Below are 144,179 nucleotides of genomic sequence, written 5' to 3'. Positions count from 1 at the left end.
CCACAAACATGCTCCCGTCCACTTTATTCCCCCAAGGGCATTAGCTGTCAGCAGCTATTCTTTTTTTTTTTTTTTTTTTTAGCTTTCAATTCTCAGATTCTCCAACACATTGTCCCTTCATACCAGATGTTGGTAAAACACATGATTTATTATCACGTCTTTTTGCTTTCAGTTCTTATATCAGGTGTTCAGGTTGCCATGACAAAAAATTGGGATGTCATGCTAGCATTTCACCCTGATCTTGCCTCATGCGAGCAACGACTTCTTGGCCATACTGATTTCTGATTTCATGGAAAAGGTTGTCAGCGGTGGGAAGTGAGGGGGGATAAGTGTGGGGTTGTGTGTGTGTGTCAGGTTGACTGACCTTGGGAGACTGTCCCTGTGCAGGGTATAGGGAGAGGGAGGAATGGATTCAGCTGAAGCAGGTACATAGTCTCCCAGCCACACATGGCAAGTGCCACAGCTGCAGTCAGCTGAAACAGAAGTGGCCTCTTTGTGAAGGCAAGGCGCTGCCCTCTGACACAAACAACAACAGTCCAGTGTACAAGTTTGGGTACATGAGCAGACAGTATATTAGTTAAAAGGTTCAAATATAAAAGGCTCAGGAAACTTAAAAGAGGCTTAGTCAAAGGGAAGAATGATAAAATGACTAAAACTAAAAGAATTTAATAAGGTAAAATTTCATTTCCTATGGCCCACTTTATACTTGCCCTGCAACTGTTTCCAGCCTGTAACTATGTCATATTTAAAGATGTATGGCAAACTAACCTAGCAATTAATCTATGTACAGGCAGCTTTTGCTTTAGTCTGTCCTAATTTATTATCATTAATTACCATGACAAGCTGCTGTGTTTATATAAAACAAACCGGTGGCGGATGAGAGCTGCTAAAAAGTGAACTTTCATGTGTCTAATGGGTGGTTCGATAAAAGAGTTTTTCAACTCCACGTACACTAACAAGTGTCTAGTATTTCAACTACTAACAAAAAAGTCATATTACTCTTACCTTCATGTCTGCATTATCAAGCATATGGTTGAAAAAAAATGCGTAAGCTGAATTTGTTTGTAATACGTACTATATATTGTTCCTAAATACATTTTATAGTTTGCACACATCCAGCTGAACATGCATACAAAGGGAGTTTACATGGGCATGAACGTCATGGTAATTTTGGGCTTTTAATCATTTCTTTCAACTGTTTGAACTTTTCCCAGTAATTTGAATGACTGTGAGTTTACATCTTATATGACTTGAAAAAAAGTGTGAATTTATGTTGGATTTTCTCAAATCTTCACATCAAAATTAAATATATAAGCTTAAATACAAACATACACCCCACCTTGATGTTAGCCTGTTCTATTCATTACAAAACCAGCTGTGATGTGTTGTGTGCTTGGGATCACTGCCCTGCATCCAATAGTTTCAATCCTCTAGCTGTTGATTTGAGGAAATGTTTAAGAATTTGAAGGTAGGCCTTATTCTTCATTATGCCATCCACATTGCGCAAAGTACACCATGATCTCAGAGCATCATGGTACCACCACCATGCTTTACAGTCGGTACGGTGTTTTTAGGTTTGAAACCCTCACATTCACTCCTCCAAACATACACATTGTCGTTGTGGTCAATTTTTGTTGACAAAGGCATTTGATTTGTCCATGTAGGGAGCTGAAATTTCAGTAAGCAGGGCCTTCTTTCTTGGTCAGCGCACTCTTTCTCCATGGTTACATAAACTCATTTCACTGTGAACAGGGGCTCTGGTGTTGCAGCAGTTTCCAGTTCATGCTGGGCTTGAGACCCGGTTGTTCCTGCGTTGTCCTCAAACATCCTAACCAATTTCCTCTCATCAGAGGGTGACAGGTCTTCTTTCAGATGCTGGCAGAGTGGGACACATGTGAATAACTTGTACTTATGTACAGTTGTTTGAATTGGAATCTGCAGTTATTTAGAAATGGATCAAAGATACTTTCCAACTTTTTGTATGTAAAACTTAATATTCAGGCATGTAGTTTAAAATTTGCCAAAAGCCTTTGACCATTATTTAAAGAATAAGCCTTTGCAAATGAATGATTCTTTTTTATACACCCTGAATTTTGGGCAGTATGACAGAGTCCATCATCTTTTGCTTCCTCTTCCTACACTCTTGATGTGTAATATGAATTGGTTAATGTAACGATTCAGACTTCATCACCTAAGTGTTGGGAATTAAGTTTTGGTGGGAGCAGCTTGAGTAAGGCTTTGAATCACACATTCAGCATTCATAAAGTTTCAGTGGGACTCCTTAAAAAATAATTATGTGTCAAAGTCTTCTATGGAAGCTTTCACTCTTATAAGTTTGACTGTGCCAATCAATCAAATTGGCGTTTTAGGAGAATAATATGTGTTTTCTCTCAAGAATGCCCGTCAAAGAGGTATTGTGGTTGAAACCTCTTCTGGACCCACAAAGGTGTCACAGTAAGCAAGGGTTGTCAGAGGCTTGTCACTGCTGGGTGCTTTGAAAGCATGAAAAATGCCCTCTCTGGGGATGGAAGGACAAGTGCTGAGGAAAGAGGGAATGTGTTGGTGTGTGTGTGCATGTGTGAAGACCTTAACTTGATTTAGCCTGTTGCATCAACCCTTGTCAATCCTCTAGACAATAGGTCTCCATCCATGCAGCGGACCTTTTTCACCTTCAAGGGTGATGGCTATATTATTCAGCTTGACAAGCACTGCCACAGAGAGATCAAAATCTTTGCCTAATTGAATGCTGACAGTTTAAGTTCACTCACACTCAGGGCTGTATGGAGACTGATTATTTGACTGAATTGGATTATTATGGGGTAAAGATTCCATCAAAAAGTAATTTTGGCATTCAGCATTACTTATCTCTGACAGCAAAGCACCTTTGACACAGCTGACAGCTATGTCCTAAAAACAATATCCATCTCACAGAAGATTTATCCTGGGTGCCATCTACATTTTTCAGTGGCTTCGCTTCAAATAGATGACTGGTAACAATTTCTGGGTTTTAAACATTTATATGTAAACACTGCCCAACAATCATTAAATGTACCGTGTACTCTTCCTGTGCCACATACTCTTGGAATACTGTTGAGTTCAGCTACACTCCAACAAATTCAGTTTCAATCAATTTTTGAACGTATTTTTGTCTATCAGCTGGTATTGATGCTTCTGAATTAGTACAATCTGTGTGACTATAATTGATGATTCTGACTCTGCTATGTTTGTTCGACAACGTCAGTGGATAAGCCGCTGTGTTTGTACATGCTGTAAAAGCTTCCACCCGCAAAATCTCATACGTCCAACTTGTAATTATGATACCATGACTGAATGCAGCAGTCCCAGGCAGCAAATCTTCAGCTAATACAGCTCAAAATAGCAAGTCTGCAGTCAGTACGTGGATGCATTATAGTATATGATAAAGAAAAAGTTGGTAACAGGTTTAGCTGCAAACTAAAGGTAACAGCATCATTGACGTAAGGGGTTTTATTAAAATAACAAATGACCTTAACAACCAGTCCTTTAGAACTGAGTCAGTTCTGTTAAATTTAAACTAGTCACATTAATGCAACTCCTCTGTATTTTCTTACATACTTACTCACAGTGGTTTTTAAACTACAATATCTCCCGAACCACAAAATATTTTTTTGGTTCAGTAAGGGTTATCTGTTATTAGTCTGGGTGCCGTGCTCCTCCTGATGACGCATTCTTAATTAATTTCTTTGCCCCCTGCAGACTTCATTTTAATCCATTATTTGTTATCACAAACAGCTGCTCCTTTTATAAGATATCTGAACTGGAGCCCAAACAATAAATCGGTCCACACTGGTCTATCACAGATATGACTGACAGCATGTAAGCATCTGATAAGTAGTGTATAAGGTGTATGATATAAAAACTGTCAAAGAACAATATGGCTGGGGTAATTCATCCCAGTCTGTATTAGCATCGGCCCCAAACACTCGAGTATGTGTCAGGCTCTAGTGCAGCCACTTTCACTGCAACTTTTGAAACATAAATTTGGCCTTTTAGGATACATCTATATGCACCATCTTTATGCAGCATAAGTATTATTTAGCTTATAAAAAACCCAGAGCAAACAATACAATCTGATTCTGAAATTCTGAGCAGAGAATGAAAGCTAATTAATTATAACATATATAGTTATTGTGTACCAAAAGACAATGTAATCTAAAAAGGAAATCATCGTCCTTGAGCTAAACGTCCTATTTTGGTGTGCTTCTTTTTTCATGTCAGTTGTGATAAGAGACAAGTAGAATGGATTATGCTTTTCCAGGGTCTCTGGGGATTGGCTTGGCTCTGGTTAGAATTCATTTAGTCAGATAGCCTCTGTGGATTATCCCTGTTTTTCAAAAGCTTGCATTTCTGACAGGTCATTATTGTACATCACACTGGGACCTACTGCAGAGAGCATCACACAGAAAGCCCCACCAAGCAGCTGAAGTTCTGTTCTGTACAGCAGGTTCTATGTGCCCACATATTTTAGAATATGCAAATAAATAAATAAAACTTGCTCATCTGATACTCTGAAAGTTTAGTGGTGGACCTCATAGATCCTGTGCTCTGGCTCTTTATCATCAGTAGTGTTGGTATACATAACCGGGGCCATGGAGAGGACTCATATGTACAAGCAATGAAGAGAATGCCTGGTGGGAAGACCTGAAGCCTTCATTTAAATAATGGAGATAGGAGTTGGTATTGACACCTCTGTATATCATGCATATGAAAGACAAAAGTGTCAATGTACTTGCATAAACATGCTTTCAGTACTTTAAGTCAAAGATAAGCAGGTAATTCTAGGGTTGCTGTCAATGAATCTAAATGAAATTGAAAGAAATGCACTATTAAGTGTCGATAGATGCTACAATCACACATTCTGCTTTCTGCAATGGTCACAGAAAACAGAAAAAAAAATCTTTGTGCTGCAGATACACCTATTTTATTTTATTTTTTTTTTTACTGTTTTTGATAATATGAGAAACCAGCTATGAAACATTTGTTTGTTTGTTTTACTGAAATGAAAAACATTAGATACACAGAAAACAATTTCTGGGCTAACATCTACCGAATAATCATGTCTGAGCAGTGTTTAGTCTATGATCCATTGAGTGCCCAGAAACATGAATATATTGGGCAATAAATAATATCTCATACTGAAACTTTATGAAATGGCGCCTCTGAGAATCAGCCAAATGGGAATGTGTTTACTTTTCTGCAAAATGAATCGCCATTACCCCTGGAGAGGCAGGCAAGAGGGGCTTGAAATTCAGCCAAACATGACTCCACTTGACCTCTAATAAACACAAATGATTGAGGCTCTGACAAAGACCTGACCTGGCTGTCTGACAGTTGACTGACAGTTGGACTTATGCTTTATCTCCCCAAACTGAGGCAGGCTCAAGAACAAGAGCAGACGGCTCATCATATCCCCTAAGAAATATGCAACTGGTCCTCAACATACAGTGCCTTGGTTTGCTGGCTTAACTCCCAAATTTAAAAAAAATGTGCAAAAATAATAATAATAGGAATTTCTGTGCAGGTTCAATGGGATTTCATATGAATAAGGCCTTGCAATCTGCCATAGTAGTGTTAACAAGTGACCTGACAACCATTAATGAGAATTAGAAGAAAATTTCCAGTACCACACACAGCTAATATTCACAGCTAATTAGTGAGTGTTAGCTGCCTGTCTATCAAAACCGTGACAACAGAGAAGAATTACAATGAGCTGCTATGGGAATGAGTGGATATCTAGATGGGATTAATGTAAACAAGTGAGAAATTGTTTATGATGAGGTTCCTGCCCGTCGAGGGACCGTTCCTGGAGTGTAGCTCAAAGAATTAAGCAGCGAGGAACTATACTGTCCCACTGAAAATGTGTCACTGAGTACACATCCAGGAACCAGGGCGCCTGTTGAATGCTAAAACGAGTAAAGACAATCAACCAGCAACTCGGCAAGGTCACTGTTTCTGAATCTTCCTTGTAATTATTCTTGATACAAGGATTAATATCTAATTCCAAGCGAAGGCCTGGATGACTCTTTTGTTATTAACTTTGGTACAGTGGGGGAACCTTACAGGATTATTTCAATTCAGTGATTACTTTGGGCCTAGCAGCTGATTGCAGACTGTGCTGGTAGGTTTACTCACCACATTGATTTCCTTGCCAATATTGAGGGTAGAGCTCCCAAGACATATCACCCTGGTCTCTCTACTATACTTTCTGTAAATCTTATTAGAGATGGAAGCTGATAGAAGCGCCTTCCCTGCACGATACTGAGAAGAGTACAAGGTTAAAGAAAGAGACAAGTTTGACTGAGGTTGAAAAGATGTTGTCTCCAACTTACAGTGCTTCTGTCATAAAAGAGATTAACACACGTGTGTGTTTACTGCGGGAATGCCTGCCTGCCTTTCTTCTGCTGAATGATAGTGAATTTCTGTACTGCTTATGTAGCCCAGGATGTATGTTATAGTGAGTGTCACTGAAAAATATTTAAAAGTTACATTAACAGCAAATTTGTTCCCCCTGCATCGGCCATCATTTATGCAAATTTTGAAAGGTACTATAATTTGTTGCACACGTTATTATCAATAATACCTATTTTTGTTCCCTTTGTTTGAGTCCTTTGTTCCACACTGTTTGGATGTTTACAGGAATAATACCCATATCTCCACCAATATCCATTACCGTTTACAAAGGGACAGGAAAACAATCCCGCCAATCCAACATGGCTAATTAAAAAAAAAAAGACTCAATATGACAAATGCATTTATACGCTTTTTTTCTGGAAGTCAAACAAACATGCTAACACAGAGAAAAGACCCATTACTGTAGGTCATAAATGTAAATATAGCTATGTCAAGTCAGTGAGAAGGCAGGAAACCATGCAGTCATAAACATTTTTACAAGCCAATGATATGCAGCAACTGTTTATGTCAGCTTATTCTGCTGTTGTCCTGTAGCTGTTAGCAGTTAAGACAAGTGCAGAACAATTATGTGCATAAATAACTACAAATATCTGGAAACGGCTACCGATAACCAGAAATTCTTAGAATAGTGAGATGCATTAATGTAGACAGGATCTTGATGGTATTGCCCTATAAATCCTGCATCGATGTCAGGAAATGAATCAGTGTGTTTCTCCATAATCTGATGGTTTGGTAATCTCAGTGTTGCAATCAAATTTCCTGTAAGGGATCATAATAAAGATTGAGCTTTAGTCCCACTTACTGTGAAAGTAACTGGCTTCTACATACTGCACATACTATGCTTGTTACACTTTTTTTTCATAACGAGCTATAGCTTTCACTATAACTACTCCCTCCCAAGGACGGAGTGCGTGATACACAAATAAACCCCACACACATGCATACACACACACACACACACACACACACACACACACACACACACACACACACACACACCCCTACGAAAAGTTGCTGAGTCAGACCCCTGTTGGGTGTTAGCTAAGGATACCAGCTCACGGTAGATGGATAGCCAGGCGGCGTTTCACTTTAGAGGCGAAGGCCAGCTTAGCCGCATTAAAAGCACAACAGTGTCGCCATAGCACTGTTTGGCATGCTGCTCGGCCTCTGTGTGTTACTCACATAGAGTCACCCGGGGAATACTTTCCACCTCTACTGATCACCGGCCCGCACCTCCTGGCCCTGAGAAATCAACAGCCAGGATTTATAGATTTACCTTAGATTGGCTGTCCCGCATTTGTACCCCCATAAATACTTTTACAGCTTTGCTAATGCCACTGTTGGGAATAAACAAGGTTACAGCGGACAAGATGAGGCTGAGATTTAGTTGGCAACTCGGACAGCGCAGGGCAGAGCAATGAGGAAAGAGGTGTTATGTCAGAAAAAAAAGGAGGCAGCTCACATTGGGGATGAGCAGTTTATAGCATGCAGTCTGCACTTTTACATACCGACAGAGGCTTTATAGGGCTATGCAATAACCAGCCGAGAGCTTACGTTCACTGCATAACTTCGGAATGAAGTTTTTGCGTTCTTTGGAAAAGCTGAGCCATTATTAGCTATTTTTTTCTGTCACTCATCATATAAAAAAGAAGAAGTCCATCCATAAGGTTCCGAACATAAACAAGCTAAATATGCAATTAAGATGAATAAATAAGCTTCTTGGCATAAATAAAACTGATGACCTTGGTTTTACTTCTCATCAAAGACATTATAGATTAATTATTCAAGCACATTACTTCACTTCAGTTTTAAATGCTACTCATTCGGACAACTTCATGAAATTTGCAAGGATTAAAAGCATGAAATATGAATGGTCAAGCCATCGCTCTCTTCATAATGAATTAGCATACCTTAGAATTGACACGTTCACTCTTGGAAAGACTTGTAAGACTGATGACATACATAGACTCTTGAGTTGACTAAGCAGTGCGTGCCTTCCTGCTATTTGCTCCGTCAAAGTCAGCAAAAGCTCACGGTTAAGTTGATCGAGGCAGGAAGAAAATTCAATGATGGACATCAATTGTTTATAATGGTTTCGGTTCAAAAAGAGGTCAAGAGGGACAAAGTGATTAATGCAGCTCGGCAGACAGCTTGTTCTGTCTGCATAGATTTAATTTAGTCTCCTGAAAATATAAACATGATAGACTAAAAAATAAGCAGTTAGAAAACATTAAAGGTCAAACAAACCTGCTGTGAAATAGAAATACAACGACAAAATGATGGAAACACATAAAACCCATGACCCTTTCAGTAAGGGCATTTGGTGGCTGTGTTATGCTGTCAGGAGCATTTCACTGGAATTTTTTGGGCCCACTTGTCTTCTTGAACAGAAGGGCCATTGCAAACCAAGACATGTGTGCTCTGAACAACTATTTCTATCTTTCAGAGCCACATTTTTACCCTGATGAGAAAGTGACCTCTTCAAGACTGACAATGCCTTCATTCACAGGGCATCACGGGTCACTGATGGTGCTGATGGTTTGATGAGCAACTACGAAGCTACTGCAGTTAGCACAGCTCAGCATGAAGATTAGGTACGGTAAAGAGCTAGCTTGGTTATACTGAAAACTTGTAATGTTTTAAAGCCCAATAATTAGCATAATTGCCATTATAGTGTTAGCATTATATAGTGTGTATACACTTGTTTTGCACTTTATTTGAATATATGTCGTCGTCTCTGGATTGAGTGCTAGCAGTTTAACGTTTTTCTGCTAAGCATCACTTTCATCACTTCAGGACTGACAATGCCCTCATTCATCATGAGCATGAAAATGATCTCAATCAAACACTGTGGTCTTTATAATCCTTACACAAAGGCAAGTTGTTCTGTTTTGTCCCTTTAATTTGTCACCATCTTGTATGTAAAATTCCTTTTAGTGCAACATCTTGTCAGTCACCTCAAAATGAACCCTTGTGGTGCGCCAATGTAACCAGTGACTGACAGTCTGTTAGAAATGTTCTTCATGTTAAGTGAACATTCACAATGATGTTCTTTTTATTGATATGTCAGTTTATAAAGCTGGAAGCTTTCAGGGTCAAAGAAGCAGTTTTTTCTTTTAAAGAGAATACACTTTGAATGTTTTTCCACCTACACTGAATGGGTGTATATAAATCTACTGCAGAAGGCTACTTCACTTTCAAGGCAGCTGAAGGTAATACAGTCATTAAACACTGAGACCATGACGATCATAATCTCGGGGGAAGAAGCCCAGTTTAGGTAATCCCTGCTAAAGAATACAAACAAACAAACAAACAAAAAAACCCCACTAGCAATTAGTGAAATAGGATTCAGCTGCTACATCTATACATTAACTATGAAGCCACTGCAGTTAGCACAGCTTAGCATGAAGATTAGGCACAGCAAAGAGCTAGCTTGGTTATACTGAAAAATAATATTGTTTTAAAGGCCAATAATTAGCATAATTACCATTATGGTGTTAGCATTATATAGTGTTATTTAATCTACAACACTGGTTTTGCACTTTATTTGATATTTGTAGTCATCTTTAGATGGCGCGCTAGCAGTTTAACGTTTTCCTGGTAAGCATCACTTTCAAATAAATATTCTGAACTTTTATTTATTTTTATTTATTATGAGCCTTATTTATTATTGCCCTTGCTGAGTCAACGCAACTGTAGATATGATTTATTGTCTGATCCTCTGTTGTGTTTGCCTGTTTCCAGAAGTGAGTAAGGGTTTGATGGGTTAACAATTCTGTCTGATATCAAGTTTCTTTTATGTCTTGTAACCTTTTGAAATGTGCATGTGTTACCTGTATCTGTATCGAGGCATGTAACACTTCTTTGGTAACACTGATGTGGAATTAAATGTAGGTTTCATCTCAACTTTATGTAAGATTAATTAGCAAACTAGAAAAAAACAGCTTAGAAACCCAAAAATTGTACTGTCAAGATTTACTTTAACAATCTTTTTATGGTTATTAAGCAGTCTGTTTTTTTCACAGTGCCAGAGAACCTGCAGACTGAGATCGCTGTGTATATTGGAGATGATTACAGTACTTGTGTGGACTCATAATTTCTGAAATCTACAATTTTTGCCACATAGGTGTACAGGTAAACATCTGAAACTTGACATAAAGGAAGAAGAGTGAAAACTGGAAGAGGAACAACAGAACCAAGAAAAACAAGAGATGAAGTAAAACCAGAAGAGGAATGAGCAACAGTATAACTGATGAAATTACGCTTGTTACAGCATTAGGAGGCTGGGAAAGTGGTTTGACCAATTGTGAACCAATGCATCCAATATGAGAGGGTATTTCCTACTTCAGTTTAATTTATTGAATTGGATTTATTCAATTTGTTTGCTGGAATTTGGGCTGCTCAAATTTATGATTTAGATGATTTAATATAAGCTTTTTGGTCAGTGTTGTGAGGTTTGCAAAGGTAGTCTCTAAGCAGTCAGAAAAACATGTAAGTCATATTCTAAATTAGCAACATCGTGTGAAGAAAAGATGATAAACTAAGAACGAGACATCGAAATCAAAATTGCTGATGCATACCTTAGCATTTTTAAGTGTGCATACTGAGTGCAGGTTTCATGTATTTTCTATACACATCAGTTGGTGTGTGTGATGAGAGCCGCAATGAATACTGTGGGGGAAGAGGAAGGCAGAAACCTTAGGGCTGTTACACACTGTGTTGAAAAAGAAGATGCAAAGAAAAGATGACACAGAGTATGCACCACACAAGGAGACACAGCTGAGAGTTAACATCTATAAGAAACTTTAAATCAAGAATTTGCAAGTACATGCTGTAGGTGTTAGTTTTGTCTCTGCTTTGCCGTCAGCTCAGAGAAGTATCGACAACAACAGCTCATTATGTGTATCCCTGCTGCTCTTTTACCTCGTGTTTTTATTTTTGAAAATCTCAAAAAAGGATAGCACGGAGGTATAATTTTCACCAGACTGAAATGCTGCGGGTGATGTGTATTAAGGAATATTGAAGTAACTTTGATCAAGATACAGTACATCTCTATTAGAGTGTGTCGTTCGCCATTTAATTGGTTAAAACCCGACAAGTTTAACTCCCCGCATTTACTCAGATATGTATGCAAATGAAGCTGAGGCCGATGAGAGGCCCGTGCACCCCAACAGCTCCAGGCTATGACTCGTTGGCTGTGAATTCTACAGTTATTCGCTAACATCAATTCACTCAGGGAAGGCAATGCCTCATAATGTTGGTTCACTGTCAGGTTGAATGTTATCCAACAGCTGGTTTCCCAGTACCGATATACTGACAGAAAAATGCATGTATTCTCTTTGAACCATGCCTTTCTAAAAGTTTCCATTTAAATGCCAGCACAAATAAATCAAACTATTTTAAAATATTCTGTCTGTCTTTTTTTGTTTTTATACATATTAATTCTAAATCGAAAATGACATTTCAGTGTCACTGGTGGCAACGCCTTATTTAATACCCCCTCCTTTGGTCCACGGTTCTTTACAGTATTGCTTCAGTTCATTAAGGTTTGGGTATTTTCATTTATGGACACATTTCAATCAGGTTTACTAAATTAAATAACGCACACTACAACATTACAAAATAGCTCTAATAAATACAAATAGCTCTAACTGTGAATATCCCAGTATATTAAACAAAATTACATATCTCTGGTTGACATTGAGGTGCATACTGTCGTACTGTGCTTTGTTATTTTCTCTGTAAAGGATGTGCAGATAGTAATGTTGTGCAACTATTGCATTGTGTACGTGTGCGTTAGATGGAGGAGTTGTCCAGGAATGATTTCCTGTGTCATTCAATGTTGCATTTAGGTAATCTCAGTCTATCACAGAGCATCCTCCTATGACTGGCCAGCACGTTATGGAGTGGATAGGAAGTTTTGTCCAGCATTGTCCTTATCTTGGACAACAAGGCGCCCAGGTCCTATGGCTTGATAGGCTGTCTTTGTTTTTCATTAAAACATGGAACACATGTGTACTATGCCCAAACACCTCGATTTTGGTCTCCTCTGTCCAAAGGACATTGTTCCAGAAGTTTTGTGGTTTGTTGAGATGCAATTCTGAAAACCTAAGATGTGTTGCCATGTTCATTTTAGAGACAAGGGGCTTTCTCCTGGAAACCCTCCCAAAAAGCTACACATGCTTTGTCTTTATCTAATTGTACTGCTGTGAACTTTAACATTTAACATGCTAACTGAGGCCTGTTGCTCCTGGGTTTTTTGCAATGTCTCTATGCACTGCAGTCTGACCTTGAGGCCAGTTTTCTGTGACATTCATTCCTGAGAAGTTTTATGACATTTTGTTAAAACATGCTTGAACGGCTGAATCCAGACTAGCAAACTGCAAAAACGTGTAGATTATATCCACAATAGAGTGCATGCTGTATCTACTCAATAAACAATAAATCAAATTTTGTGTTAATGCCCAATTGCATTAAAACTATTTTACTAAATATGGTTAAAACACTGACAGACAATATAAATATATTTTTGGGATAAATTCCACCCTGTAAAATTGTTGATGAATTACATAGTTTTTTCATAGACTTCATACAATTTCTCCACCATGAAGTACAAAACGAATTGATGAGCAAAATGCTTTTTGGCTTCACTTTAAGCCAGCAAAGTGCTGATTGTGGACATTTCTTTAATTTTCCTCTGTCATTAATTCCCCTTGACACATAATTTTTTGATAAACTGCATTCAAGCACAGGACCTTACCTTAATCATCTGATTAACATCAGCTGTTTTATTCACGCTTCACAATCACTGTGTCATTCACAGCTGACACCCAACACTCAGTTATATTGATTCAGGTATAGGTATTATAATCTGACAGCACAAATGGATCCCTTACATGCCAACAGCTCTTAATGTATTACCTCCTCCCACCACCCCAACGTTGTAGTTTCATTCAGTTTTAGCCTGAACGGAACATTTAAGAAGTGCTTATAAAGCCAAATCTTCTCTGCTGCTTTGGTTCCGTCAAAGAGCATCGCCTCCCTCCAAATCTATCAGTTTAACTCTTAGCTTTTGTGTCTGATTAAACCTTCATGTAGCAAACCAGTTCTTTACTGGTATTAATAATTTTATGAGCACTGCATTCAGACTGTACTGGGGATATCCAGTACACAACCACAAAGGCTGAAAGCCTGTTGATTCATACAACTGTGATCAGTGACCAGAACAGGTACTTGCAGGCATCCAACTTAGCAACATATAATGCCCACTTGTGGACACACATTCAGCAATCCAAAGGCTTGGCTAGACTCTGTAAGTATTTTGCACACCTGGTTGAACCCAAAATATGAAACATTATCACGATATTACTTCTGGGTAGTTGCAGTAGGTATTAAACAAAGACAGAGCCCGTTTAGAGGAAAGGAAGAACATACATCTTTATCAGCGTCCACTTACAAAAGGTTATCTTCCCTATTGCTCAAATGTTACCTGATAAATGTCCTGGTAACTCTCAATATTTTCACTGCGGGTGGCACATTTGTCATCGTTGAGGTGGCGGGCAGAGTAGGGCACAGATGGGAACTACTCCTACACACTGGCGTTGACATATGAGCAGCGGGTCGGACCAGACAAGCACGTGTTTGATTGATAACCCCTCGTGCGTACATCTTAACTACCGAGAAGCTGAACTCATGTGCAACGCTGGAATGTAATGAACTACAAGAAGCTTCATAGGTAAAGTTATACAAAAAGTAAGATTACCCCGCATTACTTGGGTAAAACTGTTGCAACGGCAACCACTCTCTCTGCCAACTTTAAATCATACCTCCAAGCTGGTATATGAAGCCTTTTGTGCTTACACGTGGGGGGGGGGGGGGGGGGGATAACTCAATGAAACAGCATTGTGTGATGTAGCAGATAGCACATTCCTGATTTGTGATTTGTGGTAGAGTATCAGCTACTTGAAGGTAGTATGCCCACTTTAAAATCAACTTGTCAAATGTGACAAGGAAGATCCAGTAATTAGTACATATTGTCATTCCCTGAAAATAGATGTATTCAGACAACTCGTACCTATACTGATCTGCACATTCATCACGACCCATTTAAATCTATTCTTTGTTGTATGCTTTTTTTATTGCCGTTTTGGAACCCTTCCACAGGCTGCACTGTACACTTGTCATGTGTGCATTCAAATTTATTAAAAACCTGTAAGATAGAACAGTAGGTGTATGTGAAGGGTACATCCGTGTGCTTTCAGAAAGAAAAACACCACCACCAGTTTACGGGAGGCTCGCATGTTACTGTGTGTGGGCAAGCTGAGAAGAACGGCTCGAGCGAATACAAGAAAAGATACAATGCAACCCTTGTATGGATCTGACGCATTGTAAAAAGGTGTCCCTCGGCTGCTCTGCATCTACTTTTAAAGCGCTCCAAGTTGGGGAAAGCTTAACATAAGGACAATCTTCTCACATCATCAGATTAACGTTTTCTCTTCTTTTGATGCCTAAATATCAGCGACATCACAAACTTTACTTTGTGATTGACGTGAGCCAAAGCACACTTCCAGTATTGCTCATACCTAGAGGACAAAAAACAATTTTATTTCCAAATCTTTAGATATGATGGCTGCTGAGGGGAGAAGTTCACCCTCCAAGGTTTACTCTCTATAATCACACAGATGGAGCCAGCCAGGGATTGTAAAAGGTAAGCTAACCCAGTCCCAGCAATTTTTCCACACACAGCAATCTGTTTGGTTTGTTTGCTGTCTCTTCAGGACTGTGGGTTTTTTTTCCCCCCCACTGTTTTGACAGCCTACCATCTGCTTCAGAGCCAATCTCGATCTCATATACCTTCCCCAGTCTGTATTTACTCGGCTGACAGGACTTCAAGTTTGGGACTAAAGATAATCAGTAATGATAGTTTGACTGAAGTGTACGCGCAAATGCTGACACGTGTTTGAGGCGATGATTGGAATAAACCACGACAAAAATAATTTTAATAAAATATTGTATTTAATGGCAGAAAGGAAGAAAACATGCTCTGATGACCTCCACCTGAAATTCAGTCAAAAAGGGCAGAAATCAATGAAGAAGTTTAAGATTCAAAAATAGCTTATGGTTACAAAGTCAGTGCTAAAAAAAGACATAAGATACAATAGGCTAGAAAAAGAAAAGAAACCAAAAAAAGCTATACTATAATAATATATTTGTGCTACAATATCTGCAGTTAAACCGCTCCACCCTCATTTTTTCCCCAAAGGATATGACACAATAAGGATACAAATGGTTCTGCTGGGCCACAATATCAAGCCTTGGTATCTTGAATAGATAAAGTGTAAACATAACTGTGAAGCGAAAACACCATTGCAATAAACATAAGGCTTGTTCTATATATGCACAGTGGCATCATGAGAAAAGGCAAATCATTTCCATATTATCATTTCATCACCATATCATCGCTCACCTGCTGACTTCACCTCTGTTTTGGCCCTCTCTTGGTAGCTGTGTTGTCTTGTTTCGGTCTTGCAGATCGAGCAAATTGCTGAGAATTGTAGAGTTAAGGTCTGGGGCAGCAAATATTTTCAATTCTATGTACTACTGCAATCTATAATTCATTAATTATCTCACAGCCATGGAGTGTCATTTATTTCTGAACTTGCACAGAGCAGCTTTAGGCCACATCGGCCTTCTTCCTTGTGACACTCACTGCCTCATGAATTTAATCTGAGTAAAGGTCTCAGCTATTTGTTCATAAATGCCAGAAGACTTCTGGCCAAAATTGACCTTATAAGAGTTTGGGTCTCTTGGTTTCCTGAGGTTGCCTCACTTACTCAGTGACATAACCATAATCATACAGACTGATAAACAGTTCACCTCACGTAGCAGGTTAAATAAAGAGAAGAGATCCAAATGTGTGGAAGACTGTGACCGGAGTGTTTTTGCTAACAAACCTCAGACTAAAACATATGAGGATTTTATGCCGGGTTTTCTTCAAGCTTACTAATTTTTGCAGCTCTTGGTAAGTGCCATACTGCAGTCTCAGGCAAACTGAAAAAAATCATGACAGGGAATTCAAACTGGGACTGGCTGTCCTCTGCCTAAAGATATCTGTACCTGAATGAACCTCTGTTCACTTTCTGATACTGCAAACAGACTAGAAAAATATCACATTTAAGCTATGAGTACATGCTTATTTCATTTTACAACAAACGTACGCAAACAAGCCAATCCAGGAAACATTTCTCAGAATAAAGGACTAATTATACAATAATAATTGTAGCGTATAACTTAATATCCAGAGCAAAATTTGGGATTAAAAATCTTAACATTTTTACAGTAGCAGTAATTATATAAATAATTTTTGGGAAAACTTAATTTTTTGCTCAGAGTTGGATGAGAACGTTGACACCAAGCTTATCAGTGTAGCCAGCAGCCACTGTGAATGGTGCAATAGCAAGTGGCACAGCTGTTTGTTATTACCTGGTTGGCCCTTGCTTTATGCTAAGCTAATCTTACTGGCAGCCTCCATCAAATTAGTTTTTAATCAAACAGACTTGAAAAGGCACAGCATTACACACAAGAGGAACCAATAAATGCAATCTCAAAGAGTCAAGCAGCTGAGATTGACACAGAGATCAGAAATGAAGGTGAAAGGTAACAAAGTTAACATGTCAACTTCAGGTCAGCCTGCCAAGTGAGCTTCTCCCAACACTGCTGTTGCTGCTTGGACTGCTCCATCAACTGAGAAGACTTCTTTTAATCTTTTATTGCATTATATTCAGATTTTAATTTATTTAGATTGAATTTTTTTTAATTTCCTATTTATTTAGCTCCCACTGAATGTTTTTTTTAAGTTTTCTGAGCTACTTTGTATTTGGATATGTAGCAAGGTCAGTTCTCCTGCTTTGGAATAACGTCCAAACTTTTGGAATAAATAAAGTGCATTCCCATACTGATATCTTCTGACATAAAAAATACCGGCAACCAAAAAAAAAGACCATCCCACATTTTACTAATCACATAGTGGCTAAAATATTATAAATATGAATAAAACTGAATTGATACTGAGAGACAAATTTTATCCTCTTTTTTATTTTTCCTGCAACACAGCTGAATGCAGGACAACACCTGAAGTAAATTATGCTGCAGACATCTCTGTTCACTCTTTGAGCTGAAAGACTAATATGCTGTCGACAAGCTAATTGGGTGCAGGATGCACATTAAAACACTATCAAAGTCAATAGCCTTGTTCCATTAAACAAGTTCAAATGTTGATGCATGGTTATCTCTGGAAAGAGGAAGAAAAACAGGTGGTGGTTCAGAGCTGCCAGATATTAGACCATATCCTCCTGAAGGTACCGAGGACCAAAGCCAAAAGCACATCTGTGAAAGCAAGTGCCCACTTGATAAATCATCTCTCAACTACCCCTTGATGTCTGTACCATTTTCTGCACGTTCACTTACATGTCATAGCCACTTAGATCACTTCCTTCTGTTTACCATGTTTTTACCTGCACTGTATTGTTATGCTAAATAATGCACACTAATGGTTACGTTTTTAAATCCAAACAAATATCAGTGCAACCTGAATTCACACGTTGTCTTTGTTTCATCTGACAGAAAGGATACAACAACCAGAGGTTTGTCATAAAGTACGTAGCCGTTGGTTTCCTTCAGGGCTTTCTCTGCACTCTGCACACTGGGGAGTCCGACGAAGGCCTGCCCTTTCATCCGCCCCTCCTTCATTAACACAATGTCAAACCTATGGAACAGGAATAAAGACACATCATTATCATTCAAAGCTTGTGGCCTGGTCGACTCAACGTTAAGCTCTGGCTTTTCAGCGTTACAAAAGGAAAATGTTATCTGCTCCTGCGAGCTCATAAAACAGCGGCTGTCGGTCATGCGTTAGTGAGACCCAGCAACCTGCAGGTTTTTATTCCAATTAATTGATTCAACTGAGTCGATATTTAGCTGGTAGAATAATTGAAACTCTGTATTAAAGTGCAGTCTACTACCAAAACATTAGGCATGTCTAACTACACTGAACACAACATGTCTATCCAGCACACAGTGAAACCTGAAACACTCAATCTCTCTTCTTCATTTCTAATCATTTGGCAACATCAGGTAAGCAGATGGACAGAAAAAGGTAGCTGACTAAATCATTATTTTAAGGTTGACTTCATCAATATAAGTACATGTTAATGACAAACAGCTGTGTAATCACACACATTAACAATTTAAAACTGTGATGACAAAGAAATTTAGAGACGACAGAAAGCTGTCTTTAATTTTGCTGCTGCACAGCTGACTGTGAGTGAGCAGCTGCAGACAGCTGGTTAAGTTATCAAGTGACAACATTCACTCACGTTCACCTTAGTTCTCTTAGGACCAGCTTTTCTGTGCTACAGTTTATTTGAATTCACTAAAGACAAGCTGTCATTTGCATAAATCATCAATTCCCCAAAAACCTGAGATGCTGTTGAAAATACAATTAAAAACAAAAATCTCCCAATTTTCAAAACCCCCATAGTTAACTTAAAACAGGATATTAAAAAATCATATATAATATTTGAAGGTAAAAAATGTACCATTTTAAGAAAAACATTAGCTCATTTTGAATCTCCCCCCATTTATGAACGAGACCCAGAGACACTTGAACTTGACCCAGAGTGGGCACTTCACCCTCTTCTGGAACCATGGCCACAGACTTGGAGGTGCTAACTGTTATTCCCACCACTTTGCACTCAGCTGTGAATGTCTCCAGCGCAAGCGGCAGGTCACCATTTTTGGAAAACATGCACCCTGCATACCCCATATATGCATATATAAAGGTTTTAGAGCAACAGAGCTCTCATACAGACAACAACATATTTTGCATATTTCAGCAATACGATGCTAAACTGCATCCTGCACAAACATCTTTGTAGATTACTTCAGACCTTTCCCCAACTGGAAACATTTTGCAGATCATAAAATTAAAAAACATGAAAGCCAACAGGAAAATATGAAAGTTCAGGACTGTTGAGCAGCTAGAATTCTAAATCAGACAATAATGGGGCAACATTCCTCTCCCAGCAGACCAACAGCTGGTCTCCTCAGTTCCCAGATGTTTGCAGATTGTTGTTAAAGAAGAGTGAATGCGACACCATGTTAAACATGGCCCCACAACAACTTTCTTATACATGTTGCTGCCTTCAAATTCCAAATGACTCATTTTTTTCCCCTTGAAATTGAACATTTTCGCAGTTTAAACACTCAAAATGTTTTCACTGTTGCAAAAAAAGCTGGTGTTCAGAACTCTTTTTCAAAAGTGTTGAGGTCACTAATTGTTGTAAACGCCAAAGAAAAAAGAAAAAAGCCAAGCAGGTCACTAAAGTGAGAAACTGATTGGCTCGCAGAGTTGCAGTTTCCTTTTTATCACCTGAATCTGTGTTCAGAGTCCGTCCTCAACATAAGCTCGGTTTGATGACTCAGGTGGAATATTCATTTGAAGTAGTGCTGATGCACAAACATAAAAACATCCCTCATGATCTCTACATCAGTTTAGGTACTTATTAATAACACAAGACAGTGTCAGCATGAATAACTAAAAACTCTCAAGAGAAAGTGACAAATTGCTAGAGTCAAAAAATAGCTCATGAAGAGAAACTTGGGGGGGGGGGAGTGAATCACAAGTTGTGTTAATATGAAGTAAAGACACGATACGGAGGATTGATGTTAACATACATGTTTCTCTCCTCTTCTGACGAGAGGTTAATGTATCTCCCGTAGATGTACTTCAGCTCCTGAAGACAAATAATAAACATTAGCAGCAAAAATGATTAGGATTTTATTTATTTTTTGTGATGCATCATTACAAAATTGAATAAATATTAACCCAAAATGTTGATGACACATTTGCTTCGCACTTAATTGAGTCTCTCTGCGAACTAGAAGGCAACAAAGTAGCTTATTGGATAAATCAGCTCGACACAGCCGGGAGGTTAACGGTGGAGATTAAGGCAGCCTGACCTTCAGGTGAGCCCAGAGACGCCCACACAGAGAACACTTTCGCTGCCACCTTTTTTCTCACCTTCACCAGGGCCGTTACTCACAGCTGTGAGCTACGGCTAAGAAGGCCTGCGAATTCACTGAACAGCTTCCGTATCAAATGTAAGGGAAGAAATATCACCATTTTCCCAGGAAGCATAGGGTCAAACAGTAGTAATGTATGACATCATCCTGATATAATGCATTGCAAGAACACCTTTTATGAGGTAGTGGCACCTGTTATATGCTTTATGCAATAGCAGTTATCATCAAGCTTCTAAAACAAGACATTTTTAAAGATAACTGATGCTATGCCAATTTAATATATAGGACGATGATCCCAGACTCTCACGAAACAACTCCAGTGAACCAAACAACCGCATAAAAGTGGATCAAAGAGCTAAAATTGGACCTACCTTCTCTTCCACTTGCTTTGCAATGTTCTTCACGTATAGTCTGCAGGTCGGCTCGCCAGGTTCATAATTTTTAAACACAGACATCCTTTTTATCTCTGTTTTAAAAGAGAGAAGGAGGGGGTGCCTTGATGCAAGGTGAATTTCAAAAAAAACAGGTACAAAGGATCACAGGGCTGCCTATACCAAAAAATTTAAATAAATTCAAAGTCGTTGCAACTCAATACCATCCGCTCAATGTTTTATTTAAGACAGGATTGAGAAAGAACTAGGCTTAGAAGCTCCATGACTTTAAAGCAATGATTACATGTATGAACTTGTTTTTCAGTGTAATTGGGCATATCGTGTGTTAGCTGGTGTATACGTGCTTCTAAAAACACGGCGTCAGAGAACGTGAGACAAAGTATTGGTTGAATAGCCCAACTATTTAATAAAGGTCTACCTTTCTGTCAAATTTGCTCTCATGCCAGGGAGAAACAAAACAAGTTGTATAAAATGGTTTAAATATACATGAAAATGTGCATTTTTCCACATTTAAACCTATGTAAATGGACAGCAGAGCCAGAGGAATGTCAGTGTTTATTTGGAGGTGTGTTTTCACCTATTCGACTAAACAGCAGGATTTGAAAGCAGCTCTGCCCTGAAGCTGAATTTAAGCTAACCTGCCCTGCAAAGCCGAGTAGACCTGTAAATGATAATTCTGTCTGTGAGTCACTGGATAAATTGTAAATAATTACGATAACGGAATCTTAAAATCACAACCTCATTAGAGAAAATGACTTGTAATCATCATCATCCCTACAACCCTGCTAATGTCAGTAATGTTGATCATTTTTGGCCTTCCTGAGTAATGGAAGTTTCAAAGTTTTATATAACACACCCCAACAGCTAGACAGACAAAAGCACTGGGCCAACTACCAGATCAGTCTTTGAGCTGATGTCTTATGAGTCAGCAGAGCGTTGGTGACTTTTAGCCACTATACGCCTCAGCACTCAGCGCCACCGTTCTGTAAATTTATGTGGCTGCCACTTTGTTGCCGACACGCTGTGGTTCCTAACCGCTTCCACTTTGCAATAATACCACTTACAGCTGATTGTAGAGTATCTAGGAAGGAACTGATCGGCGGCAACAAGTATTACAGTCAAGCTACTTTCGACTGCTCGCTTGTCACAAGGGGCTGCCGCAGTGGGAAGCTCTGCATGTTTGATGTGGCAGCTTTACGGCAGACGCTCTTCCCAACGCAACCCACAAAGGGTCTGGAATTACCTTCTGGTGGTAAACTCGGGCTGGAATTGAACCAGTGACCTTTTGCCTGCCAATCAAACATGTGAACCACTAAAGGTAGACTGCACGGCTAGGTTGTTGATTCTACACAGGGAGAACGATGTTACTTTACTCCCTTATCTCGTCTTAAAATGTTTCAGATTAACAATATGCTGACGCTGAATGCTTTGATATTTTGCACTCAAAAAAAGGTGAGTGTAATATTAGACAGTCACAGTCAGTAGAAGCTAATTAGAAGCAGGGTTTTGCAATGCCAAAAGAAAATTCTGTTCCATATTTACCACCAACTCCTGTTTCTGTGAAGGATTTCTTTCAAGGCAGATTTTCCACAATTTGCACTTCTTTTTTGTTTTAGCCATGATGCCTCTCAGCTAACTGGCAGTTTACGCTAATATGCATTTCAAAGTATCTACTGCTTCTACTCTACTCACATCTAAACAAAGGAGGGAATCAGAATATATTACAGCTCCTTGAAATGGAAAGCAAGGACTTTTGGAAACTGACACAGCAGCTGATGCACAATAAACTGGACCAACAGAACAACAGTTCCATGAAAAAGTGACCACTGTAATCACATAGCTAACCTAAAACTGCATTTTTGGATCGTTTCTTACTGATTGATTAATCTGGTAAGCATGAAAATGATGTGACTCAGATCCTGTGGCCTTTGCAGTGACTAGATCACACCCTGCATCACACTATGCATTTTATCCTTACAAAGACTTTGAATCGATGACATGCTGATAGCACGAGGTGGCCCAACCCCTTTACTAAGAGACTTTGTTGCCTTTTCCTTTAATCTGTCACATTTCTGTGCGTTACATTTACCATCTCTTGACAGCCGTCCTTTCTCCAGCTCCTTCCTCGAGATGACATCTGAGACGAGATCCTGCTCGTTGTCGCTGCGCTCCTCCTGCTGCTTTGATGCCTGCGTGCTGAAGTAAAGCTTCCCAAAACCTTTAGCCTCTGCTTCCTCCTCATTGCTGCTGGGCTTGATCTCGCTCTGATCCACTTGAATGGACGATGCTAAGGGAGAAAAGTGTAAGCGTGCTAAAACCTGTGTATCACATTGTTACATTAATTATGCACGTATTTCTCATGTGCCACTAGGTTAGATCTGCTCAACCGCTTTATGGTATCAAAAACAGGAGGATGACACTCTCCCTCTAGCACAGTTGAGGTTTTCAAAGTGTTTACCAGTAGCAGATGGTGAAATAATCACTTCCAAAATGTTTATCCTCTTCAGTAAACAACACCAGCTCTGGATGGGGATGGGAGGGTGGAAGCAAATCCTCTTGGTCACAATTAGTTTAACATATTGATATTTAAATTTCTAACTGTGGCATCAGTATAATCCGAGTTGGAAATAATGATTTCTTTGTCGGGATTAATACAACAGGGTTTCATAAGGCAAAGAAATAATGAAAAAGGTGGAAGGTTAAACTTGGTGGCGCTGACTACTGGAAGACGAGCAAACATAAGCACATTCAGTCTCTGTGAAATAAAGAACTGTAATCAAAATTCCCTCCTGTTTTGCAAACATGAGTTTGAAAGGCGGTGGAAGGATAACTCTTTTGAGGAGCACATGAATGCACACACACACACACACACACACACACACACACACACACACACACACACACACACACACGTTGTAGATGGAATTACTAAGAGCAGTGAGCCTCTACAAATCCGAGGAGGGTGGGGGGAGTTGTCACCCACGCAAGGTGTATGTGTGTGTGCACTGGAGCAAGCAGCGTTGGGGAGCTTTTCTGATACACTCTCTGCAGAGAACTAGATCGCTGCTTTCAAAATTATCCTTCTCCTTATCTACCCCCACCTCCCCTTTTCATTTAAATAGCTTGTTTATCGGATCCCACACCTCCACTTCCCCAAAACAAGACTAATCCAAAAAGCCACCTGTCATAGTTTATCTTTCCCCTGCCTTTAGGAAATCTTTTGTGTTTGACTTTGAGATCTATTTTACTTCGCAGGGACTTGCCAGAGAGTGAAGTTGTAGCTAGAGAGCAGGGAGATAAGGCAAACAGGGAACTGCACAGCTGACAAGTAACACAGACTGTGCCCTCAATGACATTTGCTCATACAGATAATGGTTAAACCTTTTTGGTGGCAGTTTCTACCGTGATATACTGCTGTGTAACACTTGGCTGCGACTTCGTCCATGGTGCGGGCTTTAACTTATGTCAATAGGAACATCAAAACACCTCCTGCATCAATGTGATAATAAACATGATGTATAGTAATAACTAAATCCCTACACTGCCTCAGCTGCACAGAAGGACATAAGCAAACCCATCTTTAAACTTTTGCGATATATTTGGAGACTGCAGCATTGGTCTGATTTATCTTAACGGTAACTATAAAAGTAGCTTTTTGCATGTCTTAATACAACTTAGCCTTTGTTTCTCACATGCTAGAGATTTAACAATTTTCCACATCTGTCGCTCAGTACACATGTGGATTTTTTTTTTTTTTTTTTATAAATAGAGGGGGAAAAGCAAACTTCGGGTAGGTCATCCACATAAAGAACGCCGGTGGGTTGATCCCTGACTTCTCCAATCCACATGCTGAAATATCCGTGGCCAGGACATGGACAATACATCCATCAGCATGTGTCAATGACAGAAAGTGCTTGAAAGCTATGTGTGATCATGGTTAACTAGCACAATCAACATTGGAAACTGACTAATTAACATTGCATCATTACATAGTTGTCATGGCTGCCACTTCTCATTTCTTAATGATGTCATATTTTAACACTGCTTATGCTAATTTAAAACACGCGGTAAATGTCTGGAGCTTTTCTACTCTACCTGAACACTCAAAGCACTTTACACAACTTTCATCATTCACTTTTATTCATGCACGTGCTCTCTGTCGAACATGCACACACATTCATTGGTGCACTGGAGAGCAGCTCTGGGTTAGGATCTTGATCAGAGGTATTTGACATGCAGACTGGAAGCAGCCTGGGATCAAAGAATCAACCTTCCGATTAGTAGATGACCTGTCCTACCTCCTTCTACAGTTTCTGCTCTTCACCTTTACCACATTTCTACATCCTCATAGCTCTGGCAGCAGGTTGGAAGAAGCAAATTATAGAGATCATATTTTATTGTTGGAAGTAGGGCTGCTCAATTAATCGAATTTTAATCACGATTACGATCTGGGCTTTCAACGATCATTAAAAATGACTGAGCCGATTATTAGCCCCTCCCTCATTTATCCGCGACACCTTAAAGGCCGGTCCGTGAAAATATTGTCGGGCATAAACCGGTCCGTGGCGCAAAAAAGGTTGGAGACCGCTGATTAAGGGGACCCGAGGGAAGCTCGGAAAGCTAAGCAGAAGTTATTTGGAGAGTGACTGCCGTTGGTTGAAAAGAGTTTAAAAAAAAAAAAAAACTTCAGTGGTGTTGCACACTATTTTATATTATTTTTTTAAAGTCATTGTTAACCCTTTAAAGCCGGTCAGAGCAGCACGCTCCGTTTTGCATAACTATTTTTAAATCCCTGTAGAACCTGGACCGTGTAAGCTAGCGCAATAATTTGTTTTGCATATGAAACCGGAGGAGTTGTACTTACATCTGATGCCATCAGCTTGTCCTCGGTCACGGTTTCGTTCCACATATAGCTTTGCAAAAATTGCATAAAAAGCGCTTGCAGGAACAAAAACATAATATTCCAGAAACACGCTTTGCCGTTCCTATCAGCTGTTCGTAACACTTCCCACAGTGAAATGATGCACCTGCTGTTTTCTTTGCAAATTTGCATCATAGGATTGTTTTTTGTTTTTCCTGCAGTATATAAAAATTGCTGTATCTCCAAAATAAAACTATGAAGACACTCAAAATAAATTTCCTGTGGTGGGAAACTATTTTTTGCAACTTTTTTTGTATTTAAAGTTTTGAGGGATAAACCTCTTAAACTTCTCCAAGTAGAAATATATGTAAACAAAACAAAAGCGATTTTCAATTTTTTTTTGTAGTTTATTGCACTTTTTTGCAATTTATGTAATTACTATGCACTTAATGCATACATATTATTAAAATATGGGCTATAACAGTTGTATTGATGTATAGCAACTTGAAATGCTCCCACAAATGGCACTACAGCATGTAAAAAAAATAAATAAAAATAATATAAGCTCTGGTGGACTTGGTTCTATAGTAGGTCTTAAAGGGTTAAATAAATATCGTCAAATAATCGTGATCTCAATTTCAGTGAAAATAATCGTGATTATCATTTTTGCCATAATCGAGCAGCCCTAGTTGGAAGTATTAAATCCACCTTTAACAAAGGTCGGTATATCCCTCTTTGGAATCGCACTAAAAGTTAAGCAGCGATTAAAAGTAAAAATAAATAAATATCTTGTGATAATTAAGCACAAGCATTTGGATGGTACCTTAAAATGTAAATAAATTAAAAACAGATAATTTACTGTGAAATGATCCTTGTCATTCTGTAATCCTTTAATCATATTATGTTACATTGATCATCGTCTGTGCCTCAAGCTTTCATGTCTTGTGCATAACTAAACACAAACAAATTACGGTCTTGCAAAGCCACCTGTGGTTGATGGACGACTTCTTCTATCTCAATTTCCTTTTCAAACAGTAACTCTGGCTGAACTGTATCTTTCCAGCGTCATCAGTACAACTTAAATAAGTTCAGTCAAGAGAAGGACCAACAATAACTTTGATAACTGGGACAAAAAGTCTCAATTTCATTTTTGTACCTTTTTTGTTACCATTTCTGTGAAACAGTTATTTTTACCCTTCAACAATGGCAGGCTCCTTTATCTCAGCTCTGTTTGTCCTTTTCAAAAAAAACAAAACAAAAAAAACCCATCATGAATTTCTACAACTGATTAACTACTCTAAACTTCCTCCTGCTTTCCTCTTTATATTACTCGAAACTGAATATCTCTCGATCTTCAGTTTCAGAGGCATCAGCTTGGAAACTGTCATGACTCAACAAAAAAGCTCAATCCAGTAAAACTAGCCAACATAATTGACAGCAGAAATTGTGGGAGGGAGGATTACCTTTGCCTTCGTCGTCTTCAGGCTGAGCTGGCCTACTTCCTTCAACAGCAGCTGCTACATCCGGAGCTGAAATGCGGAACTCAATTTTCCTCGGACCGGCGGCGTGGGGCTGCTCAAACACATCCGAGGGCTGCAGAGTCGCAGCACTGAGGACAACAAAGACAATCACTGCTACCCTCTACTGCAATCTCTAAAAATAACCTACAATAAAACTGAGCTCCTGAGCCCCTTACGGTTCAGGATATTTTGTTCTGGTCAACCTGAGATATTTCCCAGTCCACAAACATGTGGCCAGGAGACTGTGTGTTTGTGTATATTTATAGTTTAGTAACAGAGTTTGTGGCCTGTCATTAAGGGAGTGTGTGAGTGTGTGATGCTGAAACAACAAGTCTCCAAGCCGCACGAGGCTGTGTTTATGAGGAAGACTTATTATCTGGAGGTTTTTGCCCTCTCTCTTTAGCTGCCTGTGAATACTGTCCTGAGATGAGCTATGCGTGAGGACTGTGACATGAATGAGTGCCTTTGGTCTACCTCTGAGAGTCTGGCTTGGGAGCATAGAGTAGATCCTTGATCCTGGGCTTCTTTCGTTTTGAAGCTGTTTTTGGTCTCAAGGGTCGCTTGCATGCTTGGTTGACCAGGCCCATCAGACGAACAATCCTGAAATAAACCAAGCATAGGGAATAAGGGGGAAATCGTCCAACTTGGTCCAAAAAATAAAAAATAAAAAAATCTATGAAGCTAGTACTGTAATCACACATTTGCAAATGTATATGGATAGTTAAATATCTGCTGTAATCAGATTTAGAAATGTATTAAAAAAAAATTCTCTAAATTTATATTCTGATTTGTAAATGTGCAGAAGGATCATTGATTTTCCAGGTCTCTGGAGCTCAGCTGGAGGGCTGGGACATCACTTTGGTGATTATCTTCTATAACACGTCAGTCTAAAATCATCCATAGGTGGTCAACTAGGGAGGAGACCTGGTGACCGCAAAGACAATAGTATATGATTCACACTAGTTTTTTTTTTACTCATCAGACCATTCAGCATCCTCAGACCCTAACACTGGAGGCACAGCCGTTCTGGAAGATACCACTCCCATCAGGACAGGAATGTTTCATCACACCATAAAGGTGATCACTCAGAGCAACTTCATATCGATTGGCAGTGACCCAAACCATGCCAGTATCATTCCACTGACAGCCAGCCAACGCCGTCGATGTAAGGTTCAAAGATTCATATTTGCCCTTTAGTTTGTCACCTGCTGCTAAAGTGGAGCAAAAGTCAGACACGAAAATCTTTGCATTTACACAATTGTGGATCTACACGAGCTTTCTGCATATTTAGAAAATATGACAGGGAGTGAGATACAGATGTGAAAGTCTCCACACACGTTTGCAACTAATCTTTTCTCTAGAAAGATTAATACTGATGAATAATATGTTAATACGCCGGCATGACCGTTAGCTATGATGAGGTGCAAAACTATCTGAAAGCCAGTCTGACTGTCTCAAACAGTGTTTGTGCTGCACTCTGTCGTCGCCTCACCTCTCTTTGTCTTCGTCGTCTCCACTCTCATACTCGGATTCTTCCTCGCTGCTCATTTCCATCTCCTCCTCTGGTAAAGGGGGATAATCGGGAGGGAAGGGAGGAGGCATGGGGATGGGTGGAGCAGGAGGCAGGAGTTCAAACTGCGGGAAAGAAAATTACATGGCTTAGCATACAAATGGGAGAAGCGATGGCTGATTTTGATTTTAAATTAAATACAGATATTTTAAATTCGACAACAGTCAAAGGAGACGACTTTACGGTACTAAAAACAACAATTATTTTTGCAGTTGAGCAACCTGACGACCAGCTTCTAATAACTAATAACTAATAATGCTGCAGCAAGACTTTTGACGAAAGCTTCTAAATTTTCACATATAACACCGTTGCTCATGCAGTTACATTGGCTTCCTGTTGAATTTAGAGTCCAGTTTAAGATTTTGGTTTTAACTTTCAAGGCTCTTCAACAACAAGCACCACCATATATCATTGAACTTTTACAGCCCTATGCCCCTAGTAGGTCTCTGAGGTCGAGTAGTCAGGGCCTACTTGTCATTCAGTATACGAGACTGAAAACTAGGGGTGATAGAGCTTTTGCTACTGTGGCCGCCAGACTGTGGAATTCCCTTCCTCAGGACTTACGATCCGCTGATTCATTGATTACTTTTAAAAAACAGCTAAAAACACATCTTTTTAAAACTGCCTTTTGCTAACTTTGTTTGTATTTTGTCTTTTTAATCTGTTATATCTTGTAAAGCACTTTGTGATCTCTATCTAGAAATGTGCTATATAAATAAAATTTTACTTACTTACTTACTTACTAACTAATAAAATGTAAGAAAATGAGCGCACAATAGAACCAACGTGTCAGAGGAAAAAAGGAAACTCCTAGCACAGCTGGACACAGCATTCCCGGACATTTTGCATGAGAGAGGATCTCTCCCTTCACATCCTATCAATTGTTTTTTTTGTCTATGACTTTGACATTTTGAACATTGGAATTTCCTTGAATATTGAGCATCATTGCTCTGCTTCTGAACCACCATGTCAGTTACATACAGTTAAATGTAAAGTTTCTGTTGTATTCTCTGTCTCTGCTGTTTTTGCTGCTTTGCTTGCATGTGTACAGTATATGAACCCTTTTGTAATCACTAAGGCTGGAAAAGACGAGTGAAAGCCTGACTTTAATAATTAACGGACCCTCTAATAGCAGCAGCCTCCATCAGACCTTGGCTGTAGCTGCTTCTGACACTTCCAAATGGTTTTTGGCATCTTTTTGGACCGCTCCTCTTTACAAAGCTGTTTCAGTCCATCAATATTTCTGGGATATTTTGATTAAACACAATTCCTCAGGTCATGCCACAGAATGAAAACTGAGTTAAGGTCAGGTCTCTGTCTTGCGAGTTTCATCCTTTTAACCATCCTTCTGTTGATCTACTCGTGTGCTTTTTGTCACTGCCCTGTTGCATCACCCAACCTCCCCTGAACTTCAGGGCATGGACTTCTTGCCTGCATTTCTCCTGTAAAATTCATTATTCCTTCAATGATAGCAAAGGAAAGTGTTTTGGGACAGGCGGTTGATTTTCTTTTCTCTTTTCCTATTTTGCAAACCTTTTTTGTGGACTGTAGCGCTTTGGGGTGTCCTTCCATTAACACAATTCTTTCTCAGCGCTTTTCTAACAGTTGAGACATCAAAAAGGATTTCACAAGTTTACCAAGAGATTTCTGCAGGTACTTTTATGTTACCCTCGGGTTGTTTTTTCACTTCTTGCAGGACTGCACACTGTGTTCTTGTGTGATCTTTGCCCACTCCACTTCAGCTAAAGTAGCAACCTGTCCTGAATTTGTCCTATTTGTATGCACTTTGCAGACTGATGAGCACTCAGGTCTTTAGAACGGCCGTTGCAGCCTTCTCCAGCTTTGGGTATAAAGCCTGCTGTGATTTTGTTGAGGTATGGTTCATGCCAACCAATCATTTGAGGGAAGAGCAGCACCTGCATCTGCTTTACTGAAACACCAAACTCAAAGTAGTTTTTGGAGAAGTTCTGAATGTGAATATTTACTCATTAGTTTTCCCTGTTTGTGTATTATTAGTTTACTCAGACTGTGTCTGAATAAAGTACTCATAAAATACCTTTTATGAGTATTCAGTGTAGAAATACTGATCATACTAAAGTGTTCCTGCATCTGAAAGTGTGACGTGAACACATGAAAGTTCTGATGATTAATAAACAAGCTAACTAGTACATTTGTATATTTATATGTGCATTTTGACAAAAAAAAGAATATGAACTATGAATGGAGAGAAAGTAGGACTATTTTGGCTGATCTGGGAAAAGTGCTCACATTTACTGCTCAAACATGTTCTTTTTACATTTAAGAACTTTCAGTCTCCGTATTTGGGAGAGTCAAAAAGTTAAGGAAAGGTAGGGATCTATAGTTCTGCTCATCAACCTAAAGACACACAGCTGAGTGTTACTGCCTTAACAAGCTGTCTAACTCTCAGAAGTACATTTTGTGAAACATAACACCTGCTTTTATAAAAACATTTACACACTTGGAAAGAGCTTTACATTCAGTGATGGTGTACAGAAGCTTACCATGGGTGGTCTGGCTGTGATTGGGCCAAAAGGACATGGCAAATTCATCTTGTTCATCAGATGAAGTACCTGTATAGTTTGAGATACGAGTTTGAGAACAGTGAAAATTCATAGCACAGGCTGGGGGGAGAGAGCAGGTAATATAAATATATATTGCCGCTCTCAAACAGGCAGCCGGAAACTCGGGCTCCATATGTAAAACAGATTTCCAGGCTTTCGCATACAAATACGAGGATCAAGGTGAGATTGAGGCTCGAGTGAGATGCCTACAATGAGGCAGAGCACCGGGAGAGCTTCTCCGAAACACACTAGCACCACCAAGCTGCTGACACGGGGAACAGCAGCAATTAAAATCCAGGCAGCGCGGCTCCCAGGGAAATGTTAAACCCATAACTCATGCCGCCCACTTATGGTTTATTATTAATACTTGCTTCCCAAATTGAGATTTAAAAGGCAAATGTTTGCTGTTTGATCTTTAAGAGCCTGGATGCAGTTCAAAAACCTCTGGGACACTTATTCCAGAATCATATTCCTATTTTACAATATAAATGTAGGGACTCGAAATGCTGTCACATTAGCTTGAGTTTTTTCTTTCCTGCACTAATTCCCACTTACCAAAAATGAACACAGGGACATCATTATTATGGCCAGCATCTGCGCATCAAGGTAAAATAACAAATAAAACCACACAAAGGAAGCTGTGTTTACTCACTTGAACATAAAACTTTGGCACGCTCATGAGGGCGTGTGTTATATTTGTCAGAATGCCATTAGAGGGTGGTGGATATAAATATTTCAAAGTGGGATTTGATTGAAACTTCAACCTGTAGGAGACAAAGAGAGGGGGAAAAAAAGAGTGTTAGTTTAAACCTGCAACTCTCTGCCTTAAACACAATAAAGCCTTCACTGAAAAACAGTCACGAGAAAAAAAAAAAAAAAGTATGGAAATTAGCGTGGAAACAACTGACGTTTTGAATACATCTGAAGGAGCAAACACTCGATCCATTTCAAATGAGTGCATACAGATGAAGGTGATGTACTCTAAACAAATTCAGTCATTTTCTCAATTTCTATACACAAAGCAGTCAAACGGGAACGAAGCATGTACACTTCTATATTTATCTCCTTCACCTTCAAATCTAAAATTGGAATCCAGATTAAAGCACAAGTGATCCGAGTCTGCTCTGGGGAACGACAGGCAGAAACGGTCTGAAGCCAAGAAATCCTAGAAAGGACTAAACCACGCTTGGCCGGTGACCAGACAGGAAAACACCCAACCTTTAGGAATAATGTGCTCTGTACTAGCAAATCAAAAACAGTGTTTTGGGGTTACGCTGTTAGTTTATGGCTTTACGGAGCATGTCCCTTGCAGTCTCTGATTCAACTGTAAAGTCTGCATCACACCAAGGACTGCTTGAAGATCATTTTAGGCCATCTGCTCCAAGAATTAATGCTGAACCAGAAGTGACTTTTGAAGAGGATAATGATCCTAAGAACAGCAGCAAATCCACCAAAAAATGGTTTCGGCATGAGAAACGGAGAGGTAGAGGAGAAGGAACGGTCTCGTCAAAGCTCAGATTTAATCCCACTGAAATCATGGGATTAAATCATGCAAGAAAACCCTCAAACATCCTGAGAATGAATGAATATTGCATATAAATTGGTCAAAAGTTAAAGCAAGATGATGTCAGAGACTGGCAGACAATTATGTAACACGTCCCTGTTTTGTTTTTTGTTCTTTTTATAAGCACTGTTCAAAGATAATCACGCGTTTGCTTTCTCAAATACTTTTTATGGGATAAACTTCTTCACATGACTATATGTCAAAACAGTCACACATCAGTGTGTGGCCCAGGCAGTGGCCCTACCTCTTGCTAGGAGGCCTGTCATTAAGATTAAAAGCACAAGCCATGCCGTGTCAGCACAGCAAGGTTGGTCCTCGGGAAATAGATTTCTTAAGGTGCCAATCTACACAGCATGGGACAACAAATTCACCTACACTCAAGACTAATGAGCAAAGACTGAAGGTAGGAGAGAGTTATTTAATTTGCCACTAGAAACAGCAGTTAAAGGTGCGGAGGCCTGGTAAATGGTGCCTTAACAGCACTCCAACTCACCTTCGTCATCATTTGATTTAGTGAATGTAGATTCTGTTGTGTTGCGGCTTGAAGCCACGTCATCAGCAAGATGTTTTTCCCCACAAACATTTCTCCTTTGTTCCAGCGCTCAACCACAACTTCTCCAATTAGAATGAAAGCAAGCTGAAGTTAAGGACTTAACCACAGAGCCCGACCGATACTGATATTTAAGGATTTTAAAAAGTCATTCTGATCTTTTGAACCACTGTTTTTTTTTTTTTTAGATTTTCCAAACATTTGCAACATGTAGTCATTTATTTACCCGACTTGACTGGATCAGCTGGTTGTTGTGCTTGTGGTTCCAAACACGTGCTTCTTGTGTTTAAAATTGAAAAACAGGGATGTTGCAAAGCGCCCTCTGGTGGGCAAACTATGAAACATCAACACTCATAATATAGTTGAAGGGTGTTTCTCCCATTTCCTCTTTACTTTTAAAACGTTCCCTTACCGACCATTATGAATGCAGCTAATATTATTGGTCGCTAGCAGCAAACAGCTAGTAGGGGTCGCCGATAAAGTCGGACTGTGGTTGTATGCCTCTCCCAGCTCAGTTTTTTCCAGTTTGCATCAATGTGAAATTTGCAAGATGATTAAAATCTCCTCTTCTGCTCTTTAATTATTAATGGCCAGGAAAAAAAATACATGTTTTGCAACGCATCAGCATATCACAGTGAAGCTGACCTTTGCCCACAAAAATCCAATCAGCTCATCCATGACTTCCATAAAAAATGTTTTTAAATTCATTGCGGCAACTCAAATACACATCTTGAGCCACAGCTCTCCACAGTAAAATAAATCTATATTACATCCTGGACGTCATCTGATTGAAAGGGTTTAAATATCTGGTTTCAACTCTGTAATCATTACATGCATTATGATGCTAAAGATATTATTAAAATCTTGAAGCTTATTTCACCCGCTGGCATTTGAGTCTGTCTGATTTGCACCTACTCAAACAGACTTTACTTATTTCTTCTAAAGAAAACAACGTAAAATTGTTTTCTTAATTATTAGCATATAATTTGCCACAGAACAAATTGCAAAAATGTAAATGTGTACAAAATGCAGTTCTAGCCTTTCTGCTTATACAATGATTGAATTAAGAAAATGAGCATAGCTGACCACTATTTTAGAGTCCCCTTTTTTTAAAAGCACAGATTAATGTATTTTAAATTCACTTAATATCCCTCAATGTATTATTTAGTCCATAAAAGGAACCAAAGACTAGTGAAAAACAGTGAAAAACATCAGAGTTCTCCTTCTGCAATCACATTTTTGCTGTACAGGAGATTTAAAATACGCCGTCATTGGTGAACTCAAGCTCAAAATAACCAGCAAGTGCAGCTAGCAGGACATCTCAATTTGTCCCTAATCCAACCTTTCTACAAGCTCTAACACACCTAAATGCAATATACTCGTCTAACCAGACAGCACATTCTCTCAGTTTGTGCAGACTAGTATTAGAATATGGAGCTCTTAAGTCTGGGTTGCTGTAGCAGCAGCAGCAAGACAAACTGTCAGAAATGGAGTGAAAGGTATCAAAGACCACCTGGTCCCACCAACTGGCAGGACAGACGGCCTGTCAGGCGCTCAGTGGCGGCCTGGCTATCTAATTGGACACAAGGCGTTTGACAGCTCCCAACTACAGCTCTCAGATTCTCATCCAGGTTTACTGTCAGCCAGCCTCCAGGCAGTTTCTGCATAGCCAAACTGGCAACACTCTGACCGCAGTTTGGAGAACATGTGTCACACATGCATATTTAATCGAATAAGACAGAGTTTGGGCAGGTAATGACTCACAAACTCTGGGTAATGGGAGACAGGGCCTGTCACCAAAAGGCAGAATGCAATATAGTGTTTTTGTTTTCTTTTTTTAACCCCACAAAATGGCAAAAAGAACAAAGACTAGAAATCTACAAGGTATCTAATGAATAATGCACTAGAGAATAACATCAGCCAAAAAAAATAAAAATAAAATAAAAAACAAAACAAGTGATAAAAATAAAATGTTTCCTTCCCTCATGTCACACCAGCTTCATGATGACATGCTTTCATTCTTACCCGAGACTCGGTGCAACGCCCGTCTCTATGATGGGAATATTTGGCTTTTTACTCTCCTGCTTCTTCTGCTCTTGTTTGACATTTTCACCGCTACAGAAAGGCAGAGGGGAGGTTCAGACCACTACAAGGGATGCAATCATCTGCTGTTAACTGACAGAGACATTAACAGTCCATCAATTTACATAAGAATGAAGGTCTGTGCAGCCCGGGGTTATTCAGACAGCTCACCTTTCTGACACAGGCGGGTCCTTTAGCACTGTTATGTGATCTTGGCCTTTTGCAAACTCCACAATGAGTGTCTGATCAAGAACCTCTAACTGATGGAGTCTGCTTAGAGCCTATAAAAAAAAAAAAAAAAGATGTTAAGGGGACTGAAAAAGACCATACAGGACAAAGTGAGAGAAAAACCAGAGGAAGTCTCAAACAAAACGCTTACCCTTGCCGCTGACTTTTCACTCCTAAACGTTGCAAAGGCTGCATGTTTCTGTGGAAATGGACAAACATGTTCAGACTGCCTGGCAACTCAAATGAATGTCAGGATGTGAGATACAGCTCATGGGATAATCGGTGAGGAGAAACGTACCAAGCGGCCCCTGTTTGAGAAGACTCTGACTGACTCAGCTCCGAAATACTTCAGGAGGTCTTCCTTCTCTTCCTCGCTGAGCTCAGCTGGTAAGTGGTGGACAAGCAGTGTTTTACTGCAGTTTGTTTGGACTGGGTCTTCATTCATTTTGCTGCAGGACAGCAGTAAGAGAAATGGCAGCAAGAGAAATGGCAGCAAGTTAAGCTCACAAACCTCCAACAGTGAGCAGCACTCACCTCCTGTGTCCAGTGATAACCACTACCTAATAAGCAACCTTTCACCTAAAAGAGCAATTTCACAGGCTAACTGGTGGTGCAATGCCTCTTGATACTGTCTGCCCCACTGATGCTTTTGACCGGCCCTATGTTCAATATCTAAATCGTTTAAATTGGTGCCAGCCTTCGCATACAATCATATATAATAGTTCTGTGACCATACGAGTAGTGAAGATTTAGGTTACACCAGATGCAGCACATCAGTCTGATACTAACGCTGATGTATTAGACTGGACATCTGACACGTGCTTCTAACAGGCTGAGCAAGCCTCTGTTCAACCCCTAGCAATCGTTAAAGACAATGAGAAATGTGCGTGACTGCAGGCTGAGGTACTAGGTTTAGGCTCATTTATAGAAAAACGTTGGTATTTATTTAAACAAATGATGCCGAATTAATTAATGAATTATGGTCATTTAAAAAAAAAAAAAAAAAAGCTGAAGTGAAGCGATATAAGACGTGCTGCTTTTTCCACTAGCAAAGCCAAGTTTAATATGCCTTTCCTCCAATAGCTGCTCTACTCCACGATGACTAAGTCCTTACCGTAATGTGCCGCTAACGCTGGTGCTACACGGAGCTAACGTTAAGCTAATTTATCTCAGCCTTTATATGTTCTGGACACTTTCGAGAACCAAAGTAAAGATTTTAAAACATAAAACAGAGTTCCGAACCGCAATAAACCTTTCTGATCAGAAACTTGCCTCCAAAACCAGCCAGTAAACAAACCCACTTCCGTATTCTCTTCTTCTTATAACGTTTGACAGCATCAGGAATGTACATTAGCGCCACCCTGTGGACTGGAGTATAAAATGCCTAACTTCTTTTTGCGAGTCCCCCTTCCTCCGGGACTCTCGTACAGAACACGCATATATGTAAATATAATTTTGAAAAGTACTAATATGTAATATTTGATAGTAATACATAGCTCACTGAAGCTTCTTTCATCACTTATTTGAAAGCTAAAGCTCTAGTGTTTATTATGAAGGAAATACCGGAAGTAGTTGGTGTAGTCATTCAGTTAGACCACTATAGAACATACACGGTAACAATAAATGGTTAGTTTTGGTCTCATGTTTTATAGATGAACTTAAATTATAGCTCGCATTCTGTATTCCTTGTTCCTCTAGTGCGCATCATTTTAATACTGATTTAAGTATTAAAATGATGCGCACTAGTGGCTTCAAGTGAAGACTGACAATGGGAGGCAAACCTGAGCAAAGCAGTCGAATTAATAAGCCGATAACGTGTTACAGTAAAGACTGACATGATACCTTCTCATTTCCCACAGAGATGGCTACTTGAAGATGCGTGTTTTTATCGCCCTCTAGTGGTTACAATGAATGACTAAATTCGTCAAGCCAAAGGTGAGAGCACGTGGACACTTCCAATGACTACCTCCAAAATACAACGACAAAAATCGAGGAAATAAACAAATACGGGAACCTGTCAGCGTGCCTGCTCATTTCGAGGTTTCTTGTGCACCCACACGTCCAGCCGATACATTACGATTTAAAAAAAGAAGAAGAAGAAGCATATTTAAGCTTCCTGTACCAAAAAAAAAATCTTATTTTTTCTTTTTTTAAATTATTAAATCACAATACGTAGATATCGATTCATAGAAATTTGTTACAAAATTGCTGAAAACAATATTTTTTTATGCTAATTGCTCTTTCAAAAGTACAATAAAGTACACACTTTCTTCTTCTTTCCCGGTCATGGATTCTATATCATTTAGTACAATCCATGTATAAATGCTATAAAAAAATTCAGAGGCACAATAAATTCACAGCTCTATGCAGTATAATGCGTTAGTGGTGATTTTTCACCAGCAGGTGGCATACTCACTACATCAGACTCTGATTAGTCTGACTGCTCTAAGCAGGTTCAGCAGTAACTTCCAGATTCTCCCTTAAGCCACAGTTATATTGTATTTTATTATTAAACAAAACAGTGCGATGTGATTAAAGCTAAGCGTGTTTTAATAATACAAAAAAACCTGTCTAATGTAACTGACCATTTTCTAAGAAAAACAAGTTTACAGTGTTCTTGTTTGTTTATATTGTATGAATTCTGATCTGTTACTGTCACAGAGACTCAAGTTAAGATCTGTTCTTCTCCTGTCCAGCCTCGTGAAAACATCCAGGTTCCTATCCCCACCTCTGAGAAAATCTCCCTACACCTCTCGAGGTCCCTCCAAATTCCTGGCCAAATGAGGCCTTTTCTTTGACGAGCGACGCGAGGGCATTCCTCATCAGGGGGACACAATACCCCCTTTCACCGTGGCCTGGCTCTGAAATTTCACAGGTGATGGGAGGAACGGCGGACACTCGATCCTCCCTCCCCTCTCCAGTGTAACACATCAGCCTGAGGAAGCGGGAATGTGGCTGCTGCATGGAGAAAGAGAAAAAATGCGGAGTGTGGAGCACTGACTCAGTATCTGTTGACTGTGCTGAGAGCATTATTTCAGGGACTAAAGATGCAGATTGTTAATAATTTGTGATGAAATCGTGATGTTTGACATATCAGAGGTGGCTCAATCGCACCGTTAATAAAATGCAAGCCCCACCCTACATATGGGTTTTAAGGAAAGAGGTGAAAAGCAGGGCATGGACTACTAAAACTGTAAAAGAGTTTCAGGTAGTGAGAGAGATGAAGATGAAAGGCTGTGGCTGCCTCTGTAAGAAATCTGAGGAAATGACACAATTAGAAAAAGGCCCCTGTCTTTCTCAGTAGGACATTTTAAATGCAGAGAGGCCCCCGTGGGAGATATTGATGCTCCTACTTGTCATTTAGCCAATCCTCTCATCCAGACACACTTACAGCTTTGGGATGCAGAGTAAGATTCTCATTTCAGCCCAAAAGAAAAAAAGCTTAGCAGCCTTTCAGTGATTTATTGGAAAATCAAACAGAGTCATTTGGAGACGTTAAGGCTCAATATAGAAGCAGCATGCTCCTTTTAAGTGGAGGTGTTAGATCTATTATTTTTATTTCCATCACTGCTGCACTGCTTCTCTGTCTCTCTCAGAAAACACAGTATTACTGTTTGTTTTATTTCCAAAGCTCATTTTGATAGTTTTTATGCCTGCTAACTCGACATTTGTTACTACAGCCAGGAAACTGGTTGGTGGAAGCAGTAGAAAGCAATAACAATCATGGCACATGAGCTGAGTTGATCGGGATAGTATATGTCAACTGTATTTCAGTATTTAAAAAAAAAAAAAAAAAAAAAAAAAAGCATTGCATATATGAAGGTGTCCACTTAAAGTAACATCCTCTGGAAAAGTGTATGTAAGTTCTTACTGCTGTGCCATCAGTGTGGTATTAAAACATGACAACAAACAACAACAACAAGCCTGTAAATCTCCCAGACTTAATCTGTAGTCTTCTGATTTCCTCTACTTCATGAAATTTCTTGTAGACTTGGCACAAGGTGGGCTCGCTCCCCCCTCCTGCCACACAACAACAACAACAATGCGTTTTGGTCTTTGCACAGAAAAAACTATAAATGCTTTTGTCAGTGCTGAGCAGGACAGGCAGGTGAGGTCTGGTGATGAACAGTGTTGTGGAAATGGTGTTTGACGTGTGATTAAGGCATGAACAAGACCAGAGGCAGGGGTTTTCTATTTGTAATCACTGATATTAAATCCTAAGGAGATATCCTGATTTGGGTAGTTAGCTGAGGCTAAATGAGGCTAATGCGGGATTTGTGGTACTGCGTTTGTGTAGGTATTTGTCAGAATGACCTTTGCAGATGTACTTTTGAGCAGTCCCCCCAAAAAAAACACGGTGAGTGTCAGGTGTAAGGATTGTGACCAAGATGCCCAAACAGGTGTGTGAAACCTCTTGAGATCTGTAAGTCACGTGACAGTGATCCTGGCTTAGAAAGAGACACGGTGACAGTTTACTGCAAGTTTTTGTTGTTTTTAATACTTTCTTCCTCTTCACTATAAAATAATTCTTTGTATATTCTTCCTTCACTTCATCAGCGGCTGAGCTAAAACACCAACAACAGCAAAAATGTGAAGAAGAGCAGTTTTTGACTCTAAACCCAGTGGTCACAGTGTTGGTCTGCAAAGCTGTGTGTAGGCTTTTTAAGGGACCAGCACACAACCGTGCTGTTCCTGGTACTCAGCTGTGTTGTCAACAGCGGACCAAGAGTTAGGAAGTTCTGGCCTAGTGCCAGTTACCAGATTATGGTTAGGTTTGAGGTGTGAAGATCCGGGCCTGTTTGGGCAAAGAATTAGCACTTTTATCCTTATTTATGGACCAAATATGACCTGAACTGAGCAAAAATGAAATTTTGAAAAATTCGCTAAATTGCTGCTTTACTTAGTCAGATGTTACAATAATAGTTTATAATGCGATATGAAGTGACCTTGCTTAGGTGTTTGTGTTGAATTAATTATGTTTTATGTTGATGTTAATCTACCAGACACAGTTTCTCTCCTGGCTATTTAAAGTGAAGGCACAAGGATTTAGGGGAATGCTTGAAATTCTACTTGCCTCTTCAGTATTGCATCTTTTTTCCCCGAGTTTGCCCACCAAAATACTTTCCTGCGTGGTTCTACCCACACAAGAAAAATACTGGAAACTACACACACCGACTCCTGTTTGTGAGTTTGAGGGACAACCTGAAAAAACAAAAAAAGAAAGAACCTTACAGCATTTCAGCTGGAAGAGCGATCCGAATAAATTCAAATAAACCTATAAGAAAACGCACGCTTCCTTCATATGTGATGAGTGTTTTTGCCCAGAAATTCAAACTAATTTGGGAGCAAAATAATCTCTTCAGGCTCTGCACCTTCAACAGGGTCCTACAGTCCTCATCAACTCCCCATGACCAGTTTTCCCTGACTGGACACACAAGGATTTAGGCTAATACCCCTTAGACAGTAAACTCAGGTCATGCCCAGCCTCTGACGCTTTAAATGGACTCTTTCATGGTTGGGGGCAATGTACAGGGCAAAAGGGGGCTCTGTGGTGGGATAGTGTGTATTTCCAGAACCCATCATGGAAACAGCATTGAAGAACTTAGACTCCACTATAACATGCCTCTATTGTGCTTGTACAAATATGTCACATCAGACTTGGTGGTGCTGATTGAGACATGTCTGTTTGTTTGTTTTTTGAAATTTCCTTTTATACATATTTTTTAAATAGTCTTTGTTACTTTAGTATAGACAGACCTAGTTACCCGTTTCCCAACCCTGGGTTAAAGTATTCTGACTGTCTGCTCTGGCTTCACAATGAAGATGTGACAGATAACTTAACATATTTGCCCAAACGTCAAACTATTCCTTTCACAGTGAGTGCACCTAGCTTTCATTTTGCTAGTTGCATGCAGAGCAGGCAGCTGAATCCCTTCCTCTTCCTGTCTGTCTGTTTGAAACTTTGCATGTGTGTGTTTGACAAAGGCCATCTCTCGGATTGGTGTGGAATGCAAGAACACAGTCTTCGCTCTCCTCTCTCTTAGAGCAGCAATCTTTCGCTCCGGTCATTCATGGTTATAGAAGTGTAGAAGCCACAGTAAATATTCAAACAACAAACATTCACTATTTATATATTTGTGTGTTGTAAGTCGTGACTTTCACAGAGGCACCTGCCAGTAACTAGGACTGATTGTTACTAGAATTTAACTATTGTGTGAAATGGTAATCGCTGAAATAAATAAATAGCAATTTATTATTGCCTGTTAGTCAATACACATTAAACAGACTTCCATGGGACTAAACACGCCTCATGATTCAACAGCTTGTAGAACAACGCTTAACAGTGATATTTATTGCATGTTATCAGTCTCTCACATTGTTGTGGAGGAATTCGGCCACCTGCTCTTTACGGCGTTGCTTCAGTTCATTGAGGTTTGAGAGCATTCATTTGTGCACAGCGCTCTTAAGATCCCACCGCTGCTTTTCAATCAGGTTGAAGTTTGGACTTTTTTCTCTTTCAGCTGTTCTGTAGCAGATTTGTTGCTCATTGTCCTGCTGGATGATTTGAGACAAGCTTTAGTTGTCAGACAGATGGTCTCAACTCTGGAATCCTTTGGTGTACAGTCATCAAGTTAACTCGATGACTGCAAGGTTGCCAGGTCATGTGGACGCAAAACAAGCCCCAATCATCACCCCTCCACCACCATGCCTGACGGCGAGTATGAGGTGTTTGTGCTGATGTTTGAGTTGTTCATTAGCTTTAACAAGTTTAACAAAGTTCCAAAGTTTTTTTCTTTTATAGAGGCGCTCACATTTGCTGATGATCACTGACCAAATACTTGTGATTAATCGCACCTGACTGCTACTTACCCTCTTAATTGCTGTGGAAACAGTAAGGATGTACTTAGTTTTACACATGACTGCACACAGTAACTCTTTTTCACATGACTTTATATTGGTACAGTGGTGGATGCCCTTTAACCATGGCCAAGATTTTCAAATAAAAGGGTCAAATTATGCCCAAGTAAGGCCTGTAAGCCAAAAACTCGGCCTAAAAAATCAGTAAAAAGTTCTGCACAGTGTATCAATGTATTCTTTTAAAATTAAGGAATTTTTTGTAATAATATCCATCCATCCATCCATCCATTTTCTTCCGCTTATCCGGGGCTGGGTCGCGGGGGCAGCAGCCCAAGCAGAGAAGCCCAGACCTCCCTCTCCCCAGCCACCTCCTCCAGCTTATCCGGGGGAATACCAAGGCGTTCCCAGGCCAGCCGAGAGATATAATCTCTCCAGCGTGTCCTGGGTCTGCCCCGGGAGGATTATTATTAGGATTAGGATTATTTTTGTAATAATAATAATGATAATTACAGACTAATGTAAAGACAGAAAATATTTTCCTTTTCTTTTACCTTAAAAAATATTTTATTTTGTTTTTAACTTTCATTTTACAGTGGATCACTTTCGGCGAACAAATTTGGTTGTGAACACAGCCTAGAAACAGAAACCAAGGTCCAATATACAGAAGTTTTGAACTGTAAATTATGCAAAACTACTCTAGTAGAGTCCATAGCTGGAAACTAGTATTGTAGTTCCTATTTGAGGCTGATTAAATTGCAGCAGTTAGACCAAACGCAGAAATTATCTTCAAGATTTTGACATTATCGAAAGCTTCAGAGATAATTATGTCATCTAAGTCTTCTTTCAGGTTTTGGTTGTATGCAACATGTGTACAAAGTACAACGATGTTGATGGGAATGACATTTGTTCAGTAACTCTTTAGTAATGTGATTATTTGAATTTCTTCCACAGTGAGCCTAAACGTCATTGAAACCACCGAGGCAACACAATTCAGCTCAGTTAACATAGAAAAATTAGCAAGACAGCTAACAGAATCATACCAAATCCTTTCATTTTAAAGCATCTGCTAAGTAGTTGCTTACTGCAAACCAGCAATGCTGGTGGTTGCTTCTGCTAGATTCAATTTCCTTGTGTTTAAGTCATTTAACAAGACAGTCTGTCTTTTGAGACGCCATAAAAACATCCCACAGACATATGAATGATGAACTGAATGTCCCAAGCTGACACTGCATATAAATTATGTTTCAGCCAGTCACAACGGGCACCACATGCTGTTTGTGTTGCGTTTAATTTGTGTCAGAGTGGATTACAAAGTCATTGTGCTGACAGATATAGTGGATCAAGCCATGTGAAAACTGAAGATTCATGTGGCCTGCAGATGTTCCATATTGGAGGTACTATGAAGTTATAATTTGAATGTCATTATAAGTTACGCAACAGTTACTATAGTTTGAGTCTCTTTGTAAGAAATATTCTAGCATAATGTCTGTTTTCCCCTTGAGCCTAAACAATGCTTAGAAAAAGGAGATGTGGCATGTGATATTTAAAGATGCACATTGTGGATCTGGATAGCGCAAGTTGGTAATCATGGCATAGAGTGGTTCTCGGGTACTGAGCTAACCTCTCATTCTCAGGAGTCCTTGCAGCTTATCAGAGTCTGGGCAAAGACGGAAATAACATGAACTGGAGAGCTGTTGTTTAAACAGCATTTCCCAACAAGCATTTGATGGGTGGTGATGGAGAGGAAATGGTAAAGTTCAGCCTACTAGGTTTTACATGATAAGCAGTTTCAGAATCAGCCCAAACATGAGCTTTAAAGTCACAACGATGTAGTGTAACTGTGTGTTAAAACACACCAAAATCACTTTGCCAAAAAGTAAAGCTGCAGTCGTAAAATCTTTCTTTTCTTCTGTTCTGCAGACAGAAGATACTGAAGAACAAATCCCCCTGATTTAGAATCGTGTAAACAGGCTACTTGAGAGATCATTTATGTCTGGCCAGTCCACACACCACTCCAGCCCTCAGCTGTGCTCTGCGATTAATGATAGTACAGGCTGCACTGTCATTGGATAGGCTTAAACAAGCTCACGAGTTTCCTTTTGTCTTCCTGACTATGCAGGGAAAGCCTTGATGAAAGAAGGCAAGAAGCGAGCAGGGGATCAAACACCGCGTCACCCACCGTGGAAGAAGACTGCAAGGGGTGAAGGGAGGTCAGGAATCCAGGGTTGAGGCAGAATGTGAGGAATGTTCCCTCCAGACCTGAACAGTGAAAACCAGCAGCCATAGAGAGATGCTATCTAAGGATTTGCAGAGCAGCAGCAAAGGGGTCAAAGTTAAAGGCTGAGCTATATTAGTGAGGGTCCAGCCCAAATGCATGAAGTCGTGTGAAGGAAGGGCCGTTTGCACCGATGAAGGGCTGCACCTTTTTCAGCAAGTAAAATGAAAACAAGCTGTGCATGACTTTCATGTCCAGGTCACCAATAACTACCACTTAGCAAATTATTATTTCACATTAAAGCACGTAACTCAAAACACGTGCAGTAACATGTCAGTTGAAGCATTTTCTTCCTCCTAGTGGCGTGCTTTGACACCATTACACGATCTTCATCCATGCTGAGGTTTGAGGAAACCACAGAGGGCTCTGGGCATAAGGCTGTTAAGCTGTGGTTTATGCTAGCGCTAGTCAGCTGGTATGGTGACGGATTCTCTTAGCCTGGAATATGACTCGATCAATACAATGAAGACGTGAAAAGTTTTCAAGAAGAAAAGCTGCAATAATGATTTGAATTCCTTTTAAAGTCTACATGATAGTTTTACCCTTCGTTTGAACAGGACTGAGAGTTTATTTATTTATTGCCTCTGTCAGGAAGTAGTTAGTCACAGCAGTGCTTTGAGCGAGTCACTAATGGCAGAATGTTCACAACAACAATGCTGAGATCTGATCTTTAGCAGATGTTTAACACGTTCAACATGATGTTTGTGTTAACATGTTTGCATTCACTGATTAGTGTCAAATACATACAGCTGAGGTTGAATAGCCTTTCTTTAAATCAGGGAGTTACTTTAAAAAATCATTAGAATTGCATATATTAAACTTTAATAATGAAAACATATCAAATGTCACTGATACATTTGGGTCAGGAGATTTCCTCTCCATTGTCACTAAGTGCTTACTCGAGGGAGAAATGTCTCTAAAATACTGTAAGGTCTTTCCCTTGTCATGTAAAATGATCCCATTGCACGATAGTCTCCAGTATACCTTCACCAGCCACTTTTCGATGCAGCTGTTCAACTGCTTGTTAACACAAATATCTAATCAGCCAATCACGGGGCATCAGCTCCAAACATTTAGGCTTGGAGATCTGGTCACAATGACCTGCTGAAGTGTGAACGGAGCATCAGTGATTTAAATGACTTTTAATTTGATGTTCATAGTCACTTAAATCACTGCTGATAGGATTTTCCCACAGAACCATCTGTACGGTTTAAAGAGAATGATCTGAAAAAGATTTATTTATTTTGGGTAAAAATTCCTTGTTGATGCCAGAAGTCTGGAAAATCGTTTTCAACTGGTCTGAGGTGAAAAGCAACAATAACTGACCCCACAAAGCTCGAATGATTTCAGAATCATGGACATGCAGCCAGCAAATCTGCAGCAACTGTGTGATGCTGTCATGTCAATGTGGACCAAAATCTCTGAGGAATGCTTCGAGCATCTTGCTGAATCTATGCGATGGAGATATAAGGCAGTTCAAGGAGGGAGAAGCAACATGTACGTGCACTCAAGTGTCTGGTGAATGCATTACAAGTATATTTGTGCTCTCTGTCACTCAAAATAGGAACCAAAGAAAATAATCCTTAAAATGTCCAATGTTAGCAAATGGTGGGAGCACTTTCTGAATAGAAACCAAAATGTAAACTAGGCCACAGCACTTTGCTCAGCTCAAAGGTCCTTTATTGACAATTTTAGTAAAAAGGTCTTTTACCCTGTATTTTGCTTTGCCATCCTGTTTGATATTTTGTCAGGCCACATCATCCCAATCTGCCCGTTCAGCCTGCGCCCACCCCAAACTGCTAATTATCTCTCTAATGCAAGGGCACCTCCCAGAGTCTGACTGGACCACAATGAGACTGTAAGCACACAGCTGGATTAAAGCAGGCATCTTCCACTTTCTGCAGGCATTTCATGTCCCTTAAAGGTTGTTTCAGCCACAGATTTGTGTCTCGGCGATTGTGTTTCTTTTTTATGTAAAAAGAAACAGTTGTTTCTCCCAGAGTTGTTTCTTTTTATGTAACACAATAATTGAGCATGATTTTATCTTTACTTCACTCTGACATTACCTCAAAGGCTTTTCCCTAAAAAATCAGATTGTCAACACTAGAAAACAGAGAAAAATTATTGAAAACAGCGATTTCAGTCCCATCAAAAAACTATTTTCCAGAAAGAAAAAAAGAAAAGAAAACAAGAAAAGAAAAGAGCAAAAACCCTCCACATTGATCTGACATAATTTAAACACCTCACAAAATATACCAAGTGAGACTTCCGTGGCATTGGGAACAAAAGGCACATACGGAGACCATTCACAAATCTGATAGATTCCAGATACGGCCTCGCAGCTGTGCTCAAAACCACTGCTGCAGAAAACAGGCGTTGATTTAATGGTAGTACACACACATCTTTCTTCTCATAACATGATCATTTTTTGCTTTGGGACGTTAGACTCATTGTTAAGCTTCAAATGGTCTTATACATTAGCTCTTTTCATGCACTAAAATGCTCTATGCAGCCACGTGTGGGATTGCTGGGATTCACAATCCATAACAGTACTGAAGTGATATGGAAGAGATTTCCCATGCAGTTAAAGTCACAGGGCTATTTAAGGACAGCCGTAATGTGGGAAGGATGGAGAAAGATTCCCACCTCTTTACACGTCGTGCCTGCTAGTCTCCACTAACTCTCTTGTCAGGCTGGAATTCTCCAACTCATAGCTGTTGAAATCCAAATCCAATTTATTTATATAGCACATGTAAAACAGAGGTTGGAGTGGGCACAGTAAAAAGAGTGTCAGTCAACTCGGAAAAAAATCCTGTAAATGATAATCTTTTAAATATCCTGTGATGACTCATCAACCTTACATTACTTATTAGTTTACATAAAATCTTAGATATAAATAAGAGATAATAATAATGATCATTCTCTGCCAGAGAGATATAGTGTACTGTAAAGGGTGACAGAATGAGCGAAAGATTTCTTTTATGCGTCCTCAGCAGAGCTGAATCAGGCTGTTTCAGACTGCTGCCTGTTCAGTAAGTGGTGCAACAGCTGGTCAGGATTCTCCATAAACTAACAGCTTGTTAGTGACCTCCTCTCAATCACAGCTTCAGAAGTGTCCAGTTTGCCACCAATCACAGGGTCAGCCTTTCTGATCATTTATTCAGTCCATCTGATGCTGCTCCCCCAGCAGACCACAGCAAAGTACACTTCCCTCATAACAACTGAATACTAGAAAATCTTAATCATTTTGCAGCACACACTGAAGGACCCGCTCCTCCTCTTTCAGCCTGCTATCAGTGCCCAGGCACCCCATCCATCCATATCCTGTCTCAGGATTAACACAGACTGTGTGGTTATTCTCTTCCCTCTGAAATTAATCATCTCTTTGTTCTTATTCACAGAGGATTTCTTTCAGATCACTTAGTGTTTTTAGTATAATGTGATCACTGTTTTTGTCCTTGTCACATGATCTGTAAATAGTGTCTCTGCATGTTTTTACTAACTTGTGTTTAACACCAACCTGCCAGAGGGTCTGCAGGTGGAAATTAGCCCAAGGCTATAATCTGGCATATTTACATTTGTTAAGATGTTCATTAATATGTATTGCCCCTCTTTCTAAAGAAAATAAATAAAATAAATGTCACAAAATCATCCACTTGTGCTCATACTCCTCCTCCTGCCCATCATTAATGCATCCAACCACTGCAGAATCATCTGAGTATTTCTAAAGATAGCATGACCCGGACTTGTGCTCAAAGTTTGAGGTGTTCCAGGTGAACAGGAATTGATACAGCACATGAGCTCTCCCTGCTTCTTTACTGCACATCACAAAATCAGGCAGAGCACTTCCTACTTCCACTTATACATCCTGTCTGTCAGGCAGTCAGTGATCCACGAGATAGTGGATGTGTTTAGCTCTCAGTTGCTGCTGGATCATGTTAAATGCATTTGTGAAATCAAAGAAAGCCATTCTCACCATTCACCTGTCACTTTATAGATGGAAAGAAGCTCTTTGCAGCAGGTTGATGGTCATCCACTCTCAGATTTGGTCTGTATGCAAACTATAGAGTGTTGAAAGGTGTTTTTCAACTGTGGTCTCAGGACTAGTCAAGGCTAGTCTCTCCAGCACCTTCTTCACATGTGATAAAAAATGATGGTCCAGGATCAGCATTGAAACTGAGCAGCCACTGAGCTTATGCTAATTAAATCTGGCTAGCAAACTAACATGAGTAACTTATATTGGCTCAATATTTTACCTCAGTTACACTCAAGAGAATGCATATGTAACCGGTGTGTTCCTGCGTTATGTCTGACAATGAAAGGTAAAAGAAAGAAAGACCAAGTAATTAACTTGCCCGCTCCAGCTCCTCTCCCACAGGGGAATTGTAGAAAAGGGCTGCATTTATTTTTACATTTAACATAAAGTACGAACTTGCATGGAACATTTGATATAAGTTTAAAAAAGGACACCAACACGAAATCAGACATAACTGACAATGAAAGGTAAAAGAAAGAAAGACCTCCAAGTAATTAACTTGCCCGCTCCAGCTTCTACAACCAAATACAAACAGTAGGGAAGAGGGTTAGCTCAACCCACCACAACTTCCAAGCTAGCCAGAATTATCTATTCATGCTAGCGTTAACTGTGCCTATAACACAGACGCGGCACATACGTACTACACATTTACAGGATCTAGGAAAGACAGGCATAATGATGATAAAATTGAACTAAAAACACAACCAGAAATTTCAGGGTTGCTAAATATACAGTATGTGTGTTTTACAGTGTTGGAAAAGAAATTACACCAACCTCTCCCACAGGGGAAGTGTAGAAAAGGGGAGAGGCCAAAGGGGTACCCTGTATTTATAGGGTTGCACCAAAGAAGAAGAAGAAGAATGAGGAGGGGCTCTAACTGATAATGAACACAACTACACGCTTGGAGGTCCTAAAAGTCAGGTTTAAAAGGAATGGTTTGGGGTCACATTTTGTTTAATTATAACAATATGTAATTTATGACCCAGTTACACATATGTCCACAGTGGATACCTCCAAAGCTAGGCAGTTCACGCTAAAATAACCAAGAAGAATACATTTATATAAATCAGATTTTTCTGACATACTTTTTGCAGCATACCTGAACACTGAAGTGCAGTTGAAGTTTACTCCAAGCTTACCTTGGGGCCCTGTGTTGGATAACTTGCACAGACCCAACAGGGTAAAAGAACGTACAAAACAGACAGCTCTGGTTGGGGTTCAGGATTTGATGACTTGTTTTGATTTTGGGACTTCTTCATCAAACTCTCAGAGGGGTTAAAGGCTAAACAAAACAGGGCAACTAAACATAAAAGCAGCATGATACCTAACATTTCCATCCAACCCTTTTTCATTCAGTTCCTGACAATGAGCTAATAAGTTTGCTGGCCAAAATCACAATTGATTGCCAGGATGACAAATTCAACTCATGGACACTCATTCACCCTCTGAGCTATGATGTAGTCAATAGTTACTTTGTAAAAAAATGTTTTTACATTCATATTTTTTTTTCAAATTCATGCCAAAATGAAAAAGTAAACATTCAATGCACAGTCCAAATACTGTTCATGCATATACTAAGTAATGTCTTTATTTATTATTTAAAGCATTTGTCGGCATTTGTGTTTTATTGTATTTATTTTAGTTTAAGACTTTTTCTAAAGTGTGCTTTGAATTTGCTGTGATTCCTGTGTTTTCAGCAGCAGCTGGTCACAAGTCATGACTGAGTGGTATGAGCACCAGCTTGCAGAAACGTGCAAGCTGCTTGACATGTCATCCATCACAGTGAAATACAGTGAATGCTCACACTTACTTTACTCTTGGTGTTATCACTGCATTGAAATGTTGATGCCTGAAAGGAGTCGTAGGATTTTCCAGCTGCCTGTGTAACTCGCTACATGGCAACTGCAACGTACGGAAAAAAGACTTTTTATTTGGAATGTAGCATCGAGTGAGTTAGTAGTGGGATAATTATGTGGTCAGTTAACTAGCAGAGGGGTTTTGATCACTTTCTGCTGCTTTGGTGTTAATGAAATAACAACAGGTGCACTAGAGGGCCAACAATGAGACAACCCCCCAAAACAGGAATGGTTTAACAGTTGGAGGCCTCTGACATTTTGTCCCTTGTCATCTTTTCTCAATGTTTTTCGCCTAGTTTCATTTGGCTAATGTCAGTGTCTACTGGCAGAATGAGTTGATACCTGGACCCTAAAGACGTTGCACAGATATTCCAGCTCTTCCAGAATGGCACATCAATACATACCATTGCCAGAGGGTTTGCTGTGACTAACAGCACAGTCTCAAGAGTACGATGGAGATTCCAGAAGACAGGCTGTAGAAGACCCTTAAGCAATCCGGAGGACTTGTATCTCCTTTGTGCAAGGAGGAACAGGATGAACACTGCCAAGGAACAATGAGCAAGTAGTGTGCAGTTAAAATGTCATTTTTTTATCCTCAAATCTCCCGTTTTTAAGTAAGATCATTGAAAAAGCAGTTTCTCAACAGCTCAGTTACTTCTTAAAACAGAATAATTGCTACGATGCCTTCCAGTCAGGTTTTAGACAGAACCACAGCACTGAAACTGCTCTGACCAAAGTGTTTAATGACATATGTCTGAATACAGACGGTGGAAAAATGTCAGTCTTAGTTTTACTGGATCTCAGTGCAGCATTTGATACAGTTGACCACAACATATTACTCAAACGACTGGAGAACTGGGCAGGTCTTTCAGGAACTGTACTAAACTGGTTCAAAACATACTTAGAAAACAGGAAATACTTTGTATCAATAGGTAACTTCACATCCGAGCAGACAAGTATCACATGTGGAGTTCCCCAAGGTTCCATCTTGGGACCCCCTCTGTTTAACATTTACATGCTCCCACTGGCACAGATTATAAAGAACAGCAAAATAAACTATCATAGCTATGCAGATGACACACAAATATATATCACAATGTCACCAGGAGACCGAGGCCCTGTACAGGCTCTTGGTAAATGCATTGAGGAAATTAATGACTGGTTGTGCCACAATTTTCTCCAACTAAACAAAAACAAAACTGAAGTAATAGTCTTTGGCGCCAAAGAAAAACGATTACAGGTCACTAGAGAACTTCAATCTATACATCTAAAAACCACAAACCAGGCGAGAAATTTGGGTGTAGTGATGGATGCAGACCTAAACTTAGAAAAACACATTAAGGCAATAACAAAGTCAGCTTACTATCACCTCAAGAATATATCAAAGATAAAAGATCTGATGTCTCAACAGGACCTGGAAAAACTAGTCCATGCATTCATCTTTAGTAGGCTTGATTACTGTAACAGCATCTTTACAGGTCTACCTAAAAAATCAGTCAGACAACTACAGCTCATTCAGAACTCTGCTGCTCGAGTCCTCACTAAGACCAAAAAAGTGGACCACATCAGTCCAGCTCTGAGGTCTTTACACTGGCTGCCTGTCCGTCAGAGGATAGACTTTAAAGTTCTGATGCTGGCCTATAAAGCGCTGAATGGTTTAGGACCAAAATACATCAGTGACCTCCTGACCCAGTATGAACCTTCCAGATCCCTCAGGTCATCTGGATCCGGTCTTTTATCAGTTCCCAGAGTCAGAACCAGACACGGAGAAGCTGCATTCAGCTTTTATGCTCCTTATATCTGGAACAAACTCCCAGAAAGCCTCAGATCAGCTGAAACACTCAGTTTATTTAAATCCAGGTTGAAGACTCACCTATTCTCAGCTGCATTTGAATAAAGCACCAAATCCACACTTTTAAGCTTAAATTTCAAAACTTACACTAACTACTGATCTTATCTATTTCTGATTTTATCTGTTTTGATTTTATATACTGTTTTGTTTGTTTGTTAAGCTTAAATTTCAAAACTTACATTAACTACTGATTTTATCTACTGTTCTGATTTTATCTGTTTTGATTTTATATACTGTTTTGTTTGTTTGTTTGTTTGTTTGTTTGTTTGTTTGTTTGTTTGTTTGTTTGTTTGTTTGTTTGTTAAGTGGGTTTAGAGCTCTGGGTAGCTCCCCAACTGGGTCTAGACTGGGTCTAGAGAGTATTTTAAATTCAGGGAATTTAAAATAGAAAGTAGCTCGTCCACAGAAGGACTGGTAGCTCCCCTTACGATAAGGGTTCAGATCGCGCGAACAGGTGTGAAATGTGTGTGTTTAGTTAGTTAGTTTGTTTGCTTGTTTTAATCAATTTTAAATCATGCTTTTTATTTGTTTTTGTTTCTAATGTCTCTGTAAAGCACTTTGAATCACCTTGTTGTTGAATTGTGCTATACAAATAAATTTGCCTTGCCTTGCCTCTAAAATGGGCAGAGTGAGTCAGTCATCAGCTTGGTTATTTTTGGTTGATCACTGTTGAACATTTTCCAGAACATCTTTGGGCTTAGCTAAATAACTGAGTTACTCGTGTTTTCTTTAAGTTCATTTTGACAGTTTAAAAAAAATATTCCCATTCCAAAATGTTATGTGACAATCTCATTGGCTTACAGACTGATGATGTCACAAAGACATCATGAAGGATCTTAGACCCTTTGCATGCAGAAAGGAGAGTAGGAATCAGCAATTTTTAGTCAGTTTGTTCACAGCAGTTGTGCTCGTAGCCTTCAAACGTTTGACCAGAGATACATTTGGAAACCTGTGTACAGACTCCAACATGTATCCACAAAAACGCCAACAAAGAAGAAAAGATTACGCCGCCTCTCCTTCCTGGCGTGGCCAGCAAATTAATCATTCAAAGGGCATTACAAAAAAGTAGGAAGGAAAACTACGACCTACAGAACAAAATTAATCAACTAGAGGAGAAGTGCAGACGAATGGAAGCACAAAATAAAGAGCTGGAAGAAAAACAACAATGCCAGCCAGACATAAAAAGAAAACAAGAAAAAGAGTGCTTCAAGACAGAAACGCTACTATTGAGGTGATCCAATGGGATCTCCAAGACATGGAGCAAAACAATCAGATGCTCAGAGGAAAGCTCTATGAAGCGCTGGAAAAAAAATAAAGAAATCCTCCAACAGAAGGAAGAAAAGGACATAAAGCAGAGAGAAATGGAGCGTTAATTCAAAGGCATGGAGGAAGAAAACAGAGTGCTGAAAGCCAGACTTGGTCAAACACTGCGCAACAATGAAGAGCTTCTTCGAGAAAAAGAGCAACAGAAGGAAAGACAGGAAGAAGAAAAACATATTCTGCAGGACTTTAAGAGGAAAAACCTGCAACTGCAACAATTCTGTGATAAAATGAAGGGCAAAACAAATGAACTTGAAGGAGAAAAGGAAAGACTGGAAAAACGATCCTCAGAGATGCAGCATAGGATCAGTGGAATAGCAAGAAACAACTCACAGCACATTAAGGTGATGTTGTTGAACTACAATGACTTGAAGCGTGAAAACACAGAAATGCAGGCACAAAAGCAACAGCAAGAGAAAATGAATGAAGACCTGCAGCGTACGCTTCAAGAAGTCCAAAGAAGAAATGAGCAGTTGCAAAACGAAGGACACGAGGCAAAATCGAAAGAACTGAAAGAAAAGCTTGAAGAAACACAAGCAACGTTAGAAGTGAAGCAAAGATACCAGAAACTCGAGAAGCAAAATGCTGAAACAATCGATGAGTTGAAAATCCTCATTCTGGAGAAAAAAGTGTCTGAAAAAGAAGGAAAAAGCGCTTGCACTTGTTCCAAAGGAAAGACATCTCACCCCCAACCAGTCCTGGCAGTTGACTGCCCCCTCCTGAGCCTGGTTCTGCTGGAGGTTTCTGTTTAAAGGCACTTTTTCCTCCCCACTGTCCCCAAGTCTTGCTCAGAGGGGATCGTTGGGGTTTTCTCTCCTCTGTCTTGTTTCTTTATTTACTCGTTTAACTTTTTTTGCTCTTCGTATGTAACAAAATAATAAACCGACTGAATTGCTCCTTTGATTATTTTTCATCTATTCATTACAGAATTTTTCCAAAACAATTTCAAACATTCAGATCTGTCTTTTTTTCCCTGTTGAAGCCTCATAAATGGTGAACTAAAAACACTGGAATTGTTTCAATTGAAACCGGCAAAGTCATACGTACGTGTGTGTGTGTGTGTGTGTGTGTGTGTGTGTGTAAAAAGAAAGAGAGAGAGACATCATAAGGCCACAGAACTCTTACCCCTGCAAGAACCAAGTTTAGTAGACATGACTGAATATGTTTGGCATAGAAGCTGACTGGCTTGCTTTAAACCCTGACCTTAACCCCATCGAGCACCATTGTGATGGACCGGAATGGAGATTGCAAACATCCAACATCGGTGTCTGACCTAACAAACACTCTTCTGAATGGGCAAAAACAACAACAAAAAATGAAGAAAAAAAAATCCACAGACACTTTAAAAAATCTTGTAGAAATCCTTGGCTGACAAACGTAAGCCATTAAAGCTGGCAATGGGTGGAGGGGATAAAGAACGTGACATCATGCTGTAGGTGTAATGTGTAGGTGGCCCAATACATGTCTGTAGAACGTATCAAAAAAATGAGTCCATTTAATGTAAGTAAGGGAAAGTCTCTCTTAATGTGCATGTATCAAATTAAAGAGAGTATGGTTACAGTGTTTTGTACCACCCAAAAATTAAATGAGTATACTGAACATTTGCCTGTATAAACATCTGTGATTGTAAGTAGCCCAACCCATCATTTTAAATCTCTTGACAGTATGGGTACAAGTGAACTTGTATAAACTCAATATTTGGGTCTTTTTAGTTTGGGGTGAATTCTTAAGAAGTTCTTCGGAACTTTTAGGAAATGGATAACCATGTACGCAAACTGTGTATTAACATAAGTGGGGTGGTCATGTTTATATGTGAAAGAAGCTGATAAAACAAACGCTAATGCTCATAAACTCTTTTACAATCATATGGTGGTTGCAGACAGACTTGGATCAAACACTGCATCCAAACTCCACCACATCAAATGCGTATGGTAATGCACACACCCTGTCATTTTGTAACATGAATAGCAAACTATAGTTTACCTCCTACAATTCATCACTCAGCCAGTCTTCCTCATGGGCTTCCATTTAGAGGCTGCAGTATTTTCAGTGCCACCCCTGTGGGTGCGCTCAGTTACAGGGTGGGAGGAGAGAGACATAGTGCATGAAAAGGAGCTCTATGAATGAAGCCTGACTCCAGCTGCCCACAGAGCAAACCCGGAAACACGAGGAAGAATATTTTAGTTGATGCCTGCTAAGAAACCTCTGCTTTGTATTGGTGACATGTGTGCAGCTAAGGCACTTGATGGGCTTCTTATAACTTCATTATTACAGGATTATTACTACTGTTCAGTTAACTCACTCCGGTCTTCACATATTATTACATAGTGATAGATGGTGGCTTCCTCACTGACCTATAAAAATGTTTGTTGCTTACAAACACAAAAAACGCTAGCTAGTTGTGGGCCATCCTCCATTACTTCACAGTAGAGTTGCTATCTTGTGATTCAGCCACAGTGTTCACCTGCTTTCTTCACTCATACTCCAGTCAGTCCAAGTTTGCTTCAATCCTTTGTAAAATGTTCTTCTTTATTCAACTGTTGCACGTTAGTGTCACAGCACACCTTGCTCTTCACCTTAACACCTGTAAGAAGAATGATGTGCAGTATGTTTTTCCACAGACTTTTACACGCCACGTTTGTGCAACTCTTCTAATCCTCCATTGTCCTGAGGGCTCACTTTGGAAGCGCCCTGATCAGTTGGTGGAAAAATGTGCAGCTCTCTTTTGATTGGCTGAATGTAGCGCTTCTTTTCAGTGAAGGAAACTGTTCAAACTGTCCATCAATATATTAAATGAAGTTATTCTGATGTGCTCTGGTATGTTTTATGGTACGGCTGAAATTTGAAAATGATTTTCTTTCTTTTTTTTTTTTCTTACTATGGCTCTCTGCGCTTTATGAGCAAAAAGTAGAACAGTATTCTTAAATCACAGGGCTAGCACACTAGAAATGCTGACTACATTTCCGCTCTGTCTTGTGAGACAAACTTACCCGAGATCTGGATCTGAGCTGTTATTACCTGTGGCTCATATAGCATACATAAAATAGTAATTATTAAGCCATCTGAGTTGTGAATATCACAGCACCCTTGAAATTATACTTTTATCAACCGAAGCCATCATTTTAGATGCCTCTTAGCTACAGCGTGCTCAGACGGAAAGACATTCCTGACTTTCTGAGACACATAAATGGCTTGTTGCATGTCTGGCTGCAAAATTGCTGCTTTCTTTCTCTTATGTGCTGTAGCATTGAGTTGCTTCCCATTAAGAACACCTGTAGACCAGGCCAGACTGACTGCAGTTCATTTCTTTTTCTCTTGGCCCAAAATAGTTGACACAGATTTGTGTTTTTTATCCATATAAACAATAGAGGCATGTTTGGAGGAGCTTTTATCTCAGGCCTGCTTAAAACAGATTGTTAAATTTAATAAGCAACACAAACCCCATATAAATAGTTCTCTTGTGCCCAAGAATATCCTTTAGCCAGATTTTTTGTTAATTATTTGTGTGTGTGTGAGAGCGAGAGAGAGAGAAAGTCGTAAAAGATACATATGTTTATATAAATAGAAAGATACATATCTTTATATTTACTGTGCAAAAGTCTTGAGTCGTCTATCATTTCTTCATTTTTGCTTCGAAGGAACCATATGTTCTTGTTCTTTTTTCAAAGTGGTCTTGAGGAATAGTTCTCCAAGCTTTCTAAAGGTCCCTCAGAGTTTTCTTTGGATATTGGCCTGATCATTTTCAGAGGAATGTTTTTTTAAGCCAATTAACACTGACCCATGAATCATTCAACCATAAAAAGGCACCTAACTGGTGAGACAAACCAATATTGTGTCTTTAGGCACATAACAGAAAATTTAGCAAAGAAGTCATTTTAGATTGTGTTTCAAGAGACTTTGTTACTAGCAGCCTGTTGTAAAATCATGTAAAATGCCAAACATAATATAGTTTGATTGGCACAAGATGGCATTTTTTAACCAATAAGATGATTCCCAGACTGCTATTAGCCAAAACTTGGCAAAGCTTGGATTTATTCTGAAAACAAACTATCTATACTAACATATGAACGGTATCTGAACAGCCCACCCTTAAGAAAAAGACAAAAAAACACCTGACACACGACCTCAGAGGTACATACGCCCCTTCTGTTGATCTACTGTTCACTGAAGCCTAATCAGAAAAGGTCGCTGTGAAAGGGTTGCAGGGACAAAAAAGCCAAATTATACAACAACTGGACTGAAAATCAGTTTCAACAGGTCTTATGAAGCTATGAATCCAAATGTAACATTTTTTCATGTTGTATGTACAAGAGGGAGGACCAACAGTGACTGTCTAAAGCCCTAAGTTAAACACACTGAAGGCTCCATCATGGTTTGAAGTTCCTTTTCAGCCATTGGTGTTGAGGGTTGAAAGTGATGAGTCAGTTTTTCATCATCCAATATCAGCTTGAAACATCTGATTGTCAACAGTTCAATTTTTCAGCATAACAATGACCCCAAACACACTGCCAATGTGGTAAAAGCTCAACTGGATAGAAAAACACAGTACAGACCTTAAAAATGATGGTAGCAGTGTGGAATCATCTCGACAAAGCGCAGAAAAGGCAGAAACCTCCAAAGAAGAGCTTTGAATGTCCTTCAAGAAGCCTGGAGAACTATTCCTGAAGACTACTTAGAGACATTACAAGAAAGCTGTGTAAGAGAGTTCAGGCTGTGATACCACCAAATATTGACTTTCAAGCAAATTAGACTTCAACTTTTGCTTTATATACTGTATTTCCTTATGTTTGCAAAAGTTTCAATAAACTTCCTTCCTTTTCCTAGAAAATAGAAGCTAATGATTGTTGGCTCAAGACTTTTGCACAGTACTGTATATATCATTTGCAATACAGTAACAGCCAAAAATAATATTACTGAAGTCAGGGAACCTTTTCTTACTTGTTTTAGACAGAGGACTAGAGTGAGTGTGGAGAAAGAGCTCTTTATACTCGCCTCTGTGCAGTGTGTAAACAGTGACAGACAGTGGCTGGAGGGTGGCTCAAGTTTGCCTGTGAAAAGTGCTTGTGTTTCAATACCATGTCAGGTAAAAGTCAAAGCAGGTTAAAGAACTCTAATTTTTACACTTCTGCTTATATAGTATTTTTATTGCAGGTCTATTTTGCGTTAGAAGGGTTCTGTGTTTTGTGCTTGAAATATCACTGACTGCTGTTCCATATGTTTAAATTAAGGTTTTGACAAATGGCAAAATAGTTGCAAATGATTTGCAATCCTTAACATAGATTTGCATATTTGCCACTTTAGCACATTAACACACAAGCTTGCTTTTATGCAGACTGATTTTTATTCTGACCTTCATTGTATCAACAACACACACAATTTCTTTTATGTCTCTTAACACTCTTAGTTATAAAATAGATTTTTTCCTCACATGAATGAATAAATTATAAATCCCTTTATGTGTTACTCGGTCAAATGTGTCGAAATAGTGATAAATTGCTATCAGTTTGCAATTGAATGCGGTCAAGTTGGCAAATGCATCACATCAGTTTGTAATAATACAGTGAATAACTTTGATAAATAACTTTGATAAATCAACAAAAATTGCAAAATTTCAAATTAAACAAAACCTTATAGATCTGAGACAAAATTCAGAAATTCCTCCACCTTTAGTGACACAGCAGCATGGTGATTGAACTGCATAATGACAGAGGCACTTGGGAACCTTGCTTTTACATACGAATAAAACCAGTATACTGCAAACAGCTGAGTTAAGTCTCCAATTTCAGAGAGACGATTCACAGATGTGTTGCATTCTTTGTTGCAACCTGACAAAACTGGTTGCAACATGCTGGAAATCTGTTTGCATTTTTAAGTTAATATATTTGCAAGCCTTACCAGTCTCGGGGTGATTACTAGAGGTTGCCTTCCTACAGGTGACCTTGGCGACCATGCAGTCACCTAGGAACTGAAAGCAAGGTTGAGAGGGTTGCACGTTCAACCGCTGGACAATCAGCTGCTCACCTCAATAACTTGCAACTGGTTAACAAATACAAAGAAAAATCAGCGCAGTCATCAAGCAACCATCAATTCTTCCTAGCTGCAAGGAGGTTACCGACCTATTATAACTCTATTGTGACTGAGCCATAACACAGCATGCTTGAACTAAACCAGTATTAACTCCTCCTACACTTTTCCTACTGTGACCAAATAATAACTAATAAAAGCATTCTCAGCAGTTTCTGGATATACATGTAATAATGAATATTGAATTGTATAACTGTAAATACCATAACCCCAAAGTTGTAGCAGAGCACTACCCAAACTCTTGTGCAGTTATAGTCTTCATACAGCAATATATACTAATTTTGGCTGTAAGACATAAACACTTATTTACAAGTTGCTGAACAGAATCAGTAATCATTACTGTGGAAATAGTAAGAGACTAAAGCAGATAGCCAGAGAGATTATTCATCACTTCTCTGGCAGCAGTTAGTTGGCTTTGGTTCTTTTGGTTTTAGGGCCATCTCATTAGTGGAGATGGTAATAATTTTGAACAAAGGCTGATTGTTCTAATATTCACAGCTGATAACAGCTACATACACACGCTGGCAGTAATTACGGGAGAATATCTGAGACAGACTATATATCACACTGAAAGAGTTTTTATTTTATAAATAGGGACCATGAAACAGTTAAAACGTCATTAAATGGATGTCAACTCTAAAGTCCACCTCTAATGTGTCACTTTAACTATACATGCATTTTGCATACATTACACCCAACAGATTAGGCACATAAAGCTTTCTGGCACTACTTGTATTTAGCTATCTAATATTTATAACAACATAAATAATCACTAAGTACAATTATTTGGTTGCGCCCTATTTCTAAAACACAGGGGAGAATTTGCTTTACTTATTGTCCAACAGGAAATCAAACCAGCCTTAAGTGTGCCTCAATGTCCCCGGGGCTACCATCTGGTGCTGCTGTCACCCTGGCATCTTTGAACTGTACTGTAGCTGATTCACTCCAAGTTCCAAGTTCCAAGTTCAACTTTATTGTCACTTCAACCATATACAGTTTAAAAATACACAGTGAGGCGAAACAACGTTCCTCCAGGAACCAAGGTGCTACAAGACAAGTTAGTGCAAAAAAAATAATAATATATAATATATCTAGTAATAATATTGTGCAAAAGAGCATTTACAGGTTGGTGTGTGCGATGGTTTGGTGGTGTAGGTCAGTGTGTTTGCGCTTTGTGTTGGTTAGTCAGTCCAGTCTCAATGTTTTGAGGTATTTGAGTTAAGCTGAGTGATAATGTTAGTGTATGTGTGTGTGTGCGTGTTTATCAGTCAGTCCCTTTTTGCTGAGGAGACGGATGGCTTGTGGAAAAAAGCTGTTGCACAGTCTGGATGTGCGTGCCCGAATGCTTCGGTACCTTTTTCCAGATGGCAGGAGTGTAAAGAGTGTGTGAGAGGGGTGTGTCCGATCACTCACCCCAACTTTATCTCCTTTGAAGTGCACTTCTGACTCTAAAGCAATAAAAATAAGTGAAAATACACACAAAAATAAGATTCTTTGCCCTGAAAGACTTGCCAATCATGCAAATTTCATTTGACCAGATGTTTTATTAGACCAATGTAGCAAAGTTACGTGCATGATTTACATCTGATCAGGAAAATAACAATAAAAACAGTTAAGATCCTACAAGCTAGATACATTGACACCAAATGTGTCTTAAATTTTTAACTGGAACAATTTCTTATGAACCAAAAAATAAAATTACACTCAGGATTAAGCAGACCTCCAAAAGAACCCATGGACGTCACTGGAGCCCACTTTTCTTGAATGACTGCCCCTGCTCTGTGAACCATGCTAGGATGAGATGTAGCATGAAACCATCTCTGACCAGACAGCTATTCTTCCCAGCCATGGATTCGGTCACTGGGCACTGGGACTAGCATCTGATACGATTTGGCTGGGAGCTGGCTGGGCTGGCCTGGGAGGATGAGCTGGCTGAAAAGACAGAGGCTGATCAGAGCTCTTGCCATCAGTGGAGTGAGCCAAAAGACATACAGATCTGACTCCTAAATCCAGGAATGCTTCAACTTCATTCAATTACAAGTTAAAGTTGTTTAAAAGAAAAAAAAAAACAAAAGAAGGTAACTTGCCTTAGTGTGTTGTGGTCCAAGAAATTGAGGAAGTAACTCTCTGTCTTTCTGTCTTTTTTTTCTTTCCTTTAAAAAAACTTTAAAAGCAAAATGACCTAATCACTGATCTAGAAAGCACAACATAAGGTTTATTGGCTTTGAATAAGAGCATGGTGTAAGTATAAAAAAGCGATAACATTAGCAAATAAAATGAAATGTATCTTCAGGTTTTGTTGTTATTTCTTTTTTTAGTTTAACTACACATCAGGAGAACATTACCCTTCATGACCAAAAACAAACAAACAAACAAACAAATAATATTCTGTTAGCTTGTTGAAGGTCAGTGTATGACTAAAATATTCCGTAGGTCTAGTTGGTCTGGATGTTTATGAGGCATAACATCAAAACATTTATTGATCTCTCATACCCCAAAGCAAAACATCTGCATCCCTCTAATTTATTCAAGTGTTTTCTTTCATTCCACACCCGCAGGACCTTTCAGGATCGGTTTTCTTTTCCTTTTTCATGTTTCTGTCCACGGAAAATCCTGTTGATTAGTATTTGTAGTGATGTAAAATATTGAATCCTCAGTGACTCTGTAGCACTGTCTGGTGTTTTGTTTGATTCAATGGTGCATTATAATTCACTACTATTATTTTTGAATGGTGTATAAGAAAACATTGTGGATAACAAATGATGTAGTCTCTGGTGAATTGTAGATATTATCAATGTTACCGAACATCCTGCGTGCACAGTTTTCCCAGGTCATTATGAGCTGTGTCAGAGTTTTCTTTCATGAAAAGCGCTCTGAAGAGACTTCGGGGGGCGCACAACAAAGCCAATGGGTGGACCCGAAGGAGAATTTCCAGCCCCGTGATTTGCTAATCGGGGGCTGGTTCACTTGTCATTTCCCTGTAATCCTTGCTCTGGTTTGTGGAGCTCGCCCAGCCCTCCTGTCCGTGGACGCACCAAGTGTACCGATTGCACTCTTTGCGTTTTGGATAAAGCCCGACTACCTTCACTGTGAAGGCTGGGCACGGTACAGGAGGATCAGGGCCTCGTTGTGGCTGAGAGAAGAGGCTTAAATTCGTCACATATGGCTTTTTTGTAGGACAGTATCTATCATTACTTGGGATTGTGGAAGGGACGTCAGTAAAAATCACTTAAGTCGCCCAGAAGTTTTATACACTTGTGGGCGCGCGACCATGGAGATGCAAAGGTGGTCCACAAGGTGGAAAACGAAAAGGTGGCTTATGGATTCCACTGTAACCGGATTCATCACTATAACCTTGGTTCTACAGGCTGCTAATGTCAGAGCAGGTAAGATTACTATGTCCCAAACGCCTCTAATAAACTTTGTATTGCCGAAAAGGGGACGGTGTACGGAACGCCGACTGGATGGCAAACCTAGGTAACTGATGATGGAGATTGGGGGGTGGGGGTGTAACATACTTACCTGGAGAAGGCAGCGTTATGCTCGCATCGCAATTAGACGTGTTTTCCCGTTTCACAAACAAACGAGTCACAATAAGGTGAGACTGCCCCATATTTAGAAGCCGATGAAAGCCGAACCAAAGGCACCGCAAAGGTGTGCCCTGTTACTGCCACTGTGAGGAGAACCGTTAAATACTTTGAGACAGGCGGCGCAGGTAGTGCTCGTGAGGAATCGCTTGAAATGCGTGTATTAGTTGATCAAAATCCCGTTAATTAAAGCAAATTTTACCTCGTGCTACTTTTACGCATGAATGAAAAGCGTCTGCGGCAAATATGAAACACATGGCCTAATTAAATTCATCCTAAGCCGCTGGTATGCACTTATAAAGATCAGGAAACAGAGCATGGTGCTTTTTCTCTCTCTTTTTTGTAAGATTCACTTGGGCAAAAAGAAACCTCTTTGTTTGAACTGTGGTCCCCTAGGTGGATTGGAACACGGTTAGCAGGGTGGGCTTTTCCAGCCAGATGGCACTGGACATTTGTCGGACCCTGGACTTTGTTCACTTGTTTCTTACAACTGTTTAACTGCACCACTCATATCAGAATGCAGTTCTTTACTTCATGCCTGGCTGAAGATATATTCAACAGTGGATTGGTGTTTAACTTTGGCCGTGATCTGATTGCCAGTCTCATATTATACAGTGGGTGAAATTCTAACGTGTGAACGTGTGGAAAGATATTTAATTGAAGGTTCTTGGGCACAAACATTTTGACGTGAAAGTTGTGGTTTGCGGAACAGCAGCAATCGTTTCATGAAATCCGCTTTTATGAAAGGTCTCAGTGGATCTCCGACCTGTCAGAGCAGAGTGCAAATCAACTGTCGGTGTGGGTGCTAATGTGGTCATGCAGGTTCACCCTATCTCCACACTGCCCTGGTCCACACCAAAGCCCAAAAACTGGCCTGTGCATCCCCCCTCCCCCTTGCCACCCACCAACTTTGCACTTAAAGGTTTGGTCAGCTGCAGGACAAGGCTGTGTTGTGTCCGTGGTGGGAATGCTTCCTCTCTAAGTATTGAGCAGTTATTTGATGATGGTCCTTTTTGAGCTTCCCTATGATTTAAGAGCCTTCAAAGAGCAGACCTGCGTATGGGCCTAGCCTACCATTACAGCCACAAGTGACATGGTTCAGGATTACATGGGTCTCACATCTTGGCCGACAACTCTGTAAGGACTCCTTGTTTAAAAAAAGGCTGTTGGAGATAAACATGAACTTCATAGTGATATTTATCCAATACCTGCAGTTTGTCTAGTGGGTTTTCAGTGGTAGACTGAAAGCGTGTTCTGCAAAACAAGAAATAAATGCAGTTCAATTGTTTCACTTGATGTTGTGCAAATGCAGGGGTTCATGATTACGTTGTTGTGCATTTATCTACTTCACACAGCATTTTGGTATCATTTGTTGTGTTAAAGTACTACAGAACCTGTTAAATTTGATGAAAATTACTGAATTTATGGTCTAAATTGAAAATGTACCGTTTAATAACTAAACAACTAGAGACATTTTTATACAATTTAAATATCCTCCTGCAGACTTTGTGCTCTATGGTCCTAATTTCTTCGCCACTCTTTATGGCAGTAGGAGCTGTTCCTGTAGGGTGCCCTCTCCATCTAGCAGTGTACAGACACGTTTTCTCAGCCCCTGGGGCGTAGGCTCAGATGTGCATTCCAGCAGACAAAGCTAGCATTTCCAGAGTCTTCTCCTTAAAATGCCCAACTGTGAACAAGAGCTAATCAGCTCCTTGCTGGACCTTTGTCTGCTGAAGCTGTCACACATTTATTGTTATTGTCAGTTCATTTAGAGATTTAAACACAATGGGGCAAACAAACCCATATTTCCATATGGAGGCATACAGTAAAAAGAGATAGTGTGAGGAAAAGTAAAGTGAAGGAAGAGGAGTGGGGGGAAATGCTTTGAAAACTGGGTTGGTCTCAGTGAAGTTTCTTTGGTATGACAGCAGCATAAAGCCGTCTTGTTTTAGCCGGCAGCGTGGTGGAAGTTAAAGGAAGCAGAGAGGGAGAGTGGGGGAGAGGGGCTATATATATAGAAAGAGAGAGAGAGGGAGAGAGAGAGACACTCTGAAGATGTTATTAGAGTCTCAGGGAGCTGCAGGTGAAAAGGTCCTCTTCTATTTACCAGCCAATTTTACATTTCTTTACCTTAAAAGACAAAAATGCTGAAAATGAGAAAGTGAGTGTGGGATTTATTATAGGAGTGTTATGTACAGTTTAGTTAGAGTTGAGAGTATTTGGCCTCAGATGTGAATGATGATATCTTTTGGAACATGCAGTTTACAATGATGTACACTTGTGAACATGACAAATAAATTAAATCTGTCCATTTTGATGTCTTATGGCAACAAAGCTTTATATTGCTCCTCCCATTCTCCTCTTTCTCTATAGTTTGCATTATCATCCACGCAAGGAGTGATGGAACAACAGAGTATTTAGCAGCTCAGGTACTGGTTCCTCCTCCACACTAAGGAAGGTCCATCCTGAGTTCTTCTCACAGCTATGTGGCCTATTTACTTAGCCTTGAGGGCAAACACACCAGCTCATCAGATGCACTCTTTTAAAATCTGTGCACACTCATTTGGCCACCTTGATGGATTGGCCAGTATTGACGTTTTCACAGCACCACTGTATGAGGGTCGTAGCCTGGCCAAATTGGCACATCTGGAACATATGAGTCCTGGAGTCTGAACTGAAAGCAACTCTGCGGGAACTCACAATAAGCTCCTCAGTTCACGCTCCAAAATAAGTAGTTGCTTCATCCTCACAAGCTACAAAAATGACCATGTTGTCCTTAGTGAGGGTATTCCCACAGTCACGGCTGATAATGCTCTCAACTTCGCATTTATTTAAGATGTTTTTAGATACTTTGCCTTATCTTCCTTTGAGCGTTTTGTTGAAATGCGAGTGAGTTAATCAGCCAACACAGATTTTTCTTAGAGGGATCTATTAGCGGTTGGTGTTTGTGAACAGCCTTGTGACTTCTTCAGATTTCAAAGTTCAAAGTGCACCAAGTTTAAGGAGATCAGCTCTCTGCTAGCATTTTGACCTGTTGTGACTATCTAATGATCTTATACAAGCCTTCTGTATGAGAGCTGCTAGTGGCACATTCAGTATTCAGTTGTAGATGTTAAGACAGGAGCTTGTTCCCAGAGCACATGCTTCTCCGAATGAATGAAACATGCTCTTTCTTTTCTTTTCCTTGCCATTGCTGGAATGTTAACCAGAAAGTGTTGAGATCGACACCAGTGACTTTTTTTTAACATCCTCTTGTGTCAAGAAGTTAGAGAAATACAAGAGTTATTTGACCTCAACATGCCAACCATAACAGCGGCTTGAGAGCGATCAGAAGAGGCTTACTGATGCTTTCAGGCACCTTTGCATGCTTCCGCTCCAGAAAAACACATTAGTGTTATTACATCCAGCAGTCTGCAGTTGTATTGCCTGATTTATTCAGATACCGCTGTCTGCTTCATGGAGTAAACTGAGCAACTGTCATTTGAGCATATTCAGGAGTTAAACTCATTTGTCTATAAATAACGCTTGCTGAATTTATCCATCAAATATTTCACATTTTTATCAGACCTTGGGCAGGAAAAAAAAATCTTCCAGCTGCTAATGGCCTATATGGCCAATGTTGGTATATATACATATGGTATATGTTGCAGTTGATGTTTTCCCAACCTAATGTTTTATGATGAGACAGTGGTCTGAATAGAAGGCATAATTACAATGCTTTCCCATGGGAGTCCATTTGCACCCACATAGGCTCCTTTATGTAAAGCACATCAGATTGAAGAGTCTTATCAAGGTAAACCTATCCAGGTGTTATAGAGCTCGAATTCTGTTGGTGCATTGTTCATTGGTATGCTTGGCTTAGACATTTCCTGTCAGATGAGATTGTAGAGCCTGGGCAAGGCCACATTTCCTAATTTAACTATTTATTGTAAGAAACTGAACTCCACATTTAACCAGCATAACACACATATTTTTGATAAAAAGCCATAATTTATAAAAATTTAATTTAACATTAGGTAGAAGTCCTGTTAGTGCCCTGCATTTATTTACAAGCACAATGACATGTTTATTTATATAAAAAAAAAATGTTAAAAGCCCCAACACTCATCATTGTTCCCTTAATATCTTTGGACTTTGTTGAGAATGCACCTTCACTTTAGCATACTATCTTGATGGACTGCGTTTTATGTTTCCAACCTGAATCGTTCATGAGGTGGTTATGAAAAGGAAGCGCACCTTCATGTTGCCCACAGAAATCGCTGCAATAACCTGATGTTTTCTTTGCCTTTTAAACAGCAGAGCCAGTGGATGTCCTAAAAGTATTAGCATTTGAAAATTACCCCAAAGGAGTGACAAAAACAACAGGATTTTGCGCAAACCGAAGAGCATCGACGCCAGATACAGCTTACAGAGTTGCCAAGGAGGTCCAGATCAGTGCCCCCACCACACAGCTATTCCCTGGTAAGTACCTTTAACCTTAGACTGCTATGTGCAAACTGCTAGTGACTGCTTTTATCACGACATTAGGTGAGCATGAGAAAAACATACCATGCAGATATGTGTAGATTTCCATGCGCCTTAATATTTTACCAAAATTAAAAGCGAGTAATGTCGCATCATTATAGTGTTATTATTATTGTAATTCACTGTGATAAAATGAGTATTTACTGAGAACGTACTAAAAATATTTATTGGTAGTTATTTATTACTTTTGAAAAGAAAAGTGATGCTGGGCGAAATTAAATTTTATTTATTAGATCATCTCAGTCACATTAACTTTTCTGTTTTGACCATGCAGGTGGTGTTTTTCCTGAGGATTTCGCCATCCTAGCCACAGTGCGTCCCAAATCTGGCATCCAGTCCTTCTTGCTGTCCATTTACAACGAGCAAGGAGTCCAGCAGCTGGGCGTGGAGGTTGGACGCTCACCTATCTTCCTGTATGAGGATCATAATGGCAAGCCAGTCCCAGAGGAATACCCCCTGTTTGATGGTCTTAACCTTGCTGACGGAAAGTACGTCAGATCTCGAACATTCACTCACGTAGTCACGTATTCGAACACATGCACAGGACCTCAGAGGGAATGGGTGTGGAGAGTGAAGGGTGTTAAAATGCAACATGGGGCAAAGGAAACATGCCAGTGCTTTGGCATTTTGCAGCACTGAATAGTTTTGAACAAAGTGATCCAGCATTTATTTATTGGTGCCAGTTTTGCTGGACTATGCGTTCCTATAATGCATTGAATGCTATTTTAATCAGCCTAAAAATAGTTTAATGACCATGTAAAGCTAAATATTTTCTGATTCCCACTGACTTGTTCTTTTTAATAAAAGTGAGAAAACAACCCAGATCTTCCCCTTGTTGCGCTGCAGGTGCTCATCACCGGATTAGCCATCTCATCAGGGGTCTGTGGGCATAGAGACAGGTCAGAGACAGACACTGGATTATTGGGGCACAGCAGGACTGCTATGGACAACCTGACCTCATCTATGAACTCACTGCCTCTGGTATTTTAGAGACAGAGGCAAGGGGCAGTACCAGAAATACAGGCCTCTTAACATTTAGCATAAACCTGATTATCTTCTCCCATGTTCAAAAATCACAAAATGCTCAGTGGGAGTTTTTAGGTCACTGTCAAGAGTCCATGTGCAGGGACAGGCTGGGGATAAATAATCAGAAAGGATGCTGTGCTTTACAGTTTCTTCCAGTGTTATTAAAGGATTTTGCACTTGCTGAACATGCTGAACTTTAGAAGGAAGTCAGAACCCAGTCACAATATTTTTGTGCTCTAAATTGGCTTAAGATGAGTTATAGTATATATGCTGTTATCATAATAGAAATAAGCTTGACAAATCCTTGAAAAGTCAGCAATAATGCTGCTTCGTGAGCATTTTTCAGCAAATGAAAGATACTCTGAGCCGGCTTTGTGCTAGTCTTGTAGGCGGTTTTGCCCATTATGTGCTACTTGCTTTGTTAGAGAGTGCACTGTTTTTGGTGGAGGACTTTCCAGCTCAAGGTCTTGTTTAAAACTTCAGTGGCTATAGCTGCATGCATGGATGGATTCACTGGTACTAGCAAGCAGACACTCAGGCTGAATAGGGAGGTACAATGATCTGCTATTAATGAGGTAAAAAGGAGCATTCTTTTATTTAGAAAAATGGATAAGATATGATGCAACTTAGTTTTGCCATAATTACACTTTTTAAATATGATTTATATAATAATATGCTTTTTCAAATATAATCTTACCCCTCCGATCAATATGCACTTAAAGTCTGAGAAAACTGACTGAAGTCAACGATTGCTTTTCTGCCACATAAGGTGACAAATAGTCCTTTGTGCCGTAGTGCTTATCCCAGAGAGTGTTGCACATTTATTTTTCTCCAAGCTCCATTTCCTGCCCTGGAATGTGTCTGTATGACTTAGCTGATATTCAAAGACACATTTTCACTTTTGGTAACACAATTGACCACGCAGATAAATGAATTATCAGAAACAGTTATATCTGTGATTAAAAAAAAGGTCTTTGATTGCTATCTTAAGTTAAGATGTTGTCAGGTCTCATCTTCCACCTGTGAACAATGTTTTGACTGTCTGTCTCCTGCTCTGGCAAGGCAAGCCTTCCTGGATCTTGACACACACTTTCCACAATGTTCACAACGTCTGTCATGCTAAGTAACCCAGAAGGAGGATTAAGTTTGGAGTTTAATGAGTGTAATCCCGTGTTAAACAGGGCCAAAGTGTGGGGGCAAGAATGTGGTCCAGTGCTGCCTGGTATGCAATAGCCCTCAAGTGCAGCGCAAATGGTGCAGAGGCAAGGAAGGTGTCAGACTCACGTGTGACCCCAGTTAACCCATTGCATCGATGGCGGTTGCCGATCAAAATATACCATAAACACTGGAGCATGTATTGTAATGAGTATTGTGAATTTCTTTCTCCTTGAGTTGTGTTGTGAAGCAGTCAAAGTGGACTACATACTGTTAAAGTGCTGATGTTGTTTTAGATTATGATTAAATTAAATTAAATTAGATATCCTAATTTGTACTTGACACCTATAATAATATTTTTTAGCAGCTATCTGCTGTGTCAAGGCCTTTTTATTATGTGAGAATTCCCACAGCAACAACATGCAACAACATTTCAAAAATGATTAAATAACAAGCAGTTAACTTATTGAACTTTATAGATGTTTCCTTTTTTTCATTTATTGCTTTTCTCCTTGTGTGTGTCCTTGATTAGGTGGCATCGTGTAGCCATCAGTGTGGAGAACAAAGTGGCCACTATCATTGTAGACTGTAAGAACAAGGTCACCAAAAACCTCCCCAGGAGTGACCATGCCTCCGTCAGCACCGATGGCATTACTGTGTTCGGCACCAGGATACTGGATCAGGAGGGTTTCCAGGTAAGGTTGTCAACGTGGTGGATTGCATATGTACAGTGTTTGTGATTGAGTTTTCTAATCTGCATTTTGACACATTTGCTTTGTATTTTGGCACATTGTTTAGGAACCATGCATCTGCCATCTGTGACTGAAAAAGTAGAAGTTTAATCCATTACTGTGTGTATTAAATGCATTTTTCCCTTGTTTAATTTGAAAGAGTATTTACTGTCTACCCAGTTTTGAAAGTGCGTTGTTTAGTAGGTTATAGTTTAAATCCCGCTGGCACAGATCCTTGTGATCCTGACAACATGCGTATCAGATATGAGATATCTGAGACCATTTGAGCTTTGTCGCTTCTCATTTTCAGTAAAGCTACCTTGTGGCAACTTTAACATTTGCTGTTTTATTTGATCTTCCCACAGAAGAATTTTCCATAACTAAGGGATATTGAATATAAATCGAATACAAATCTGCTTTGTTCTGCTTCAAACTCCCAGACTGTATGAGTAACTGTCTGGGAGTTTGGGTTTGTTACCATTTGTTCGTTCAGTGTGATGTTTGTTCTGCTTTGAGGCGCAGGTCATCCAGAGGTTGATGGTGGCAGTGGGTCAGGCAGACGTAAATAATGACAAACAGAGGCTGAATTGTCATGATATTTATGGTGAAACATAAAGGTCACTGGGTGGCTGCATGAGAACTATTTTGGACTGAGGTTTGCCTAAGTGGTACAGACTAGATTTACTGCCTACTTTTACTTTTATTTAAAAAAGTAACCATTGCAGGTGTATATTAAAGCATATATTTATGTGGATGATTCACTTATGTATTTTAATATATTCCACAAAGATGAGAAAAGATAAAACAAAGACATCAGTGTCTAATATATAAATCCAACATTAAAGACCTTTAAAAGCTCAAATCAGACACAAAGACATAGACAGCACAAACAGTCACACCACTTCATGTTATGAGAACATGTTTGCTTATCCTGTTTACGTTTATAAAGCATTATTTTGCTTTTTATGTTGTATATCCTGATTATTTTTGTGAGAGCCCCTTAAAAAGGATTGTTCATCTCAAGTGAATAATCTTTCTAAAAACATCTAAAAAATGTTTATCAGCTGACAAAACCAGATTGTAGTTTATGATCTATGATGGCCGACTTATTCCTATTTGTTGTACTATTTTTTTAAACGTTTATAAGCAGATTTGCTTTCACATATCCTGTCAGTTTTGATTAGATTTATGGGGGGGGGGGGGGGGGGGGGGGGCACTGAGGCCCGTGTTTGTATCAAACAGTGTGTCTAGTCAGAGGCTGGCAGTGGAAGGGCTGAAAATATGAGCCATAAGTCACCTAACAGGATCTTCTCTGTGTAGTTTTTGGAACAGGTCTCCTGTCTGTTCTCTGTCCTTGCGCTCTTCAGATATCCTCAGTGCCCATTGCATGCTGGGATGTACAGTAGAGGGGAAGGAAATACCTCGACCTTTTACATTCATGCCAATTTTTTTATAATGAGAGATGATGTCAGACCTCCCCCTGATGTTTTGATCTTTTTTTTTTTTTGTAAAATTGGTCATTGCTCGAGTTTTATGAGATTTGACCTGGTAAAAATATAACTATGTATAAGAAAATTTAAAAAATGTTTTGAAATGTAAGGAATACAAAATTTCCAGTTTGTCCAAAAGTTTTACTTCTCTGTTAAATGAGTAGTGTTTGATTTATAGGGTTAGATAGCACACATTGCTGTTATGTGTTTCTTTACTCAAATTTTGGAATTTATTTTCCCAACTTCACCTGCATTTTTCATAAATGTCTATTCATGCAGTACCTGCCTCAGGTTTGAGGCGACCACCATGGCAAAGGGATCTGGCTTAGATGAATGGGAGTCTTTCATTGAGCCTTCAGGCCTTCTTAGTTGCTCATCTCCTCCCCTCCCTGCATACTCACCCATGCTCACCACCCCCTCCTCCCACTGTATCCTCCCTAGGTTCAGGCCTCCCTACTGTGTTAAACGAGACTGTCTATTCATGCCTGGTGAAAACACTCACACATATACACACACATATATATATATGTATAAATGCACAGATATATCACTTTGCCTTTTGAGTTCTTTTTCTTACTTGTGCATTCTAGTGTTTACTAGGATTATAAATCACATATTGTTGTAATTGTTGTATGAGGCTGTCTAATTACAGCTGACTGTGGTTAGACTTAAAGGTATGTTGCCTTTGGCTACAGTATGTCAAAGGACACATGCTGATGATAAATTTGGCCAGTGATAACTTGCCTCTGTATTTAGAACTTGAAGTAGGACTTTAACTGAGAGAGAAAAACAAACAAATAGCTAACTGTCACAGAAAAAGGTGACATTGCTGCATGCTAATGGTTCAAAAAATAGATGTTATTTCAATATACCTCTCGATTCCAACAATTTTACTATGCGTGGACCTCTTCCATGTTTATTTATATCCCAAGATGCCTTGTGGTTAGGATGAGGTAGAATGTAAAAAAAGATATATGTCAGAATTTTCCCTTTGCAGATCACAAATATGATTATTTTCCAGGTTTATTTCTGTCACTTTGTGCTACATAAAGTATAAGACAGATGCAGTTTTTCCAAAAAAAACAAACATAACTTTTTATTAGCGACTCCTTGACTTAACTAGTACATGTTAACAACGATCCGTGAAATAAACAAAGACATGTTTCAGATAATAATGTAATAACTGGTAAATTTATTTGAAAATTATAATAATGTTCTTCGTAACTGCTTTGACCCTGCTTATCCTGATTAACTAAAATTAGCATAGCTTTAATTTTAGTTACTTTTCCCTTGTTAGATTCTTTAACAGATCCATTGGATGTGTGGGTGAGGGTGATTTAAGTGTCTGATTACATTTGTTATGGTATTTGCTTTTGTGACAACAGATGCAGTTTACATTGGCAAACTTTGTGTCTGCACACACAGTGAAGAGCTTCCATGCTAACGACATGTTAGCATGTGGCTGTGAGTGCTGTGAGCGTGCACACGTGTGGATGTTGCGCATGCCTGAAACAGACCGCCTTGAACAATTTGGAAATCAGTTGATTGTGGTCCCTGGCTGGTTGATCAGTGCATCTCCGTTTCTTAGTCTTGTATTTTGCTTTAACTTCTTTGCCAAAGCCCTTTGTGAAAGTGGATTTTTTTCAAAGGCATTACATAACTTTACTATTTTGGTAGCATGGGATGCTTCACAAGGTGGATAAAGCAGGTATAGAGTAGCAAACTGATTTCTACAAGGACTGACAAGTATCAGCTGTTGATCTTAGTCCCACTGCTCTTATTCATGCCCTCCCTTTTCTTATTGACCTCTAACAGTGCAGTCATTAATGTATAACCTCATGGGCTTGCTTCCATGCTGCACAGAGGTATTCTGTAGCCAGGAGGGGCATATTTTGGAGTTCTGGCTTTACTCCAAGTTGCTTTGGCTTTTTTCACCCCTTTTTTTCTCAGCAGTCCACATTAGAAGACAGGCTTAGAACTGTGGTGTAACTCTTCCCAGGTGTTTCCCAGTACAAAACATCTTTTACCATCCCAGCTGCTCTCTCTAAATCCCCGTCTGTCTCTGGAGCCCTCAGGGTGTTACTTTCCAGATTTAATATTAGTTTCTCTCTTACCTTGTCTTGGTTTTGTGGTTTGGCTCTTGTTTGTAATGCAGGTCTGCAGCAGTCTTATTATTTACTGGAAAGACATTTTAATGAACCGTTAAAGGAAGAAGCTGTCTGTGGGATTTCGGTTTATACCTGAGAGATGAAAGAAGAACTTGGCAGGTATATTGATGATGAGATGATTCATATAGATTTGCTTCAACATTTATCATCCCAGCAGTCTCCAAGAATAAAATCTTAAATTTAATTTAAAATGTTTTTATCTATTAAAACTTTACTGGTGTTCTTGATTGTGAATGCCCATCTTTGATCATTTTTTTTCTAATTATAACTATTGTTGAATATGTTGGTCATGACGCAGTCAGAAGTTTACTAATTGTGCTGAGCTGGTTTTGAGTGAGAACACCATGTCTCCACAACCTATTTGTGTGCAGAAGGGTGGCTCTCAGACGTGGACTAATTACAGCTGACTCAAATCAGGGTTCAAGCATTCACTGTTGGTCTTATGGTGACACATGTGAGGTAATACATGTCAGCTTGATTCAGGAGAAAGCTTGATCTTACCTTTTTTTATTGAGTCCCCTCCCCCAAAACACTTGGACTGAGGCACACACAAATCTCTTTCCAGGCTTGATTTATAGCTGTTCAATGATCATTATACAAGTAAAATTTTGATTTAATGAACAATATGGCAAATGTCTTCAAATGATAACACAAGTTAATTTTTTATTTGTAAATGTATACACAGACAGGTATGTTAAATCAAACTAAACAAAAAGACATCACCCTTAAGCTTTATAAATGTGTGTTTGGGCTCTGTGTCTGGCATTTTGCTGCTATTGTTTGTCTCCATTTGTGTCCTTAGAGGGAAGAGACCGGACCTTGGTACTGAGTGGTTACTAAAAGCTTAGTTGTGTGGTATCTTTCAGACACTGTGGGTACAGCTATTTAATTGTCCCACTGTGCGATCCAAGAGTGTGGCTACTAAAATGTAATATATGTAGTGTAATGACTTGGCATGAGCAGAAATGTTGTGACTAGCCTAATAAAACAGAAAGTTTGAATTAGGCATGACAGATAAGATCAGATGTTTGGCAGTCCAAGGAATGGAGCAACTGCAGTAGCTAGAAGAACCAGAGACAGAGAAGATGCTTTCTATGGTACATCAGATAGACTTTTGTGTGCAGTTGCAGTGTGTTTAACTTTAAACTGACAGTATGAGGTTTAATTTTTACAAATGCATTCCTACATTCAGAAACATAGGCAGGATTCTCTGGACTGCCAAAGTGATGCAGTCAAACACGATGCGGATGGATCGTTATACACGGAGCAAGCCCTAACACATTGATGTTTATTCTGAGGTACATGTCAAGGATTCCATAGATCTGTTTTTTTAACAAAAGGAGAGTTCATGCATGCACACACAAACGTGCACACAGACACACAAACACATTCTCCTGCCAAGTTTCAGCTTCCTTGATTCCTCTTCTGTCTGACTTCCAATACTCTGTTCTGCTCTTCGACCTATAGTGCCTCTGCTGACACAGATATGTTGGGATTGTACCTGTGAGCTGCCTCAGATCCAACACCCTTCACCCAGCCATTGGTTCAGTGGTGGTGTAGCGTGTAGATGCACAAAGTCAGTCTGCAGAGACTCAGTTCAAGCAGTTCTAGACGCCAAAGAAAAAAACTGTTTGATTTGGCTATAAGACCAAGGGCTTGGCAGTGCTGGAGTGGTGTCAAGCGTTGCGGTATCCGGTCACACAGTAAACATTCATAAATCATGTTTGAAATCTACCTTTGTTTGTGTTTTAGGAACTTAAAACTGTGTGCAATACAAATTTTGCTTAATTGGTTGTCTTTATTTAGCGGTCAGCTGAGCTGTAACACAATTGCCTTTCGACACTCACTACAATCGACTTTATGGGTAAACATGTCGTCTTGTGGGTTTGCTAGGCAAATCAGAAAATACTGAGTTTGAGTCAGATAGCTGGCTGACTTGTGAACAAGGATTCGAGGGGAAACAAAGATTCTTGTGTTTGCTTTTTACGTACCCAACATTTTTGGCAAATATGTTTTTTATTTTTTGAAGTGGTGTAAAAAAGCTGTGTGCTGTGGCAGGATATGAAGTTAGAATTAAATGATCAAAACCACAAATGACACTTAAATTTTATTTTTCTCAATGTATATTCCCTGTGCACATGTGATAAGGCATATGTGGGATAAAAACAGAAATACTGCATTGCCAGGATTGTTTGCATTTCATTTTCTTATCTTTCGTTCACTATAGTTGTTGTACTGAGTATAAAGTCTTTTATATTTATAGTAAAACACACGACTACACCAGGTGTTTCTTGTGTCTTGATGATACTCGTTTATTTATTTTTCCTGAGGTAAAATCCAGTGCTGATAACAATAATTTCCCAGTGTCTGAACTCGGTTTCCTCCCTGCGCCTTGTCGGTGTGGATTCTGTGGTCTGTGCTTCAAGCTGTTTAATCATACAAGACTCTACTCTGCCAGACTCTATAAGTGTCTATAATTTAAGATTTTCATTTATTCCACTTTACACAGTGTGTGTGGATGTTGTGTGAGTCTGTGAGCAAGATGAGGCATGACCCTCATGCCAGTAGGCCTGGGTACAGCATTGCCTTGTCAGGGAGGTAGTGATCAGGTTTCATAATCCTTTAGGGAGTTGTCAGTACTAGTAATATTCATGCAAATTAACATGCAACGAAATAAGGATTTCAGATGTTGACTGTATATTTTTAAAGCTGGCAAAGAAATTCATGTGTGGTAGAAATTTGCTTATTTTTTCTGTTTTTCTGTTTTCTGCAGGGGGACATCCAGCAGCTTCTGATTGTAGAGGATCCCAAAGCAGCATACGACTACTGTGAACATTACAGCCCAGACTGTGACACTGCCCTCAGCGATTCTTTGCAGGCACAGGAGCCAGAAGAGGTCAGGCAACCACCAGGGAGGGTGGTGGAGATTCCACAAATCAACCATAGTAGCTAACATAAAAATAGGAATATAAACTAAACTGTGACAGAGGAGGGGCTTAGATGTTTTAAAGCCTTAATTACCCTTCTTTTTATATTTTAATGTATTAAAATAAATTCGATATTGGGAAATACTCCCCAGGGTAAAGTGCAATGCTTTGACTTGATCTTTCACTGTTTCACAAACCTAAAGGTTTATGATCCTGGAGAATCAGTTCATCATTTGCACTAGAGTGATGCATGCTGACATACCGACAGACATGCAAAGCTGTTAGGATTTAATAATCATGACTAAAACTTATACTACTACTGCAATGTTGTATTTTTGTTGCAGACTATACAAATAAGGAGTAAAAGAGTACTGATTGGCTGATTTTCCATTTGTGTTCAGTACAATACAGATATATTTATCCAACACATCCATGAATTTTCGGTTATCTGGAGCTGTCCAAAACCTGCCCTTTATTTTTTCACATACTCAGAAAGATGCCATAAATTGCACTATTGATTATTCATTGGTGAATACACAGTCATGTCAGAAGCTGCTGTACATCTGGCCACAGCGATGTCCTGGAAGGTGTATTTGTACCTTAAGGGCCAATATAAGTGTGATCTACCTGTTTTTGATCAATTAGTAACTGCTAAAAGAAATTCTACCTGCCTTAATATTTTAATCATTTAACCATGAAGGCATCATGTTGAGACTGCAAATTAAAGTTCAAAAGTCACCATCACTCCTTAATAAGGAACTGCTATATAATAGTTCCACTTTTATTTTTTTTAATCAGACCAGGTATTCCAGCTGATCTTAGAAGTCCTGTCGTGTATAATTTACATGACTTCTGTGAGAAATTTCTATTACGATGTCCCTGAAATGCTGCTTGTAATTTAGTCTCTGTTGTTTTTCTCTGTTTTATGAGATTTGACACCATCCCCACCTGTTTGCTTGTAGGTCAAACCTGTATTGCTAGATTCAGTATTAGTTTCCTAAAATAAGACTACTATTTAATTTAGCAACTCGTTGTTATTTGAAGACCATCATAAAAAATATTAGCTATAAAATATACATATAATTTTCATGCATACACTATAATGGAATATAACATTGCATTACATTGTGTGTCTTGTAGCAGTTCAGATAATGCTTAATGTAGTTGAACTGTCAACACCTTACCTCAAGCATATTTTCTAACTGTTTGCTGTTTAAACACATCGGATGATGAAGCTGATTTAAATTATGTGTGTCATTTTCTTGTTGAAAGAAGTTGAAAGAAGATGTGTCTTGCTATTGCTAACATGAAAACCTCTCTCCCTCCTCTGTCATCCTCTCCAGTACACTACTGATGATTTAGATTACTCTGTGTTTGATGAGTATTCAGAGGGAACGACAGAAACCAGTCCAACCTATGATGATTTTGAGCCGCAGGTAAATGGAAAAAGCGAAGGACAAGATGTTTTTGCGCTGTCTCATTTAGATTTTGGTTCTTTCGTGTATTGTCTCCGTGTCCCACTGTTATGTTTACATTCATGTCAAAGCTAAAAAGGTCGACTTGCCCTGCGACATGAAAATATTGAGATCATGCCCTTAGTGTGCAGTACTGCAGGTGTAAATTTGAATGTGGATGCAAACATACACAGTGTGCTAGTCCTGTCTTGTCTGTCTACAGCCTTCTCTTGGAATGCCATCTGCTTTAAGTGAATTTCCAGCATATCTTTGAAAGTACTGTATACACTGTGGAATATCAGCAACTCTGTACTCTTCTGTGGATTTCATATCTATGCATTTATTTATTTGTTTTTTGTGCGCTTGTGCCTGACTGTGTCCTAAAATCGTTCCTGTGTGTCACATGAACAGCTCAGTCCTTGATTGTTGTACAGCACCCTGTTCTACCCAACTGTCACGCAGTAGTATTAACATGATCAGGGCTCCAGTTGCAGCCCTTTTTAGTTGATCTGCATGAACAATATGTAAAGTGATACGTGCAGACCAAGTACTGTGTATCCAGCTGCTTCTGGAAACACAATTGTATTGAAAAAATACTGTACATCAATCAAGGAGTGTGGCTTCAAATCATTTCCATTTTCCATTTTCCATGTTTGGTATTATTTATCACCGTCACCTCTTCCAGAGAAAGAAACGTAGTCTGTCCTCGAAAAAGAAGATGACCAGAAAGCCCCCCAGTAAAACTAAGCCCAAGCCCTTAAAAGCTAAAAAGTATTCCACTAAGAAGAAACATCAGATGCCTGGCTACCAGGCTACAGCACCGGAGCAACACCGAGGCGATATTAGGGTAAAAATTCATTTCGAGATTAGAGAACATCCCATCAAGATCTTCCCGCCCTGAATTCAGAAGGGAAAATCTGTGATGGCAGATTTCAGCCTCGCTAACCTTCTCAGTGTAGAGGTAGCAGCGACTTCAGTCAGCTTGAGAAGACCTCAGCAAATAACCTCTAGTCTGAGCTTTTATGCTAACCTTTATTCTTCTTTGCTTTTTTCAACATGACTCAGATAAACAATTTAGAAGGAGATTACAATACAGACATTGACTACGGAACTGTAGATGGTACTCACACTCAGTCCCCCTTTGCCACGAGTGGACCCTATGAGGTAATTTTCAACTCACTTCTGTGTTAGTTATTTTGGGGAGTATGAACCAGGATTTTACCCAAGGAAGTGCCTGGTATGATATGACAAAGACATGGAGATTCAAGTCAGTGAATCTCTGTCTTTTGACCTTTGAATTGATGGACAGAGGATAATTTTAAATGCTTAAAAACAAAAATACACACACACAAACACACAAACATATATATACATATATATTAGTGCTGTCAGTGTTGATCTCATAAAAATTACGCTGTAACCGCATTAACGTGGCAAATCTCCATTAGCGAGGATTGCCCCGTTTGTGGGGCTGCACGGCGTCAACGGGTTAGCTTGGTTAGCTCGTATATATACATATGTGTGTGTGTGTGTATATATATATATATATACATATGTGTGTGTGTTTGTATGGCAGAAGCTGTGTCATCCAAAAATACTGATTGTAAATTATTTAGCAGAGATTATCTGCTAAACAAAAAATAAAATTTCCTGTTGTCCATCACAACATGAGCCTTGTGTTGGTCACTATTTGTTCTTATTACCTTGAAAAGAACTATGATCAAAAGGCTTAACGCTCACAGCCAGCTATGACTGTGCATTGTATACTGCAGTTTTTGACAAAGTTGATGTGATTATTTTAATGCTTAATTTGCCTAAATGTCCACAGCAAGTGTAATTGCATCCACTTTGTCTTGCTCTAGAACTAAATCCACAGCGATCACCACTGTGTTTGAAAAGCACTATTGTGCCAGGTAATCGTGGTTGTGGTGAAAATCGCTGTGGCTAAAACATTTTAATAGAAATTGATTTGCTAATTTTGATTTTATTTGCGTTTCAGTTACTTCACTTCAAATAATTTGATGTTTTTGCAAGTTGCTGATGTCTTTAGTGACATCTGTTTGAGCCTTTCTTTGCTTTTTGCATCAGTATGCCATTTACAGAACGGCCATACGATGAGAGAGAAAAGCAGGCTCGGATAACATCAAGCCTTTCTTTATATCTATGATTGCCAAACTGATAATGATTATGTTTTGTTATCATGGTAACACTTTATTTATTCCTTTTTTTCTGGTATAACAAGTAAATTTATTGAAATACATATATCACAGTACTTGGCTGTAATGGAGTGATATATTGAAGAGTGAAAAGAGTGTAGTTGTTTTTCTCACATTAAAGATAATCTAAGATTGACAATATGGTATTCAAAATAAGTGAAGTGTTACCATTTCTTTTCTTTTCTGCATTTCCTGTTGAATGAACTTGCAATTTTCTTTAATAACATCTTAAAATGGATTATTTTACCTCAGTCGCTTAACTAACATTGTCATTTCCTTGGTTGCTCACTATTATCCCCACCCCCTTGGCTTGGTTAACACATGAAAGGCTGAGGAGGAAGATGTTGTCGGTGCATATGTCACCGAGGCCACTCACGTTGCTCCAGAGCCCACCGTTGTTGCAGAAGCACAGGACACCTTGGATACTGGTGCGGACGCATATGACTTTAAGGAGTATGACCTAAACCAGTATGACTTGGGCGAGGTTGACAGCAGGTTGTATGATTATGGGGCGTATGATGAGTATGGCACAGCCCTGCCTAAACCTGAGGCGACCTACGATGATGAGGTGGGGCCTGGGGTCGCTGCTGAAACCGATGTTTCGGAGAGTACTGTAAGTATCACACCCGGACCTGGTGACTGACGGGTGTGCGCATGAACAGCATGCATTAGAGACTCTGTGTGTCGTGGTTTCACTTAGTCCTTCAGTGCACGTCTTCTTTGTTTGTTGCTTGGCATGGGAAATGCGTCATTGACACGTTAAGTGTGGAATCAGGTGATCTGCTGCTGTTTCAACAGTGTGTGTCTGGTGATTCAGCGGTCATAGGGACTATGCATGCATCTATTTCGCTATAGTTTTTGTTATTAAGGTGGATTTCTATTTAACATAGCACAGACACTTATTCCATACACATCTTTTAATCAGTGTATGCTGACCCAGCCTACACCCACTGATACCAAACAAGGCCTATTGCACCTCCCTACCCACCTCATCTTTCAGCAGCTGGCTGTGATCCCTCCCTCTGCTCGTCTCACTGTGGACTGCAATTAGCCTATAAATCGTAGGCAGCTGTCTGCATAGTGCACCCACACAGTTGTAAAGAACATGCAGACTTTACTAATCAACAGTTTGTCACAGTATGTTATTTAGTCAGTATAAAGACCATATAAATTAACATAACTCCTCATTTTGTGTCTATGTTGGAAAATTTGGCCCCAACTTTGTGCTAAATGTACACAACCAGACTCCATTAAGTGCATTATGTGTCTGTGCGCCTTTGGGTATTGATACTGTAGAATGTTAAGATGAGGCCTTATATGCCTTTTACTACCCATCTCACACACAGCTCACCCAGACTTGCACCTTCTAATCTCACCACACCTTCTCCACCTCCATAAGGAAGAACTTACTCATATTATACATTTGTTATGTTCAGCTACTCATGTGTATTTGCTAAATTGCAATGTTGGAAAAATAATGGGAAATAAAATATACTAAATTTACATAGATAACCGCTGGTATGTTATATTGGGTGATCATTTATTAACCACACTGCTCAGTGACGATGCAATGACAGCACGACTCCATTTCAAGCATGCAGAGGTCCGTTGTCGCTCATGAGGATTACCCTTCTTCTTTGTTAGTGTTTGTTAATGTCTCGCTTTGTATTATCCATGATTTACTTAGTCTAGTGCTATTTGTACCTGTGGAGAATAACTGCTCCATGGTTTAGCTTTACATTTATAAAACTGCCTCCACTTTTCTTGCTTAACTGCAGGTCGCTGGTTCCGTAGCAGGCTTTGGACAGAAGGGAGAGAAGGGCGAGCCGGCTGTGATTGAACCTGTAAGCTCCAAAAAGTCGATAATTGTCCAAATATTATGACTTATTATCACTTTCCTGGTACACATATTTTTTAGAAAAATGTTATTCTCAGAGCGAGCAGTCTCACTTTTATTAGAACTTTAAATCATATTAAACCCAAACGAAATAGTGACAAACCCAAACCACAGTTTTATTTATATACTTCTTTAAAGATCCCATTGCAGTGCTATCTTAACATCTCCAGAACACAATTTTTTCCTATTATTATCTAATCTGGAACTTATCTATGATACTGCTTTTGCATATCCCACTATTTGTGGTGATAAACACTTTGCTTGTATTTTAAGGGCATGCTAATTGAAGGACCAGCAGGACCCCCCGGCCCAGCAGTGAGTATATTTTTTTGGGAAAAAAAGAGACCTAATTATGCGAAATTATCAACTCTTGTCAGAATTTCCTGAGTTGACACTCCGTTGGTCTGCTAACTTTGTTTTGCTTATTCAGGGTCTTCCAGGACCAGCAGGCCTACAAGGACCCCCAGGCACCTCTGGAGATCCTGGGGACAGGGTAGGTTTATCATTTATGTCTCCAAGCTCATAGTTTTTTATGTGGATTTACTCTGAATTCTGAATTCAACTATGTTCTTTCCGGTTATACTCTTTCAGAAAATGAATGTCTGGACAGCTTAATAGACACTCCGAATTAGTGAAATTATTTTGTTATAGGTTCATTTATTGGTAGACTTCATTTACGCGTTGAAGAATAACGATCTGTGTCAGTGTTTTATATGTGAAAGGAAGGCAGTGTGAGGAATAGAAATTTTATAGCACACTAATTGCATTGAAAACTGCATTGAGAATAATACTGAATGAACTGTGTGTAGCTTACCATTAAAAGTTAATATGAATATCAAACACTAGTGATCTTGGGGGCATTACTTGTGCTACACACAGTTCACTGAAATTAAACTTCTTGTTGTAAGAATGGTTAAAAGCAAGTTTTAGCACATTCAAACTCTGACAGTCATTCATTTCTACAATAGTGCACTTGAAAGTGTATTAATAGATTATTGTCAGTAGACAGAAATAGTCTTGAGCTGTTATTTTCACTTCCTTGCTGCTCATCATTAGCATAAGCAGCAATAGCCAAGGTGAGTGAGACTATACCTGAGATGTAAAGTATTGTTATAAAAGTCTTAAAACCAACTGTTCCACAGTTCTGCTGCACGCTCACACATGTGCACAAATACGGCTAAAAAGAAAAGATGGAAAAAAGGTTGTTAGTTTTGGATTGCAGATGGTTGTGTTGCTCACCGATGGACACTCCTAGTATCTGTGCAATTAAGCATTTATGTTAATGATATGAATAGAAATAGCACAATATAAGATTAAAACTTAAACTAAAAAGGAGCAAAAAAAGTAATAAATCACCTGAGTAGAGATTCAGTAGTTTTGTGTGTCCAACATCAAACTAGTCTATATATATTGTAAAGTTGACATCTTCTTGTTGCCATCTATACACCTAAACAGTGTCCCGAATGTAAATAGTATAGTTTTGATGCTGTCATGACACAGCCTGTCTACAGACATATGGACAAACAAACACGCAGCAAATTGCTGTGAATCCTGGTATAGCAGGTATCTGCGCGTCTGCCTTTTTGCCGTGATGACACACACATACACAGACACATGATTACAGCCACACTAGCTACATCAGTGTGTCGGGTAAAAATTGTAATTTTGTAGCTCAGATAAAGATACTTATTATGTAGTTACAGATGGACAGAAAATGTAAAAAATGTCAAACAGGGCTGTAATCTGGGAAGAGGAAAAAAGTACTCAGTGAGGGTCAGTGTAACCCATCTTTGACCAGAGCCTTAATCTGAACATGAACTATGCAGTTTAGTTAAAATCTATAGATCGACAGAGAGATATATAAACACCCAGCAAATTAGTAAAGGCAATCATTTTGTTTAAGTGTCAACACACACACATACAGAGTCACAGGGTGCACTGATGAAAGTGCAGAGCATATAGATAATTATGTTTTTACATTTTGTATAAATTTGCTTTCCACCCCCTCGTGTTTGAGTCATTTTAGCGATCTGTACCATCATAAATTCTTGAATTCAGCCAAAATATAAATGGTAGTACATACAAAGATTCAATTCCATTCAATTCAATTTTATTTCTATAGCACCAAATCACAACAAAAGTCGCTTCAAGGCGCTTTATATTTTTCCAGTAGATCGCACAATAATAGATACAGAGAAAAACCCAACAATCCTATGACCCCCTATGAGCAAGCACTTTGGCGACAGTGGCAACAAAGATGTGACAAAGTCCACAGGAAACTGCCAGAGAGCTTTTGCCACAACTGATTTGCTAATGGTTAGATGTTATAAACATAACCAGCTATGGAAATGTATTTTTTACACTTTTTTCACGTGCCATAATTTGTTTTCAATGTTGATGCTATTAATAATTTTTTGCCTCTTCTGTATCACAGGGTCCTCCTGGACGCCCTGGTCTGCCTGGTGCTGACGGTTTGCCGGGGCCCCCTGGTACCATGCTGATGCTTCCAGTAAGTGCTCATACAGCAGAACTACATTCCATCCAAACTTATCATATATCCATAACCAAGATCATTTTTAGGATATTGCGTAGTGATGACAGAGTGAGCTGAACAAAATGCGCTGTCTGTGTGTGTCCAACAGTTCCGTTTCGGCGGGGATGGTGAGAAGGGTCCAGTGGTGTCGGCCCAAGAAGCCCAGGCGCAGGCGATCCTTTCACAGGCTAGAGTAAGTAGAAACAACATTTTAAAAGCCACAGGGAAACCAAAAGGCTGTGGACAAACCCCTACCCCCTCTTGCTGGCTACATAGAGCTGTAGGGGGAAAGGAGGGGAAGGAAGACAGAGACAGCATTTTGGTGAGGAGGGGTTGTGCTGCATTTTGTTGTCCTTGTGGGGCTAAAAGGAGACATGCCGAGTGGGCTAAAGAGCAACAGCATGAAAAGGCCACTTTGAACAGGTGGACAGGCAGGAGAGACTGTTAAAAATACTTCAGGGGCTCAGCGTCTGTGGGTGGGCTAAGAAACAGGTGTAGTCTTTGCATCTTTGTGGAAGAGGAGATGGGCACTTAGAAAAAGAGACAATTCACTTTAGACCCAATAACTGAACAGGTAAACCGAATAATTGCTAAATCTGATTATTAAATGTTAAAGTCATCACAATGAGACAGCAACTGGAGGATGATAAAGAATGTTTACTGCAGTCCAGATGAGAGGCATCTCAGAATAGGATGTAGTGATCATGTAGTGTGAGCAGCGCCACAACTTTCTTAACCAAGACCAAAAAAAAGGATTATTAAGTGCAGACATGCCAGGATACTAGAAAACAGACTATCAAAATATGTAAAATGGGAAGGAAAATTCTGAAAAATGCATAAAGATATGCGTCATGTGCTGTTTATGCAGTTTGCAAAAAGTATTATGAATGTTTTTTTTGCCTCAGTGAAATTTGACCTTGCTCTTGTCTGTGCCCATACCTGCAGCTGGCTATGAGAGGACCCCCTGGGCCAATGGGTTTGACGGGAAGATCGGGGCCAGTGGTGAGTGAGAATTTATCCTGTGGAATTTATGCTGCAACACAGCTCTTCAATCTCTAAATATGTTTATTATTCATAGTTTTGTGTTTATTGTATTCATTAAAGTTGTCATTTACAGCCATTGTATATATCTGGAACAAGTATTCAAGATCAAGTTAATCAAATGCATATTTTTAAAAATGCAGTGTTTTATTAGATTGGATTATAAAATATCTTCTTTTGTTGCTTGTGCATTTTTCTTTGTACTGTTGGTACTAGAAGAAAGTACAATCAAATACAGAGTAGTACGTTTTTTTTGTTGCTCAGTGAAACAGAGGAAAAATACACATGTTAACAGCTGCTTTACATATTGCAACTGGGCAAACTTTTTTTTTCTTGGGCTTGTTGATACAAGATCCACAGCTTATCTCCAGGAAAAGACCCTACAAAAGACTTGCCCAGAGATGAATGCCAGATAAAACACCGATCTATCACTGTACCTGTATGTGTAATCTTAGGCCTCTGGTGCCAGCTAGACCTGGAGCTATCAGGCTAGTCTTGCAAATAAGTTTGAACTCTAACTTGGCACAAAGCGTTTAGAAGCTGATTGTTTGCAGCAAATAAAGATCAGCGTTTAAGCCAGGTGGATATAATCCATGATTCAAAAATCTGATAGGAGTGTCTTGCAGTTTATAATATCATATGTGCCAATTTGTGCTTAAAAATAATCGGTGCAGTGATGTTTATTTTGATGAGCATTGGTATATGGTTTGAGTGCTGTAAAATGTCGCCATCTGCTGTTTTTTTAAAGAACTGTTTTCCATAATCTTTCCTGAAGGAAACTGTGAAAAAAGCTTGAAAAGATGTGTATATATAAGCATGCTTGGTTTGTGTTCTCTTACTTTAGGGTCCACCTGGCATTTCTGGATTGAAAGGTGAAAGTGGAGACCCTGGTCCTCAGGTGAGGGATAAGTTATGACTTAATGAATGAGTGAAAACATTTCACACAAACTGAGAAACAAATAGTGCTGCTGATCACCAAACTGGTCCTCATGTGCTTTTACAGGGTCCTCGTGGCACCCAAGGTCCCCCAGGGCAGCCTGGCAAGGCAGGCAAGCGGGTGAGTGAACTCACTCACCTCCAGCACTCGCACTGCAGTGTGTGTGTGTGTGTGTGTGTGTGTGCTTGCATGCCTCTGTGTTTGTTGTGTGGTTGTTTGTACTTGTCGTCTCTCCTCAGTAGCTGAGAAGCTTATTTCCACTCCAACAAACAATTGCTTGAGATGTGCTTAAAGGCCTGTGGTCCCTCCAATCCTCGGATCAATGGCTGGGCAGTTAATCTGTCTGAAAATGCCAAAACATTAACACTGACTATGAATGTAGGGTGCAATTAGTGTCACGGTTCAGTCCCTCTGCAGGGCCAAACATCGTGACCTAATTGGATACTAATAAACATAAACCAGTCATTTGCAAGTTAGTAATACAAGCTTAATTAAAATGCAGGACCTTAGCTGATTTTAATGTCACAAAATGTGATTAAATATTGCTTAATTAAATAAACAGTATGCAAGCTAGTTATGTATGGATGCAGTGGATGAAATGTATCTTGCACTGTCATTTCTAACGTTTTCCCTAAAAACTAGTGAGGCAAGGAGGAGATAGAGTTAATAAGAGAAATGTAAGCTGCCCTTCAAAAATGAGTCAAATCTGAAAAATAAACATATTCTTTGGTTTTAATTCATTATTTACTGATTATAACAACCAAACAAATACTCATTTTCTTCATCTATCGGTAAGAATTTGCAACATCCAGGAAGCCAACTGGTTCACAGGAAGAGTAAATCTAAATGAAAAAACAAATATTGACATTTTATCTGATGATATAAATAGAACGTAGTCGCTGGTAGTTTTCTACAGAAATGAAAAAGGAGACTGATACTAAAATACAAAATAGAAAAGTGCGTGTTTTTAAAGCAGATATAACAAAAAAAAAATTATCTTACTTATCTAGAATCCCATAGTTATGTTCTGAACGTCTCCGCGGTATCAAAATCTGTGTTCATATTTTTAATCTCGCTTCTGTTTTAAGGGTCGTGCTGGAGCTGATGGTGCCCGTGGGATGCCTGGAGAATCAGGTTCTAAGGTACAAATGCTGCTACATAACATTTAAAGTTTATTTCACTAGAAAAGAGCAAATAGTGGAAGTGCTCTTGTCCATATAAAGATTGCTTTTGTAATATTGCGTACTGTTTCCTTACAGGGTGACAGAGGATTTGATGGACTTCCTGGGCTGCCTGGTGAAAAAGGACACAGGGTGAGCATAATATGGCACTTCATACGTTAAATCATGTGCAGTCTGCTCCTTTTGCAGAGCTCTCTGATTTAGAATAGCTGTGAGATTTATCCACTGAGAGTAAATATAAAACAGAGCATCGTTTGCCCGAGAAACAACTCTAGATGTTTTTGAGCAGGTGAACAAAACACTGCTTCCTCGTGTGATAAGTCACAAAACTGGCATTAAAACAAACTCTCTCAGTTATACAGGATTAGCCGTCTTAGATTACAATAATAACCAAAGGTTTGGATATCTTGGATCTCTTTTAGTTGGCTGTAGTGGGTGATGTAGTTTGGAATTTCAGTATCTTTCTAAGATCATGTTGAGTAACATCCTTAAATTTCAGTGTGCTGAGTGAAGAACTGTTATGCCAAGAGGTGAAAATGGATTAACAATTTATAATTTGCTACATGGCTTCCACTAATGTACCTGCATTAATCACGCACTGAAGCTCGGCAATTGGTTTGTACATTGAAAAATTACCAATGAAATCACTGTCGAGTACGACATCCTGCCTGTCACCTGGTTATTCAAAATCTGTGTTATGATGTCGTATTTGTTTCATTCCGAGCAATGGTTTATAGCATCAAAGGTTTGGTATGAAGGCTTTTACAGTATAGTGAGATGCAGCAGGAAGTGAAAACATAATGTGTTTAGTATGCAAGGATGAAGAAACAAAAAAGTAACCAGTGTTTGAAAGGACACTAATGTAGTTTTCAAATTAAAAGCTCCAACTAGAAAATTCTACAAAATAAATAAAAGAACATCATAATGTGAGATATTAACCTCAACCTGTGTGTCTTTCTGATCTCTTTCTTCTTTTTCTTAGGGAGAACCAGGACCAATGGGACCCCCAGGTGCCCCTGGAGAGGATGGACAGAGAGTAAATGCTTCCTCTTTTATCTCACAAATACCTGCACTCAGCTGAGATGCATCACCAACATACTTATTTAGATCAGATGTGCTTCACCAGCTCAGCCCTCAGGCAGCAGCAGCTGGGTTGAGACTGGGAACTGGGAACGAGGGGAGGTTGTGTCTAACCTTTTCTTCTTATGAAACTACCTTAACCAACTCCTGGCTGTTGGTGCATTCAGTTATGTTTGCAGTGGTTTAACATAAGCTGTAACTGATAGAGGATTTTGAGCACCTAAAATTAAAAGTGATGATTACTAATATATAATGCAAGATGCCACTGTTTACTTCCTGGTCTGGTTTATTTGAATTAATATGATAAACGCTAAAAGTTCCGTAAAGATCATTATATTTCATTTTCTCTGATTATGTCTGTTTCTTCCCTCAGGGCGAGGATGGAGAGATTGGGCCTCGAGGATTAGCTGGAGAGAGTGTAAGGCTCCTGGTTTTATTATATCATGCCATCCCAGATCTATGAAATTACAACAAGCTGCAACATGATCTTCCTTAAGTCATTTAAAAAAGCTAACACAAGCATCCAGCAGGGGCAGTAGTGCCCCTCTGACAATTATTCATGAATATTATGACCATAAAACAATTCTCAGTTTACTTGAACTCGTTTGTTCCTCATAGGGTCCAAGAGGTTTGCTGGGACCTCGTGGTCCTCCAGGACCCCCTGGATCACCTGTACGTACTCTGACTTTTACCATGTCCCCATGTAGTATCACTGCCTGCAATTAATATGATCGGTCACGAGTCTTGTTTAATGTGTCCTCTGCAGGGTGTTGCTGGAGTTGATGGTCCTCAAGGTCCAAAAGGAAACATGGTACAAACACAGCTTCCTCATTATTATAGTCACCAACATGTGACCATATCAGCTTTTAGTGCTGCAGATCTTCAGACCCTGGGCTGAACTCAGTGCGCATTGTTAAAGTTAACTTTTAGGTTGTAGAATGCACAGCTGTGAGATCAAAGGTTCAGTGCTCAGTTGTGAGTCTGCTGTGATCATTATATCTTAAAGATGTGTTAAAAGTTACATTATGTTAAGATAAATATATATAAATAACAACAACTTACAGAAATGTGTTATTAATAAGTTTTGCTGCTTTTGAGAATTAAATGTCCACCAAGAGTATAGCCTCTCTTTCATTTATTTCTGTCCTGGACTCCTAAGTAAACATGCTGCGGTATTTTAGGAAAGAGTGGAATTTTTTGGACTTTGCTTTTGTAACCAAAGTAAAATACATGAAGCTCACTAAAAAGGCAGCTATATTCCAGATTGGAGTATATGAAGCAGATTGGGAAAAGTAGGCATACCAAAATATTTCAATTAGTTAATTAAACTCTTCTGTAACTTATCCCCTGAGATATCATTGTTTTTTCTTTGTGATCTGGAGAGTAAATAGTCCTGGCGACAGAGCACACCTGTTAACAGTGCCACACTGGGTGTAATTCAACTGCACTGTATTTGTGAGAGTTGCTCCGGGAATAATGTTTCTTGTCTAGTTTTGACAGTCTTCTTTTTTTTTCAGGGACCTCAAGGAGAGCCAGGCCCACCCGGGCAGCAGGGAATCCCTGGGACACAGGTGAACGAATCAATCACGAGGTGTCATCACTGCACCTGAAACAAGCAAAGACAAGTGCAGTGCAGGGATATTTTCCATGGACTTATCTTAGGAGAAAAACTATTTGTTTGGTTTGGTTTTCATTGTCTTTGTGTTGGTTTAATTCCTGCAAAGCTTCTACAACTGTTGCTTCAAGCTGACACACACCCACACATACACACACATAAATATATAAGCACATATCAGATAGTGTTATGTTGTGCTTCAGTGGAAAACATTATGAGGTCAAAGAAAAGTGTGAGGCAGAATTCATAAGGACCTAGGAAAAGAGAAGTGCAGCGGTCAGAGAATCTCAGACAGCTTAATAATGTGGCAGCGGATGTTGTTGATGTGGTGAAACAGTGTCTCAAAGATGGACTACACAAAATACATCTTAGATGCCTCATGCAGTGTTACTGTGCTGTTACATGCAGGTCTTATGAAAGAGAGAAATCAGTGAAAAATATCACTTTGTTACAAAGGACGGAATTCAGACTCATCATTAAATACAAATAACGTTCACCGGAGAGGTCACCTCTCATTGAAGGTTCAAATTTTATCAGCACGTTTTGGCATCAAATAGAAACGGCACTACTAATGAACATTTAGCTGTCACATGTCAGTGATGCTCATTGCAGTTAATGATGTTCATGTATTATGTCGCTATGAATAATGGGAGGGCATTATCTCCTTTCACTTCATAAAAGGATTGGTCTAGTCTATCTACTGCTGAAGGAGGGGATGAAAGAATCACTGGAGCACCTTTCCTTAGTCATTAGAAAATTCATCCAGTTTTTATTAAGGGTTATTATGGCTGCCACTAAGAGAGATTCTGTGTCACTTCCCTCTGTTAGGATTCTTCCTAAGCAAGTTTGACAGTTTGCTTGTAGCCTCTGTATACACTGAGCATTGGTTTAAAAAATGACACACAAGTGGGGAAAAGGGCACATGGGCCGACTGTCAGGCATAGAAGGCAAAGGAGCAAAGGTGGGAAGTAAAAATACAAGACAAATGGGAAGACGAACTTTCACAGTACAACGGAAAGTAACCAAAAGATAAATAACTAATGCTGAAAGACATGAAGACAAAAGCATGGGAAACAAGGACAGAAACACAACCAAACCAACAAATATAAAGGGCAATGGCAGGTAGGGACTCAGAAATGCATATATGGGAGCACATAAACAAATATTTAAGGATTTGCAAGAATGCTAAGGACCAATATACCCCACTTAGAAAGAACAAGCACACTTAAACACACAGGCTTAACATTTCTTTACCAGCTAAACTATTTACAGCTCCAACAAATGCTTCAGTTTATCCAGCTTGCGCATGTGTTTGAGCATGCCTGTTGTTGCTATATCGACTCTCATCTCTATCTGTCTCTTGTTTTGCAGGGTCTTCCTGGTCCTCAAGGCTCCATTGGACCACCTGGAGAAAAAGTGTGTTTATTTCTGTCTTCATTATTTGAAAGCTTATTATTAAAGCATTACGGTTTGTACCTGGTGAATGAAATGTTTGTTGGTACAAAAAAACGTAGTCTTGTGCGAGGAATTATTAAGTTGCCGAATCAGTAAACTGTATTTGATATAAGATATAAAGACCCATGATTTGATGTAACTTTTGCATTATTTGGCAAAATAAGGCAAATTTGGTATCTGCAGGTTAGCAAGAGTCATGCTAAGTATGCTATGTACTGCATGCTTCTTTGTCATGTCTCTTTGTTAAGGAAGCTTAGTTGCATTTATCTAACTACAATTTAAAATTTAAATTCAGTTTATTTATTTTTTGTTTATGATAGAATTTCTTTTTCCTTGAGTTTTCTTTCATCAAAACTAAGAATCTATGCTAAAGTCAAAAAGTTGCATTTAGCTTATTTGAACCTGCACGTGACCTTCATAAGAATCCTGGACGTTTTTTTAAATCTGTCTTTTTCTTTTCCTCATGCAGGGACCTCAGGGCAGGTCGGGGTTGCCTGGATTACCTGGAGCTGATGGGCCCCCTGTGAGTGCTCTTGTGACCTAAACACATGCATACTGTATATCAATATTACATACATACATATCCCACAAAAAAGATAATCTAACACCACTTTACTCATTTAATATTCACTAAAATTGTGGGTGCTATTTTTTACTTTTTATTTTGTACTAGTATTAGTAGTAGTTTAGTACTGCCGTTTAAATATGGGGAAATTGTGCACTTTTATATAACCACCAAGTTCAAAGATAGCTGCACAGCTAAAGTACTTACGAGATCATTGAGGATTAGCGAAACAATAGACATGCAAAGTTTAGTTTGTGGACAATCCACTTTGAGAGCCTTTCCTTTATTTGTTTTGCAAAAATAAAGGGAAGTTTTAGTTCCCATAGATTAAGAATTTAACTATGGGTGCTGAGTAGATGAAATGGACATTTTGCTAAAAATTGTTCTTAAGTATGCAAACAAAAAGTGCAGTCATTAATAAAAAATCAAACCAAAACCCAAGTTAAATTAGTTACATGCTTCCCCTTAAAAGTCAGGAACCATGTCTGGAACATTGTAAAATTGTGGTGGCCATAACTCACACAGATTGAAAATTTACATGTGGAGGTGGTTTTGAGAATATTCGTCTCACACGTCTCACCTGCAAGTTATCAGAAGTTGTGAAAGCAGAAAAAATAAAAAGCTTATACCGTAAAATAAGAACCATTCATTCAAATGACCTGAAACAACAGTATTCTCTATTGAATCCTCTGCATAAACCCACCAAGTGGAAAGTAGATTGCTAAGAAAACAGACAGCGCACACACAGATGCACACATATACAGTGACTCCTTGACTTATTTGTGTTATACCTTCAGTCTGTTGGTAATGATTTTTGGAAATGGCCCGATTTTTTGTTTGTTTGTTTTTCTTGAAATATCTCATATGCATTTGAGACTATAAATGAAGTTGTTGTGCAAGCTATGTGCTTCAAAAAATGCACATGGACAATATTTTGATTTTTATTTAATCCTTTTTGTGCAACATGGCAGAACTGTACCTCAGACATCTCTCGTGGCATTTTCCATCACCAGAAATTTGATAAATAGCCTACGGGATTTGTTATTTCGACCCGTAGTTGTTCATGTCATACCTCCTTCACTGCCCTTACTTGGAGAGGTGTGTAAGTTCAACAGGCAGACAGCCTTAGCTGGCCTCAGGCGCCAGAGCCTGGTGATTTACAGCCCTCTACCTCAATGTCACACTTCAGATCGGGATGTCAGAGGCCAAAGGATCCATTATGTTTGTGGGCAACCTGTCTGTCTGTACGATAAACCTTACTTCATCAGTGGCCATCACACAAATATCTAATTTAATATTATTACTAGAAAAACTTGTACTTGTAGTATATCTGCTAATATACTATGCTATTGTTTGCAAAAAAGCACCATAGAGCACACAAGTTTACCCTTATAATTAATGCAGCATTGTGTGAATGCACTACAATTCAGCTTTGCTCTGAAATAGTAACTCTTTTGTTGGTTTGCCATGTGTTTGAAGGACAACACAAAAGCTAGAAATTGATCTTAATATGAATTCAGAAAGAAACGCTGGGGTTCTTTTTTGTGAAGTTGCTTCAACATCATAAACGGTTGCATCACGTAGCTCAGTGACACACATTAGGTCACAGCATTCACTAAGTTCAATAGTTTTGCAAGTTTTAACCATGTTGTGATGTCTTTGTTTTGTTTTGCAGGGTCATCCTGGTAAGGAGGGGCCACCTGGAGAGAAAGGAGCCCAAGTAGGTGTTTTGAAGTCACAGAATTTTATCTTATTTTTATTTATTTTTTTTATTTTTTTCATTTGTTCATTTATTCATTCATTCACTTTTTAATTGTTATTCATATTCAGATCACATAACCTTTTGTTAACTGAGCTTATGTTGTGCCAGTATTTAATATTACAGTTTAGCTTGGTTCAATAATTGACCAACACTGATTGTTTACGATGCAATTGTAATGGCGAACCATCTTAAATTGACACTAATCGGGTATTTAAATATGTAATTACAAGTTATTATTAATGCCATCTGCATTTATCTGCTAAGCGTTAGCCCCAGTAATCATAAACTCTTTCTTTGCTCCAGGGTCCATCAGGCCCACAGGGTCCCATTGGTTATCCTGGTCCTCGTGGTGTTAAGGTATGATGTTTGATGAGGCATGTATTTGATTGTCCAAACGCTTTTTATTATTCTACAGGAGTTTGTCCTGCTAGACATCATTGTCATCATTCTAATCTCTGGCTTCTGTCCTGCAGGGTGCAGATGGTGTCCGTGGTCTCAAGGGATCAAAGGGAGAGAAGGTATATATGTCTTTTTAAAATATATATATTATTTTACACAATTTTTTTTATATAAAATATAAACAGGTCAGTCGATAGCCTTCTTCAGCAAAGACGGAGACTTTCTTAAAGTGACCCTTGATCCACTGTTGAATGTAAAGCTGTCATGCTCTAGAATATTTTTGAAAGCCCACTACAATCAACTCCAAGCAGTTTCTGAAGTGTTGAACTGTGCATGTATCCATGTAGAATTTAAACTAATATTTTTTATATATAGATAGGCATAACTTTTATTCAAGATCAATACAGCTGTGTCACTGTAAAAAAAATCCATTATCTGACTGAGAGATGTTGTTCTTACTACAATGACAGGTATTCATATCATTTTTTATTGAATTATTTATAGCAAGAGATCCAAAAGCCAAAACCTCGAGGAGAAAGCGTTTGTTATGAATAAAGGATGTGCTTTTCTTGAGGTGTGTGCGTGTGGTCTTTGCGATGCGAGTTGGTGGCAACAGACGTGCTCAGTACTGCATTATGCATCAGAGAGTTGAAAACATGGACAAGTGAAAGTTTCAAAGAAAAGAGTAATAAGTTTGGATGAACTCAATCGTGTCCTTCAGTCCATTTATTCACAAAGTCAATAAACCCGAGCATCATTCGGTGTATTGTAGATATACTGAGTGTCTTGTGTCTTTAAAACTAGAGCAAATTATATAATGTTTTCTAATTTGGTACATCGGTATATAAACAGTCACAAATAAAAGTGAATGGGCACTGCTGCAAATGTAGAGGATGAAAATGTCAACAGCTTTACGTTTCCATGCAGGTGCTATTCCACTATCTGACCAGCAGATAGCACTGTCAATCCTGTGATTTACACAGTGAACCTAAGAAGGCTGAAGCTTTAAAAGATTTTCAAAAAATAACTTTTAAAAAAAAGTTTCAGGGAGTTAGAAATAAAAAAATAATCAATTTCAGACAGTTAAACAATGCTTTTAGCAAGAATATAGTAAATTAACCCCAAAAATGCCAGAAAATTCACTAACTTCTCTCATTTCAGGGTGAGGACGGTTTCCCGGGTTTCAAGGGGGACATGGGAATCAAAGGAGACCGGGTGAGGAGCTTGACTGAAATAAAAACACTGATGACTCAACATTTAGTTGAATCTTTACTATTTGGATGGAAAATTAAGATATGTTGTTATATATTTGTTGATTGTAGGGTGAATTTGGTTTGATTGGGTCCCGTGGAGAGGATGGTCCTGAGGGTCCTAAAGGCAGAGCTGGGCCCCCTGGTGAATCTGGTCCTCTTGGTCTTGCTGGAGAAAAGGTAACATAGCTCTGACTGCAGTTGTGCTAAAATTGTATTCCTGTGCTTACTTGTGGTGTTAATGTCTCTCAGGGTAAACTGGGTGTCCCAGGATTGCCAGGTTATCCTGGAAGACAAGGACCTAAGGTACGTTTGTAAAAATCAAGTTTTTTTGTTGGTGTTTTTCTTGGATAATAATAGATAACAAATATTAAATGGTGGTTTACTTTGTTGGCTGTGGTACTTCAAGTCATCGGGTTTGCCAGGTTACTCGGAAATAACGCAGCTGACAAACATCCCATATTATAGCACGCTGGTTATTTTTATTTTTTTTAGTTATTTTTCAAAAAAATATTTTTAAAAAATTGGCATCACTTTTTAATAAGGTGTCACTAACAAGGCTATAATTCCCTAAATGAGTAAACAACACAGCTTTATTTTGGCAGTGCAAAATTTTAGTGTTATTGCTTTACGGAGGTAAAGTTTGCCATGGATTCAATTTTTGTTGAATGTCCCCAATGCAACATTTGAGGCTCTGCAGAATAGGTAAGCTTTTTAAAAAAAAATCCCCCTGTTCACAGTATGATTACAGAAAATGTCACTTTGTCTCGTGTTTAAAGATATTTTGTGCCATGTTGTAAAGTTTCCCTCTTCTTGTTTCAGTGTGTCAATTATTTTATATGGACTGAGAAAATGTTCTTTAACAAGAAGTATAGTGCAGTATAGATAAGGAACAGCTTTTTTTAACCCCCTTATGTTTCAAACTCTAGATTCAGGCTATTTGACAGGAGCGTGGGGTTAACAGTGTAAAAGTAACTGAAGATGACATGCAACAGCAGTGCAGATAAATACAGGATGAGCTTTAATTATTATGCATGTGCTGACCCTCACAGCTTCTCTTGTGTTTCTGTACTTTCCCTCCACGACATATCTACCTCCTGTCGACAGGGCTCAAGCGGTTTCCCTGGATTCCCCGGAGCCAATGGCGAGAAAGGAGGCAGGGTAAGAAAACACATGCATTAAGTTTTTGTGTATGAAAATCACCACGACATCACGGTCCAGCACAAAAGAAAATTGATTCCCATTACAAAGCATCTGCACGGTGACTCGGCACAAAAATAAATAAATAAATAAATAAATGAATAACAGCAGCGAAATCAATGTCAGGGAGAGAACAAAAGGTGCGGAAACAATTGTGCTTTCATTGAGCCCATGGCCTCATTTCTTGGCTTGAAAAAGAGTTGCACTCACGCAGTTTTGGAGAGTTGCTGAGATGCTGTTTGAGTTTTCATATTTGCACGTTCACCACTGACGTGTGCAGTAAGCCAGATATCCCCAGCTCAACACCATTCGTTTTATTAAAGGTGGAGGTAGTGGGAGAGAGTATTAGTTTGAAATCCACTTTAATATAAAGATTATTAAAAGTATAAAAAGTTATTAAATAAATTGGCTTAAAAATCTTTTATTAAGTGGATACTTTAAACTGTATTATTTGACCAAAGCCAGGTCCATCTAACAGCTTTATTTGGCACACAGAGGTTATTTTGTGAAATAAAGCAATCCAGCCAAAGTCAAAATTTCTCTTCTGATGTGAGAAGCCAAATAGTTACTTAAAAATTCTTTGCTTTCAATGAACATAACTCCTGTACTCTTTATTTATATTTCCATATGAGCCGTTTACATTTATTAATGGGATCACAGTTTAAATTCAAGGTTTTCTTAGTAGGCCCATACAGGTAAATGACATTGCACTGTGTCCTGTAATTACAAATTATTGTTTATTTATCAGTTAAAAGGAAATAATGAGTCACTACAGTGTGTTCCCTGCTTGAACAGGGAACACACTGTTTTCTGGTTGTTGCTCGATGTAGAAGAGATGCTTTGTGTGGAACACATGTTAATGGGGTTTCATATGTTAAGTGGATTAATGCTGGATGAGGACAGACGAGCAGAATCTGTGCTTAAGCCTTTTTAAATTTTTTTGTTACCTAACAGGGCACTGCTGGCAAATCTGGTCCGCGAGGACAAAGAGGTCCGACGGTAGGTCCTGTTCACGCCATATTTTTTGTGATTAATGGGCTATTAGTGTAAACATTGTTGAATCGTTTAAATTATTCTTCCAGTCAAATTATGTGCATATATTATAGCTGTTGAACTAGACTGTTGTTGCCATAAAGTCGTGTGCTTAACATGACTTTGTCTCTCTCTCTCTTTAGGGTCCCAGGGGCGCTCGAGGAGCCAGAGGTCCAACAGGAAAACCTGGACCCAAGGTCCTGATGCTATAGCCGTTACAACAAAACACTACTCACAAAGAGTCAAGACTTTTCAATTAAATTGCTACTTTGTCACATAATTAAATAGAGCTGCTTTTTTTTTTTTTATTTGAGCTGATGATGATTTGTTTTTGTGTGCTGAAGGGCACAGCAGGCAACGACGGTCCTCCTGGCCCACCTGGTGAGAGAGTAAGTCCAACACACTGAGCCTGCAGTAGCTGTTATGCATTTTAAAAGCACACAAGGTTTAGGTCCATACCAGTTTGTTTTTGTTGTCCTTGCATTAGAAATATACTTGTAATTGTTGGTATTAGGTCTATCTCATCAAACTGGATTCTAAGCATTAAAGATAAATAGTAAGAAAAGATGCTAACCTATATGCTTTTTTTCTTCCCAGTAGATCTCTAGCATCTACTAAAATGATGGCTGTGCCTTACTTTTACTTTTCTAGTTCAACAGGAGGATAAATAATAATTAAGAAATTAGTTAATCAATCGATAAATCGTTTGTTTCATTTTTAATGAGGGGTAATTCAGGCATCATATAATATTATAATAAGACTTCTGTTCTATACGTTGTTGTCAGCTGGGATTTTGCCTTAATGCTATATCACTGTTCCTACAGACAGCAGCATTTTTGTTTTGTGTTTTTTCACCCTATCACTTGGCTCCCAGCATTGCAATAAAGTAAATTGCTCCTTTGCTGCATTTCAAACTGACACTCCGAAAGGAAAGGAGGAAAGAAAGGAAAGAAAGCGCTTCAAAACTAGATGTTTAGTGCTGGGTGGCTTACTCAGCAAAACAAAGGAAAGGAAACAGTGTGCAGTTGCTGCACAAAAAGAGATTCCCAGCAGTGACACCTTATTTAATAACTTTCATTAGATTTTGTTAGGTCTCTAGTGCCGTTTTAGTGGAATTTGATTTTGTTGTGTATCAAAGAAATGAGAAACATTGGCTTGATTTAGTGAAGGCCTGAAAGAAGGAAGGCTGTTAAGCACCTGCAGCAAATGCTCTGTTTCCATTAGCATTTACCTACCAGCACTATTTGTACTGACACAGTGTGATGAATTTTAGTTGATCGGGAAAACTGAGCCTCTTTCCTGAAAGTTGAAAGTTGGTAACAACAGAAATGAAATAATGGCACATGTTGCTCCTACTTGTCCTCGGCTAGGTACAGGGATTTCATCATTAATCAGTCATAAAATCGTTTTTTCAGTCTCAAAGGTAAATGTTTATCATAGATATGCTTTCACAGACTTAAAGTTTTCTTTTTTACTGATCTAATACAGTAACGGCACAGTGATTGAAGCAGATATTAATGGACTGCTGTCAACAGTTCTTTGATATTTAAGCTATCTGAGATGTAGTGTCATGAACTCTGTAACAGTATGAACATCCTCTTTTGTTAAACTCCTATGAACATGGACAAGTGAGGTGAAATAAATTTGAATCTGATGAATAAGGATGATTAAAAGATAACCTTAAATGATGGAGTCAGCTTTGAAGCTTTTATTAGACTGCAGAACATTAAACTTGTATTAGATGTTTCATCGATTTATGTTTAATCTCCTTAAATAAAACACTTGTTACCTCAATAATGTAAAGTAACTGAAATCCTTCTTTAGCATATTTGACTCTACAGACTCGGATACACAACCCCACAATATGAATGTCTCTATTTGTAACATTGTGGGTGGCCAAGACACTTTTCCCCCCTTAAGTAATTAAGATACTATTTGTATAACAGCTTTTAGTCATTACCCTGATTTTTTTAACATGCAGTTTAGCTTTCAGCTGGTTTCAACCCCTCATTAATTATATAAGCTGAGGTCCCCCTGGTCTTTTCTACAACAATGAAAAGTAATATATTAGGATACAACAAAGTTTATTTGGAGTTAATGTTTATGTTGATGAACTTGGAGAATTCAAAAGGTATTTTTGGCTTATTATTATTGCCATGATTATAATCCTCCCTGTGATGTTGTCTGCTTGATTTAGTCAGATCAGATAGGGACTTTTTTTGAAGTTATCTTTATAACAATATAATATTGGATTTCAAAAAAATATCCATGCTACTGAAATTTTAAGGTTAGCTGGACAAATAAATCATTGCAAAGAAAAACTCCAGATACACTTTTACTCTCACTACTTTTCTGTGTGGTTAGAAAGTGAGGCGAGTCTTACCAGTAGTCACATCATATCATTTATGACCTGAGGCACAGTTACTCACCTCAGGGTGAGGCTAGTTTTTCAATTCGAAAAGCTCCACTTCTCCAACCTTGTTTCGAAATTAGCCATAAGCAATCCCAGAGCCTGACACTTTTTCACTTTTAGGTTTTGTTTTGCCTTTTTGCATAATGTCATAACCTTAATTTGACCGTGTGTTGATTGCAGGGACCTCAAGGACCACAGGGACCAGTAGGTTTCCCTGGACCAAAAGGCCCCCCTGTAAGTATTTCTCCATCCTTGGAACAGAAGAAAGCCACTTGGCCTCTCAGACTAAAAAAGCATCTACACTGAGGCTTTGTGGTTTTGCAAGGCTCTGTGTCTAATCTCTTACTTTATTTACCCTTCCTCGGTGTTGCAATAGCAAAATAGCCTGTTTTCAAACATTAGAAGTCACAATTGATTCAATTTGAAGAATTCATAGGGTGTAGTAATACATAGCAATATCCCTAATTCTGTTCAGAGGTCATTACTCTAACTGTTATTGAAGCAGAGCTCATTTTCTCACTACCCAGTCAAGGCAGGAGACAAGTGGTAATTTCCACCTATTGATTCCGGTTACATTCATAGCTGGCTCTCACGTCTCAGCCCGTAACGATGTTTATTTCACACAAAAATAAACAAAAAAACTCTAGCCCTGAGCCTATTTTCATGCCATTCAACTACTTCGAGATATTCAAGGGTTTTTCCTTTCTCAATATTATGTTTACACTGCCCACAAACCATTTGCACAAAATTGTAGTAATAAAACTTGTTGCTTAGAAAAAAAACTTTGAATGAAAAAACTGGTGAATGTATGTCTTGTTTTCTACCTGACAGGGACCACCTGGCAAGGATGGGCTGCCCGGACACCCTGGCCAGCGCGGAGAAACAGTGAGTAATTGCAATATCTTGTATGAACGTTACAGACCTCACGTTGAACTTAAACCCAGCATGATCTAAGAATTATACATATTGGCTTTTTTTTAGCTTTCTACATTTAAACTACTTCAAAACAAGACTTATTATTATATTATTATACATAAGCATATGTATAGTGCTTTCATATGCAGTAGATAACGATGAAATCATTGGCACAACATCTCAGTGGGATGCCAGAGGTGCAGACCCATTTCGTAAAGCAAACTCTAAAAGAGAAAGCCCTTGTGAATACTGCCTGAGTCTGCTACTCAGCTGGTCTTTATTCACACAGACAGAATACACACAGACACCGTCGAGGTAAAGCCATCCACTTCTGATGGAGTTTCTATCTTATTGTTACTTTGGCATATTTGCAAATATCCAATGAATAGATGCTAAGCCTTGACTGTTTAGTTCCACTAAGGTTTACTTGTGTATCACTGCCTACTGTCTAACAATAACACCTTACAGATAACTAAGCCAACATAATATTTGTTGCAGCAGGATAAAACAGTTTGTTGCTTTTTTATTTGTATTGTTTGTTTATTGTTCCAAAATGTGCATGAGCTAAATGAAAAATGGCTGAATTGGCACATAGATAACAACAATAAAAAAACAAAGCGGAGTAAGATTCGATCAAATGAAGTTAGAATCCCCCGCTTTTCGATTCCTCTGCGCTTGGTATGCATCAGTGCACCATGGTTTGACGAGGCTCGGAGGACAATGATTCTACTAAAAGCTTGACTTTGCCTTTATCAAAGCTTCCTTTTCCATCTGCCTCTTTCCCTTAGATAATATAATACAACACACACAAGTGCTTCCCTGCCTTTTCTGTAATTCAGGCCCCAATAGTAGTCTTCATTAAGGTGTTTATGTGCTGATGAGTGGGCTCCAAACAACAATAAAGATGCTCATAGATGCACATCATCAGAAATGCAAGTTACATTTAAGTAAGTGCAAATAAAGATTTGAGCCGGTGTCTCTAAGCCGATGCTGCAGCAGCCTGGCTTGAGGGCTTCCTTTAAAAAAGACATCATCATAAATCACAGCACATAGTGATCAATAGGCCTGGAGTCATAAGTCTTTCAGTACTGACTTTGTAAGAAGTTTGCATTTGAAACTTTGTTTAGTTATAGGATAATAAGTTGCAAATCAAATGTGCTGCGATTGTAATACCTCAGTGTGTACAGGTTATAGAAAAGGCCAGAGAATGAGGGATCCAATAGAAAAAGCTGATTTCATCTAACGCTCCTCTTGTGCTGATCCTGGGGTTGTACTTGTTTGCTTCTCAGTAACTCTCAGGAAGCTTAATTAAGCTGTACACTGTTCACTGTCTACAAGTGTGTAGCCTTATTACAGCTGTGATACAGGTAGAAGATACCATTCTTTATCTGCTTGTATCAGTACACTTAATAGTGTGTTTTAAGAAAACTGTTTAATTAGTATTTCAGGAATATACTGGAGTGCACTTGGACTCTGGTCAATGTGGATTGGATTGTTCCTCTCCCTGAAGACAGAAGTTCATCGGATTTGCACTGCACTGTCGGATTCAATGCTCGGAAATTCTGAACTTGGATCTTTTTTGGCACGTCCTGTTTTGCTGTTTAAATGTGCTTAAACGTATCCACAGGGAGTACTTCAATGCAAATCAGCCATATGCTGTGAATGTAAACTTAAAAGTTAACTACAACTAACTGGTCTGTATTCTCCCAGAGAACATATAACTTAATGGTGACTTGTACACTTAACGCTGTATGCAGTAGTAGTAGAGCAGCTACACTATTATACTGCTGGCTTTGAAGTTGGCTAGTTACACATTGATACACAACATGACAGGAGTTTTATGTTACCTCAATGACATAAAGTCAGTATTTTATTAAAGATTTCAAATTAAATTCAAGAAAAACCCCAACAATCAGATGAGTTGGTGCTTGCTCAAGGGACCATAGGAGGTCCCTTTTAACAGAAAGAAACCTTTATCGGAATCAGGCTCAGGGAGGGGCATCTATCTGCTCTGACCAGTAGGGGTGAGGGGAGGAAGACAGGACAATAGATACACTGTGGAAGAGAGCCAGAGATTAATAATAACTAATGATTAAATGCAGCGTATATAACTAAGGGATGTTTAAGGGTAACTATATGCAAAATCGAAAAGGGAAAGTTTGAAGCCTAATCTTAAAAGTGCAGGGTGTGGCTGTCTCCTAAGTCCAGACTAGGAGCTGGTTCCACAGAAGAGGGGCATGAAAGTTGAAGGCTTTTATATACACTATGAACCACGAGTTAGCCTGCAGTCTAAGAGTGACGTGTTCTGTTAGCGACCAAAGCCCAGTGTAAGAAGAAGGACAGGACTTAGAAGCCAAAATGTTCATAATTTTGCACATTTTTATTCCTCATGTAGAAATCCATCACTCTCATAGCAAACAAATGAAAATGTCATGTCAAATCTGTTGTCTGTTGTTGTGTTATTTTCAAATCTTAATTACAGCATCCAAGTACAGGTACCCCACTTTATTGTCTGAGTGTCTTTATTGCCTGGTTTGGTTTAAAGAAGAGGCGTATGTTGTGTGACCCTTCCTTTTCATGTCTACTTTGGACTGCAAGCAAAAAAAGCTGTAAAGCTTATTGCATAGACTTAATGTCCACATAGACATTAAGATATACAACATATTAAACAACTGTACATATAACTCTAGTTATTTACTACCCTGCACTGTATTGCAAAACAATATATCCTTGACTGTAGATAGAAGCTGAAAAACTCTTGTTCCAGAATCAAGGAAACGTCAGACCCAAACATATAGTAAATCCCTGCTCATCATCATAAATAATATCACAGTAATTGCTGCACATGGGCTTGAATAGATACGATTTATGTCTCCAATGCTGCTGTAACTTGTATAAATAAGGTTTCATACTCTCTCTCTTTTCTTTTTTCAGGGTTTCCAAGGAAAGACCGGTCCTCCAGGACCAGGAGGTGTTGTTGGGCCCCAGGTAAGAGGAGATATACAGAAGAGGCAAATACATATATTACTAAACAAACAGCAAAGCAGAAGGTGATATAAAGTAAGTGCTGTATTCGCAGTGCTGTGGATCAAATTCTTCTATTTTACAATTTTATTCCAACAAGAAGTACTGTGGGCAATTAAAAGAAAACACATAATTGCTCATATACAGTAGATAGGTCATCATTTACTCAGTTGGATCTTGGACACCTACTGGCTTTGAGCTCTACTGTACTGGCGTAAATTATAAGTGAAAACTGATAAGCTTTATTTATATGGCACATTTTAAAGAAGGTTACGAAAATAGAAAAGTTAAAAAACAGCTGTGAAATTCAACCTTTCATTACTTATTTTCTAAATGTAACTTACTGATTTGTGGTCATTTTCATACGTTGACCTGTAAATCCAAATGCGTGATAACATCTTAGGGACCCACAGGAGAAACTGGTCCCGTCGGTGAGAGAGGCCACCCTGGACCTCCTGGCCCACCTGGAGAGCAGGGTCTTCCAGGTGCTGCTGGCAAAGAGGGAGCCAAGGTATGCATATTGGATTCCCTTTAATTTTACTTTTCCAATTTATTTTAGATATAGTATAATAGCAAACTATGCTTTTCTAGCAGCTAACACTTTTACACACTAACCTTCTGAAAACACTCAAAAACAAACAAGAAAAGTGGCCTTGGCTTTTCTTGTAAACTGAAGAAGAGGATGCTCATGACATTGATAGGAAGTTCAAGAGGGTATAAACGGGCTGCAAATTAAACCTACACATTGTTCTACATGATTTGATTTTGCAGACTGAGCCAGCTGTCCTCATAAACACTTATACTTTTGGGGGGCATACAATGCTTGATAGATTACATATTCCTTTGATAACAGTGTGGGATGTGTTTCGCAGCAATCACCCGACTATCACCATTGCTCTCTATGCTAGACAGTGCAAAATTGAAGGAAGTGACTGCTGAAGATACAGAGGATGAGATTTGAGCAGTGTCTGGCTACGTTCTCTCACTGGGCCTCCCTGCTCGAGAAGTGAGTTCCCATTAGGAGCAGACAGCAGGCATTTTGTAGACGTATGGGCTGCTCCTAACCAACCCCCTGATTCCTAGGGCCACTCAGCATACCCTGCTCCTCAACCCCCACAACCCTCAAATCCTCATGTGTTTTTCTTTCATTTTCTTCCTGTCTTCCCCAAGCAGACAGTTTAATCAAGTCTGTCGGCTAACTCCAAACCCTGTGCCAGTCAGGTCTACTCCGTTCAGACCTGCGCATCAGTATGCCAGGGACACTTTGAAGAGACCTTGGCAGCAGAGCCCAAATCCTCTTATACCTCTCAAGCCTACTCTTCTCTGCCTCCCTGTTTGCAGATAAAGTCAGCCTGCCAGCACTAAAGAAGAGAAGACGAAGCCAGAAGTTACTTTTTCTGAAGTCAAATGTCCTTGTTTTAGAATTGCACCATATAAAAGAAAAAGAAAAACAAACAAACCAGAATAAAAATCTGTACTCAGTGAGGATGCAGTACAAAGTTTTTTTTTCTTGTAGGCAGAACACAAAAGAACTTCTGAAGGAGATGTCTTATGTTAGGGAAGGGTTGAGTTTGTGCAACCCTTCCCTAACATAAGACAGAAGGATGTGAACTTTGTGTTTTTTTCTCTGTTTTTTGGGTTTTTGTTTTGCTTCATTGCAGCAAGAAACTGGCTGCTGGAGTGGAGCACTCTTGATTTTTGATTTTCTTTTTAAAATCTGACTGAAGTCTTTATGTTTCATATTGTGCCTGATGATGCAAAAGCAATACTGCATTGGTATTAAGAGTTATTTATTGACTGTGTAATGACAGTACTAATGAATCCACAGGAAACATGTGTCTGTAAAACTAATTGCATCTAATAGCTCATGATGGCTGTCAGTTTTGAAACAGGTTCACTCCTGTCCCTGCCGGGGAGTTCAGAGGCATTAGTACACATATTTGCTCATTTTCCCAGTACTATGTATCTCTCCCTCTCTCTCTCTCTGCCTCCTGCTACTCAGCAGCCAGCACTGCAGTATAGTCCTTTTTTAAATACATAAATGGCTGCAATGCATATTCCACCAGTGGGATGAGAATCATTAAGTGACTTGGTCATTTCATAAGTTTCTCAATTTCAAGGTTTTCTTTGTAGTGCAACTAAAAATCCTTTGGTTTTTTTTTCACATGTGTTGCATCTCCAAACCCATACTAACATCATCAGTTCCTATGCAGTAAAGTTACGTTAGCAGTTGTTATGTAGATGATGTCGTTTTGTGTAAAAATCTCTCTATATATATCAAACATACCAAAACAGTAGTTGTAAGTCTTTTTTATTACAAGGACATACTCCTGCAGTAAAGAATGAAGACCTTTTCAGACTGAGACTATACGAAGAGTGAAGCTATTCAATACTTTTCTATGGAAAGTGAGCTTTTGTTATTCAGCAACAGTGCCTGAATTAATCTTTGTGAATGGTGACAGATGATTCATCTTTTATAACAGTCTTAATGTAAAGAATTAGTATGGTACAGGAAAGTTTCAAATGACACATTTGTAGTTATACTCAAAAATTAATGCAACATTTTGAATTATAGTAAGTCCAATTAAACACATGTTATTGCTTGTGTAGGGTGATCCTGGGCCACAGGGATCCCCTGGTAAAGACGGTCCCCCTGGTCTTCGTGGCTTCCCTGGAGAGAGAGGTTTACCCGGTGCCCCGGTAAGTGCTCCATTTCACCTGCATCTATTCATCATCATCAGTTTTCCTTTACACGTGTTTGCTAGTAGAAAGTGACAGAACATAGCTACATAATAAATGAACCAGCATCTATCTAGAGCAAGTCACTTCATTACCGACTCCGGCCCCGGAATTCACACCAAGTGATCAATCCGATGCAGAGGAAATCCAAAGCGACATTTTACAAATGAACAGGCGTGCCTCGGCATTGCTCTGCTGCCACCGACGGCGCTGTTTTAACAGCCGCAATGGATCTTGGGCCTGTATTACAGAATTGGGAATTGTTGATTAGGGATTCATTTGTAAAAGTTTAACTCAAACATTTTTTCTTGTGGGGAGGGCAAAGTTATGTGCTGTTTCTATATGCATTATTTACCTAATAAATTATTAAGTGAGAAATGTTGGCAATTAGACTGGGTTATCTGGGAATGGATATACTGCAGGGAGAGGAAGTGTTGTGCTTCCTCCATCCTCAAGGTCAGTCGGGCTCTGCAGGACAGCAGCACCACTGATTGTTTTCTGCCATTGTAATTTACTCCAGCAAACAGCCAGAGCCAGCAAAAACTCATTACCCATACTGCTATGTGTTCTTTTGTGGCCCACTTGGGAGCTGCACATGCACATGATGGGAACTGACAAATATATAAAACAGCACACATGCGTCTAGCCTATTATGCACACCCCTGCATGAGCAAAACTGAATTTACAAGCTTGCATATGCAGAACAAGATGGAGAAAATTGTATGCACCCATACAATCGCTTGCAACTTTAAGCAGCCATCTATCTGCAAAAGAATCCCACTACACTTTCCCTGCAGTATTCACAACAACACAATTATAGATGAAATGTGTTTTTTGAAGTGTTGTATATTGTGACTGAGATATGTATTACAGATATTAGATTTACAATACACTAGCAATCTATAGCTTTGGCCTTTGATTTGTGTTTACTAGGATGAAAATCTCAGCGCTCAGCTGTAGTGGAGATTGGCTTGGTTAAATGCAATTAAAACACAAAGTTCAACAGCTGTGTGAAGGTATTTATGTCTCTTGTTCCATCTTCACCTCAGGGCCCTGCTGGTCTGAAGGGAGGAGAGGGTCCCCAGGGTCCACCTGGTCCTGTTGTAAGTACAGTACTGAGAGCTATGTAAAGATAACTGTTTTTATGCTCTCTGGATTGTGTTGGTTTGCATGCCATTTATATTATCATCTTAGATTCTTCTAGATAGTTGTTCTAGATAGTTCCGCACTATACATTTGAAGTATTATTAAGACTTGAATATTCAAATACTACTTTAATTCAGATATTTGTTTGTTGTGTCATCATGACACTTGCGCAACACAGTACTGGCTAAATAGAATATAAACCAGATTTAAGTTTTTATTATTTATTTACATATTTAGGGTTATTGTTATGTTGAACGTTGTAGTGTTTTAAGTTTGATTAGTGTAGTTTTAATCAATTTTAAATCATGCTTTTTATTTGTTCTTGTTTCTAATGTCTCTGTAAAGCACTTTGAATCACCTTGTTGTTGAATTGTGCTATACAAATAAACTTGCCTTGCCTAGAACAGCCTCAGTAAGCCAAAACTACCAGTCGTTTGTATGAATTTATCATTTAAAAAAAGAAGATGCATCCCTGTCTCTACATAAAGCATTTGTTCAATAAAAACAGAGTCTAAATGATCTGTTTGGCTTTTATACTCAGAGTTTTTATCTTGTGTTTCTGTAACCAAAATTAGTGTGTATGCAGGTTGGTTCACTGCATCAATAATATAAAACAAAAAGTGCTGAGTGTCATTCATAATCATGTTTTATGGATTGAGCTGAACACTGAGTAGTATAATATATATGCAACAGAAGTCTGCTTCATTTTGTAATGCAGCTGCAGGTGAGAGTTGCTCAGGGCTTGGAGAACCACTAAGACATCGGCTCCCTGACAGGAGATAATGCTGACTACTTTCAATGAGCTTTGCTCTCTTTTAGAACTTGAAAGCCACCTGATACTGCATGTTTCTGCTAATGTTTTCACACTTTCCATTTTAAAAAGAGGGTTTTGTGTGTAGCTGTGTATCTATTGATATATTATTAACAGAAAGACACAGTGGGGTCTTTGTTTGCCATCTTCCTAATGTCCTCGGTGTTTGTTCAGTGCAACCAGGCCAACAAAACTGAAATCTTTAAAAAATCCTTCTGCCCTTGTTTTTCATTAATATTGTCCGTATTGTGCTCATGCTTACAGGGTTCTCCTGGTGAGAGAGGTGCTGCTGGCCCAGGAGGTCCAATTGGCCCATCTGGTAGACCTGGCCCTCAGGGTCCCCCAGGTCCTGCTGGGGAGAAGGGAGCACCTGTAAGTGTTACTTTGCTCCTAAAGCTTCATTCTTCTTGTCCTTTCTTTGGTTACCAATTTTCAGAATATAATTAAAAGACATTTCTGTCTTCTTATAGGGTGAGAAGGGGCCTCAAGGTCCAGCTGGTCGTGATGGTGTCCAGGGTCCTGTAGGTCTGCCTGGACCTGCTGGACCCCAGGGCCCACCTGGTGAGGATGGTGACAAGGTCAGTTACCTACATTCAGCACCACCAATTTCATCCTGTTACAGCTGCTTGTGTTCCCTAAGTGGGGCATGTGGGTAAATCAATCATTTTCCCATATTAATCTGCAACAAAAATATATTCCTCTTTTTCTAACTGTTGCTTATCCATCTTCATAAACAGATGTAACAGAAAGCACAATTGCAGGAGATGCTGTTGCATCATTCATTTCTTGTAATTATTATGGCCTTTAGGGTTACTATCAGACATTCTATAAAAGCTGCCAAACAAATGCTCATGCAGAGATTTGCAGTGCATTAACTTTGACTGACAAAATACATTTCTGTACTTGTATATACATAGCGTGAACTCTCGGGAAATAAAGTACCTAATTGCACCTTGACAGGAAGCACTTATTTTCTTCTTGAACCTCATTCTTCCATTACACAAAATTAGATTAAGAATGAAACTTGTCACCGTGTATTAAATGCTGTAATTTATCTTTAATTGAAACTGGGAATGAAAACAATATTCAGCCTAACCTAACCATTTTCTGATATTCCACCTTAATATCGAGAACAAATATTATACATATGCATACCTTTATGGCCCTCAGAAAGGTTGACATAGTTAGTTTCAGGTCTAAAAATTAGTCCCAGGAGTGCATTTGTGCAGACTGTGTCGGTATACCCTCTCACCATTACAGTTATAGATAATGTATATTTCTGTTAAGCTGAGGTTTTCAATGATTTTGCAATAACAGAATGTAGTATTGTGCTCATTTAGAAGTCTTAAATCCTACATTTGGTGTTTGGGCTTGAATTTGCAAATATGCAGAGAAGAAGAATATCAGCACTAGCTGATAACTATTATTGTTGTTGTTTATTGTTGGGTTTGGGACATGTTTTGTTTATTAGTCAAGTCATTTTTCATTATCTCAAAAACTGACTGTGTGTTTGTTTCTTTACCAGGGAGAAGTTGGAGAACCAGGTCAGAAAGGAAGCAAAGCTGACAAGGGAGAACAGGTAGGTGATACAGAACATTTATATCCATCCTTCTTCAAAATAAAAAATAGCCCGTTAGACTTCTACTCAGGAAGTGATTCGTGGGTGCTTGGATTTGTCTTTGACTCTGTGGGGATGTGCATTTTGGTGGCATTATTTTCACTGTATGTTTCAGGGTCCTCCTGGTCCAGCCGGTCTCCAAGGTCCTGTAGGCGCTCCTGGTCCTGCTGTAAGTACTGACAAAGAATGAGAAGTTAAACCTGAGCAGGAGGTCACAGCAGTGCTGTTCAAATCTTTGCTTTTGTTTGTTGTTAATAAGGGAGGTGATGGAGAGCCTGGTCCCAGAGGACAACAGGGCATGTTCGGACAGAAGGGAGATGAGGGCTCCAGAGGTTTCCCTGGACCTCCTGGTCCTATTGGTCTGCAGGTTTGTGCCATAACTATGAATACAAATTGTAATATATAGCTGTCACACAGGATAATATTCACGTTATTTTTTTCCATTCTGTCTGCCTGCAATAGTGTGTCTAATGATGTCACACGTTATAGTCAGAAACACTCATTTACCTTTTTTAACTACACTGTGACCTTCAGGTTACAAGCTACGGTGGAAAAATGGTAGACACAAACAAATTCATATTTACACTATTGCTTAAGCACTTTAATTGGATCTGGAATGTCACGTCCAGTAAACTTGCTTTGACCTGCAACGATTGCACCTCTCACCTCCATTCAACGGCAAAATCCTTTTTTCATCACGGCCTGGCTTCTCTGTGCAGTGCCAGTCTCAGCCCCCGCAAAGAATTCACAAAAACCAACGAGGCCTGCCAGTGCGTGTATTGCAAAATAGATTATTATCAGTGGCGTACTTTTCTTTTCTATGTATTCATTGGTGAGGGTTATTCATCCAAGGAAATACTTGAGGCCAGACTAAAGTTATTGGGTGCATTTTAAAAACCCAACACTTTGACACAAAAAGATACACATAAACTTTAATGATGTTTTCCTGAACTATGATAATATTCTAACGAGGTAGGACCTTTCCCATAGATAGACCTCATTTCTTTGTAATTATCTGTTTATTAGTAATCAACTTCTTAAGCTAGACGTGTTGGGCATTTACTGCAGAGATTGGGGTCATTGTCTTGATCAAATTACATAGACTGCTATTTATCAATCCGAGGTGCTATCCTGTCTCTGCAGGATTTTATTCAATGGACTTTTAATTGGGAGTAATTCACTTCCCATCACGATTCCATTAATTGCATGGACTAACCCACTCCAATAGCCTGGCCTCATTGAGCACATTTACTATTCTACATAATGAGTAGCACTGCTAATGATCTTAGACTAGACGGGACCTTTACACAGATTATATTACTCAGCACAGGAGACATTAGCATGCATCCACACACCGTTTTTTCAGCACCCAGCAAGCACACACATGCTGAGACGCATGCATGCACAAGCTCAAAACAGTCAGCACAGGGTCTTTGTTTTCATTGTGTGTCCTCAGTGTAATGTGGGGAGAAATAAATTCTTTGATCTCCCCCAGCAAACCTCCACCACTCACTCACGATCAACTCCTAAATCACACAGAAGCAAAGCAACCTTCAGCAGTGATATCGTGGCAATTACTGGTAGAAATGTCACAGATCAAAAACACATGTGAGGTCTGGACCACGCAGCTTATTTTACAAGAATTAGTGAGCAGGATTTATGCCTGCACCTTGGAATAAGGATGTACAAGTTACTGACTGCAAAAGGGAGAAAGAAATAATAGATTAGTGCTCTCTTACATGTCTGCAGAGCTGCAGGAAGAATTGTAGAATAAGAACATGACACCTTCACCGAAGAATTCATAAGGGAGCTTAACCCCCCCCCCCCCCCCCGTTTTGCTCAGGCAACAAGTACGTAACATAGAGTCTAACAAATTCAACCTTTCAGGGCAGCAGTTTTCCTTGACCTTACTGATCATACTCACTGGATGTTTAATTGAACACGGACAGCAGGTGAAACATGAATTCAAGTAATTCATTTGTGCACATTTGGCTCACAGATACATTTAATATTTTACAGCATCACTGCATCAGTAGTATCAGCCGTTGTGACTACAGTTAACAACTCTAGTAAAATGATTGTTTTCTTTTCTAATAACATGATCATTTATTCATTTTATTTGCCCACAGGGGCTTCCAGGACCTCCTGGGGAAAAGGGTGAGAACGGCGATGTTGGACCTATGGTAAGAGAGAAACCACTCGATATTTGTTAGTACTTATAAAAGTTTGTTAAATACACTGTAACACTCTCTGACTCTTTCCTGCAGGGCCCCCCTGGTCCACCTGGTCCCAGAGGTCCTCAGGGTCCTAGTGGAGCTGATGTACGTACAAATAGTTGTTAACAACTGTACTAAGTACAACTATACTCATATGCATACTAGACTGTGACTTTTTTTTTTACTTCTATCAACTTACATTGTGAGGCCTTTATATCATTACTTGTCCTTCCCTGTAGTGATTGATGATGATTTATCTCTTTCTTATGTCCTGCTGCAGGGTCCACAAGGTCCTCCAGGTGGTGTGGGCCCCATGGGATCTGTAGGTGAGAAGGTAAGAATCAAAACTTGGCACCCCAGTGTTTTGTGCCTGCACTGAAGGATGTTAGGCACTGAGACTGAATTAGAGTCTGTTACACCTTCCAGCCAACTTCAGACAACCCAGTCACCTTCTTGTTTTTTAACACCGTGTGTTCATTTCAGTATGTTTTTTATGACTTAGAGCTTGGACACAATGTCGTTTTTAAAAAAAAGAAAAAAATTATAGCACTTCCAGGACTAGGACTACAAATACTTTGAATATAGTAGCACATTATTAGTCAGCTACAGTTATAGACTTAATAGAGTTAACTGTTAGTAATATCATTATTTATTCTGACAATAATACTTATTCTCATGTATGACTTACGTAGTTATGGCTCAATTTCAGATATCATATCTGAATTTGGAAAAAAAAAAAAGTGTGATATTGAAGATTTATTTGTTTTGACATTGACATTTGTCTAACCACAGGGTGAGCAAGGTGAGGCTGGAAACCCAGGACCACCTGGAGAGTCTGGAACTAAGGTAAGTAAGCTCTTGTTTTTGTTTTCTGTCAAGCTAAATATGTGTTGCTAATGTATATTTGTGTCACTGTGTTACATGTTAGATGTTTACACACTGGACCATGCTTATCGACATACATTCAGTATTTTACTGTAGATTCTAGCACTGTAGCATGATTGAAGGGCCCGTCTTTAAAATGGATAAACTCACTTTGTGCACACCATTGCAATTGAATGGTGACAAGGAAAAAAAACAAGACTCACTAACTTTTGGTATATTTACCACTAACTCCAACCTAATGAGGAGGTGTTTTTGTTTGTTTTTTGTAAGTGACACTGTGTATTCATCACCATGATAGTAATTGTTCCTCACATTTAACAGAAGAAGAGTCATCTCAGCATGACTCTTCTGCTTTGCACCCTGGATCCACATAACCCGCCAAGCTGAGTCTATTCCTCTTAAGATGCAGCCTAATTAGCAGGAGGATCTGCACACTGCTTCTGACCTTATGAACAATGATTGCAGCAACCCTGAAGCAAGTTGCCTTTAAAACATCAGACATCCGTGTTAATGCAGCTTAAGTTGTGATTTGTCCTCCTTGATAGTTACATTGGGGCTGTTGCACAAGAAATCGGAAGTGCTCTTCAGTGCCATACTTGTTTGGAGTTACTTCTAAAAGCTTTAAACTCATTAACGTACTGCAGTCATACACTTGACCTTGCTGTTGTCGAAGAAAAACACCCATCAGTGTTTGCTTTTTAGCTCTTAACTTATCATTATTGAGGTACAACAGCAGATTGAAAAGTTGTAAAAAAAGTGTGATTATAGGTGTCTGTATGCCCTCTATTAGTTCCTCTTTGAATTGCTGGTGTGACAGTTTCAGAGTTAGGGTGAAGTTTACATTCCTATCATAAGCAATAGTGTTGGTACCGTATAGTTTAGTTAGTATAAAATAAATCTAAATCTAGCTGTCATCCTATTTGCTTACACGCATGAACCTTTACATGCTGTACATCAGATTCAGACACAATAAATTAATTAATAATACAAATATTAAGAAATGAAACAGTAGTGGACTACATGAGTTTCTAGTTTTCTGTTTCTTTGCTTGTTTCCACATCTTAACTGAACTGTGAATCATCTTACTTTAAGAAATGTTGCAGAAACCAAGGACATTAATTACCAACTCGTACGCTCAAAGACTTGATTTTTCACCCACATAAACATGAAGCAAAAAGTAAAAATAGCCTGAAATGTGTAAAAGTAAAGATTTATTTACTCAAATTATTGATCAGTAAGGATCTTTGTATAAACTGACTATATACTGACCAGATTCCATTAAAGTTACAATCAAATTACTTTAAAGTCAGAATTTTCAGAATAAAAGATTTTTTCGCATGTATCCAAATCTTCTCCTGATTTCTCACCAAATCAGCTTTAATCCTTTACAACACTTAACAGCTGGACTTGCAAATAATAGACACGGTTTGAAAACTTGAAAATCATAACCAGCATATTTTTTCATCAGGGAGGTTTTAAAATATATTTTATTTATCTATATAATTTAAATAAGGCTTTTAAAAATATATATGTTGCACCTCATTTCACATCAGTGTTTTTGACCATCCAGGGTTGCTGTGCTCTGTTACCAACACTGGGATGATCTTTGGATCCAGTGTCTCTCAGCAGCCTCTGACTGCTTGTCTGTTTTTATCACCCCATCCTGTTCAGTGTCAGCCTTGGAAGAAAAAAATGCTCCCTCTTGTGGAATTGATGTAATGAATGCCCTCCCTTGCCCCCCATCACTACAGGGACCTAAAGGTGAGAGGGGAGAGAAAGGAGAAGCTGGCCCACCTGGAGCTGCTGGACCTGCTGGTGCCAAAGGACCCCCTGGAGATGATGGCCCCAAGGGCAACCCTGTACGTCTGGCACATACTCTCAATATCTCTATAAGAGTTTTTTAGGATTGACTCAGACAAGCTTAAATTTACTGCTCCAAAGGAAATATCTCTTGCAGCCATAAGGCAGGCAATTTTAGCCTAGAACATATTCATGAGCTAAAAAGCCTTTTTATTGATGGAGATTATATTTTATACCTGCATAGAAATGGGATGCAGTGAAGCCTTTTCTCAAAGATTTGCAACATTATCATTAAGTCCATCATATTTCCTTCAGAGGCTGTAACCAAGTACACCAAGTCTAAATCACTGTCGAAATTACTAACCATGTCCTTAATGCTTGAAGCCAGGAAAATTATGTCTTTTTTTAAACACGGATGCATCTCATCATCTTATTTCTTTCTTCCAAAGGGTCCTGTTGGATTCCCTGGAGACCCTGGCCCTCCTGGAGAGCCAGGTGTAGCTGTAAGTATGAAACCCTTATGTTAGCCCTATATAGAGTACAGAGTACGTATAACTCTGTTCCAGGTGGATCATGTTTAATGCAAGAATTAAAGAGTATGGTCCTAATGGATATTCCAGTGTCAGACTAATCGCTAATGTCTTTTTTGCAGGGCACTGATGGCGAACCAGGAGAGAAAGGAGAGGATGGAGAGGCTGGCCAACCGGTAAGTTGACACTTTTTTATAATTTGGAATGAAGAAATGACTGCATGACCTTATATCACGTATAACATTTGGTACACTTGGTGCAAGCACATCATATGAGGACATCAGCTTAATAGTCAGTTTCTCTGTCAAAGTGCTTTTATTAATTTTTTAGTTTTATATTAGACTTTAGTACTCCACCACAAGTTTGCCACTAAATGCTCTAATTATATTTAGTGAGTAAATAATTTACACTGCGGCATTTTAATTCATGCTAGTTACCTCATAGGTATGGGTGTAGGGTAAATGGACTTATCTGCTTTGTAGATTCATTAAGTATAATTAGAAATAAAATCCACGTATTAATGTGCTGGCCCTGTGTAAAGTGCAACGAATGACAACTCTGAATATTTATGGATGTAAATAAGCCTTTATCATTGCCAGAGAAAAACTCGACCGATGTTACATATTCTGTTTTTTTTGTTTGTTTGTTTATGAAGCCGGTTTGCATCTTTGAATGCTGCAGTGAAATATGTTGATTTAGAAGGTATATTAATACATAATGTGAACTTCATATGATGGCTTCCCCTTCTTTGAAATCAGATCTACACACAATGACTTTTGTATTTATATGTCACTGTGCAGTCATCCCAAAAATGAGCTGATTAACACTGTGAATATTTACCAGTTTGAATGTTTAAAAAAAACACTCTGATTGTCTGCAATTAACTCAGAGATAATTGGATGAAAGTATCTCAGGGAACACAGTGTGTATTATTTCAAGCAGTGCTGTGCACCATCCAACTTTGGGTCTGGGTGTAACTCTTACAGACTATGGAGGGGTTTAGCATTCCCAAAATGTGTATTCGGCCTCTGTGTTATTATCCTTCTGGCAGACAGAAGACGAATGCTGTGCTTTCATAAAAATCATAATCAGTACAGATTTACTTGTTTATGCAAACTGTTAATAGTGTTTCTCTGTTTTCTTTTGTTTTTTGGCTTGCTTCTTTTAGGGACCTCCAGGTCCATCAGGAGAAGCCGGCCCACCTGGACCACCTGGCAAGAGAGTAAGCCTGAGGCAGTTAAAACTCATTTCAAACTGTTTGCATCACTGGTATGGTTCCAGCTACAATCCACAATCGACCAATCGGATGGTCCCATTGTTACAGTTGTCATTGCTGACTAACGCTTTTATCAGCTACAACATCTTAACTTATTATGCTCATTTGAGATGTGTATTAGGTCGTTTTTAAAATAGATAAAGGAGGTGGGATTTCTGTTGGCACTGTACAAAGCCTCTTTAGCCAGCGGGCGAGTGTTCTTCCTCGCTTTGCGACAACTCCTCCTCGACAGCTCAATTTTGGCAATAAAGCCCGGAGAGACTCATTTTCATTAAAAGTAGAATGGGGACAACAAAGTGGGAGATTTAAGGGGTCGAGGCGTTACGCTGTCTGCGAAGAGAAGCCACCTTAAAGCCTACTGAGAGATGAACGTCAGGATGTGAAAATCATGAATCAATTTTTTTTTTCATAGCAAGAAATTGGAAAGGCTTACCGAAAAAATTGCTGGTAAGAGGAGAAAAAAAGCGAGAATCTGTGGGTTCCAAACTCATTTAGGTCCATATGGCAGAAAGAGCAAAAGCGAGAGAGAGATATAGCGAGTCTGACACACTATTGATCCATGGGTGCTAGACTGACAGGCAGAGCAAAACAAAAACATGGACATGGAAAAATTGCTAGGATGTTATTAAAAGAGAAGAGCTGAGTGATGTCAAGGCCAGGACAGTGCACAGCAACCAGTCAAAGTATGTGTGACAGCTGAGATTTGTCACCACTGCGGTTTTGGCTGCCATAATAGAGAATTTCAACGTTGGGAGAATCTTCTCAAGGTTGCAGGCCTGATTTAAAATGTAAAAAACAAAAAAAAAGCATATAGCCACACTAAAAGACAACGTGAGTAAAGCAGATGTCCTTCATATACTTCATGAGGCTGAGATTTCGGTGAAAAATATCAAAGAAAATAAATTGCTGAACAGAATGTGCAGGTCAAGGATTGAACATTAACATATTTTCAATCCCACATGAAATTCAAAGTCCACATGAAAATGAGCAGCTATTCTCCCAAATTTGAATGAAAAGTTACAATCGTGAGTGCCTCACTGCATTTCAAAGAAAAGCACTGGGCTTCGGTCCAATGGGATAAAAAAACATGTTGTGCATTTATAAACCAGGGTTGATTGCTTTTCTAATGTCTCCAGTCAAATTTATATTCTGAGTCTTTAGCATGGTATCAGCATATGCTGCACCTTAATGTCCTAGGGATTATAGTTAGGATAAGGGCCATTTTTCCCTCCACGCAGATCCTTGGTAGTCCATGCCCGGTCGCTCATACATAACTCCTCCTAACACTTTTTTGTAATTTCTCTGCATTTGGCCTTTTAAAAATCTGTAACCGTCCTTAAATCGTTGTCTGCTTCAGCCTGTGATTCTTAATTAGTCGGTTGAGCCTGTCCACAAATTTAGCTTGATTTATTCTTATAATGCGTTAATGCTGGAAATTTATTCACCTATGCTCCCTGAAAAAAGAGAGGTGGGAAAACGTATTAACCCCGTCTGGTTTTAATTCTTTTTATTTGGGTACAGGCCACAGCTTTTCTTTCTTTTTTCTTTTTTTTTAACTGGAACACTAATAATCTCTGTCCTAAACACATGGCATATGTCAAGGTGCTTTAGAAACCTTGACATAAACCTACTTATTGACTCTAGCTGCTGTATATTGTGCCACAACTGAAATGGTTCTTTGTGCTGATCAAGAGCCTGCCTCTTCATCACCAGTAAGAGGTGCACATCAGGAGAAGATGAAAGCGCCAAGACAGGAGGCAAGCTCACATTATAGGCTCTCAGTCAATAGCACTCAGGCTGCAGTCGGCCAGATCAGAGTGGAATTTGGATGGAGAGTGGATTTGAAGAGGGTGGAGTTGAAAGAAATCATTGTGGGCCTCGAAGAGCCTGACCAGAAAGATAAGAGGATCCAACAACAGTTGGCTCTGACCGAAGACGCCTGTGTTTCTTAAATGTGATTTTTTCTGTTTTTAACATGGCTGATTGCAAATTATTGAAGGCAGACATAGAAGAGTCATTCAGATAGATCTTTGCATAATAGACCTGTTGTACTTCACAATGGATGATAGAGAAAGATCCACCCTGTTTGAAGAAAATATCCACCAAGAATTTAATTAGAAAGACAACTGACAAAAATTTCCAGCGATTCCCCTTTTGAGACCAAAATATGCATGATGCAGAGTTGCATGTAACTTGAAAAAATGAGCCAACAGACAGAGTAACAACTTCTGTGAATAACTCTGGTGTTCATTTCCTGTACGCGTTTGTGCAGTCTTCTTGTACAGTTGGCTTGTGCTGATGTTATGTCGGAATGCTGAAGCAGTGTACTATCATCCTCCTCAGGGACCTCCGGGGGCTGCTGGTGCAGAGGGCAGGCAAGGAGAGAAGGGCGCTAAGGTAGGAAAATCAATTCTTCCTTTGCAAAGTAGAGCCGTCTCAGCAAGTCCCTCGGACTTCCTCCTCCCTCACTGCGCCCACATTGTGGAATTAAAATCGCAAAAAAAGCGCTGAAGTCATTTAATTTCCATCGCAGATTAGATGGAAATTTATGAACACAGTCTATTTGAGTAAAACCAAGATTCACTTGTTTCTCCTATTGTTCTGTGGCTTAATTTCGAGGCCTACAAAGGAAGTCAAGGCTATTTACGTATAGCCCTCAGGTATTCTTCAGTTATCGTGCGTTTCTCTTTTTTGTGCTCGCTGAAATTCCTCTTGAGTTTGCACTTGTTGTAAGCCAATTTCTTTGTTTCATCATTGTCTAAATGTACACACATACTCTGCTGCTTTGTGCATAGGCAAAATCATTTAACACCAGATGCTGCTTGCAACAAGATGCCTCTCTGTTTATGGATAACAGGGAGGATGTGGATGTTAACCTGAAGAAAATAATATTTTTTAATGCCAGTAGTGTTGCACACTTTGCATACATGTTTGATAATCACTGTTAATGAATGACACTCTACGGTGTTCTTAAAACAGAGATTTGGCCTTAACTATCTGATTCCTGATCGAAAACATTGCAAATGTCATACACAGTGGTCATAATAAATTCAGTAAAGTTGTTCTGACAGCTTTGCAATAAGCCTTTAATCTGTAAGTGCCTTGCAGCTCAGACATGGTTTATTTCCATGTGCTCTGTTTGCATAATGCTGTGTTTCAGAATACAGCTTGTCAGTATTCAGCTGTAGAACATGAGGACTTTATGTTCTCATGAGCTTTTTATTAAAACATGGCCAGAGTAACTTCCATCTATTGGGCCAATTTTCAACCCTGTGTAAAGCAGCAGCAACATAACTTTGAAAACTCAGGATCTTTTTAATTTTATTCATTTATTTATATATGAATTTTTTACTGGCCCCCATTTACCCAGTCTAAAGACGAGATACTTTCTCGGCATAATTTAAAACTCAAAGCAGCCTGCAGTTGAAATTAGTCTGTAGTGCTGAGTCGCTTCAGAAAAATACTTAATAAACTAACAAGGTTGTGTGTGTGTGTTGCAGATCTCAAACGCCACACACAGTTTTTAATCTATCCCATTATATTACACACTGCTATTACACATTAAGACTTTTATGAATAACCAGCTATATACCACTGGTTTTGAATCTGTGGTGAGTGCTTGCAGGCTATGCTTTCCTAAAAACCGTGTGCATGTTGATTTATTTGTTTGTTTTACTGCTTGTAGGCTCCAGGACACATTTCCTAAATTTCTTCAATGACTGAACACTTTGGACTAGCTACTTTAAAACCTGCATTTGCTCAACTGTACAAAACTTTGCTTAAGTTATACCATTAGATCATTTGTATGTCCAAATACAGGGTGAGTCAGGTGTGGAGGGTCCAGCAGGTAAAACAGGACCAGTTGGCCCCCAGGGACCTCCAGGAAAACCTGGTCCAGAGGGTCTGCGTGGAATCCCTGGCCCTGTTGTAAGTTGAAGCTTCAGCAATGATGCCTTCCTGTTCATACGATATACTCCAGAGAGATACGCATGCTTAAACTAAGACTCACACTCAAAGTGCACACACGTTTTTTCTAAAAAAAAAAAACTACGGCTAAGGCATGATGATAGACTTCATGGAATAATCAATACTCCCATTTGACTTATACTTTAGTTTCGCTTGTTTATTCCAGCACACTTTTCTTCCCTGTTTGGGCTATTAATCATCATGCTGGGCACAGAAAATCAATGGCAGACCAGAGAAAATACAGCAGCCTATAATGCTCACTACAATTGAATGGTTTTTCACAGGGTGAACAAGGAATGCCCGGCTCCCCAGGACAAGATGGCCCACCAGGTCCTATGGTTAGTATGCATAGCGTCCCCTACACTCTCCTGCCTTCTACCCTTGGCATTTATCTGTCTAACTAGATCTGGTGCTGTTGGAAGGGGATGTTTTTGAAACAGTCTTGCTTCCAGACTTGCAGAGGTTAACTCACATTAGACTTGTTCCAGATTTGGTTGTTTAACAAAACCATAGCCTATCCCCTTAAATAATGTCTCAATTGAAAGTGTTTTCATCTTTTGTGTTGTTTCTTTGCTTCCCTCTCTGTGAAACGTGTGATTTTTGAGTCACTTATTTTGTTCCCTCTCATTTTGACACTCCAAGTTCTCTCTTACTGTCTTCTCTTTCTTTCTCTTTATTGCCTCATTTAAAAAAAATCAAGTCTTGTAACTTTACAGTTTTGCTTGTACTGTCATGAGTTCTTTTCTCTTTTTTTTTTTTTTTTTTGTTCGTCTCTGTGAAAATTGATTTTTAACTTCAGTTATTGTTCTTCAGGGTCCTCCCGGTCTTCCTGGCCTGAAAGGTGACCCGGGTTCTAAAGGTGAAAAGGTGAGCGTAGCACTTTCTTCTTCGTCTGATTGCAGACTGGTTTCATTTCTCATTTTTGATATAGGAGATAACCCTATAATTAGAGAGAGGAACTCTGGGGCAGAAGTGAGTCAAGACTACAACTTCTACCCAGCTTCCATGCCTTTTGGAAATTATCAAAAGCAACAGATTTAATTAAGAAGACAACTATACCCTTAAATTAAAATGAACCAAAATGAGTTCTGTCATACTTTCTGTAAGGAAAAATGCCTTAAAGTGATTGAATATGCAGTTGAATGTGATGTATCACTGTAAATCTGTCTAAACTAAACACTGTCAAATTTGCTGATGAAATATAACTGCAGAGGATATTCAGACAGCACACATTGCTAAGCTAAATTGCCTCCCACCCACTGACAGGGTCGGCTTGGGAGTGAGCAGTTTAAAAGTGCACAATTTAGGCACCGTGTTGCATGTTGTCAATTTAGCGGGCCCGGTTAGAACTCACCAGTTTCTCAGTAATCACGTACTTGTGAATTGGCCTGGCTCATGTTTGATTTTCAGAGAAGTTCTTCGGTGTGTGCTGTAAGAAAAGCATTCCAGTTTTAATCCCTGAGGATTTGTACTGTAATGAAACTTCACCCTTTGCAGCCTCCCACGTGCATTTCATTTTTGCGGATAAAGAAATAACTTCACCTTTGTCAGGAGATATGAACATTTTTTTATGGTAGAGTTCACAAGTGACATTTGTTTTCATCCTGCAGGGTCACCCAGGTTTGATTGGTCTGATTGGACCCCCTGGCGAGCAAGGAGAGAAGGGAGACCGAGGTTTGCCCGGGCCTCAAGGTTCTCCTGGTGGCAAGGGCGACGGTGTAAGTGATTGATGACTCTATTCCCACACTGGTCCACAGGCCACTTGCCCTGCACCTCTTGCCATTTTTAGCCCATTTGCCCTTCTACTGTGGCCACAGATCTTGCCACAGTCACTTGTTTTTGACCACAGCTTTTTACTAGAGCTCTGCAATGCACTGCACATCTCTTCTCTTGCTGTATCCAAAACATTTGTCTCATTGGATTACTGATGCAAATTGCTTAAAATGTGTAGAGAAAACTGTATAATTATGGCTGTGAGGTGTTTAAACCAAACTCTTTAGTTGACACTGCTTTAGCATGTAGAATATCAACATCATGGAAACGAGCAGTTCAAGTATATGAGCATCAACACTAGTATAGATGTTCTTTGACAACTCATTAACACCGTGGTCAGTTCCTATGTGTGTGTGACACTGCTGTTATAATATCACACTGTGTGATGTGAAAAACTGCTTTCATTCTGAGCCACATCATTAAAAATCAGACCGCTTTTATTCTGTCTTTTCCACTTAAATAAGAAGCAGTACTGAAAGGAGGACATGACAGCCTTCATCCATTAAAAACATACACACACTGCAGGATCACTGAATATGTTACATTTGTAACACATTCTGCTGTAGTCTTCAGCCTGCCTTCGTTTAGTGATTTAAGGTGGTGTGCTGGTTATCTATCCATGTGATACTGCACTGCCTCCTTTTATCAAAGCTAAAGAATGTAAACATTTTTATTCAGATTCGTATGTTTACTTTAAGGCCTGAGAAGCAACAGGCCTGTCACAAGTGCAGTGTTTGGCCACTTTTGATAGTTTTCTTTGAATGTCACTGGTTCTCTTATCGTATTTTTTTTTATGTCACCAATTATTCAAGCTTGACAGTAATTCTGTTCCCTGCAATGTTTTTTGTTGTTGTTTTGTTTTTCTTCTCAAATATATGTACCTTCTACTTCGATCTGATCTCATAACAGGGTATCGCTGGAGCCAGCGGTCCTCTTGGTCCCCCAGGCCCACCTGGTTTGCCCGTATGTTTGTTACTTATTCTACTTATATATTAATGTCATAACAGAATGACTTTGCTAAATTGCTGTACTGTGTTCTTTGTCATACAGGGTCCTCAAGGTCCCAAAGGAGCCAAGGGTTCAAGTGTGAGTACAAACCCATGTTTCTAATAATGCATTGCTGCTGCGACAATCAGCATTTACTTTAAATGGAGCTTTAATAACATGTTTGTAAACTTTAAAGGGTCCTGCTGGTCCAAAAGGAGACACTGGTACAATTGGTCCTCCTGGTCCTCCTGTGAGTCTTTCAAACTACTGTTTTCATTGTTTCCTGTACAAAGTCTGTTGTATATTTTTATATTGTATGAAATCTAAAACACCTTACAGGGCCCACCAGGTGAAGCTATCCAGCCTCTGCCAATTCAGTCACCAAAGAAGACAAAGCGCTCCAGTGATATCCAGTCAGATGGTACCATCATGGATTATGGCGAGGGTATGGAGGACATTTTTGGCTCCCTCAACAACCTCAAGCAAGATATTGAACGCATGAAATACCCCATGGGCACCCAAAACAACCCCGCCAGGACATGTAAAGATCTGCAGCTCTGCCACCCAGAGTTTGCCGATGGTAAGTTGAAGCCCAGCAAGACTTCAGCCTGAAAGGAAAACACACCCATGTTGTTGTCATGTTTCATTGTATCAGCAGAGAGAAGCAGCCACCAGAGATTCTCCTCATGTTTTCAGATACTAATGCTCATCCTAACAGCCATTATTGTGACAAATGGATTCTCTATTGAAAAAAATAAAACCGGTATAACAGTGATTGGCAGACCTGCTCTGAAAGAATTAAATTCAGAGCATTAGTGTTTGTTTGATAGCTCTTTGTATATCTCCTTTTTAAACCTTTGTGCCCTGTCTTTGCCTTATAATTAATGCATGAATTTTAGGCCGTCTCTCCTCTCGGTACAATGTGGGATTATCTGCTTCTAAAGTCTATAACCATAGCTGTTGCTGCGCAGTAGGTTTATTACTGCTGCTTTACTTCCTTTGAGGAATAAAATGTACCTTGGCTCAGGCATAAAAACATCATTTAATCCAGCTGTGTGTGAGCCATGAAAATGAGCAACAAATTTTTACTTAAGGTAAAGAAATCAAGCACACTAACGTTTGAAACTGAGCTTTCTGCAATTTTCTGTCGATGTAAGTTGAAGAGAAATTTTGGCTGTTCTTGGTTCTCTTCAGGTGAGTACTGGATTGACCCGAATCAAGGCTGCTCAGGGGATTCCTTCAAAGTCTACTGTAACTTCACTGCCGGAGGCGAAACCTGCATTTATCCAGATAAGAAGTCCAGTGGAGTAAGTAACTTAGGTTTTTACGAGTTATTTCAAACTGACTATTGTTAATCATCCTTTCTAAATTACTATTAAGCCATTATGCTAAGACAATGACGCAACAGAAGGCACATCACAAGGCTGCCATTGTTTATAAGAACTTGTTTGATCTGCTGCAGGTAGAAACCTGTTCAGATCTGATTTTGTGCAAGCACCTCAAACACCACCGACAGGCAAACACTACACACAACTCAAGAAGTTTGTGAAAATGTTCTCTCGGAGATATAAGTTTTATCTTCTTTCCCAGATGATAAACTTTGATGCTATGCTTGAGGCATTGCTGTATACAGCAGAAATGTTCACATATTATGCCTGTGGTAATCTAAAATATTAATAAACTTTGTCTTTTTATTTTCCAAAGGTCAGAATATCTTCGTGGCCCAAAGAAGTCCCAGGATCATGGTTTAGTGAATTTAAGCGTGGTAAAATAGTAAGTTTTCTTTTTGTTTTCATCTCTCATCCATCTCTTAGAGATCTAACATAGACTGAAACATATTTAGTCAGCTGTTGGTTCAACAATATGATTCAGCACCTATTAAAATAAAAAAAGAAGCTCAGTTTGAATTTGGCTGCAAACTCTTTCAAAGTTGTCTCTTTGAGCAGTCCTGCTAGGTTTCAGTCACTCAGTCAAAGTCCCATTTTCACTTGGAAGTGTTCATTTATCCCAATTGCTGGATCAACTCCAGTGTGTCAAAACAGGGGCAAATACTCCAGGCGGTGTCCCATCATTGTGTTGTTTTAGCAAAAACTTCAATAAAAAAAATGCAAAAACCTGTTACCAGTTTTTTCTTTTGGGCAAGATTCACAGTTGTAATTGTAAAAAAAATTTTTTTTTTTTAAAGAAAGAAAGAAAGAAAGATCGATCTGATCTAATGCACTTTCTCCTGACTTGGAGGCCCAAACTGCAACATAAGTAGGGATGGGTATTGATAAGATTTGCACGATTCCGATTCCATTTTCGATTCTGTTTAACGATTCGATTCTTTATCGATTCTCTTATCGATTCTTTATAAGAAAGGAGAACACTAAGTTCGATTAGCTTGGAACTTCGTTTTATATCTTCTCTTTGAACAAGATAGAAATTTAGGAGTAACATGGCCTTACAAACCCAACAGTGAGATCTTAAGAGATCCACAGCCTACGGCTCTTCAATGGGGTGTCACAGGGTCCCCAGGAAAAAAAATTGTAAATGTAAAATAATAAAATAAATATTCTTCTGTAGCAATTACACAAGAATATCCAGTAATGTCCCTGCCTACAATTAAACACATTCACTTACCTAAAATCGGGGGCATCTGCTGTGGCAAATGGGTGCAAGCCTTTGACCACAAACTTAGACACTGCTGGGTGACATTCGTCTATCCTGGCCTGAAAGGAGACGCTACCGGTAGACTGCAGTGAGAACTGCCAGCATCTGAGCCAGACTCTGTCTGTCTCTCTCATCATGATCACCTAAACGCACAGTAATGGCAGGTTTTGTAATAAGGCAGATCGCGCTAACATAATATGCACTGTTAGTTGACCGCATTAACGGGAGAGGACGTGCAAACGTTACCGCTGCTGCTGGGTTGAGATTCACGAGTCCGGAGCGGAATTAAAAACACGACATTCATTTAAGGTTATCACGTGTTTTCTGAGCAAATGCTTTTGCATATTCGTAGTGTTTCCTCCCTTAAATGAAATCTCTACTTTGCAAGTATTGCAAGTTGCCCTGTTGTCATCCGTTCTAGTAAAGTATAACCAAACTTTTGAGCGTCTGAGCCGCTTACGCGCCGTGTTTCCTGCCAGGTAAATGATGCTCCGCAACGTGATGACATCATTCGGGGCGACTGGAATCGATAAGGGAATCGTTTGCAAAAATGGCAAACAATTCCAAGGAATTGAAACAGTGGGAACCGGTTCTCAACAAGAACCGGTTTTCGATACCCATCCCTAAACATAAGTTTCAGTCAGTTTGACACAGAAGTTGATCTCTGCCAAACCTGAGATCAAGATAATATCACAAATGCAAGAAGTCAAGGAGTCAAAAATGGACTCTTAGTGAGTAATGTAAATGTAACAGAGGTGCTGGAAGCACTGCACTGCTTTACAAGAAGATGACCTTGAGAGTGAAAGCAATCACATTTAAAGCAGGTATGGATTTGCTTTTTATGGGTGCATACACTGAAGTTTTTCATTGAACTTCAAAAACTTGCTTAGACAGTAACACCACACATAAATGGTTACTGTTGAAACATTTCTGTAACCAGACTTTGCCATATACAGAAGAAAGTATCACTAAAATATCAGAGTGAAGCCGAGGAGAATTCTTCAGGATGTTAGCATTCCAGCTGTCCTCCTTCTGTCCCTGGACAGTGAAAATCTCTCTCTAAACGTCATCTATTTACTGTATTCACCAATGAAAGAAACAGGTTTGTCCCGCTCCATCAAACTGGTGTCATGGTTCATTCCACAACAGCACAAAGGCTGGCTGTGACAGAAAATGACACGACTTTGAGGTATTGAAAGCCCGGTGCATTTCCTGACTTTGGATAGTGAGTGCTTTTAATGCACATGTTCAGACATGAGTTACACAAAGTATCTGTCAGAACTGTGTCGTGTCTAAAGGTCTTGTTTCTCTTGAAGCTTTCCAAGACTGTGCATGTGTATGGATGCAGAGCATCCATACACATGCATTACTATCCACATGCATTACTATCCACATGAGTCCTTCAACTTAAAGTATTTAGGGATCTGAAATTATTTTGCACTGTTTTTCACATAGTTTGTACGATCTTGCATGGAGAGACAGAACATTTTGTTCTTGTTAAATAAGATCAGGTATCAGTCATCACATTTATTTAGATTTATTTCACAAACATTTGGTAATTGCTGCTCATTCTCTCTCTTTCCATCTCTGTCCAGTTTTCCTATGTCGACGCAGATGGGAACGCAATAAACATGGTACAAATGACCTTCCTCAGACTACTGACAGCCTCAGCCAGGCAAAACTTCACCTACAGCTGCCACCAGTCTGTGGCGTGGTACGACGCCTCTAGCGACAGCTACAACAAGGCACTGCGTTTCTTGGGTGCCAATGATGAGGAGATGTCCTACGACAACAACCCTTACATCAAGGCCATCTCAGATGGATGCGAGGTAAGCTTGACCGCCTAAATAAGAATGTTTATTGCGGTGTATTAAATTAAAGATAAAGAGCAGTCCTGTTCTGAATGGCTATAATCTCTGTTTGTTATCTAATTCACATTTGTTGAATAGAGCTATTTTAAGTATTTCATTTACTTAAAAGAGACAATGCAGTTTGACATGGTTCCAATGCTGGGCTTTGTTGGGCTTTTACATCCACAGTTGAATGATCTAAATCACAATTTAAATCATTCAACTGGTTCCAAACCTTCATACAATATGAAAAATGAGAAAATATCAGAGAATGGATAAAAAATTGAGCTGCTGGCACCTTTAATTACTTTAATTACAACTTTTATTACTCATGCAATTAAAGTTATCAGTTGGTAACATCTTCCTTCAAACAGAGTTTTTCCAGTAGCTTTTTTCTCTAAGATATAAATGAAATGGCTTTATGATGAGCTTACAGATTGAGCACACAGCTGAAGGTCCCGGTTTATTTTCCTGATCATTTCTCATCTGACTGCTTGTTTTTAATGTGTTCCTCTCTCTCTTGTTGCAGACGAGGAAGGGCTACGGAAAGACTGTGATGGAGATTAATACTCCCAAAATTGATCAGGTTCCAATTATCGATGTCATGTTGACTGACTTTGGGGATCCGAACCAGAAGTTTGGGTTTGAAGTTGGGCCTGTCTGCTTCCTTGGCTAAATACAAATGAAAAAGTCAAATAAAAAAATAAAAAATAAAAAAAAGGACTTGATGGGGCCAACAAAGAAAGTCAAGTTGAGACATTCTGGGTACTACCAAACCCCATTTTTAGCCCCCCACCCTTTTCCATGCCACATGCAAGTTTTGAATAAGAGATGGTGTAGCAAACATGTCTTTCCATGTATGTATGTGTAACCCAGGAAAATACTTGTTGCCCTTGTGGGGCTCGAACCACATGACTTAACCACGTCACGGAGCAAAGGTGAAGGACAATCGAATCGTGTGGCAGAGGAGGGTGAATCGGACATAACCGAGGGGGGTGACACGCGTCTCCTCTCTGGACTCTCCAGGTGCTGTATGAAAACAACAATGGTGCTTGTTCAAAACACACACAAAGTCTAAAAGAGGTGCTACAAAAGAAGGTGTATTTTGCTAATTATAAAATACTGTAATTATTATTTTGTACAAAACTTTTATTTCTAAATCCACTTTCAAAACTTGCATGTGTATCAGATTTCACTTTTGGCTCTTTCATTTCAACGCTGGTTTAAAGACATACCGTGTAAGTTAAAGGCATCATTAAGTCAAGTCAATTTATAATTCTGTCTTTTTGTTCCAACACTTACTGTGTACATGTCATGAAGAAAATAAAAGTGAGCATTCAAACAGTTCTCTATTGCTAAATTAGACTGTATGCCCTTTGTATATATTGACAGTCCAAAGCTTGAGGTTACTTGCTGTTTTGCCCTTGTGACCGTAGGTGAAACAACTGGAAGTATTACACCTGCACGTATATGACAACATCTCCCACTAATGTTGTGATCCCGTGCTAGTAGGAAGCAATCATGGCATTCATCTTCTTTTATTTAATTCTATTTTTCTTTTGTTTTGTTTCTTTGTTTTTTCCATTTTCTGACAGGCTTTCATTTTGGTTGGATACCTCAAACTTTCTTGATAACCTTTAAGATGCAAGGTTGCCATGCCCTGTATATACCTTGGTTAAGCAATTAAGTTTATATATATTTGGGTGGGGATTTTTTAAAAGAGAGAAATACATTAACTGTTAGAGATCCACTGTTCAGATCCCTCTGTGAATGCATTGAGAATCCCTTTCGGTGACCCATTTTTGTAACTAAGATGTTTTAATGTGCTTTTTATAGTTCATTTAAATATTAAAAACCGGATTCTAAACAACAGTGAACTGAATGTCTCAACAGTTTGTGTAAGATGATTTTGGAGAAGATCTACCTACTGTACATGTGAAATGCTTTAAATCAAGGATATGTTCATTCAACTAAGACTCTGGGCTGGTGCAATTCCATCTCTTGAAACCAATAAAGTACCATCTTACACTAATTTACGTTCATTTGGAGTACATGAATGGAAACATAAAATGTTTTTTATTTGCCATGGAATGGATGAAAGAGACTTACCTGCCTTCATTTTTAAATGTTTCAGTATCTGCTGCTTATTTACCCCTGATCAGCCTGTGAAATACATGCTGTATTTCACTATGATGCCTATTTGAGAAGCATGCGCACACAATAACACTTAATTCCAGGGAATACACTTTATTTCATTCAGTTGGTGGAAAAAAAACTGGGCGTATACAGAAAAGGATGTAAAGACTGCAGCAAGTGGGGTTAGAGTATTATTCTTTGCATATAGATGTTACATGCTGGGCGCAATTTACTTGAGGGGTTTTCCCCCACTCATCTATGTATCCTTGCCTCTCCTGAAATATTTTTAGCCCTGGTGGGGGAGGGACCTTCACCAAAGTCATTAATAGTACTTTAAAAATAGATATACCAAGATATGCTGTGACCTTTCAGTGTGGTGCCAAGCACAGCTACCTAAACGAAAAGGATTTAGAGCAGCAGATATTCCTATTTTACAGCACTCTTACAAAATAAAGTGGAATTTATAACTGCTGAGAATGAGGTTACAATCTCATTCTACAGTATCATTAAAGCATTTTTATCCTTTTTTTTCTATCTGATAAGTAAGAATACAATCGTAAAAAGAAAGTTTTCATAGCACTCTGCAAACCTGTGAGAAACTGCATACGCCGCATGATTCAGTTGCTCGTAGAGCTACCATCAGCAGCAGGGACTATCAGTAATAGCACTTTGGTCAGGTTTATGTCTGGTCTCAGACTGGGCCACTGCAACACTTCGATTTTTTTTCTTTTTTAGCCATTCTGTTGTAGTTGCTGCTGTGCTTGGGATCATTTTCCTGTTGCATGAGCCAATTTGGACCAAGCTTCAGCTGTTGGACAGATGGCTTCACATCTGATTCTAGAATGTTTTGGTGCACTGACTAGGTCACAGTTGGCATGGCAACTGCAAGGTTCCCAGACCCTGTGTCTACAAAATAAGCCCTAATCATCACACCTCCACCACTGTGCTTGACAGATGGCATAAGGTATTTGAGCTGATGTGTTGTGTTTGGTTTCTTGACTGTGGCACTGCACATTTGGGCCAAATACCTCCACTTTGGTCTCATCTGTCATTGTTCCAGAGGTCTTGTTGTTTGTACAACTTGCAACTCTTCCAAACAAGCCAAACTACAGTACTTCAGCCTTCTTTCTAATGGCACTGACATGAACTTTAACATTTCACATGCTAACTGAGTCTCAGATGTAGAGCTTGGATTTTTTTGCAATTTCTCTGCAAAGTGCACACTTTGACCTTGTAGTGAATTTGCTGGGTGGTCCATTCCTGGTGAGATTCTGGTGAACACTCCAGACCACCAAACTGCTAAGCTTAATCAAGTGCATATGATTAACAGCACATGGCTACTACTAGCAATACTTTGTCATCAAATCGCTAATTCATTTTTTTTAAACAGAGGAAAATTGTGAGTACAGTGGTTAAGTTCAAGTTAGAATTGGAGAGCTAAGGCCTGTTTTAACTCCTACAATCCATAATGTGTATAGACCATAAAGATGAAATGCCACCATCAAGTGTTGTAAATATGAGCCAGAAGGCTAGCTAGCTAGTTTTGCTTAACAGAATAACTGAAAATATGCAATCATAATAAACTATCCTGGCTGTGTCCACGAGCAATAAAATTCCCAAAAACAAATTACATCAAACCTGACCATTTAATTTGCTCAATGTTTGTGTCAGAGAGTAATAGAAACACTTTGCTGGTTAATGTAATGACCAGTTAACGCAATGAACAGCTAGCTTGGTCTGCCTCTGCGCAAAGGTAGCAAAATCAAATCAGGAGCATATTAAAAGTGCAATAATTAATAATTAAATATTAAAATTGCTATCGAAATATAATCATGGAAACAGTATTTGCAAAATACCACATAATCACTAACTCTGGTGCATAAAACATTTTCAGAGTGTAATCAAAAAGAGAAAATCCAGTTTCTGAGTACATCTTTGGTGCACTGAGAGAAGGAAAAGTTTGGCTAGTTTTATCATTGTTTAATAGAGACATGAGTTTAAATTAGCCTTTGAGGTCATTAGAATATAGCTGATCTCCACAGGTTTGTTCTAGAGTTGAAAGTTCTTGGTACTTGGCCTTGCTTTTTTATCAGTAACTTGAAAAAGCTGAATGAAAGCGTGTATGGCAAGTATACAGTGTTGTGTGTCTTTGCTGATTCCTCTTGGACTCCACAGTAACTAGACGTGATTGTATTAACGAAAACAGAGACAGGCCTCATCTATCTAATGAGAAATCAAATAAATGCATTTCAAATGTAAAACTATTGCTCTACAGTCTTAAGTCATCCTGAAAGTGCCCATTGTCTTTCTAATAAATGTAATTCCATTACAGTTGTGTAGGTTGTTCCAGCCAAATCACTGCAGTTCTGCAGCTCCTCTTCTCTCCTTGAAATTATGAGGGGCAAAACAGGCCTAATTAGTATTCAGTCCTCCTGTGCCTTCTTGAAACAAATGTTAGCAATGGCCTGTGTCACTTCAAAGGACTGACCACCGCTAAACCTTTTATTTTCTCCTTGAAAGGTGTAGAAGAAATCCTCATAATAACAACTGACATGTCTGTGCTAGGCAGCAAAAGAAATGGACTTTGCATTTTCTTTTATCTTTTTTTTCCCCTTTAGATAGTGGGTCTTTGTAGGGAAGCGACCAAAGAGAATACTCATGTGGAACTGCACACAAGCAAAACAATCAAGAAATGCTCCCCGTGGGTTCAGAAGCAAATTCAGCTCCACAACTCACGCTACCTTCTTTATAGTCCTTTAGCAAATACCACGTTTGTCTCAAGAGATTGCTCACACCCTTAATAGCTCTTTTTAAATATTCAATTCACAGAGTTTATTCAAATGAAGCAATCAAACTTCCTCGAGTTGTTGTGAAAGATAGTTGTAATAATAATCTCCTACATTACCATATAAATGTCAGTTTTGCTGCATTTGCTGTCGTACACTGTGAGGTGAACAAGATCTCAAAGAGTCCCGCTGACAGAACATCATTCTTTATTAACAGGAGATCAATGGGCAAAACAAGCTGCAATTGCACTGCATGAATGATTGATGATTAGTGAGTAGCGCGGCTCAAAAGCATCACAACAATAGCTTGTTAACAACAAAGCAAAGATACACTAAGCTGCGCAACTTGAAAGAAGCCAAATGTCAAGTGGGGGAAACCCTCAAATTTCAGCGAAAACACAATATTCTGGTTGTCCCTAACACAAGATCATGTTTCCAGCAGCTTTTTAATAACATAAATCTTTATTTCATGTCCCTAACTGGATATGATAAAGATCGCTTTGGAATAAGATATCCAAAACCTAAAACCACAGCACTTTTATAAGCTGTTGATGGGTCTAGTTTGTTTCTAAACTCATTCATAGACCTAATCAAGTCCGGTTTTACTGACTCCAGCAAATGTTTGTGTTGGTTCAGTGTATACAGAAGGTAAATAATTACAAGGACACCACTCACAGGGAACATTAAGTCTTCAGTTGCTTCAGCAGAGAGGTAGGAAAAGCATTTGGCTGTCCAAATTACTGCTCTATTCCTCTGGATCAGTGGATATGAAAAGATTACACGGCACCCCTAGGATCACACAGGGACTTCACAGTCACAGCAAGAACTAAGTGTGGCTAAGATACTCTAGTGAGTCAAGAAAGCGGTAATTCTTAATCAAAATCACCTTGAACTGTAGCATACAGCTCCTTTTTAATGAAAACAAGACAGGATTGATTTAGCAAGCTCATATACAGCAAGCTAATATGCCTGACACCGTGGCATGAAAATGAGGAACATGTTATTTATTTGGAGATTGGGGTGTAGACGTTCCAACAGTTTCTCATACAATTATAATACAAGGGAACCTCATACCACTAAAAACAGAAAACATATAGTATTGAAAGCAAAAGATATTTAGAATAAATGGAAATAAGATTAAATGTTTTCAACGGAACAAACCCTTTCTGGGGATTACAAAACTTCTCAGGATTTACTAAAGTTGTTAAAGGTGTGTGATGGAAAGGCGTGGGCTTCCCCTTTCAAACAGCTACATTTAGGGGTTAAATTTAATCATACAGGCTTTACAGTCACACAATCATACAACTTTGCTTCGGTCAATTTCCTGCTTATAAGCGACCAGATTTTTCATTTACACAACCTTCACGCAGATAATGTCTTAAATGGCTAATGAGGCCATTGTGGGACAGGAGGCTTCAGGTGTGAGATCATTATCCGAATGCTGAAGAGGTAATGGTTTATCAGTTTAGTAATGATGGGGGAATGATTGTTCGGTAGGATATACAGTGGGGCAAAAAAGTATTTAGTCAGCCACCGATTGTGCAAGTTCCCCCACCTAAAATGATGACAGAGGTCAGTAATTTGCACCAGAGGTACACTTCAACTGTGAGAGACAGAATGTGAAAAAAAATCCATGAATCCACATGGTAGGATTTGTAAAGAATTTATTCGTAAATTAGGGTGGAAAATAAGTATTTGGTCAATAACAAAAATACAACTCAATACTTTGTAACATAACCTTTGTTGGCAATAACAGAGGTCAAACGTTTACTATAGGTCTTTACCAGGTTTGCACACACAGTAGCTGGTATTTTGGCCCATTCCTCCATGCAGATCTTCTCGAGAGCAGTGATGTTTTGGGGCTGTCGCCGAGCAACACGGACTTTCAACTCCCGCCACAGATTTCCTATGGGGTTGAGGTCTGGAGACTGGCTAGGCCACTCCAGGACTTTCAAATGCTTCTTACGGAGCCACTCCTTTGTTGCCCGGGCGGTGTGTTTTGGATCATTGTCATGTTGGAAGACCCAGCCTCGTTTCATCTTCAAAGTTCTCACTGATGGAAGGAGGTTTTGGCTCAAAATCTCACGATACATGGCCCCATTCATTCTGTCCTTAACACGGATCAGTCGTCCTGTCCCCTTGGCAGAAAAACAGCCCCATAGCATGATGTTTCCACCCCCATGCTTCACAGTAGGTATGGTGTTCTTGGGATGCAACTCAGTATTCTTCTTCCTCCAAACACGACGAGTTGAGTTTATACCAAAAAGTTCTACTTTGGTTTCATCTGACCACATGACATTCTCCCAATCCTCTGCTGTATCATCCATGTGCTCTCTGGCAAACTTCAGACGGGCCTGGACATGCACTGGCTTCAGCAGCGGAACACGTCTGGCACTGCGGGATTTGATTCCCTGCCGTTGTAGTGTGTTACTGATGGTGACCTTTGTTACTTTGGTCCCAGCTCTCTGCAGGTCATTCACCAGGTCCCCCCGTGTGGTTCTGGGATCTTTGCTCACCGTTCTCATGATCATTTTGACCCCACGGGATGAGATCTTGCGTGGAGCCCCAGATCGAGGGAGATTATCAGTGATCTTGTATGTCTTCCATTTTCTGATGATTGCTCCCACAGTTGATTTTTTCACACCAAGCTGCTTGCCTATTGTAGATTCACTCTTCCCAGTCTGGTGCAGGTCTACAATACCTTTCCTGGTGTCCTTCGAAAGCTCTTTGGTCTTGGCCATGGCGGAGTTTGGAGTCTGACTGTTTGAGGCTGTGGATAGGTGTCTTTTATACAGATGATGAGTTCAAACAGGTGCCATTCATACAGGTAACGAGTGGGGGACAGAAAAGCTTCTTACAGAAGACGTTACAGGTCTGTGAGAGCCAGAGATTTTCCTTGTTTGAGGTGACCAAATACTTATTTTCCACCCTAATTTAGGTATAAATTCTTTACAAATCCTACCATGTGGATTCATGGATTTTTTTTTCACATTCTGTCTCTCACAGTTGAAGTGTACCTCTGGTGCAAATTACTGACCTCTGTCATCATTTTAGGTGGGGGAACTTGCACAATCGGTGGCTGACTAAATACTTTTTTGCCCCACTGTATTTGATCAATTCCTCCACTAACGTCAGTTATTCCACACCGAGCAGTTCCTCTGCTTGTTCTGTAAAATAAAAACATGTATAAAACCTGTACTTATTTTTAGTCATCACTCACACCATTTTGTGGTCTGCTTGATTGCAAAACAATACGGAAATGATAAAGGTGAGTCTGTTCTCATACATTCAAACGCCGTCAGTAGATCACACAAATACATTTCTAAGTCTGGTAATGTCTGCCGGTGTGATTACCTCTCCAGATCTTGCTTTGTCAGTATAATTACAGAGCTCTTTGTTGCGCAGGCTTGGCTGCTTTTGGCTGTAAAGTAGTTTAGCAAATCACGTTCTTCTGCAGGGAACTTGTGCGTCAATGCCAGTGTGCCTTGTGTTGGAGTGAGATCATTCATCTACTGCATCCTGCTGATTCAAACTGCATTTTTGAATGACGTTATTACCATTTTGGTACTTTGATGTTACCTTTGCAGGAGGTAATTTTGTCATTTTGTCAATACACACAGCCTGAAAGGCTAAATCACGAGGGCTGATGGCTTACTGAGTCACATCATGTTTTCCATTACTTAATTATCATTATTTTATTTTCAATGTTATGTTTCACAAAAAAAAGTGCAATTTACTTAAAATGACTTAAATTGAATGCAATTTGAAAATAGGGAGTTGTCAGTGCCACAATAGTAGGCTCTGATTGGCTGAAAGCAACAGAAGCTTCATGGTTCAAATGAGGTAAACTAGCTAAGCGGAGACTCTCGAGCTTTAATGCAAACTGAATTTTCTAGCGGCAATCGGGACCGGTGTTATTCACTTCAAATCTGACCAGACAGTTTGTGGTTTCAGTGTTCAAAGACAGACTTCAACTGTTATTATGGAATTAAAATTGGCTAATCCTCAAACTATAAATGATTACAGCAGAAATTTCCCCCAAATGTTAAACTTTAAAAAGAAATAACAGCAAAGCTCAGCTCTGAACGGCTATTTCTCTCCCTTCCAAATTTCCTCTCACTCTCTTTTCTGTTCAGGACATCTCTACATGACAGCTGGGTTATCGCCAGATGTGCACTTCTTCATTTTTACTACTCCTATATGACTCTGCAACTAAAAGCAGTGCATCACACATGCTGGCTGAGTGCTCAGTCAGCACAGAACGTGAGTGACAATCATCTGAATGCACCAGCCTGGATTTCTGCTCAATGCAATAGTCAAAAATAAGGAAACACAAGACACTGGCTGGGAAACTCAAGGAAATGATCTCCTGACAGTCACTATCACATTCAAACATGGACAACTTTATGTGTGTTTGTGTGTGCTCTAAGCTATTTTTGTGTTTGAATTAATTAGCATCCTCATTCCCACATGTTACTGTATTGTCTAAAGAAGATAAAAGGGCTGAAGGAAGCCGGTGAGCTGAAATTACATCGATAACAACTAGCAGTTACATGGGACTTTTTAAACATTTTTTTAAAAATGTTTTACAAGCTTGTCTGTAATCAGCTGAAAGACTTTGAAAATATGCTTTACACGTTATTTAAAAAACTAATTTCAGTACAAAAGCAAACAAAAAAGAAGATGAAGAAATGTGAAATAAAATGACAAAAACACTAGATTGTCATCTAAATATTTGTGTCACATTCTAGAGATATCAGCAGCAAGGCAGTGGATAAAAATGTGTCATCAACAAAGATATTTGGGTCTTTCAAAGGATATAAGAGGAAACATGTTTTGGATGAAACAGTGTACTACTTGGTGCATCAAATGCCTGATATGTATTTTAAAATCTGATTTTAAACACCATCAGACTTTGGCAAAACATAAATGAACCTGTAATTCCAGGGAACGTCCAAAGAAGACTGTGATGGCCAAACCCATGGCCACACTCTAGAGTTGGTAACTCTTGTGTATTTTTATTTCTTCACTTGAACACAATAACACATTTTAGTTTCCAGTAAGTTTATTTATTGGTTTAGGTACATTTGTTCTATTTGCAAGCATGCACATTTAGTTTACTTATGTCTTCATACCAGTTTATTACTTTGTTTGATTTTTGACTAACCTTTGTTTCTTTACTTGCTTCTTACCTGCCATGATCCCTGGGGGTTGCCAGACAAAAGGTGGTTTGAAGCCTTTAATACAAAGAGGGATAATTGGACCACACCACCACTTCCTGCTGAAGGGGAGAACGTGTATTTTAGAATAGAATTCAACTTTATTGTCATTGCACATGCACAGGTACAGGGCAACGAAATGCAGTTTGCATCCATCCAGAAGTGCTTTAGTGATATAGATATATTACAATATATATTAGCAATAATATAGATATGTGAGTATATTACAGAAATGGGTCTATTATGGTATGTTATAATGTACACGGTATGAAGTATGTTGTGAATATTCTATAACTATAAGTATGTACAGGCTGTAGTGAGTACAAGCTATGTACAGGATATGAACAGGATATAAATATGAAAAACTATACAGAATATGAAATAAATAACTTTACAGAAATCTGAGATATACAGTTATACAGAAATGGGAACTATGCAAGTTGTAAACAGTTGTAGGATTAAAAATGATCAAATGTACAGAATGATTATTTAAACAGAGCTATACAGTAGTGCAGTTAAGATAAGTGAGATATAATTCCTACAGAGGCTATATAAAGTGCTAGTGGTTGTGAGTGGTGGTTCAGTCCATGTTATTATTGTGTGTTTGAGGGTTTGAAGACATAGCCACAAGACACAAGTGCATTTTAGCATGGCATTTTAAAACGGTGGTGTCATGGTCCGTGGTCCTGTGTCTGTGGAATGTGTGATGCTCGGGTAGCCACACACTGGGCCATCACCGGCACACCTGTTCTCCATCACGGTGACTACACGAGGATCTACTTAACCCGGTGCTGACGGATGCTCCACGCCAGTCCGTAGTCACCCCCACAGTGGTAACTAGACTTCCACGAAAGCGTGCATTCACTTCTGGTTGGAACTGTGTTTAATCCGCCTACTTGTGTCCAGGTTTCGACTCGGCGTCTGCCACCTGCCTGTCCTCCGGCTCAACTGGATCACTCGGTGCATCTTCTGGCCCATTCGCTATCCCCACGGACTTCCTGCTCACGGACTGCCACACTTCCCTCCCGAGCTCCCACGGTCCTGTTCTATCGTAAGCCCCCTACTCTAACTCCGTCCTGATGTGTTTTCCCCGCTTCCCGGCTCCCTAGTAATCATTTCCCCTTTCTATTGCAGCCTCCCACGGTCCCGATCCCGGCTTCCTCGTGTCATTGTTTCCCCGGGTTTTTAGTTTCTTGTTTTGCTCCCTAGTTTTCCCAGGTCGCCTTTCGTTATTACAATAAAGTGTCTTTTGTTAGCGCGGAGTCTGCGTCTGGATCCTTTTGTGCACGCGCGCCGCGGCGCATGACAGGTGGAAACATTTACATTTGGGGGAATTCCTTACCTGGGTGATTGAGCATGCATCAAGACATTGCCTCTCACAGTTGCACATTCTTGGTTCCAATTAAAAGAAAATCTCAGTCTCAGTACTCCCATATTTACTGTGCACTGCTGGGCATTTGGGAAATAATTCCATTATTAGGTAAATAGGCATTTTGGGGGGGCTCGACTGTCTTGACAAGTATATCGGAGTAAGCAATTAGGGTCACTCACTAGTGTTGCATGCTCACTGATTTGATTTAATTATGATTTAATGACTGTCATTATGTCAACAGGCAGCACATTTTCTTTGGTTCTTTGTCTACAGGGAGTGCAGAATTATTAGGCAAATGAGTATTTTGTCCACATCATCCTCTTCATGCATGTTGTCTTACTCCAAGCTGTATAGGCTCGAAAGCCTACTACCAATTAAGCATATTAGATGATGTGCAACTCTGTAATGAGAAGGGGTGTGGTCCAATGACATCAACACCCTATATCAGGTGTGCATAATTATTAGGCAACTTCCTTTCCTTTGGCAAAATGGGTCAAAAGAAGGACTTGACAGGCTCAGAAAAGTCAAAAATAGTGAGCTATCTTGCAGAGGGATGCAGCAGTCTCAAAATTGCAAAGCTTCTGAAGCGTGATCATCGAACAATCAAGCATTTCATTCAAAATAGTCAACAGGGTCGCAAGAAGCGTGTGGAAAAACCAAGGCGCAAAATAACTGCCCATGAACTGAGAAAAGTCAAGCGTGCAGCTGCCAAGATGCCACTTGCCACCAGTTTGGCCATATTTCAGAGCTGCAACATCACTGGAGTGCCCAAAAGCACAAGGTGTGCAATACTCAGAGACATGGCCAAGGTAAGAAAGGCTGAAAGACGACCACCACTGAACAAGACACACAAGCTGAAACGTCAAGACTGGGCCAAGAAATATCTCAAGACTGATTTTTCTAAGGTTTTATGGACTGATGAAATGACAGTGAGTCTTGATGGGCCAGATGGATGGGCCCGTGGCTGGATTGGTAAAGGGCAGAGAGCTCCAGTCCAACTCAGACGCCAGCAAGGTGGAGGTGGAGTACTGGTTTGGGCTGGTGTCATCAAAGATGAGCTTGTGGGGCCTTTTCGGGTTGAGGATGGAGTCAAGCTCAACTCCCAGTCCTACTGCCAGTTTCTGGAAGACACCTTCTTCAAGCAGTGGTACAGGAAGAAGTCTGCATCCTTCAAGAAAAACATGATTTTCATGCAGGACAATGCTCCATCACACGCGGCCAAGTACTCCACAGCGTGGCTGGCAAGAAAGGGTATAAAAGAAGAAAAACTAATGACATGGCCTCCTTGTTCACCTGATCTGAACCCCATTGAGAACCTGTGGTCCATCATCAAATGTGAGATTTACAAGGAGGGAAAACAGTACACCTCTCTGAACAGTGTCTGGGAGGCTGTGGTTGCTGCTGCACGCAATGTTGATGGTGAACAGATCAAAACACTGACAGAATCCATGGATGGCAGGCTTTTGAGTGTCCTTGCAAAGAAAGGTGGTTATATTGGGCGCTGACTTGTTTTTGTTTTGTTTTTGAATGTCAGAAATGTATATTTGTGAATGTGGAGATGTTATATTGGTTTCACTGGTAAAAATAAATAATTGAAATGGGTATATATTTGTTTTTTGTTAAGTTGCCTAATAATTATGCACAGTAATAGTCACCTGCACACACAGATATCCCCCTAAAATAGCTAAAACTAAAAACAAACTAAAAACTACTTCCAAAAACATTCAGCTTTGATATTAATGAGTTTTTTGGGTTCATTGAGAACATGGTTGTTGTTCAATAATAACATTATTCCTCAAGAATACAATTTGCCTAACAATTCTGCACTCCCTGTAATTAAACTGACAGACCTCGAGGGGAGTCCAGTATCAGGTTTTTTAATAAGTAGCTGTTTATTTTCCTAATAATTTCACATTTTTAAAAGACTTCAAATTTAGGCCCTTAAAGGTTTGTACAATTCGATTTTTTTCTGTACTTCACCACAGTGGGCTTTAAATAAAACAATCAACTTGTGGCTGAAGTGCAGACTTACAACTTTAATTCAAAAGGTTTACCACAAGCTGGTGATGTATGTTCCCTCGTTATTGTTCCTTCATTATTATTGATCTGGAGTTGAGTCTAGATTTTGAGAACCATGACTGTTGTCCAATGGTAATGTGTACTTTTCACTGAGAACTAGAGAATCCAGAGAAGATGTACACTAAGACTTCATTTTTTATGTAAGTGGCCTCTCTAACTCCCTGCTCAAACCAGTGTCCCTCCCTTCACGGATCATGTACATCCTGTTCATTGAAAGAGTGGTCACTGGGCTATGGGTGTAAATGCAAAGTTCGGGTCTAAGGTAGTTCTTCTGTGTTGAGCCATCCACTTAGGTAAAGGTTGTTTGAGTGTATAATTCATGTAAATCCTCTTGGCACTTAACTACGTGTGCTACGTTGGTCTGTTTGTGCCGGGGGATCCGATTCGTAGGGTGGACTGATTTCTAGTATAGAGTGTTTTGGGGTTTAGAAGTCACAAGACTTTTTTCAATATGCATCTGAGCTGTTCCAACAACACTCCAGACACACAAGGGCTCAGTGTCGTTTCAATTCAGTTTCTTTAAGAAGAAAGCAACAGACATACTTATTATATGTTAATATTATGCCCTCTTGATTGTTAATCAGTGGAATGCTTTCTTC

The 144,179-nt window shown here is 39.3% G+C and overlaps 2 protein-coding genes across 10 annotated transcripts; one reads left to right on the top strand and one right to left on the bottom strand.

Moving 5' to 3' along the window:
* Nucleotides 1-15,470: 15,470 nt before the first annotated feature.
* Nucleotides 15,471-37,210, bottom strand: rnpc3 (RNA-binding region (RNP1, RRM) containing 3). Of its 5 annotated transcripts, none has more exons than XM_086306981.1 (16): nt 37,154-37,210; nt 36,180-36,330; nt 36,033-36,080; nt 35,825-35,934; nt 35,597-35,686; nt 32,110-32,221; nt 31,398-31,466; nt 28,798-28,940; nt 27,780-27,905; nt 27,249-27,394; nt 23,014-23,211; nt 20,904-20,998; nt 20,185-20,243; nt 18,082-18,214; nt 15,917-15,994; nt 15,514-15,797 (listed from the first exon to the last, which is right to left on the bottom strand). In XM_086306981.1, exons 2-15 carry the CDS (start codon nt 36,324-36,326, stop codon nt 15,926-15,928), a joined length of 1,545 nt encoding a protein of 514 aa, XP_086163107.1. In that variant the 5' UTR covers nt 36,327-36,330; nt 37,154-37,210; the 3' UTR covers nt 15,514-15,797; nt 15,917-15,925. The 5 variants fall into 5 exon arrangements, with proteins under 5 accessions (XP_086163110.1, XP_086163107.1, XP_086163106.1 ...); XM_086306980.1 differs by lacking the exon at nt 37,154-37,210 and adding an exon at nt 36,416-37,147; XM_086306982.1 differs by lacking the exon at nt 37,154-37,210 and adding an exon at nt 36,996-37,147.
* A 25,982-nt stretch (nt 37,211-63,192) lies between these two features.
* col11a1a (collagen, type XI, alpha 1a) lies at nt 63,193-131,860 on the top strand. 5 transcript variants are annotated; one of them, XM_086306979.1, is made up of 68 exons: nt 63,193-63,548; nt 68,046-68,210; nt 68,548-68,761; nt 70,987-71,149; nt 77,617-77,739; nt 79,114-79,206; nt 79,910-80,071; nt 80,290-80,388; nt 81,769-82,053; nt 83,219-83,284; nt 83,611-83,652; nt 83,768-83,830; nt 85,772-85,846; nt 85,980-86,063; nt 86,816-86,872; nt 87,756-87,809; nt 87,915-87,968; nt 88,937-88,990; nt 89,108-89,161; nt 90,012-90,065; nt 90,483-90,527; nt 90,728-90,781; nt 90,876-90,920; nt 91,627-91,680; nt 93,096-93,140; nt 93,649-93,702; nt 95,420-95,464; nt 95,810-95,863; nt 95,980-96,024; nt 97,067-97,120; nt 97,228-97,335; nt 97,408-97,461; nt 98,263-98,316; nt 99,310-99,354; nt 99,531-99,584; nt 99,732-99,776; nt 101,981-102,034; nt 102,632-102,685; nt 105,650-105,703; nt 106,143-106,250; nt 108,350-108,439; nt 109,528-109,581; nt 110,700-110,807; nt 110,906-111,013; nt 111,961-112,014; nt 112,169-112,222; nt 112,313-112,420; nt 114,183-114,236; nt 114,321-114,374; nt 114,550-114,603; nt 115,062-115,115; nt 116,906-117,013; nt 117,404-117,457; nt 117,607-117,660; nt 118,653-118,706; nt 121,104-121,157; nt 122,580-122,687; nt 123,011-123,064; nt 123,540-123,593; nt 124,337-124,444; nt 125,409-125,462; nt 125,550-125,585; nt 125,683-125,736; nt 125,826-126,066; nt 126,681-126,793; nt 127,191-127,259; nt 129,734-129,967; nt 130,518-131,860. In XM_086306979.1, the coding sequence occupies exons 1-68, from the start codon at nt 63,434-63,436 to the stop codon at nt 130,662-130,664; spliced, it is 5,589 nt and encodes a 1,862-aa protein (XP_086163105.1). In that variant the 5' UTR covers nt 63,193-63,433; the 3' UTR covers nt 130,665-131,860. The 5 variants fall into 5 exon arrangements, with proteins under 5 accessions (XP_086163105.1, XP_086163101.1, XP_086163103.1 ...); XM_086306975.1 differs by lacking the exon at nt 79,910-80,071; XM_086306977.1 differs by lacking the exons at nt 79,910-80,071; nt 81,769-82,053.
* Nucleotides 131,861-144,179: the final 12,319 nt, after the last annotated feature.

This window comes from Aulonocara sp. 'chitande type north' Nkhata Bay, linkage group LG9 (genome assembly GCF_057382095.1).
Source record: "Aulonocara sp. 'chitande type north' Nkhata Bay isolate Kocher_YH1m ecotype deep benthic linkage group LG9, A_spYH_male_GT1.1, whole genome shotgun sequence".
NCBI classification, from domain to species: Eukaryota; Metazoa; Chordata; class Actinopteri; order Cichliformes; family Cichlidae; genus Aulonocara; species Aulonocara sp. 'chitande type north' Nkhata Bay.
This window is presented reverse-complemented; position numbering and strand designations above follow the sequence as displayed.

Coding starts and splice junctions, on each gene's coding strand:
- rnpc3 (XM_086306981.1), bottom strand. CDS start 36,326: ATGAATGAAGACCCAGTCCAAACAAACTGCAGTAAAACACTGCTTGTC. Junction 36,081..36,179: donor TCTCAAACAGGGGCCGCTTG/GTACGTTTCTCC, acceptor CCATTTCCACAG/AAACATGCAGCCTTTGCAAC. Junction 35,687..35,824: donor GACCCGCCTGTGTCAGAAAG/GTGAGCTGTCTG, acceptor GCCTTTCTGTAG/CGGTGAAAATGTCAAACAAG.
- col11a1a (XM_086306979.1), top strand. CDS start 63,434: ATGGAGATGCAAAGGTGGTCCACAAGGTGGAAAACGAAAAGGTGGCTT. Junction 93,141..93,648: donor TTGGACCACCTGGAGAAAAA/GTGTGTTTATTT, acceptor TTCCTCATGCAG/GGACCTCAGGGCAGGTCGGG. Junction 112,015..112,168: donor AAGCTGACAAGGGAGAACAG/GTAGGTGATACA, acceptor TGTATGTTTCAG/GGTCCTCCTGGTCCAGCCGG.